The 121,896-nt window shown below is 48.1% G+C and overlaps 1 protein-coding gene across 1 annotated transcript; it reads right to left on the bottom strand.

Moving 5' to 3' along the window:
* Positions 1-286: 286 nt before the first annotated feature.
* Positions 287-85,658, bottom strand: LOC140409488 (cilia- and flagella-associated protein 337-like). The gene is made up of 18 exons (XM_072497900.1): positions 85,579-85,658; positions 58,923-59,153; positions 58,085-58,167; positions 48,840-48,932; positions 44,420-44,465; positions 43,470-43,516; positions 40,723-40,840; positions 40,549-40,618; positions 37,273-37,513; positions 31,350-31,455; positions 28,650-28,801; positions 19,779-19,875; positions 17,160-17,266; positions 11,224-11,303; positions 11,080-11,137; positions 10,934-10,979; positions 10,619-10,678; positions 287-979 (listed from the first exon to the last, which is right to left on the bottom strand). The coding sequence occupies exons 1-18, from the start codon at positions 85,603-85,605 to the stop codon at positions 935-937; spliced, it is 1,707 nt and encodes a 568-aa protein (XP_072354001.1). The 5' UTR covers positions 85,606-85,658; the 3' UTR covers positions 287-934.
* Positions 85,659-121,896: the final 36,238 nt, after the last annotated feature.

Genomic DNA, 121,896 nt, shown 5'->3' with positions numbered 1-121,896 from the left:
AAAGCTAGTCCATCCATCTCCTTATCGCTTACATATATTAAATGTCTGCTGTCTTACGGTTTTATTTTTTCTTTACATCTGTACAAATAATTTTTTTATAAAACACTACACTTCAATATAACTGGAGTGTACACACACACACAAGCAGGATATTTATGTAGTACTTCTTTTTAACTAAAACATTCTTTGACAAAAGCATAAACTTTAGACACAAAAGTCACATCTCCTCTCCTTTCGAAAACAACAAATCGGTTGGGTGGTTTTGCAAATTCACCTTGGTCCAGAGAGGAATGTTGGCTCAGGTATCTCCGTTGGTTTGCTTGGAAATGGAAAGTTTTGCAGTTCCATTCGTTTCTGTTCAGTTTCAGAATTTGCATCAAGTCAGGTTTCACCAACTGGAGCAGATGTTCCCTAGAAATCTTCCACAGTGACTTCCCTGTAAATTTGATTCTTTGAGTTTGATTTTTCTAATCTGGTCAGATCCCACAGGAAGATTCAGCATCATAGTTTAGTGGTCCTCAATGCTTCATGATTTTCCACATGAACCATTTTGGTGTTTCTCAGTAATTTCTGACCCAAACTGACTGATCCAGATTACATTTACAAGCTAGTTTACTTTGGTCATATGATCTTTTCTGATCGCATTGCTTTAACCAATCTTTTCTTTCAAATCCAGGCACTGTAAATCTATCCTGGTACACAGTTGTCTTCCAAACATCAGGTCAGCAGGAGATAAGCCTGTTGTTGAATGTGGAGTGTTGCAATACATCATCAAAATGTTCGTCAGCTTCAACTTCCAATCTGTTTGCTTCCTCCCTTCAATATGGTAATTTTGAATGCCTGGACAAAACGCTTTGCTTGACCATTTGAGGATGGCTGGTAAGGTGAGATGAACATCTGCTTGATCCCACTGCCTTTCGGGAATGTTTGAAATTCACATATCTGTGAACTGTGTGCCATTGTCAGACACAATCTGCTCCTGCAATCCAAAAGTAGTGAACATATTTCGGTGAGCATCAAAGGTCTTTGTTGAGGTAGTCAACTTCATGAGAATAACTTGAGGCCACTTTGTGTGAGCGTCCACCACAATCAAGAATATATGTCCAAAAGTGGTCCAGCAATGTCCACATGAAGCCTCTGCCATGGGCGGTCAGGCCAAGCCACGGATGCCATGGGGTAGGTGCAGGAGAGGACAAAACTGGAAATTAACTTAGACCATAAGACATAGGAGCAGAATTAGGCCACTCGGCCCATCAAGTCTGCTCCACCATTCAATCATGGCTGATATTTTTCTCATCCCCATTCTCCTGCCTTCTCCCCATAACCCCTGATCCCCTTATTAATCAAGAACCTATCTATCTCGTCTTAAAGACACTCAGTGATTTGGCCTCCATAGTCTTCTGCGGCAAAGAGTTCCACAGGTTGCTGCAATTATTCACAAGTCCCAAAAATGAATGAAGGTCGTTAACATTTTTGGCTGTAGTGCATTAACCACTTCTGGGTGAGCTTGAAAGGCCAGTTTCTGGTGGACAATGGGGGAGGAGGGGAAGTTCCACACTGGAGGGGGTCGAGGGAGTGGCGGGAGTGGCCGGAGTCAGCAGGAGTTGGCGGACTTATGGGAGTGCAATGGGGGGAGCAATGCAGCTAGGGGGGGACCTAGCTGGGGTGGGGTGGGGGGGAACTGGGTTGCTGCTGGAATGGCCAAGGGGGAGCTGGAGCCGGTGGAGGGGGTCGGGGTGGGGGTCTGCCGCTGTGGGGAACCGGTCGTGCGGGGGGCGCGGGCACATGGCTGGCTTAGGAAGGGATATGGCTAGTCGGCGGGGGAGAGGGGTGGGCAGCCCCCGATCCGGCTGATAACCTGGAACGTAAGAGGGCTGAACGGGCCGGTCAAATGGGCCCGGGTGTTCGCGCACCTGAAGGAGCTGAAGGCAGATGTGGCCATGCTTCAGGAGACGCACCTGACGGTGGCGGATCAGGTAAGGTTGAGAAAGGGGTGGGTAGGCCAGGTGTTTCATTCGGGGTTGGATGCAAAAAATCGGGGGGTGGCGATCTTGGTGGGGAAGAGAGTGTTGTTCGAGGCATCGAGCATTGTGGCAGACAATGGCGGTAGGTATGTGATGGTAAGTGGCAAGCTGCAGGGGGAGCGGGTGGTGTTGGTCAATGTATACGCCCCGAATTGGGACGATGCGGGTTTCATGCGGCGTATGCTGGGCCGGATTCCGGACCTGGAGACAGAGGTCTCATAATGGGGGGGGGGATTTCAATACGGTGCTGGACCCGGCGCTGGATCGCTCCAGGTTTAGGACGGGTAGGAGGCCGGCGGCGGCCAAGGTGCTGAGGGGGGTTCATGGACCAGATGGGAGGGGTGGACCCATGGAGGTTTGCGAGGCCGGGGGCCAGGGAATTCTCATTCTTCTCCCATGTCTACAAGGCCTATTCCCAGATTGACTTCTTTGTCATGAGTAGGGCGCTGATTCCGAGGGTGGAAGATACGGAGTACTCGGCGATAGCCATTTCCGATCATGCTCCGCATTGGGTAGACCTCAAGCTGGGGGAGGAGAGGGACCAGCGCTCACTGTGACGCTTAGAGGTGGGGTTGTTGGTGGACGAAGAGGTGAGCGGGCGGGTCCGAGGGTGTATAGAGAGGTACCTGCAGGCTAACGGCAATGAGGAGGTCCAAGTGGGGGTGGTCTGGGAGGCACTGAAGGTGGTGGTCAGGGGAGAGCTGATCTCCATTAGGGCCCATAAGGAGAGGAGGGAGAGGAGAGAGAGGGAGAGGCTGGTGGGGGAGATGGTGAGGGTGGACAGGAGATACGTGGAGGTCCCGGAGGAGGGATTGCTTAGGGAGCGGCGCAGCCTCCAGGCCGAATTTGATCTGTTGACCACCAGGAAGGTGGAGGCGCAGTGGAGGAAGGCGCGGGGGCGGTATATGAATATGGAGAAAAGGCGAGCCGGTTGCTGGCGCACCAGCTTCGGAAGCGAGAGACAGCTAGGGAGATCGGGGGAGTTAAGGATGGGGGAGGGAGCACTGTGTGAAGTGGGGTGGGTATCAATGGGGTCTTCAGGGACTTCTATGAGGAACTGTATCGGTCCGAGCCCCCACTGGAGGAGGGAGGAATGGGCCGCTTTCTGGACCGGTTGAGATTCCCGAGGGAGGAGGAGGGACAGGTGGCGGGGCTGGGGGCATTGGTTGGGTTGGGGGAGTTGGTCAAAGGAATAGGAAGCATGCAGGCGGGGAAGACACCGGGGCCGGATGGGTTCCCGGTCGAATTTTATAAGAAGTATGCAGACCTGCTGGGCCCACTGTTGGTAAGGACCTTTAACGAGGCAAGGGAAGGAGGGGCTTTGCCCCGACGATGTCTCAGGTGCTGATCTCCTTGATCCTGAAGCGGGACAAGGATCCCCTACAATGTTGGTCATACAGGCCGATCTCACTCCTAAATGTAGATGCAAAGTTGTTGGCGAAGATTTTAGCCATGAGGATAGAGGACTGTGTGCCACAGGTCATTCACGAGGATCAGACGGGGTTCGTGAAAGGGAGACAGCTGAATACGAATGTCTGGGGGCTCTTGAATGTTATAATGATGCCAGTGGTGGAAGGGGAGGCGGAGATAGTGGCGGCAATGGATGCGGAGAAGGCATTTGATAGGGTAGAATGGGGGTACTTGTGGGAGGTGCTGAAAAGGTTTGGGTTTGGGGAGGGGTTCGTCAGGTGGGTTAAGTTGCTGTATGAGGCCCCGGTGGCGAGTGTGGCCGCGAACAGAAGGAGGTCAGAGTATTTTCGGTTAAACCAGGGGACGAGGCAGGGGTGTCCCCTCTCCCCCCTGCTCTTTGCGCTGGTGATTGAGCCCTTGGCCATGGCATTGAGGGAGTCGAGGAACTGGAGGGGGCTGGTGCGGGGTGGGGAGGAGCATCGGGTGTCGCTCTATGCGGACGACTTGTTGTTATATGGGTGGACCCGGTGGGGGGAATGCCGGCGGTGTTGAGGATTCTCAGGGAGTTTGGAGATTTCTCCGGGTACAAGCTCAATATGGGGAAGAGCGAGTTGTTCGTTGTTCACCCAGGGAATCAGGAGAGGGGGATTGGTGAGCTCCCACTAAAAGGGCGGAGAGGAGTTTGAGGTACCTGGGGGTCCAGGTGGCTAGGAATTGGGGGGCCCTGCATAAGCTTAACTTCACGAGACTGGTGGAGCAAATGAAGGAGGAGTTTAAGAGGTGGGATGTGCTGCCACTCTCCCTGGCGGGTAGGGTGCAGTCAGTTAAAATGACGGTGCTCCCGAGACTTTTGTTCCTGTTCCAGTGCCTCCCCATCCTGATCCCTAAGGCCTTCTTCAGGTGGGTTAATATGAGCATTATGGGGTTTGTGTGAGCGCAGAACATCCCGAGGGTGAGAAGGTTGTTCCTGGAGCGGTGCAGGGATAGGGAGGGGTTGGCGTTGCCTAACCTCTGTGAGTATTATTGGGCCGCCAACGTGGCGATGGTGCGTAAGTGGGTGATGGGGGGGGAGGGGGCGGCATGGAAGTGGCTGGAGATGGCGTCCTGTGTAGGCATGGGCCTGGAGGCACTGGTGACGGCACCTCTGCTGCTTCCTCCAACGAGGTACACCACGAGCCCGGTGGTAGTGGCGACCCTTAAAATCTGGCGGCAATGGAGACGCCACAGGGGGAGATGGGGGCCTCGGTGTGGTCCCCGATACGGGGGAACCACCGGTTTGTCCCGGGGAGAATGGACGTGGGTTCCTGAGTTGGCACAGGGCAGGTATTAGTAGGATGGGGGACCTGTTTTTGGACGGGAGCCTGGGTGAGCTGGAGGAGAAGTTCGGGCTCCCCCCGGGGAACACCTTCAGATATATGCAGGTAAGAGCGTTTGTTAGGCGGCAGGTGGTGGAGATCCCGCTGTTGCCGCGATGCAGGGTCCAGGATAGGGTGCTTTCGGGGTTGTGGGTTGGAGAGGGGAGGATCTCGGCAACGTATCAGGTGGTACAGGAGGAGGAGGAGGCCTCGGTGGAGGAGCTAAAGGGTAAGTGGGAGGAGGAGTTGGGTGAGGTGATCGACGAGGGGACGTGGGTGGATGCCCTGGGAGGGTGAACCCGTTCTTCTCCTCCGCGAGGCTCAGACTCATACAATTTAAGGTGCTGCACAGGGCACACATGACCGGGGCAAGGATAGCCGGTTCTTTGGGAGTGAGGACAGATGTGTTAGGTGCTCAGGGAGCCCAGCAAACCACACCCACATGTTCTGGGCATGCCCAGCGCTGGAGGACTTTTGGAAGGGTGTAGCGAGGACGGTGTCGAGGGTGGCAGGTTCCAGGGTTGAGCCGGGCTGGGGGCTCGCAATATTTGGGGTGGCAGAGGAGCCGGGAGTGCAGGAGGCGAAAGAGGCCGGTATTCTGGCCTTTGCGTCCCTGGAAGCCCGGCGAAGGATTCTTCTTCAGTGGAAGGATGCGAGGCCCCCAAGCGTGGAATCCTGGATCAACGATATGGCGGGGTTTATTAAATTGGAGAGGATGAAATTTGCCTTAAGTGGATCGGTGCAAGGGTTCTTCAGGCGGTGGCAACTGTTCCTAGACTTCCTGGCAGAGCGTTAGGAGATGGTCAGCAGCAGCAGCAACCCGGGGGGGGGGCACACTTGGGGGGGCTGGTTGGTTTTTCTTGATTGGGCGTGTATATTTGCTTTTGTGTTGATGATGGCTGTTAATTGTGTATACGGGGGGTGGGGGGGGGGGGGGGGTGTTCCTTTCTTTTTGTATTTTGTTGTTGATATTTTGTGAAAATTTGAATAAAATTATTTTTTTTTTTTTTAAAGAAAGTCCAGTTTCATCGATCACATGTCCCAGATACTCCGCTGAGGGTTTCAGGAATGAATATTTGGATGTATTACACCAGATGCTGTATATTTCCAGTCTATGCAGGACCCTGTCTGGGTTCTCTAAATGAGTTGGGTGTTTTTTTACACCCGGTGATGAATATATTATGTTGGAAACTGATTCTCTGAAGCAATAATAATAATCTTTTTATTGTCACAAGTAGACTTACATTAACACTGCAATGAAGTTACTGTGAAAAGCCCCTAGTCACCACATTCCGGCACCTGTTCGGGTACACAGAGGGAGAATTCAGAATTCTCAGCTGGTACGGGAATTGAACCCACGCTGCTGGCCTTGTTCTGCATTACAAACCAGCTGTCTAGCCCACTGAGCTAAACCAGCCCTACAAAAACAAATACTCCAGTGTCAAGGGAATGTCAATGTCAATTTTTAGTCCTTCATCTAGTTTCAGATCAGACTGAATGCAATACAATTGCTCTTCTGCATTGTCACTGTTAGGTTCACTTTCTGTCTTGTCTGGACTCACATTACTTTTCTATTTTTTTCCCCAAGTAATCCGTCTTTAAACTGCCTGTTTATTTTCATGCGCGACTTGTCTGTCTGCTTTTCATGATGCCCTTTCCCAGGCAGTACTGCTTTACTGTGATCAGCCTTAGATCAGCAAGCACGTTGTATATGTCCTTTTTTCCACTGTTGAGATAATCAATGGTTTTCCACTTACAAGTCCTTTTCCATTACAGTAACATGTTTTGAAGCAAGTATTTCCTGGATTTACTACTTTAATTTCAGCATTGTTAGAATTCGCTATCAAATCTCCAGTTTGTTTCTCTGCCATTTCTATGCTTTGTGCAATCTATGCTGAATTTTTTCATTTCTTCCTCCACAGATCAAGCAATCATGCAAAGCTTCTTCCAGATAACCTTTAATATCACAATGTTCTGGTGGCACAGCGGCGCAGTGATTAACACTGCTGCCTCACGGCACCAAGGACCTAGGTTCGATCCCGGCCCCGGGTCACTGTGAGTATGGAGTTTGCACTTTCTCTCAGTGTCTCTGTGGGTCTCACCCCCACAATCCAAAGATGTGCAGGCTAGGCGGATTGGCCACGCTAAATTGCCTGTTAATTGAAAAAAAAAAATGTTTTTAATATCACAATGTTCCACTAATTTTCTCAACCCAGCAAGGAATAGGGTAACTGATTCCCCCTCGTACTGTTTTCTTCGGTGAAACTTGAATCCCTCTGGGATCAAAGTGCTTTTTCAAAATGTCCATAAGCTCTTTAAAGCTGGTCAGGGGCAATAGTTTTTTCAATAAAATGAAGTTTTTCATTCCGATGACTATAACAAACACCGAGGCTTGCTTTTCCTCTTCAATCTCATTCAAAAAACTATTCAATTTACTGAACATAAACTACCAGATTCATAATAGCTGGATCAAAAGCCCCTAATAATGAAAGATCCCATCCTCATCGCCATTTTAAGTGTTTTGTCACTTCTCAGCAACTAATACAAACATACACACGCGTGCTCCAGGAGGGGTGGCATTGTTAGTCAAGGACAGTGTTACGGTGGCAGGAAGGACGTTTGATGAGGACTCGTCTACTGAGGTAGTATGGGCTGAGGTTAGAAACAGGAAAGGAGAGGTCACCCTGTTAGGGGTTTTCTATAGGCCTCCGAAAAGTTCCAGAGATGTAGAGGAGAGGATTGCAAAGATGATTCTGGATAGGAGCGAAAGCAACAGGGTAGTTGTTATGGGGGACTTTAACTTTCCAAATATTGACTGGAAACGCTATAGTTCGAGTACATTAGATGGGACGTTTTTGTCCAATGTGTGCAGGAGGGTTTCCTGACACAGTATGTAGATAGGCCAATGAGAGGCGAGGCCATATTGGATTTGGTACTGGGTAATGAACCAGGACAGGTGTTAGATTTGGAGGTAGGTGACCACTTTGGTGATAGTGGCCACAATTCGATTACGTTTACTTTAGTGATGGAAAGGGATAGGTATATACCGCAGGGCAAGAGTTATATCTGGGAGAAAGGCAATTATGATGCGATGAGGCAAGACTTAGGATACATCGGATGGAGAGGAAAACTGCAGGGGATGGGCACAATGGAAATGTGGAGCTTGTTCAAGGACCAGCTACTGCGTGTCCTTGATAAGTATGTACCTGTCAGGCAGGGAGGGAGTGGTCGAGTGAGGGAACCATGGTTTACTAAAGCAGTTAAAACACTTGTCAAGATGAAGAAGGAGACTTATGTAAAGATGAGATATGAAGGTTCAGTTAGGGCGCTCGAGAGTTACAAGTTAGCTAGGAAGGACCTAAAGAGAGAGCTAAGAAGAGCCAGGAGGGGACATGAGAAGTCTTTGGCAGGTAGGATCAAGGATAACCCTAAAGCTTTCTATAGATATGTCAGGAATAAAAGAATGACTAGGGTAAGAGTAGGGCCAGTCAAGGACAGTAGTGGGAAGTTGTGCTTGGAGTCCGAGGAGATAGGAGAGGTGCTAAATGAATATTTTTCGTCAGTATTCACACAGGAAAAAGACAATGTTGACGAGGAGAATACTGAGATTCAGGCTACTAGACTAGAAGGGCTTGAGGTTCATAAGGAGGAGGTGTTAGCAATTCTGGAAAGTGTGAAAATAGATGTCACCTGGGCCGGATGAGATTTATCCTAGGATTCTCTGGGAAGCTAGGGAGGAGATTGCTGAGCCTTTGGCCTTGATCTTTAAGTCATCTTTGTCTACAGGAATAGTGCCAGAAGACTGGAGGATAGCAAATGTTGTCCCCTTGTTCAAGAAGGGGAGTAGAAATAACCCTGGTAACTATAGACCAGTGAGCCTTACTTTTGTTGTGGGAAAATTCTTGGAAAGGCTTATAAGAGATAGGATGTATAATCATCTGGAAAGGAATAATTTGATTAGAGATAGTCAACACGGTTTTGTGACGGGTAGGTCGTGCTTCACAAACCTTATAGAGCTCTTTGAGAAGGTGACCAAACAGGTGGATGAGGGTAAAGCAGCTGATGTGGTGTATATGGATTTCAGTAAAGCGTTTGATAAGGTTCCCCATGGTAGGCTACTGCAGAAAATACGGAGGCATGGGATTCAGGGTGATTTAGCAGTTTGGATCAGAAATTGGCTAGCTGGAAGAAGACAAAGGGTGGTGGTTGATGGGAAGTGTTCAGACTGGAGTCCAGTTACTCGTGGTGTACCACAAGGATCTGTTTTGGGACCACTGCTGTTTGTCATTTTTATAAATGACCTGGAGGAGGGCGTAGAAGGATGGGTGAGTAAATTTGCAGATGACACTAAAGTCGATGGAGTTGTGGACAGTGCGGAAGGATGTTACAAGTTACAGAGGGACATAGATAAGCTGCAGCGCTGGGCTGAGAGGTGGCAAATGGAGTTTAATGCAGAGAAGTGTGAGGTGATTCATTTTGGAAGGAATAACAGGAAGACAGAGTACTGGGCTAATGGTAAGATTCTTGGCAGTGTGGATGAGCAGAGAGATCTCGGTGTCCATGTACATAGATCCCTGAAAGTTGTCACTCAGGTTGAGAGGGTTGTTAAGAAGGCGTACGGTGTGTTAGCTTTTATTGGTAGAGGGATTGAGTTTCGGAGCCATGAGGTCATGTTGCAGCTGTACAAAACTCTGGTGCAGCCGTATTTGGAGTATTGCGTGCAATTCTGGTCGCCGCATTATAGGAAGGATGTGGAAGCATTGGAAAGGGTGCAGAGGAGTTTTACCAGAATGTTGCCTGGTATGGAGGGAAGATCTTATGAGGAAAGGCTGAGGGACTTGAGGCTGTTTTCGTTAGAGAGAAGAAGGTTAAGAGGTGACTTAATTGAGGCATACAAGATGATCAGAGGATTGGATAGGGTGGACAGTGAGAGCCTTTTTCCTCGGATGGTGATGTCTAGCACGAGGGGACATAGCTTTAAATTGAGGGGAGATAGATATAAGACAGATGTCAGAGGTAGGTTCTTTACTCAGAGAGTAGTAAGGGTGTGGAATGCCCTGCCTGCAACAGTAGTGGACTCGCCAACACTAAGGGTATTCAAATGGTCATTGGATAGACATATGGACGATAAGGGAATAGTGTAGATGGGCTTTAGAGTGGTTTCACAGGTCGGCGCAACATCGAGGGCCGAAGGGCCTGTACTGCGCTGTAATGTTCTATGTTCTATGTTCTATGCATCTGCTTCAGAGCTAAGCTTCCCTTGAAAAACCGGAAGCCTCTTTTATTCTTTTCCCTCCAAATAAGGATACTATCTGGGACTTTGTTTTTAGCACATCCTACTGACTGGTAATCCTAAATAGCATATCTTTTTTAACTAAAACATTCTTTTCCAGAAGCATAAACTTTAGACACAAACTTCATAATTCAATGACAAAATAATTTCCCTGAAAAATAATTAAAATGTGACCGTCAAGTTTTTAAGGGTAAGCTGATTGTAGCATCATTGAAACATTTGCAATGTGATTGTTGTAGTGGAACATCAGTGGTTACTAATTCAATATAATATTTAACAAAGTTATTCATCAGGTATTTTCAGCAATATTGCAGTGGTGTGTTGCATTTCAAAATGTTCTATTTTTGTAAGTGTGGGATCACAATTCACAAGATAAATGGAGTTAATTTGGTTACACAATTTTGGCTACTTGTAAAATTCCCTTAAATGCTGCAAAGTATTTTACAGGTGCTAGCAGAAGAAGAAACAAATAAATAAAAACTGTTAACGCTATAACATTCAGAATTATATGGAACAACCGTTCAGCCAGTTCTTACTGCATCATCTGTCCAGTGGAGTAATGGATATTGAGTATCACATAGATCATCCTGAATGTCCTGTAAAGAGAGTATCAATAGGGTCAGAGAAGAAACAGTTCAAACAACTTGTAAAGAGGAGACCTGCTGTAGCCTATATCAAGTCTACTGCAGTCTCCTTTGTCATTTGGTCATACACTTTATTTTGCTTAGATGATTTGTCTGCACAAATATATACAAACGTTAAAAAAAAGCACCATTACAACTCTGCCAACATGGGCTTGATCGATCGAATGGACTCCTTCTGTGCTGTAAATGACTCTTGTTTGTACGTACCGGGAAAACATTGATCCTTTTGTCCCAGCCAACAGATATGATAAATCTTTGAAAATCAGAGAGACAGAGAAGGAGAAATATACTGGTTAGGTACTGAAGACTTTCCCTATTGCTCAAACAGACTTGAAGATGTATCAAGCACATACCCATTTTTGTATATTTCAGCATATATGCAGTCAGTGACTTCTTCGGTTTTATCCCCAGCTGAAAGGTCAGGTTATTAAATCAGTTAATGGGTTCCTGATGTGTTAAGTTAGATAAAGAAGTACTGCATTCATTAGCCACATTACCTTGTCTCAGAGTTTGAATGCATTGTCTGTTCTGATAGTTCCATTTCTTCACGTATCCATCTCTGCCACCCGTTATCAGCCTGGAAACAGATTAGTCGTGTGGCTCTTTAAATGTGTTAATGGCAATTCAAGCACATCAAATAACTGATCTATTATAATAACTCAATGGGCAATGTATAAACCATTAAACAATGCTCACAAACATTTGACTGGGGTGACATCTCATTCAGAGAATGCTGAATATGTTTGCATTTGGTACCAGCCATCAATCAACATAGCATCAATGAGTGAACGCTTTATTAGATTAATTGAAAATGACTGCAATACCTATTGATATTCCACAGGAATTTCCATTTCTTTTTTCTGTGTGTATAATGTTTTATGGTATCTAATGTACTTTTTGTTTTACATACTGGCTATCCTTTTAAGATATTATAATTTTATAACAATATATATTTTACCACGTAATTCCACGGAAACCTATTCCATTTAAAAGGGAGGAGGAAACCATGTATGTTGACGGAAGTCATGTGAAATATTGATGGCATGAAATGCACTCTATCAAAAATATCACTGTATTAAGAGCTCATCAGAGAATGAAAGAGAGGACAGGGTGAGGTCCAGCTCATAACCAGTCAATCAGAGGCACAGCTCTCTGAAGAACAGCCTCCCCATACCAGCCTCCCCGAACAGGCACCGGAATGTGGCGATTAGGGGCTTTTCACAGGAACTTCATTTGAAGCCTACTTGTGACAATGAGCGATTTTCATTCAACAGGGGGCAGGGTTCTCCACCTTGGGATGCCCGGAATGTGTTCCCTGATGGGATCGAGAATTGGGTGTCGAGGGAAAATCGGGATCGCGCCAGGCGGCGACCCAAATGCAATGCTCCATCCCCCTGCTGGCAATGTGAACGAGGTCTACGATGCACACTGGCGGTCAAATGTAAATAAATAAAAGAGAGGTAAGTGTTGTGAAATCAGATGCTTGAGTGTTTGGAATGCACTTGCACCCCTCTGATGTGGTCAATGTTTACAAACATTGGGGTTTCACCACTGCACCACTCATGCCACTGAACCATGAAAAGATATAAATGGATCAAAGCTGCAGATGGTTTGTAAAAACTGTCAATCACAGACCACTACTGGAAAGCTATGAATGGCTTGCAACTAATGGATCTGTGGGAACCATTGGGGGGGGGGGGGGGGTTCCCTCTATTACAGGGATCCATGAAGTTCCCCTATTACAGGGGTCCCTGCAGGGGTCCCTATTACAGAGGTCCTTGGGGGGGATTCCCCCATTACAGGGGTCTGGGAATGGTTCCTCTATTACAGGGTCCCTTTGGGGGATCCCCCATTACATGGGTCCCGGGAGTCTCTGGGGGGTCGCCCTTTTACAGGGGTCATGGGGGTGTTTTCTCTTTGAATTCATTAACGGCTTTTTAAACAATACAATTTTCAGGAGAGGTTGGGTAGCATCAATATCAGAAATGAATAGGCCTGCTTTTAAATTCTGATCATAAAGTCCCATCGCAGCCTTCTTAATAAAGGAAAGTGAATGCAAATAGTGGGAGGGACTGTTCTTTCCTGGCCCACCCAATCACCAGGATTCACATGTCATGTTTCCTTCTCCTCCATATGATATCATTCCAAATAATTATCTTTTTCTTTCTGTATGAAACAACTGTATAAATGAAACAGTTTCACACAAGAATCATAGAATTGCTACAGGACAGGAGAAAGCCATTCAGGCCGTAATGTCCCTGCCAACTCAAACATCTGAGCTCATTGCACCCCCTCACCCATTCATTGTAGATCAGCAAATTTTCTGACTTCATTCTATCCAATTCTTGTTTGAAAGTCCAGTTTGAATTTGCCCCTACCACACTCTCGGGCAAAGCATTGCAGTGTAAAAATGGTTCCTCGTGTCACGATTGGTTCTTTTGCCAATCACCTGAAATCAGTGCCCATGACTGCAATGGAAACAGGTCCTCCAGGGTTATAATCTCTGGATTACTACCCGAGCCACATGCCAATTGGCATAGGGTTGAGAAAATTAGGGAAGTTAACACGTGGCTAAAGGAGTGGCTAAAAGAGGGATTCCATTTCATGGGGCATTGGCATCAGTACTGGGGCAGGAGGGATCTGTACCGTTGGGACGGTCTTCACCTGAACCATTCTGGGACCAGTGTTCTAGCGAATAGGATAAATAGGTTGGTCACAAGGACTTTAAACTAGCAAGTTAGGGGGAAGGGAAGGGTAAAGCTATGGACAGTATAATGGTTAATGGAGAGCAAGGCAGCAGGTTACGTGCCAGGTTATTATGTAGAGATATGGGTTCAAAGACAAGGAAAATTAGGAGAAAGGGTAAGAGGAAAAATAATTTGCGAAAAGTTACTGATCAAGGTGTTAGGATTCATAACAAAGACATAAAAAACAGCATACGTGTACTTTACCTGAATGCTCGTAGTATACGGAATAAGGTGAATGAGTTGATGGCGCAAATCATCGTGAATGACTATGATTTAGTGGCCATTACTGAAACATGGTTAAAGGATGGTCACGACTGGGAGTTAAATATCCAAGGGTATCAAACTATACGAAAGGATAGAATGGACGGTCAGGGCGGTGGTGTAGCTTTGTTGTTTAAGGATGGCATCCGGGCAATAGTAAGGGATGATATTGGCGCTATGGAGGACAAGGTTGAATCAATTTGGGTGGAAATCAGGAATAGTAAGGTGAAAAGGTCACTGATAGGAGTAGTCTATAGGCCACCAAATAGTAACAGGATGGTAGGGCAGGCAATAAGCAAAGAAATAACAGATGCATGTAGAAATGGTACAGCGGTTATCATGGGAGATTTTAATCTGCATGTCGATTGGTTTAACCAGGTTGGTAAAGGCAGCCTTGAGGAGGAGTGTCCGGGATAATTTCCTGGGACAGTATGTAATGGAACCTACAAGGGAACAAGCGGTCCTAGATCTGGTCCTGTGTAATGAGGCAGGATTGATTAATGATCTCATAGTTTGGGATCCTCTTGGAAGGAGCGACCACAATATGGTGGAATTTAAAATACAGTTGGAGGATGACAAGGTAAAATCAAACACTAGTGTTTTGTGCTTAAACAAAGGCGATTACAATGGGATGAGAGAAGAACTAGCTAAGGTAGACTGGGAGCAAAGACTTCATGGTGAAGCAGTTGAGGAACAGTGGAGAACCTTCCGAGTGATCTTTCACAGTGTTCAGGAAAGGTTCATACCGACAAAAAAGAAAGACGGTAGAAAGGGGAAAAATTGACCGTGGATATCTAAGGAGGTGAGGGAGAGTATCAAATTGAAGGAAAAAACATACAAAGTGGCAAACATTAGTGGGAGACTAGAGGACTGGGAAGTATTTAGGGGACAACAGAAAGCTACTAAAAAAGCTATAAAGAAGAGTAAGGTAGATTATGAAAGTAAACTGGCTCAGAACATAAAAGCAGATAGTAAAAGCTTCTACAAATATATAAGACAAAAAAGAGTGGCTAAAGTAAATATTGGTCTTTTGGAAGATGAGAAGGGAGATTTAATAATAGGAGATGGGGAAATGGCTGAGGAGCTGAACAGGTTTTTTGGATCAGTCTTCACAGTGGAAGACACAAATAACATGCCAGTGGCTGATGGAAATAAAGATATGATAGGTGAGGACCTTGAGATGATTGTAATCACTAAGGAGGCAGTATTGGGCAAGCTAATGGGGCTAAAGGTAGCCAAGTCTCCTGGCCCTGGTGGGATGCATTCCAGAGTGTTAAAAGAGATGGCTAGGGAAATTGTAAACGCACTAGTGATAATTTATCAAAATTCACTAGACTCTGGGGTGGTCCCAGAGGATTAGAAAGTAGCAAACGTGACACCACTGTTTAAAAAAGGAGGTCGGCAGAAAGCGGGTAATTATAGGCCGGTAAGCTTAACTTCGGTTGTAGGGAAAATGCTGGAATCTATCATTAAGGAGGAAATAGCGGGGCACCTGGAGGGAAATTGTCCCATTGGGCAGATGCAGCATGGGTTCACAAAGGGTAGGTCGTGTCTGACTAATTTGGTAGAATTTTTTGAGGACGTTACCAGTGCAGTAGATAACGGGGAGCCAATGGATGTGGTATAGCTGGATTTCCAGAAAGCTTTTGACAAGGTGCCACACAAAAGGTTACTGCATAAACTAAAGATGCATGGCATTGAGGGTAAAGTGGTAGCATGGGTAGAGGATTGGTTAACTAACAGAAAGCAGAGAGTGGGGATAAATGGGTGTTTCTCTGGTTGGTAACCTGTAACTAGTGGGGTCCCTCAAGGATCAGTGTTGGGCCCGCAGTTGTTCACAATTTACATAGATGATTTGGAGTTGGGGACCAAGTGCAATGTGTCAAAGTTTGCAGACGACACTAAGATGAGTGGTAAAGCAAAAAGTACAGAGGATACCGGAAGTCTGCAGAAGGATTTGGATAGGTTAGGTGAATGGGCTAGGGTCTGGCAGATGGAATTCAATGTTGCCAAGTGTGAGGCTGTCCATTTTGGGAGGAATAACAGCAGAATGGATTATTATTTAAACGGTAAGATGTTAAAACATGCTGCTGTGCAGAGGGACCTGGGTGCTGGTGCACGAGTCGCATAAAGTTGGTGTGCAGGTGCAACAGGTGATTAAGAAGGCTAATCGAGTTTGTCTTTCATTGCTAGAGGGATGGAGTTCAAGACTAGGGAGATTATGCTGCAATTGTATAGGATGTTGGTGAGGCCACATCTGGAGTAGTGTGTTCAGTTTTGGTCTCCTTACCTGAGAAAGGACATATTGGCACTGGAGGGAGTGCAGAGGAGATTCACTAGGTTGATCCCAGAGTTGAGGGGATTCGATTATGACGAGAGATTGAGAAGACTGGGACTGTACTCATTGGAGTTTAGAAGGATGCGGGGGGATCTTATTGAAACATATAAAATTATGAAGGGAATAGATAGGATAGATGCGGGCAGGTTGTTTCCACTGGTCGGGGAAAGCAGAACTAGGGGGCATAGCCTCAAAATAAGGGGAAGTAGATTTAGGACCGAGTTTAGGAGGAACTTCTTCACCCAAAGGGTTGTGAATCTCTGGAATTCCTTGCCCAGTGAAGCAGTTGAGGCTCCTTCTTTAAACGTTTTTAAGAAAAAGATAGATACCTTTCTAAAGAATAAAGGGATTCGAGGATATGGTGTACGGGCCGGAGAGTGGAGCTGAGTCCACAAAGATCAGCCATGATCTCATTAAATGGCGGAGCAGGCTCGAGGGGCCAGATGGCCTACTCCTGTTCCTAGTTCTTATGTTCTTATGTAGTTTCCCTCTATTTATTCTGTCTAGACCCCTCATAATTTTAAACATTTCCATAAGATCCCTTTTAACCTTCTCTTCTCTAAGGAGAATAACACCAGCTTCTCCAATCCGTACACATAACTGAAGCCCTCCCAATCCATGGAACCATTCTTGTAAATTGTTTCTGCACTCTCTCCAAAGCATTCACATCCTTCCTAATGTGCAATGGTCGGAACTGGAAACAATACTCTGGTTGAGACCAAATCAGTTTCATAAAGTATCATCATAACTACCTTGCTTTTGCACTCTGTGCCTCTACTTATAAAGTCCAGAATCCCATATTCCTTTTAAACCACTCTCTCAACCTGCCCTACCACCTTCAATGATTTGTACATGTACAATCTGTTCCGCTGCCCCCTTGAGAATCTACACTTTATTGTTTTATTGCCATACCTCATTCTTTCCATCAAAATAAATCTCTGAATGCTCATCATAGTAGAAGAATTACTCAATTCAGTTAAGTTTCAAGTTACTCAACATGAGATTTTTCTTCCAGCTTTAATTACACTTTACCCAAAATCTTATATCTAAGCCCCGCTATTGCAATATTAGATCCATCATACTGTACCTTTGTTCACTGGTGTCAAAGGTCATGCAAGTTATAGCAGCATCTCCATGAGCTCTAGTGAATTCAAATACAAGGTGGCCAGTGTCCAGATCCCACACTTTCATAACCTCGTTGAACAAATAGAGGAACATTTAAACTATAGGAATTTGGAAAGTACTTCAGTGTCCATTTAATACTAATTAATGTGTTTAGTGTACAGTAAAAGTCATTTGTAAAACAAAAATACATTACATCAAAGTTATCACAGAATTTTTGTGGCTCAGAAGGAGGTCATTCACCCATCATGTCTGCACCAGCTCTGCAAATGAGGATTATGGCTTACTGCCATTCCCCTGCCTTTTCCCCGTACACATGCACATTGTTTCTATTCAAGTAATCATTGAATGTCCTCTTGAATGCGTCGATTGAACCTGCCTCCACCACAATTCCAGGTGGTGCATTCCAGGCCTGAACCACTTGTGTGACAAAGTTTTTTCTCACATCACATTTGCTTCTTTTGCAAACCACTTTAAATCTGTGCCCTCTTGTTCTCGATCCTTTTATGAGCAGGAATGTTTTCTCCTTATCTTCTCTGTCCAGCCTTCTCATGATTTTGAGCACCTCTAACAAATCTCCTCTTAGCCTCCTTCTCTCCAAGAGAACCTCTCCAATCTATCCTCATAACTATAACTAAAGTTTTGCATCCCTGGAATCAGTTTTGTAAACTTCTTCTGCACTCTCTTCAAAGTTTTCACATCCTTCCTTGAGTGTGGCACCCAGAACGGTACACAATATTTCACCTGAGGTCTAACTAGTGTGTTGTACGTATAAATTCAGCATAATTTACAGCCAATGAAGTACTTTTTAAGTGTAGTCAGTGTTAAAATTTAGGAAACGCTGCCGCAAATTTACTTGCAGCAAGCTCCCACAACAGCAATGTCATGATGACCAAATAATCTGTTTTATGAGGACTAAATATACGGCAGACAACAAGGATAATGCTCAGCTCTTTTTTGAAATAGTGGCATGGTATCTTTTGCATCCACATGAGAGGGCAGACAAGCCTTCAGTTTAATATCTTATCTGAAAGACTATGGTCTGGATTCAAAATCGCGGCCGGCGCCAGGGCGGAGAATCCAGTTTGACGCAGTAATCGGACCCAGTGCCGGTTCTCCGGGCACCGAAAATAGGCATCACCGCAGAGTACCCCGCAAAGCCGGTGGGCCACTGCCAGAGGCCCGCTCAGCAATCCTCCGCTCCCGACCGGCCGAGTTCCCGACGGCCTGGAACTAACCACCTATTGCCGGTCAGGATGCTCGCGTGGCGGCTGCGGACTCAGTCCGTGGCTGCCCTGGTCGGGAGGCGAGCGGATCGGAAACCAGGGTGGGCCTTATTGGCGGCCGGGGATTTAATGTGAGGGGGTTGAGGCTCGGGCGCACAGCCGATCGGGGGGTCTCTTTCTTCGGTCTCGCTCTGCGGTCCGAGTCCGCCATGGAGCACGGCGCTGCCGCTGGAGGCCTCCTCTGTGCTCATGCGCGGCCTCTGACCTGGAAGTGTTGGGACCTGTATCTGCAGCAAAAGCTGTGAGATTCACCCCGGGTCCCTGCTGGCCCCCTGAAGGGCTATGAATTCGTTTAACGTTTTTGCAGGAATTTCAGGAGTAAAACTCCACCGTTATTACGCCGGCGTGGAGACATAGGGCGGGATTCTCCGCCGGCAGGATTCTCCGTTTTGCCGGCGTCCGGGGGTTTCCCAACAATGTGGGCTGCCCCACAATGGGAAACCCCATTGACCAGCCGGCATAACGGAGAATTCTGCCAGCGGGTCGAGGCTGAAAAGTGGTGTGCCGGGGCGGAGAATCCAGCCCATAGTCTCAATAATGGAGAATCCAGCCCCATATGTCTGACAGTGCAGTACTGCCCAGTAATACATTGGAATGCCAGCTTAGATTTTAGCGTTCAAGTCCTGGCCAATGAACAGTGTCCAGGTCCTGGGCACAATTTGTATATCCCATCCGTCACCCTTTTTTTTGCCACTGACACCTCTCCATTCTCAATGAAAAGAGGAGTTCACCAGTAGAGGAATCTTAAAGCCAGACCTGTCTCTCTTCCTGTGGTTTGTAATTGTAGAGTTGGTAGCATCCCACCAACCCCACTCAAAAATAAATTCAATTTGAATAATGGTGTTGTTGCTCAGAAGCACATTATTCAAAGGCATATACAGAAATTAGTTTCAAGGCGTCAAGTATGAAGTAAATATGTGATTCAATGAGTAGGAGATTCATTTTAATCCTGCTCTCGGTCAATCTTAGTAAGATCATTAAACACAGGATCAAGTGAAAACATGTCATCAGGGCAAACAGCGAATAGGAACATCAAAAAGGAGGGGGCTGCAGCATCAACAAAGCACAACCTATTGGCACAACCAAGAGCAGCACTGTCAAAGTTACTGAGGTCAACCTACCCAGTACTCCTGATGGGGACAATCAAGCAAAAGTCAGTTACAGTCATGCCTGGCTATATAAGTCATAAATGCTTAAAATAAACAAAAAGCCATTGAATATATTTATAATTATAAGCATTGTTGCAATGTCACTTTCCCAGCAAAAAATGTTTTCCTTCGAACAGTTTTCTTACTTACAGATCCTTCACAGCAAGTGACGACTTGTCTCATTAACTTATTGTATTGACAACTCAGAACAGGCTTCTCGTGTGACATGCCTCTATTCAGCTCCTCACTGCAGGTAAAATACCATTGGATTCATTAACTTTGATCAATATTACCTGTACTAATCGTACTTCAAGCGTAATACAGCTAGCTTTCCAAAACATCTTTATGCTTTACTACGACTAAAAGAAAATTGTCCCAAATCAACAAAATCGATATGGTAGACCACATAAAATTATTCTAATCAGGGCTCTAAAACAACAAAATCAGTTTCATTAAAAATAAAACAGAAAATGCTGGAAAAGCTCAGCAGGTCTGATAGCATCTGTGGAAAGAGAAACAAAGTTCATGTTTCGAGTCCGTATGCCTCTTCTTCAGAGCTGAGAGAGGGGGAAATGTGATGGGTTATAAGAAGGTTATAAGAAGTGCAGCAGGTGGAGCCAAGTAGAAGGTCAGTGATAGGTGGGAGTTAGGAGAGATTGCAACAAAGATGTGTAGGCACAGGACGGAGGAAGTGTTAACGGCAGAGTGAAGGATGATGGAAGGTGCCGAGAGTGACATAAAGGTTAGATAGTAGTGTTGTTTTATGCTGCTTCAGATAACACAGGCTGCTACTTGATGCAGTCTGAACTAAAGGATGCTCCAGACTCTGAAATGAGTTCAACGTGTTTATTGAACTGTTAACACAGTTCTCAAATGAGTTCGACTCTCTGCTAATCTAACTGTAGTAACTCAGTCTAACGGTACCAGCTTGCTCTAAGCCACGTGCTGGGGTGTGATGCTGCTGATCAACCCTGTCTAACTCTCTAGATGTCTGTCTGTGGAAGGAGGCAGGGTGTGAGTGCCTCATCCCTTTTATAGTGTTTATGTCATGCCACCTTGTGGTGATGCCACCTCTGAGTGTCCTGACTGCCCATTGGTTGTGTCCTATTCTGAGTGTTCATTGGTTGCATGTTTGCATATCATGACATCTCCCCCCTTTTTTCGTTTTATTTTTAGATGGATATACATGTGAATGTGTCTGTCTAACGTGACTGACTGAGGAATACAGAACAAAACAAATGCTCATAAGTCCAGTCTCTGACTTCCGATTGCGGCTATGCGGAGCTAAGTCGCACATTCGGCAGCTCCCGCTAGAAATGGACTTTTGGGCTCTTTTCAGGGCCCCCAAAGGAATTTTTTCGACATTTCCCGGTTTGGGAAGGAGATTGCAATAGTTCCCCGACAGTGTATGGCTTGGACCAGGGTTGGGGCGACTAAAAAAGTGGTGGTGAACCCAAAGAAGGTGCGAGAGAAGGAGAGCAAAATGGCGGCGGGCGGGGACCAGGCAGCGTGGATGCAGTGGGCGCAGGAGCAGCAGGAGGTTATCCAGCGCTGTTTCAGGGAGATTAAAGCGGACTTGCCGGAGCCGATGAAGGCTTCTATCGATAAGCTGCTGGAGACACAGACGGCCCAGGGGTGGCAATCCGCGAGGTCCGACAAAAGGTCTCCAACAACGAGGACGCGATCTTAGGCCTTGCGGTAAAGGTGGAGGCGCAAGAGGCGCTCCACAAGAAATGGCAGGAACGGTTCGAGGAGATGGAGAATCGGTCGAGGTGGAAGAATTTGCGGATTCTGGGCCTCCTGGAGGGGCTGGAGGGATCGGACATGGGGGCCTATGTGGTCACCATGCTAAACTCGCTGATGGGAGCAGTGTCCTTCCAGGGGCCCATGGAGCTGGAAGGGGCCCATAGAGTGCTGGCGAGGAGGCCCAAGGCTAACGAGCCGCCACAGGCGGTACTGGTGCGGTTTCATCGGTTCGCTGATCGGGAGTGTGTGCTCAGGTGGGCCAAGAAAGAGAGGAGCAGCAGGTGGGAGAACGCGGAGGTTCGAATATACCAGGACTGGAATGCGGAGGTGGCGAAGAAGAGGGCCGGGTACAATTGGTACGAAGGTGGCGCTGCACAGAAAGGGGGTGAAGTTTGGCATGCTGCAGCCGGCGCGACTGTGGGTCACCTACAAGGACCGGCACCATTATTTTGAGTCTCCGGAGGAGGCGTGGGCCTTTGTCCAGGCCGAGAAACTGGACACAAACTGAGGGTCGGGATGGGTGGTCGGGGATTGCTGTTGGGGTGTTACACTTTGAGGGGGGGGGTTCTTTGCTCTTATTTCTGTTTGGTTCGATGAGGGTGGTTCGGGTGGGTTGGGCACTGTTTGGGTGGGTCTGTTGGGTGAGCTCTTGGAGGGGGGTAAGCAAATAGAGTAGGGGTGGATGGCCGGTAGGGGGGATGGGGCCACGCGGGGGAGAGTGAGGCCCGAGTCGGGGGTGAGGAGACGGGGCCTGTAAAAGGAGCTGCGACAGGGGTGGCGGGGCTGGGCAGTTGGAAAGCGTGGGCTTTTTCCCGCGCTGAAGGCTGGAGCGGGGGGGGGGGGGCTGGGGCGGGGAAGCGAGGGTTGTTTCCTGCGCTCGGGGTGGAAGGGGGAGGCGGAGAGCCTGTGGCTGGGTAATGGAGGAGGAGGGTATGTCCTACAATGGGAGGAGTCGAAGGAGAGGCGGGAGTAGCCGGGGTCAGCAGGAGTCAGCTGACTTGTGAGAGTGCAATGGGTGGAGTAAAGCAGCTAGGAGGGATCCTAGCTGGGGGGGGGGCACGGTTGCTGCTGCTATGGTCAAGGGGGAGCTGGAGCAAGTAGAGGGGGTTGGGACGGGGTCTGCCGCCGTGGGGACGGGCCGGGCGTGGGGTGCGGGCGCGTGGCTGGCCAAGGAGGGTTTATGGCTAGTCGGCGGGGGAGGGGACGGGTAGCCCCCCAATCCGGCTGATAACCTGGAATGTAAGGGGACTGAACGGGCCGGTCAAGCGGGCCCGGTTATTCGCGCACCTGAAGGGGCTGAAGGTAGATGTGGTCATGCTCCAGGAGACACACCTGAAGGTGGCAGACCAGGTAAGATTGAGGAAGGGGTGGGTAGGTCAGGTGTTTCACTCAGGGTTAGATGCCAAAAAGTCAGGGATGGCGATCTTGGTGGGAAAGAGGGTGCCGGTTCGAGGCGTCGAGCATTGTGACAGACAATGGCGGCAGGTACATAATGGTAAGTGGTAAGCTGCAAGGGGAGAGGGTGGTGTTGGTCAATGTGTATGCCCCGAATTGGGACGATGCGGGTTTTATGCAGTGCATGTTGGGTCGGATCCCGGACTTGGAAGTGGGGGGGCCTGATAATGGGGGGGGAGGGACTTTAACACGGTGTTGGATCCGGCTCTAGATCGCTCCAGGTCTAGGACGGGTAGGAAACTGGCAGCAGCTAAGGTGCTGAGGGGGTTTATGGACCAGATGGGAGGGGTGGACCCTTGGAGATTTGCAAGGCCAGGGGCTAGGGAATTTTCATTCTTCCCGCATGTTCATAAGGCTTATTCTCGGATTGACTTCTTTATTATGAGTAGGGCGCTGATAGCAAGAGTAGAAGATACCGAGTACTCGGCGATAGCCATTTCGGATCACGCCCTGCATTGGGTAGACCTAGAGCTGGGGGAGGAGAGGGACCAGCGCCCGTTGTGGCGCTTGGAGGTGGGGCTGTTGGCGGACGAGGAGGTGAGTGAGCGGGTCCGAGGAAGCATAGAGAGATACCTGGAGGCCAACGATAACAGGGAGGTCCAAGTGGGGATGGTATGGGAGGCGCTGAAGGCGGTGGTTAGGGGAGAGCTGATCTCCATTAGGGCCCACAAGGAGAGGAGAGAGCAGAGGGAGAGGGAGAGGCTGGTGGGGGAGATGGTGAGGGTAGACAGGAGGTATGCGGAGGTGCCTGAGGAGGGACTGTTGAGGGAGAGGCGAAGCCTCTCGGCCGAATTCGACCTGTTGACCACCAGGAAGGCGGAGGTGCAATGGAGGAAGGCCCAGGGGGCGATTTATGAAATGAAATGAAATGAAAATCGCTTATTGTCACGAGTAGGCTTCAATGAAGTTACTGTGAAAAGCCCCTAGTCGCCACATTCCGGCGCCTGTTCGGGGAGGCTGGTATGGGATGAGAACGATCTTCTCATCTGTTGCCGGGAGAGTGCTTGCACACAGTTGTACCTGCAATTCAATGTGCCGGATGATCGCCAGTGGTTCACTGGGTGAGTTGATGGAGCGGGACAATGCATCGGCGATGATGAGCTCCTATCCAGGTGTGTACACCAAATTGAAATCATACCTCCGGAGTTTGAGCTGAATTCTCTGCAAACGAGGCGTTATGTCGTTCAGGTCCTTTTGGATGATGTGGACCAGAGGCCTATGATCCGTCTCAACAGTAAATGTTGGCAAACCGTAGACATAATCATGAAATCTGAGGATGCCGGTGAGAAGACCTAAACACTCCTTCTAAATCTGCGCATATCTGGTCTCAGTGGATGTCATTGCCTGTGACGCGTATGCTACTGGTACCCAGGATGACTTGTTGTCTCTTTGAAGCAACACCGCCCCAATGCCATCCTGACTCGCATCTGTGGATATCTTGGTCTCTAGGTCTGGGTCAAAGAATGCAAGGACGGGTGCAGTGGTGAGCTTGGCTTTCAGCTCCAGCCACTCTGTTCGGTGCTCCGCCTTCCACTCAAAGGTGGTTGATTTTTTCACCAGGTTGCGTAGGGCCTTTGTGTGTGTGGCCAAATTTGGGATGAACTTACCAAAGGAAATTGACCATTCCCAGGAAGCGCAGTACTGCCTTCTTGTCCTCGGGGACTTTCATTGCCTCGATGGCTTTAATTTTGTCTGTGTCTGGGCGCACACCGTGTTGCGAAATCTGATCGCCCAGGAACTTCAGCGTGGATGTCCCAAAACAGCACTTGGACCTGTTTAGCTTGAGGCCATGTTCATGTATAAGTACATAAGAACATAAGAACTAGAAGCAGGAGTAGGCCATCTGGCCCCTCGAGCCTGCTCCACCATTCAATGAGATCATGGCTGATCTTTTGTGGACTCAGCTCCACTTTCCGGCCTGAACACCATAACCCTTAATTCCTTTATTCTTCAAAAAACTATCTATCTTTATCTTAAAAACATTTAATGAAGGAGCCTCTATTGCTTCACTGGGCAAGGAATTCCATAGATTCACAACCCTTTGGATGAAGACGTTCCTCCTAAGCTCAGTCCTAAATCTACTTCCCCTTATTTTGAGGCTATGTCCCTTGTTCTGCTTTCACCCGCCAGTGGAAACAACCTGCCCGCATCTATCCTCTCTATTCCCTTCATAACTTTATATGTTTCTATAAGATCCCCCTCATCCTTCTAAATTCCAACAAGTACAGTCCCAGTCTACTCAACCTCTCCTCGTAATCCAACCCCTTCAGCTCTGGGATTAGCCTAGTTAATCTCCTCTGCACAACCTCCAGTGCCAGTACGTCCTTTCTCAAGTAAGAAGACCAAAACCGAACACAATACTCCAGGTGTGGCCTCACTAACACCTTATACAATTGCAGCATAATCTTCCTAGTCTTAAACTCCATCCCTCTAGCAATGAAGGACAAAATTCTATTTGCCTTCTTAATCACCTGTTGCACCTGTAAACCAACTTTTTGCGACTCATGCACTAGCACACCCAGGTCTCTCTGCACTGCAGCATGTTTTAATATTTTATCATTTAAATAATAATCCCTTTTGCTGTTATTCCTACCAAAATGGATAACCTCACATTTGTCAACATTGTATTCCATCTGCCAGACCCTAGCCCATTTACTTAGCCTATCCAAATCCCTCTGCAGACTTCCAGTATCCTCTGCACTTTTTGCTTTACCACTTATCTTAGTGTCGTCTGCAAACTTGGACACATTGCCCTTGGTCCCCAACTCCAAATCATCTATGTAAATTGTGAACAGTTGTGGGCCCAACACTGATCCCTGAGGGACACCACTAGCTACTGATTGCCAACCAGAGAAACACCCATTAATCCCCACTCTTTGCTTTCTATTAATTAACCAATCCTCTATCCATGCTACTACTTTCCCCTTAATGCCATGCATCTTTATCTTATGCAGCAACCTTTTGTGTGGCACTTTGCGTCGGAATACTATCTTGAGTCGCGACACATGTTCCTCCGGGGTTGTGGACCAGATTATGATATTGTCAACGTAGACACGAACCCCTTCTATTCCCTCCATCATCTGTTCCATGATGCGGTGGAAAATATCTGATGCCGAGATGATGCCAAATGGCATTCGGTTATAGCAGAATCTGCCAAAAGGCATGCTGAAGGTGCAGAGCCTTCTGCTGGATTCTTCAAGTTGGATTTGCCAAGATCCTTGGGATGCATCCAATTTTGTGAAGAAGCGCGCGTGTGCCATCTCACTCGTGATTTTGTCCCTCTTCGGGATGGGGTAATGTTCCCGCATAATGTTTTTGTTTAGATCCTTGGGGTCAATGCAGATGCGTAGGTCCCCTGAAGGCTTCTTTACGCACACCATCAAGCTGACCCAGTCGGTTGGTTCAGTGACCTTAGAGATGATGCATTTTTGTTGTAGACTCGTGAGCTCTGCCTTCAGGCGCTCTCTCAGTGGAGCAGGGACACGTCATGATGCGTGGGCCACTGGCTTGGCATCAGGCCGCAGTAGAATCTTGTACTCGTATGGCAGCGTGCCCATCCCGCAAAATACATCTGGGTACTGGGTTAGGATGTCGTCGATGCTGGCCTGAACATCCGAATGGGACGGCAGCGTGGTGTAGACACTTTGAATGCGGTTCAGTTGCTTGCAGGCGTGTGCATCTAGCAGGGACGCCCTGTCTGGTTTAACAATCTCGAAGCTTAAGCTTGCTTGTGTGTGTCGGCTGGACACCTGCAGATGGCAGGACCAGAGTGCCTTGATTGTGTTTCCATTATAGTCCAGGAGTTTGCAGGCAGCTGGAAGGATTGTGGGGGGCTTCTTGATTCTCTTGAAGTCCACCTGCGGAGGCACCTGTGTCCAATTTGAACTGGATGGGGTAGTGGTTGACCTTCATCACTGCATGCCATTCGTCCTCAGAATCCACGGCCAGGATTGATTGGACTCGCGATGTGTCCGGTATGGCGTATTCGTACTTCGTAATAATGCCCACTCGGTAAGTGTTGTCCGGGTATCATCATCTGGATCCGTCGCGCTGCCTGGATCAGAGTCATGCATTCGGTGTTGCACACTTCTGATACTTCAGAATTGGGAGCGCTGGCTCCTGACTGGTGGTGCAGATCTGCACAGGGCTGCATAGTGGTTTGGTTTCCCACAGTTTAAACAGCGTTTGCCTCTTGCAGGGCAGTTGTTTTTTTAAATGGGTGGTGCCGCAATTCGCACACGTCATGACGTCGGCGTCATGACGCTCAGTGCGTCGTTGAGCATGCGCGGTGCGGTTCTCGGACGTCTGCAACTGCGCATTGCGGTTTTCGGCCTCTTTGTGTTCCCGATCGCATTGCGCATGCGTCGGGCCCCGGGAAGAGCGCGCGAAATGGCCGCTTTCGTCAATGTGGAGGCGCTGCATCCGGGAGATGGCCTGAAGACTCTCCAACTCGTGGGAGGCTTGTTTTTCACTTTCTGCCGTTTTGTACTGTGAATAGCGATTTTTAGAGTGCTCATGCACAGTACACGTTTCAATTACGACTGGCAGGGTCATGTGCTTGATTTTCAACAATTGCTCTCGCAGAGGATCAGAGTGGACTCCAAAAACGATTTGGTCTTTGTTCATGGAGTCAGTGCTATCACTGCGCTAGCAGTCTAAGGTTAGTTAGATAGGAATTGAAAGATTCGTCTTTACCTTGCATCCTCTGCTTGAAGAAGTAGCGCTCGGAGATTTAGTTGGTGTCCACCTCGCAGTGGCTGTCAAATTTGTCCAGGATGGTTTGGTACTTCGTTTTGTCCTGCGCTTCGGAAAAGTGAAAGGAGTTGAAGATCTCTATCGCATGGTCACCCGCAGTGGTGAGTAGAAGAGCTATCTTCCGAGCATCGGTCGCGCCATTGAGGTCGGGTGCTTCCACGTATAGTTGAAATTTCTGCTTGAATGATCGCCAGTTGGCACTAAGATTGCTGGTGGTCCTGAGCTGATGAGGAGCCTGAATCTTGTCCATTGTGCCTGTATTCAGTAGCTGGTTGTCACGGATCTTGCTGAGTTGAACTAAATAGATTGAACAGTCATTCCTGGTATCATGTTGTGTTATGCTGCTTCGGATAACACAGGCTGCTACTTGATGCAGTCTGAACTAAAGGATGCTCCAGACTCTGAAATGAGTTCAACGTGTTTATTGAACTATTAACACAGTTCTCAAATGATTTCGACTCTCTGCTAATCTAACTGTAGTAACTCAGTCTAACTGTACCAGCTTGCTCTAAGCCATGTGCTGGGGTGTGATGCTGCTGATCAACCCTGTCTAACTCTCCAGATGTCTGTCTATGGAAAGAGGCAGGGTGTGAGTGCCTCATCCCTTTTATAGTGTTTATGTCATGCCCCCTTGTGGTGATGCCACCTCTGAGTGTCCTGACTGCCCATTGGTTGTGTCCTATTCCGAGTGTTCATTGGTTCCATGTTTGCATATCATGACAAGTAGAACATAGGAGAACAAAGGGCAGTACTCAATGAAAGCAAAGCTTAAGAACAGTAACAGGTGGCCAAGTTGGGGGTGGGGATGTTTGCAATAGGACAGAAAATAATTTGGATAAAAAGAGGGTCAAGATGGAGGAGAAAGATCACAGTCTAAATTTGTTGTTGAACTCAATGTTGAGTCCTGAGGGCTGTAACCTGCTGATTCAGAAGATTTATTATACATTTTCTTAGTGACATTTTGAGAAATCTAGTTCAATTTCTTCTATCTGTTTGATTCCATGTGGCTGTAATTGATGCCATTAATAATGACCACACATGCTCAGCAAGATTTTAACTGCTTACCTGCCCTGGAGCAGAAGCAGTGCTAGTGAGTCCGTTGCAACGTAGAGTGCCTTCAGTTCATGAGAATGATAACAAGCAGCCAGATCTCCATTGATCTGACTGGCTTTTGGTTTCACAGTGATGAGGCAAGTTTGATCTTCAATATCCCAAATCTAAAAGCAGACCTCAATATGATACCACTGATGCAATATCATTGCTGTGAAGACATGCATGCCACTTGATGATTTATAGGAGAAAGTAATGAGGAGGGGAACCGTTTCATTATAAAGTTAAAGTGCTTTCTGATCAATGTATAATAATAACACAGTGGAACCTCTGTAATCCACACTCCTATCAGCCATCAAAGTTTCTGCAGGTTTAAAACTTGCTCAACAAATCACCCCATTGTACATCTTTTTAAATTTGTAATTTATTTTCTTGTTGAGGTGAAGAAGAATAAACAATATTTCTCATCACTTGCACTGTATTTATGTTAATATTTGGATATTACACCTGAATCAGATCAGAATTTGGAGACACTAATTTCCAGGGACCCTATCCACTCTGATGGATCATAGAAGTTCAGTCTGTAGACGGAAGAAAGTTTTGTACTGTGTAGTACATACTATATGATTTGTGAATTGATTGCTTCAATGAAAAGGTGTGGTTCAACTGTAAAAATGTTTACACAAAAACAGAAAATACTGGACAATCTCAGCAGGTCTGACAGCATCTGTGGAGAGAGAAAGGAACTACATTTCGAGTCCAGGTGACTCTTTGCCAAAGCCATCCAGACTCAGAGTCATCCAGACTTGAAACATTAGTTCCTTTCTCTCTCCACGGATGCTGTCAGACCTGCTGAGATTGTCCAGTATTTTCTGTTTTAGTTTTAGGTTCCAGCTTCCGCAGAAATTTGCTTTTATCTTTGTGCAAAAAAAATCTTTTGTCACCATAGGATTTCCTGGTTAACTGGATTATCTTCAAATTATAAAACAATTGGATTTTAATGCTCTAACTGATGTGATCTAATGTGAAGAACACAAATATTGAGTAGCACTTAATTGCCCATGCATTGCTCTTTTGCAGTCAAATACATTCACATATATATATTAGAAAACCTTGGGCGCGATCTTCCAGCCATGGTGCGCCAGAAAAGTATCTCACCGCCATGCAGCGTGGCCGGTGAAAGCTGGGAGGCCTTGCTCCCGGGATCTACGTGGCTCGCAACGCCTCACGAGATTCAACGCTATCACGCGAGACGTTGCAAGGGGAATCCCGCCCACAATGAGTGGGATCACATTTTGGCAAATTTGTATATTAGAGCGAGGCAGTAAGCCTTACTCTAATGTGCAGATTCCCGAGGTACCTGAGGCTTTGGGATTCAATCCCTTTGCATCGAGGGCCCCGCAAACAGAACCAGACGAAACGGTACTCGTGGGAGTCTCCAAGGAGATCGGAGGCCCCCAGCTGCATGCCCTTTGGGCAGGGCTGAATGGCCTCCTTCTGCACTGTAGGGATTCTATGATTATAATTATGAGAATGGGAGGGGAGATGGAGTGAACCTCTTAATTCCAAATTGCTATGTTGCTCTGGTTTCAGAACACACTTAAATGTAAGTGAGAGTTAAGTGCTTACAGCTGTACATCTATTTTATCTGATTTATTTTGTTTCTGTATAAATACCTATCTTAAAAAACTACAATCTGCAGTTTATCTAAAGCATCTCGGCTTAGAAACTGAAACCAGAAGGGGTTTCTTTAAATGTGACCGTATTTGGGCCTGATCTGTGATTTTAACTTGAGGCCTGAGGTGGTTTCCATGTCTGACCAAACATCCTAGAAATAAGACCTAAAGCCGGGAGAGGCTCAGTAAAGGAACTTGTTTTTAGATTTCTTGTAGCTGTGGAGGACCAGACACCACAAAGAAACCTTGGGTCTTCCCTGCTTCAGGATTCTTCCCACCTCTGCTTCCCCTTCATCAATTTACTTTCCTTAGTACTGGGAACCATGCCCTCTGGTCCCCCAGAGGCTGCTTCTGACCATGAGCGCATCCCGGAATCAATTGCAAATGAAACCCGGCCATTGAAATCAACCCAATGGACTACATTTGTTGCATTTCTAATCGAGTTTAAAAGGGAAAAAAATGAACTCCTCAACTTTTATTTAGTGCTGGAAAGCAGCCATCATAATTTCACCTAAGTATGGGCATATCTCAGAATCAATGACCATCACAAAAAAGGACTTGACAAACTTTTTGTTTCCCATATACATATCTCAACAAATCATAATAAAACCTTTTTGGGTCGGCACGGTGGTGCAGTGGTTAGCACTGCTGCCTCACAGCACCGTAGACCCAGGTTCTATCTCAGCCCTGGTTTACTGTCCTTGTGGAGTTTGCACATTCTCCCTGTGTCTGCGTGAGTCTCACCCCCACAACCCAAAGATGTGCAGGTTAGGTGGATAGGCCATGCTAAATTGCCCCTTTAATTGGAATTTTATCAAAAATAAATGAAACCTTTTTGATCCATAATAAAAAGGCCTTCATCCCAATGGTATATGACATGATGATAATGAAAATGATGCAGAAAGAATCCAGCTGTTCTCCTTCCCCATGACATTTATGTTTTTTGTATACTTTCTGTATTCTTGCAGAATACATTCTGGAAGGGTTGAATAAAATTATATATTTATTTGAAAACAATGAAGAAAGTGACTTTTCAAACCTTAATTATCTTGTCAACGGAGATTGAAAATATCCGACTGTCTCCCGCAGCAATACTGAGGAAGATGATAGGTGAATTGTGTCCAGTCAGTATACCAGTTCGTCGGCTGTATAAAAAGATTACCAGCAAAAGATCAAATCACCCAGAAGTTAGGCATTCTGACTCATTTTATGCATAACCTGTAGCAAGCTGTCAGAAAGAGAAGGGCTTCCTGTAATTGCTTTAGTCAGTCTGTTATTATAACTGTCTTCCCATCAAATCTGCCTCCATAAATATCATCTGTCAAAATAATAATAATAATCTTTATCTTTGTCACAAGTAGGCTTACATTAACACTGCAATGGAGTTACTGTGAAAATCCCCTAGTCACCACTACAGCGCTTGCTCGGGTACACAGAGGGAGAATTCAGAATGTCCAATTCACCTAACAAGCACGTCTTTCGGGACTTGTGGGAGGAAACAGGAGCATCCGGAGGAAACCCACGAAGACACGGGGAGAACGTGCAGACTCCGCGGAGGCATACAGTGACCCAAGCTGGGAATTGAACCCTGGTCCCTGGCGTTGTGAAGCAACAGTGCTAATCACTGTGCTACCATGCCTCCCATAGTGATTTCCATATTGCTGGGTTAGCTCTGCCTCCCAGTGGTTGTCCCTGACTCTGGCTACGATAGAAGAAGAATCAGTTCAGGCTGGTAGGCAGTGAGGTAGAATCAGATGGAAGGTGAAGAGGAACACTAGATACAAGGCAAATGTGGTGAATGGTTCTCAGGGTGGAGAAGGAGTTGAAGATCAGCCTGCAATGCTTTATAGCGTAATTCCTTGACACATGTTGGTACCAGGAGGACAGCCTGAGCGTATTGGTCCCATGAAAAAATATTAGCTGATTAAGGAAAGCAAAGAAAAAAACAGCAAAAGAAAAGTTACTTTTTTATAAAAATGCATGGACTCACAGGGAAATCTATTAAATTATAAAATGCATGGACTCACATGGAAACCGATTATAAAATGTATGGACTCACTTGGAAACCCAATTTAAAATGCATGGACTCACATGGAAATCCATTATAAAATGCATGGACTCGCATGGAAACCCATTATAAAATGCATGGACTCACTTGGAAACCCAATTTAAAATGCATGGACTCACATGGAAACCCATTATAAAATGCATGGACTCGCATGGAAACCCATTATAAAATGCATGGACTCGCATGGAAACCTATTATAAAATGCATGGACTCACATGGAAACCCATTATAAAATGCATGGTCTCACATGGAAACCCATTATAAAATGCATGGACTCACATCGAAACCCATTAAATTATAAAATGCATGGACTCACATGGAAACCCATTATAAAATGCATGGACTCACATGGAAACGCATTAAATTATAAAATGCATGGACTCACATGGAAACCCATTATAAAATGCATGGACTCACATGGAAACCCATTAAATTATAAAATGCATGGAAACCCATTAAGAACCAAATCAAGCTACCATTGAAAGCATATAAGTGAAGTTTCTGTTTGCCTAATATAGAGTAGGGATACACCACACTTATCCAAGCTACCAAGCACCAAAGTTTAGGAGATTCAAATGCATGCGGATCTAATGCCAAAGTTTAACCAGTTGAAACTGCACAACCTACTCATACCAATCTGTTAAACCTCCTGATGCTTTTCCCAACCTATAGGCCATCGACTTGCAGAGACATCCAGCTGTGAAGAAGAGTCAAATGGACTTGAAACATTAACTCTGTTTCTCTCTCCACAGATCCTGCCAGACCTGCTGAGCTTTTATGCCATTTCCTGTTCTTATTCCAGCTCCAGTAGCTATCTCTTCAATGGTTCTATTGAGATCTGTCCTAACACACCGACTGCACCTCCGGCATTGGTATCACTCTCATTCGCAGATGACCAACTCTGAATTAAACCAAAATTCCAACCACATCCCCTTCCTTTTCTTCATTTAAATATTGCTCCTTTGACATGTCGTCATGTTAGCAACGTTTGTATCAATGTCACAACTAATTTCATGCTGCCAAACTGCCTAAGATCAAGTTGTGGATGAGCCAGAATTTTCTGCAGTTGATTATTGGGAAAACTGAAGAAATCATATTTGACCTCTACACAAAACTTTGTACTTTTGCCATTCATTTCATTTCCCTTCCAGACTGCTTGATGGCTGTTAGAAAGGCTGCACCAGATGGTGGTAAACTTAGTCCTCTGCTTGACTCTATGGGACAGAAATTTGGATAATTTGTGCTTTTTGGGGGGGCACTGTGAATGCCCTTAGAGCTTAAAATGGTGTCCATGGTTTGTGTGCACACTTGTGGGGCAAATTGCAACCAATGTGTTACAGGTGAAGATGTTGACGTGAAAACAATGAACAGTCAGTAGATGTATAAACTTCAGGCAGATTATGATATCAATCAGCATACAATGCTTATTTCATGCCAGCAGTGTCATTTTGGAGCTCAATGTTCCAGTTAATGCCCTTCCCCCTACTTAACCTCACACAGCATATTCAGCAGCCCAAAGGTGCCCCCTGCCCCTCAACCCCATGCCTGCTCTACCAGCAGTATTTAAAGGGACCATCAAGTACTTACAGGTTTGTGGTTTTCTGATTTCTTCTGGCTGCTGCTTCAATTTTGTGTGTCTGATGCTTTCTACAGCTGTTAAAATTGCAAAGGTTTATATGGAATGATGTGGTAAGTGAAGACTCTGATACTCACTTCAGGGTTTATGTGCAATCTAGTTATTCCCAAACAAGGGTAGACTAGTATATATTCTCTTGGAACAGGACCTGATTAGGATAATGAACAGCATATTACAGAGGTTCCTGTTGGGGGATCTCCCTATTACAGGGGTCCCTGGTGGGTCACCTCCATACTTAGGGGTGGGGGGGGCACCCAGGCAATCCAGGGTGGGAGGCTGCTGTGCGGTGAAGGTGGGGGGTGGGGGGGGGGGGGGGGGAGAGAGAGAGATTGGGGGTGGCCGGCAGGACCTCACTATCGGGCCACCCACTCAAGATGGTGGCCCACTAGCAGGAGTCCCTGGGAATCCCTCATATTCCATGCCATGCATACATTTGCATGGCAAGAAATATGGAATTGCTTACTGGTTTTACTCCCAGGGGGACCATAAACTGGTTGAAATTCAGCTCTGGTGGGAGAACATAGTCTCCTAAACAGAGAATCCCGCCCAAGAGGTCTACGATGTAAGATGGAGTTGAAGAAGAATTTCTACTCTCAGATAGTCGTTAGTCTTTGGAATTCTCTTCCAGGGACCAGTAGAGCCTGGGTCATTGAATATATTGAAGGCTGAGCTAGGCAGATTCTTGATAATAAAGGAGTCAAGGGTTACAGGCCAGGCAGGAAAGTGGAGTTAAGGCTAATAACAGATCAGCCATGATGTTATTGAATGATGAAGAGGGCTTGGTGGGGCAAGTGACGTACTTCTGCTCCTCTTTCTTATAACCTTATAAACAGAGCCCATGCAGAGTTTGACAAGCTAATGGAAGACAGAAAAGGAAGAGGGGTCACATCAGGACGCCATATTCAAGGAGCAATTCTCAAAAACAGGCATTTCAGTAAGGATGTCCTCATTGAATTTTGTCCTTTGCTGCAGCCTGAATGCGACCTCCGAGCAGGAATGCACTGTCAGAGGCAGTCCAGGTGATAGTGGTGATGAACATTTTTAGACATCAGGGTCCTGCAGGCTGGAGATATTTGCAACATCCACTGTAGTTCTCTACTCAATGAGATAAAACAACCTTTTATTCTCTCATTCCAGGGAGAAAGAGATGAAGCAAGCCGTGGCTTCACTGGGAATCTTCAGGATGCATTGTCTGCACACACATCGCCTTACAGACACTGCATGTCAACTCTGTCCTGTACAGGAACCAAAACCGATTCCACTTCCTCATTGTCCATCTGTTGTGTGCCCAGATGCAACCAATCATGCAAGGTCCTGCCCCATCCTGTCGGAAGTTATGATGCCCTCATTTTGCTGCAGCCACTGTCCACCTGCATCTAAGCATTCATGACAAACCTAAGGGCAGCTACTGAGCTGCAAGGGTTATCCACTGACCATATGATGATGACTCTTGTGACAACCCACATTCATGAACAGCATACATACAATGAAAGCCTCGCTGCCACATGATAGGTGATGGAGCAGACCATTAGCATGCTGAAACAACTGGCATAGAAGCACAAGGATAGGCAAAAGCATCTGGTAGATAAGCACTAAGGGAATACACAAGGGTGATTATGTTAATTTTACTTTCAATATGTTATGCTTTCATTTATAAATTTGGTTGAGAATATTTATTTTTGGGTTGCTTTTAATTTTGCATTCTGGTTAAGCAAGTGCTGTGGTGGTGACAGAGGGACTCTTGGTGGATGAAGGGGGAATTGGGGTTGCACATTGCGCTTGGATGAGTACTTCACCATTTGTATTAGCAGAAAGGGGCTGTTTAGGTTCCTTGTCCTATCCTCCGTCTCGTGGCTAGATCAGACCCCTCGTAATGGTGAGGTTGTGCAGCATGGAGCAAATCACCATTATCTTCACACTGCACTACCACACACTGAAGTGTTCCTCTAGATCAGTCCAAGTAACAGTGCACTATTTTAGAGCTCTAAGAACACTTGTCGAAGAATCAGCAGAGGCTAACAGAAAAAAGCATTGAGTTCAAAATAGACCATACTATATATACATCAAGGAAGTCGATTTTACAGGTTGTGCACAATCTCCCCAATGATGGTCTCTATCTCATCCATAAATTTTCTACAGTACCCAATAGTTAAGCAAACATCAAAATAATCATGCATCTAACTAGTTCCATTTCTTCTCATAATACAATAATCTGAAATTCCATGCGGATTCTCTGAATCTCCTGTCGTGCCTTTACTGGGACATCGACAAAACCCAAGGTAAATAACAGAGGACAGAAAAACTCTCAAAGCATTTTAGGACCCATTTATTTAGACCATCAAATAATAATAAATAGCATAAACAACTTGATTTTCCCTGTCTATTTCACCAACTTCAAATTCTAGCAGCTAGCAGCTTCAAATTCCTAGGAGTACACATCTCCAAAAATCTGTCCTGGTCCACCCACGTCGACGCTACCACCAAGAAAGCACAACAGCACCTATACTTCCTCAGGAAACTAAGGAAATTTGGCATGTCCACATTAACTCTTACCAACTTTTACAGATGCACCATAGAAAGCATCCTATCTGGCTGCATCACAGCCTGGTATGGCAACTGCTCGGCCCAAGACCGCAAGATACCTCAGAGAGTCATGAGCACAACCCAGTCCATCACACAAACCCGTTCCCCCATCCATTGACTCTATCTACACCTCCCGCTGCCTGGGGAAAGCGGGCAGCATAATCAAAGACCCCTCCCACCCGGCTTACTCACTCTCCCAACTTCTTCCACCGGGCAGGAGATACAAAAGTCTGAGAACACGCTCGAACAAACTCAAAAGCAGCTTCTTCCCCATTGTTACCAAACTCCTAAACGACCCTCTTATGGACTGACTGGATTAACACTACACCCCTGTATGCTTCACCCGATGCCGGTGTTATGTAGTTACATTGTGTACCTTGTGTTGCCCTATTATGTATTTTCTTTTCTTTTCTTTTCTTTTATTTTCATGTACTTAATGATCTGTTGAGCTGCTCGCAGAAAAATACTTTTCACTGTACCTCGGTACACGAGACAGTAAACAAAATCCAATCCAACTCTATCGATTGTAGGATATTGCAATAACTACCTGTCCTCAGTTTGAATTTGATCAAATGTAAAGTGTAGAATTTGACACTGATACACATAGGAACAGGCAGCTCAACACTCCTGATATAACACTCTCAAGGCGTTACATTTTTCCACTTGTTTACTTACCCTGGGAGGTGAGGGTTCCACAGTCGAATAGTTCTGTCTAAACCCCCTGTGACAACCAGATTTTTTTCTTTACAGAAGTCAAAGGTTTTTGTCCCTTTTGAGATTAAAAATACTGTTTCGTCACAACTCAATCTCTTCTGCAGAGCAGTCGCTCCTGACTGGGAGTGTCTGTTCTTATTATGAACTGCATCTTGAATTTCTTTCATCTTCTGCTGAAAGGTCTTTGTGCCAATGACACAACCTGAAATGTATATTTTGAAGTACAATGTCAAGAAATCATTTAAACAACATAGATTTACATTTTCGTAACGGCTGCACAATATGTTTGGTATGTTTTTCAATTCTTGAGATATGGGCAAGGTTGCAGAGATGCATTTCTTGCCCATTCTTGAGAAGATAGTGGACTCGCTCCTTGAATCGTTGCAGTTCTTGCAGTGACGTGATCCCACAATGGTTTTAGATAGGGAACTTAAAAGATAGTAACTCAGCAACATGAAAGATCCACCACATAAAAGATGTTTATACAGCCCTTGTGAGCAACATGTGAAAGCACAATTCATAATATTTTAACACAGTAAAGTTCAAATTGTTAGGTTTCAACATAACCACATTTTTATGATGCATTGTTCAATCCGCTTTCCCACTAGTTCACCTATAGTTACTATTTTCAGTTCCAGCTTCATTACGACAGTTTGGGTAACGTTTGCTTTTAGAAACTTTACAAATTATGCTTTCAAATGTTGCTTAGTTTGCTTCTATCATATGTATATTTAAAGTTTCACAAGGGCTTTATAAGAAGTGGCAACATTATTGATTAAACAAGCTACTTGGGGGACTTCCGGTGATGGCGGGCAGGAGGCAGCCGCACAATGGAGGGCTCCCGTTCAAGAACGGCATTTTCGGGGCTTTGAGCCCGGTCCCAAGGTCCACGGAGGCGGCAAAAGCAGGGAGAAGGCACAGAGAAGGCACAGTGAAGTCACAGTAAAGGAAAATGTTGAGGATGAGCAAAAAAAATGGCCGTAAAAAAAACAGCTAAAGGTCCGTCGGGGAGTGGAAAGATCACCGCGGGGTCACCAAGGAAAATGGAGGCTGGAGCACCAGGGGAGGCCGCATTGCTTACGGCTGAAGATATAACTAAGGTGATGGCTGCGGAATTCGAAAGGCAGTTTACAAAATACATGGAGACAATGAGGCAGGAGATGAGGGAGGTTTTGAGTGTGCTGGTGGAGGAGGCGATTTCCCCGGTGACGATGGCGATGCCGAGCGCAGTTGCGGAGGTGCGGGAGCAAGGGGAGGCGCTGAAGGAAGTTGAGGAGACATTATTGCAGCACGGTGATCAACTTACCTTGATGGGGAAGGAGATGCGGAAGGTGATGGAGGTTAACAAAGATCTGCGAGGAAAAATGGAAGACCTGGAAAACAGATCCAGGCGACAGAATTTGAGGATTGTGGGGCTGCCCGAAGGAGTTGAAGCACCGACGGCGACTGAGTATTTTGCCGCAATGCTGGCAAAACTATTGGGGGAGGGGGAGGATCCCTCCCGATATGAACTGGATCGGGCTCATCGGTCGTGGAGGCCTGTACCAAAGGCGAGTGAGCCGCCAAGGGTAGTGACTCTGTGCGTCCGTAGGTACAGTGTGAAGGAGAAGGTCCTGTGCTGGGTCAAGCAGAAGCGGGTGGTGCAGGAGCTGGTATACGTGTATACCAGGACTTTACGGTGGAACTGGTGAGGAGGCGGGCTGCCTTCAACCGGGTGTAGAGGGCACTGTACATTAGCAAGGTGCAGTGCGGCATTGTATATCCAGCGAAGCTGAGGGTGACTTACAAGTTCAAGGACTTTTATTTTGGAACGGCAGAAGCATCAGAGGAGTATGCAAAGGCAGAAGGACTGTGGCAGAACTGAGAAATTGAGAAATGGCCATGTGCCGATGTAACTTCATGACTGTATTTTCTTCTTTTTTGTTTCACTGCGCGCGGGTGTATGGGCTAAAGGAGCCAATGTTGTATATATTTGGACAAGGGAAGTGATGGGACTTTCACTCGAAATGAGGGCTCTTTGGGGCGTAGGTGGGTATGCGGGGTTTGTGTACTAAAATGGGGATTTCTGCGCTTTCCTAGGGCCGGGCAAGGGGGAAAGGGACCCGGGTGGGGGCCTCCACGCTGGCCGGTTTAAGCCTGCCATTGGATGGGAGTGAGGTGGGGGGAGGGGCTGCGGCCATCGGAGCCTGGCAGAACAGGGTCCGAGTGGTCTAGCTGGGGTGGAAAGTTGGGGGGAAGGAACCGAGGTCGGGGGGAGGAGTTTTACAAGAGGCAGTGGACGGAAGGAGTTGGAGAGGGGGGCGGGGGGTTTACAACTCTTGGGTATCACGTACGGTACTCTTTCAGAGGTTGAATGGCGTTGAGTGTGTGTGTGTGTGTGTGTGGGGGTGGGGGGAGTGGACTCTATAGGTTAATGGTGACCATGGGCGGTCCCGGACTCCTTTTTTTTTTCTCCTTTGTTTTTTGTTTCCACCGTGGAAGAGTTTATTTTATTGGATGCATATATTGACCGGTGGGCCGTTGTTTGGGGTGGTGGGAGGGTGGGATCATTGTTACTGTTAAGGGGATTGACTTTGTATTTGTTACCGTTTACTGTCTGTGGGTGGGGTGTAAATTTGAAGGAAAATGTGAAAATGGAGAATAAAAACATTTTTTATAAAAAGATTAAACAAACTACTTTGTTTGAAGATCATGGCTAGATAGGTGGGCATTCTCTTGTTTAAGATCATCAACGCCTGACAATTGAGTGGTGTAGATGGTACCTACCATTTGTTAGCCCAAGCCTGGATGTTATCCAGGTTCTGTTGAAATGAAAATGAATGAAATGAAAATCGCTTATTGTCACAAGTATGCTTCAAATGAAGTTACTGTGAAAAGCCCTTAGTCGCCACATTCCGGCGCCTGTTCGGGGAGGCTGGTACGGGAATTGAACCGTGCTGCTGGCCTGCCTTAGTCTGCTTTCAAAGCCAGCGATTTAGCCCTGTGCTAAACAGCCCCAGCTGGCATGGGTTGCTCCATTATTTGAGAAGTTGTGAACATAGCTGAACACAGGTCAAGAGTTAGCAAGCAGCTCCACTCCTGCCTTTATGATGCACTCAGGATCATTGATGAAACAGTTGAAAATCATTGGGTTGAGATGCTGCCCTAAGAAACTCTTGCAGTGAAAAATGCCTCTGATGCAGTACCATGATATAAGTAACAATAATTGCTGGAACAAAATTAATCTGCATGTCTTACCTATGACTAGTGCAGTGGTTTCCTCATTGCAACTTGATATAATTTTATTGATAGAGTGAATGTATTTCATCTGTTAAAAAAAAAGCAACTAAATTAAATTTTCAATTTAATTATTAAGATACCTTGACAGAAATGAGCGGTAGAAGCCCCACAAATCACCCTGTAACACTTTACCTCCGTCACCCAATCATTATGAACCTTCCAACGTATGTAGGAGATTTGCTCACTATTTGCAAGTTTCTCAACGGTAATGCTTGGAATTCCATCCACTGTCGGACCCTTTGTCCAGTTCCTGCAGGTTTAAGCACTTCCAGGAATGATTATTAGTGACTTGCTGAAGTAGCAAACATAATATTTTTTTCAGAAAAATATGCATGAGCTGCATAAATGTATTTTCACTTCTGCATTCACTGTTCAAAATCAAAACAATCCCACAGCAACGTGACTCGTTCAATTTGACTTATTTTTACAATGGTTGGATCTTCTTCCAACTTCAGAATTTCTTGGGACCAAAGCATTTTGTAAAATCTTTGAATTGATAGGCTAAGTTTCTGGGGGGGGGGGGGGGGGGGGGGGGGGTTGGTTTAATAGATTATTGCCACTTCTTAGTTACTGAATTTATGATTTATTTTGTGGTTTATGTATATTAAATGTAACAATTCAGTTGTGAGATATTTGCATATAGTTAATCAATGTCCAGTGTGCTAGCCATGGTATGAGAGGAAATCCAACATTTGGAAAGTGTTATGAAAAGTTATGGACAAAGTGAATACAGACATAGAGATTATTTAATATTAGCAAATCACCCATAGCGCTGCTCATGGTAAATCAGAGGAAGTGCTATTCTGTAACAATCGGAGCATTATAGCATATAGAATGCAATTAGCTGAAAATTCTCTGGGGTACTTCACAGAGAGACTGGCAGCACTCAGAGAAATAGCACAAATGGCTTTTTACACCATTTCTCAGTAGATCCCACTTGTCACCTGCTGAAATCACAACGGAATAATTGGACAACTCCTTGGTAATTTCAGAGGCAATTGTCGTGATTTTACGCCTGTGTTCGCAAATGGCGAGGTGGGTGCAAAATCTCACGAGACTCAAAAAATGGGTTTTCCGATTCTCGTCACCCCTCGCCGGAGATCTAATGAAGTTCCTGTCCGGGAAGGTCAGGAACCTCATTTCAATAAATTTTAATATAACTGGTGGACTTCTCCACCCTATCATCACCCACTTAGAATTCTCCCCTCACCGTCGTGAGGTCACATCGGTCAAGTTTACAATTGCTTTTCAAAAACTGGAACCAGACAAAGAGAACCCGCCAGGGGCACACAGGCGAGTATCACCCCCGAGGGGAAAGGAACAATGCCAAGTAGTACCCTGACACTGCCCTCTAGCAGCTTGGCACTGATCCCTGGCACAGGGGCAGATTTCCCTTATCCATGGGGTAGGGTTTGCCCTTTTGCATGTGGGGGGGGTTCCTCTTAACCATGGGGGCAGGTGGTTGCCCTTGTGTATGTTAGGAGAGGTGTCCCTTATCCATGGGGGGGGGGGGTGTATTTGTTTTATTAAGCCTCGCCCTGCCAGCATGACTGTGTGAGCCATGTCTGGAGTTTCTTCTGGAACAGATTTCTGCAAAATGTGTTGAGAAAAGCTGGCTGCGTAGCCTGCAAGCTGCACGCAGTTTTCTCACCTCAGCCAGCACACTCATGGTGTCAAAGCATCCTGCAGTTCAGTAGGAAGCCATTCGGCCCATCAACTCTGCACTGAACCTCCGAAAGAACACCCCACCCAGGCCCACGTGCCCACCCTATCCCCGTAACCCCATCTAATTGTTTGGACACTAAGGGGCAATTTAACATGGCCAATCCATTGGACTGTGGGAGGAAACCGGAGTACCCAGAGGAAACCCATGTAGATAGAGGGAGAATGTGCAAACTCCACAGAGAAAGCACCTGTGAGAAATGAACATTTTGTGTTGTTTTTACATGTATAAACTCTGGTTCACAATTAAGATGTCAACAATGAGGCCTGATGGGAAAATTAACATGTCAAGTTCTGAGTAAGCTATAGTGAGCGAGTTGTTGTAACTATGTACAAGGCTGACCTTCGGGGAAGAATGGGATGTACAATAACAGAAATTGCTAAGCAAGGGGGAAGCTAGCAGGTGCAAGCTGGGGGCCCCATTCTTATCTTTAACTGATGGTCCAAGGATATACCAGGAGCTGACAGAAACCACTATGCAAGGGGGAGGCCAAATAAGGGATCACTGATAAGGGAACTGCCCTTTCTATAGTTTGTGGGATGTATTTCTCACGGATTGTTTCTCACGGATTGTATTTTCATGGATTGTATATAACAAAGTGATGCTGTGTGAATTCTGTGTGTCTGCTATTGCTTACTGGCGGCACCCGCTCTTGCAAGATCGATATTAAATACTTCTTCAGAATTTGACTAAGTGTAAATTATTAAAAGGTGAACGGTGTTTCTCACACACCCAAGGTCAGAATTGAACCCAGGTCCCTGGTGCTCTGTGCAAATAACGAAAAATTCCACCCAATTAATCATTTTGTTGCTGATATGTAGAAGTGTGTACATTGTAGACTGAATCTTCAGTAATGATTGGTCAGCAACTCAATGCAGTTAACTGGTACCATGAAAATGAGACCTAGGGCCCAAAATCCAGGCTAGCTCGGGCCTCATTATTCAGGCACAAGGATTGTATTTTGTATTCAGGCACAAGGATTGTACTATGCACCCTTAAATTTCTAAGCCTGTATTTCTGAAGAGGCAGAAACCAGTTATATAATAACAAAAAAGCACGTATTTATTTATTTTACATGACACAGAATGGGCATAAAAATCCAGTCTACAGTCAGTATCCAGTTATGCTGTTTCTAAAGCAGAATTATTTTCCCTACCTCAGGCTTTCCCCCACCATTGACACGAGGAAGATATTGACACATCCCTATGAAAAATAGAGTATTACATTTATCTGCTAAAACATGCTAGCCTCTTATTCCATTCTCAATTACTGAATCACCAATCATGAGCAGCTATTTTACAATAACTTCCACATGAGCAGCAATGCTCATTACAAAAAAGTAATTTTCTTGTCCAAATGTTCGACTCAGAATCAGAAACTAGTAGACGCACTGTGCTGTTTTTAGGTCACTCAGTTTTAACGAGGCCTCAACCTTATCTCCAAACACAATGAAAGCTCACAGATTTGAGTTAAACATGGGCAAGGAAACCTGCTGATTACCATTTACACTGCTTTCCTTTAACTGATGAATCAGTATTCCCCAATGTTGAATTCCACTTGGAGGAAGTACTAAAAATAGCAAGGCACAGCTGTACTTTGAGTGGGGGACTTCAATGTCTGTCACCAAGAGTGGCTTTGTCATAACAATACTGGCTGAGTTGGCCAAATTCTGAATCATATTGCTGACAGGCTGAGCTTGCAACAGGTGGTTAAAAAGTCAACATAAGGGAATAGCCAACTTGACCGTGTGCTCACAAATCCACCTGTCGCAGATCCATCCACCCATGACAGCATTGGTAAGGCTACATAGTCCTTGTGGAAGCAAATTCTCATCTTTGCATCAAATCTGTTGTACATGTGGCACAATTACAGTACTAAGTTCCATTGATTAGGAAAGACTTAGTAGGTCAAAACTGGGCATTTGTGAGGTACTGATGGCCATTAGCAGGAGTAAAATCATATTGCACCACAATCTGTAACTTCGTAGCCTGGCAAATTATTTGATTAACTTAACTGATCCATAACAACTGATGCATTTGAAACTAGCCAACAAAGATGTAAATCTTCACAAGCAAAATTTGGAAGATTCAAATGTTGAAGACATACCTGATCATCACCATAGAGGATCACACACTCATCATCTCCAGTGGAACTGACGAAAACAAGATGCATAAAGACTTTGACATCCATATGTGAAACACAGAGCATTGTCACAGTTAACTTCTTAAAAGTTGACTTCCGGTGATGGCGGGCGGGAGGCGGCCGCACAATGGAGGGCTCCCGGTCAGCAACGGCATTTTCGGGACTTTAAGCCCGGTCCCAGGGTCCGCGGAGGCGGCAGAAGAAGGGAGAAGGCACGGAGGAGGCACAGTGAAGATACAGGAGGAAAAAAGGAACAAAGAAAAATGTCGAGGGTGAGCAAGAAAACGGCCGGAAAAAAAACAGCTGGAGGTCCGTCGGGGAGTGGAAAGGTCACCGCGGGTTCACCAGGAAAAATGGAGGCTGGAGCACCAGGGAAGACCGCACTACTTACAGCTGAAGAAATAACTAAGGTGATGGCTGCGGAATTTGAAAAGCAGTTGGCGCAGATTGCGAAATGCATGGAGACGGTGAGGAAAGAGATGTGGGAGGTTTTGAGTGTGCTGGTGGAGGAGGCGGTTTCCCCGGTGAGGACGGAGGTGGCGAGCGCAGTGGCGGACGTGCGAGAGCAAGGGGAGGCGCTGAAGGAAGTGGAGGAGAAGTTATTGCAGCAAGGTGATCAACTTGCCTCGATGGGGAAAGAGATGCGGAAGGTGATGGATACTAACAAGGATCTGTGAGGAAAAATGGAAGACCTGGAAAACAGATCCAGGCGACAGAATTTGAGGATTGTGGGGCTGCCCGAAGGAGTTGAAGGACCGAAGCCGACTGAGTACTTTGCTGCGATGCTGGCAAAATCATTGGGGGAGGGGGAGGATCCCTCCCGATATGAACTGGATCGGGCTCATCGGTCGTGGAGGCCTATACCAAAGGCGAGTGAGCCGCCAAGGGCAGTGACTCTGTGCTTCCATAGGTACAGGGTGAAGGAGAAGGTCCTGAGCTGGGCCAAGCAGAAGCGGGTGGTGCAGTGGGCTGGAGCTGGTATACGTGTATACCAGGACTTTACGGTGGAGCTGGCAAGGAGGCGGGCTGCCTTCAACCGGGTGAAGAGTGCACTGTACATTAGCAAGGTGCGGTGCGGCATTGTATATCCAGCGAAGCTGAGGATGACTTACAAGCTCAGGGACTTTTATTTTGGAACAGCAGAAGCAGCGTAGGAGTTTGCGAAAGCAGAAGGACTGTGGCACAACTGACAAATTGAGGAATGGCCATGTGCCGATGTAACCTCATGACTGTATTTTCTTCTTTTTTGTATCACTGCGCGCGGGTGTAGAGATTAAAGGTGCCAATGTGGTATATATTTGGACAAGGGAAGGGACAGGACTTGCACTCGAAATGAGAGTTCTTTGGGGTGTAGGTGGATATGCGGGGTTTGTGTGCTAAAAGGGGATCTTTGGGCTTTCCTAGGGCCGGGCAAGTGGGAAAGGGACCGGGCGGGGGCCTCCACGCTGGCCGGTTTAAGCCGGCCAGTGAACGGGAGTGAGGTGGGGGGAGGGGCTGCGGCCATCGGAGCCTGGCAGAACAGGGTCCGAGTGGTCTAGCCGGGGTGGTAAGTTGGGGGGAAGGAACCGAGGTTGGGAGGAGGAGTTTTACAAGAGGCAGTGGACAGGAGGAGCTGGAGACCTGCGGTGGGGTGGGGTGGGGTGGGGGGGGGGGGGGGGGGGGGGGGGGGGGGGGGGAGCTGTGTAAGATTAAGGGTGACTACGGGTAATCCCTGATTCCTTTTTGACATTTGTTTATGTAAATATGCGGGTTGAGGTTTGGGGGTTGGTGGGTAGATGGGATTGTTGTTATTATGGGGACTGACATATCTTGCTGATTATTGTTTATTGTTGATGGATGTAAATGTGGGAGAAAATGTGAAAAAGGAGGAGAATAAAAATGTTTTTTAAAAAACTTATTAAAAATTAAATCTTGGCATCTTATGTGGCTGTCGTAAATTATCTCTCCTCATCCTTCTGGATGTGTCTGCAGCCTTCAATTCCTCCAATGTCTATCTGAGCGAGACGGCCCCCACTTGGTTTCATTCTCATTTAACCCATCTGCGTGGGTTTCCTCCAGGTGCTCCAGTTTCCTCCCACAGTCCAAAGACGTGCAGGTTAGGTGGACTGGCCATGATAAATTGCCCTTAGTGACCAAAAAGGTTAGGAGGGGTTATTGGGTTACGGGGATGGGGTGGAGGTGAGGGCTTGAGTGGGTCAGTGCAGGCTCGATGGGCCGAATGGCCTCCTTCTGCACTGTGTGTTCTATGATTTTATCCAGTTGAAGCCACAGAAACATTTGAAATTATTTATTTTCCCGCTCCTATACTTTTACCTCTGGAGATCTCACAGATCATCAGATGGCTGATGAAATTCAACGTGGGCAAGTGCGAGGTCTTGCACTTTGGAAAATAGAATAGAGGCATGGACTATTTTCTAAACGGTGACAAAATTCATAATGCTGAAGTGCAAAGGGACTTGGGAGTCCTAGTCCAGGATTCTCTAAAGGTAAACTTGCAGGTTGAGTCCGTAATTAAGAAAGCAAATGCAATGTTGTCATTCATCTCAAGAGGCTTGGAATATAAAAGCAGGGATGTACTTCTGAAGCTTTATAAAGCATTAGTTAGGCCCCATTTAGAATACTGTGAGCAATTTTGGGCCCGACACCTCAGGAAGGACATACTGGCACTGGAGCGGGTCCAGCGGAGATTCACACGGATGATCCCAGGAATGGTAGGCCTAACATACGATGAACGTCTGAGGATCCTGGGATTATATACATTGGAGTTTAGGAGGTTGAGGGGAGATCTAATAGAAACTTACAAGATAATGAATGGCTTAGATCGGGTGGATGTAGGGAAGTTGTTTCCATTAGCAGGGGAGACTAGGACCCGGGGGCACAGCCTTAGAATAAAAGGGAGTCACTTTAGAACAGAGATGAGGAGAAATTTCTTCAGCCAGAGAGTGATGGGTCTGTGGAATTCATTGCCACAGAGGGCGGTGGAGGCCGGGACGTTGAGTGTCTTTAAGACAGAAGTTGATAAATTCTTGATTTCTCGAGGAATTAAGGGCTATGGAGAGAGAGCGGGTAAATGGAGTTGAAATCAGCCATGATTGAATGGCGGAGTGGACTCGATGGGCCGAATGGCCTTACTTCCGCTCCTATGTCTTATGGTCTTATGGTCCCTGATATCATCCGAATACACGCAAGTTCACATGCGGATGACATCCAGCTCCACCTTACTAGCACTCCTCTTAACCCCTTCACTGTCTGACATATCTGGTCAGATATTCTGTCCTAAATTAGCAGAGATTTCCTCAACTAAATATTTGGAAGACCAAAGCTCTTATCCATGGTCCCTGTCACAAACCTGGTTCATCTACTGAACAGATAGCTACCGAATAACTACATCCCTCTCCATTATCACTGTCTGAGACTTAGACTATTCACAAATATGATATCATATTTTGACCGCGATGTGTTTCCAATCACCAAGACAACCTACTTCCACATCTGTAACATCTCCCATCCCATCCTGTCCGTGCCTCCTCTTGTCAGCTGTTGAAATCCTGATCTGTACCGTTATTACTTCTAGATTTGACCATTCCAATTTGCTCCTGGTCGGCCTAACAACTTCCACCATCCATTAACTTGAACTTATGAAAAACTGTTGCTTCTATCCTAACTTGCACCATGTCCCATCATCTTTTTGCTGCTGACAACAATGGTTCCCAGACCACATCCGAATTTTAAAATCATTTGATGCTCCTCCAGCCCTACAATCCTCCAAGATTTTGGCCTCATGTGCAACCCCAATTTTAATCGTTGCACCATTTGTGGCCATGCTTTTAGGTGCATCAAATTTTACCTCTGGGGTTTCCTCCCTAAAGCTCTCTGACCCTCTACCTCACCTCCAAGATGTTGGTAGCAGTTACCACTATAGCCACGCTTTTGGTCATCTATCCCAACACCTCATGTGGCTTGGTTTCAAAATTCTTTTTTGATAATACTCCTGTGGAGCTACCTGGGAGCTTTATTATATTCAAGGTGCATATAAATGCAGTTTGTTGTTGATGTTGATGTGGTCATCACTGGTAAGGCATATCATAGTTTTGTGATGGTCTTCTTCAATTCTTCAAATAGAGCTTTTGATTTAATTATCCATTTAGAATATTGGTATTCTGCTTTAATGGCTATTTTCAGAACTTGTTTGAGTAGAAGCACCAATGTAAACCATAAGATTTTGTCATTCTTCTAACATTATCCACCTGGAAATCTGAAAACTACCCATACCATTCTAACATTTAACAGAAGTTGTAAACACTTTGCAGATAACCTGTAAACAAGGAATTCACCAAGCTCAGCCTTACCTGCAGTTGCATTAAGGAGCAATAAACAATATTACCTGTAGTCTAGTCGAAGAGGCACTGAGTCAAGGCCAATTATTTGACAATAGGGTTCAAAGTTGGAGAGTTCATACATACGGATTTCTCGATCACTAGGGACAAAATATGATCATAATTTATTAATGTTCATGTAGTGATAACATAACCTGGTTTGAAATTTTATTTCCTATTTCTCCTGAAACCACAGTGCTGAGGGCATTAGAGCTACTAATTAATATACAGTTCGAAAAAATAGATGCAAGAAATTGATCTTGTTTAACCTAGATTAACATTAATTTCTCACCCTTTATTCTTTTTTTTAATAAACATTTTATAGAGGTATTTTTGGTATAACAACAACAACAAAACAAACAATGTACATAAATCTATAAACATAGTGCAAAAAACATCTCCCTCCCTTACAGGTCCCACCTTTATTAACCCCCTACTCTAAACTAAACTAACCCCCCCCCCCCCTTCTGCTGACGATGAATTTTCCGCAAAGAAGTCGATGAACGGTTGCCACCTCCGGGCGAACCCTAACACTGACCCTCTCAAGGCGAACTTGATTTTCTCCAAACAGAGAAAGCTAGCCATGTCAGATAGCCAGGTCTCCGACTTCGGGGGCTTTGAGTCTCTCCAAGCTAATAGTATCCGTCTCCGGGCTACCAGGGAAGCAAAGGACAGAACATCTGCCTCTTTCTCCTCCTGGATTCTCGGATCTTCTGACACCATGGAAATCACCACCTCTGGACTTGGTGCCACCCTTGTTTTTAACACCGTGGACATGACATCTGCAAACCCCACCAAAATCCCCTAAGCTTCGGACATGCCCAGAACATGTGGACATGGTTCGCTGGTCCGCCCGCACACTTTGCACACTTGTCTTCCACCCCAAAGAATCTGCTCATCCGAACACTGTCATGTGAGCCCGATGAACGACCTTGAATTGTATCAGGCTGAGCCTGGCACATGTTGTGGACGCGTTGACTCTACTCAACGCGTCCGCCCATAGACCATCCTCTATCTCTCCTCCCAGCCCCTCCTCCCACTTGCGCTTCAGCTCCTCGGTCTGCATCTCCTCTGACCCCATAAGTTCCTTGTAAATGTCAGAGACGCTCCCCTCTCCCACCCACCCTCTGGAAACTACTCTCACCCTTTATTCTTATTTACTTTGCTTTCCAATTACATATTTTAGTGATACAGTATTTGTTATTTTGAACTTCATGTTAATTCTGTGGATGGGATTTTCCCGCCCTGCCACCATGGATTTCATGGTAGAGGGAGTGGAGAGACCAGCGGCAGGCATAAAGTCAGAAATCTGCCGCTGGAAAAATAGCTTACGATTCTGCCAATGGCGGGTCAGTTATCCTGCTGCCTAGGATAACTGCCCCTACCACTTGCAATCATTACCATCTCGTGAACACTCAATAAGAGAGCTGCTCGTCAGAACCTGATGATGCTGCCTAATCTTACTATCAGTGTGAAATTATGTTGGCCTGAAGCCCATTTGAAAAGGAGTGGCGCCGCACCTCAGTTCACTCATGAGTTTGAGGTGAGTACAAGGTACATAGCCTAAATGTCACAGCGCTGCACTGCTCTTGTTGTGATGGCCAGCCCATTGCTGGGGCTGTACGGTTGGTCTCCTTCTGCTCTTTGCCTGCATTGTCCAGAAGGACATCACTGAGCTGCAGTACTCAGGCAGGCCTCCACTTTCAGACACTGACCAGTATTGCGCATGGGGTTGGGGAGTGCAGGGGGGTTGAGCTCCCGGTGGCTGACACCATTGTCCACAAGGACATGTCAGTGAGGTGTTCTCCAGAAAGTGAGCCCAAGCTGTGGGGTTGTGCCCCACCAAGGTGTGTTTCTCTGTGCTGATGGAGGGTCCTGGTGAGTGCAGTGACACTTCTTCCAGCGCTTCCTCATTGGATGTGGTCTGGGGGCTCGGACTTATGTTGGGCTGCCTTGTGGCCCTCGATCTGCTGCTGCCTAGAAAATAGAGAATACCATTTCAGTTGATGAGCATCAGCAATATAAAACTATAAGTGGCTGACTGTGATTGTCAGAATGTGATGAAGTGATGGAGCTGTGATCCATACTAGGTTGTTGGGACAAACTAATTTCCCCTTCCCCTCAGGAGTTCTTCCCCACAGCCTAGCGACAGCCTCATCAAACGCAGTGAAGGCAATGATGTTGCCCATCCCACCCCAGCTTGGACTTTTTCCCTTCTGTTGTGTGCCAGCTTTCCCTGCATGAAAACAAAAGAAAGGCATGTGATGAGAGGAGATGGAGCAGAGATTGGGTAAGATGCATGTCCCCTGTGTGTGGTGAGCCCTCCACAGAAAAGCAAGAAAATGGAGTGTGAGCAACATGATAGATAGGAAGGTGGTGATGTGAAAGTTTCCGTGAGATAAAGAGTGTTGGTATGTGACCCCACTAATGGTTGTCTGAGATACCTGAAGAGGGTAGTTATTTGATTACATGCTGCCAAGATGAGAGTTTAACAATGGAGGGCGTTGAAGGATAACTTACCCTGGTGGAACAGATGAGATCATTTAGCCTCTTCCTGCAATGGATGGCATTTTGGGCGTGGTTACCAGATGCGCTGACCTCCTGGTGATGGCTGCCCAGGCCGTAGAGATGAAACTGATGTGCTTCCTGGATCCATCCGTGGGATACAGGACATGTGTGCCCGCACTCTTCTAATCAAGGCCTCACAGGCCTGGTGGATGAAGCAGGGTGCTTCTTGAGACTTGCAGCCTTCTTCTTGTTGATGGAAGATGTTTGTCATGGTCTATTGGAGACAGATGAGCTGGAGAGAGGGAGATGTATGTGGTCGACTAGCGTTTAAATATGGCGGCTGGATCTTTGACCCTGTCAGCTGACAGCAGGTGCACAAATCAGTTGTCGCCAGTACTAAACTCAGTGCAAGTGAGTCATTATTTTGGAGCTTAATAAGAAACGCAACTTCAAAGAAATATTTTAAAGTTATATTTGACTCTCTGTTAAAATCAGATTTTATTTAACCTTATCTGTAGAAGAGAGTAAATCACAGGTTGCACTGCTCAGAAATTTTGTCCCAAAACTAGCAGTGACTGCCAGAGTTGCTCCACCAAACCTGTGAGAGGAATTGCAGATTAGAAGTGGCGTGATGAGTATAATTACTGAGATAAATGACCATTACAATATGTAATAAAGGAAACGTTTTGATCTTGTTCTGCCAAGGAGCAACCCTAATCCATTAACTAAAAAATTGATTCACACAGCACCTGATTTTCCAGGCTATCCAAGGCCCCAAATTTGGAAGGGAGGAAGCATGAGCATATTGCTGACCAGAAGCGTGCCCTCCACCATATTAGCTAAGGACAAACAAGAAACGTCCCTAGTCCATGTTTCAAGCAGGTGTTAAGCCCTTTGCATTTGCATATAAGCAACTGAATGCTCATTTGATTTTGCCAAAAATGGCTTGTCGAATCAGCTCGAGATATTACCTGCAACAAAGAGGATAAGTAATTTGAATGTTGAAAGGGGAGATGGCAGGAATGCTTTCATATTCCCACATTTAATCCCCACCATCCCATATTGTCATCGCCAAAGGTCTTCTGCTGCCAAAGGTCCCACTCCCATCATATCAGTTACCTAACTTGGATACTGTTACAACCCCTATAGAGGTCACAGGATGTGGACCATCCGGTTCCCCATGATCTCTACAGAGTATGAACTTCCCAGTGATGGGACGGAACTTTACCTTTAACAAGGGGAGCGCACAGAGTACAAAAACCCCGACCTGCGTGAAGGTCGGGATGAGAGACCTTTCGGGGAGGAGAATAGTTAATGCAGGTATCAATAAGACTTTTTTTTTGCATCCTACCCCTCATTTCATGTGATCACTCTGTACGGATTCTACAGAGGCGACGAGGATGAAGTGGAGCTGCGTCGGCGCTAACTGCTGCGAACTCGGACCACTTTCCATAGGCCTCAGGAGGCCACTCTTCAACCGACAGAGATGCCTCACATTGGAAAATTGGAGCAATTTGATGCAGGCACTGATGATTGGAGGCAGTACATTGAGCGAATTGCAATACTTCTTTCGAACAAATTCTGTAATTGGCGATGAACCGCAAACGATAATCCTGCTCGAGGCTTACTGAGGCGCCATCTATGGTCTTTCGCTGCCTTAGTCCACATTTAATCCCAAGCCACCGATAATTGTCCACCGTGTTCGATTTAACATGGCCACCCAGAGTAAAGGAGAATCCATTACCGACTTTTTGGCCCACCTACGAGAACACACTGAATTCTGCGAGTTTGGAACACTGTTGAACGAAACCTTGAGAGACCATTTGGTTTGTGGGATCCATGACACAGCAATGCAATGGAAGCTCCGAGCAGAAACTCACTTAGACTTACAGCAGGCGGTTGAAATAGCCATGTCCCGTGAAACCGCTAAACAGTAAGTTCAGGGGCTCCAAGGCTAAGCAGACCGGAACTTGGGCTGCATGAATGAGCGCCTTGCGGCCTTTCCAAGGCCCGAAGAGACGGGCCGCTGACCTTGGGGTCGTTACCACAGGGATGCAAACCGCCACCACAGAGGCCCAGAGGGCCGTCGAGCTGTCTCCTCTGACCAAGTAGATCCAGACCATGGATACGGTCCAGCAACATCACCGAGACTTAGGTGACAGACGGTCCCGAGAAGGCCTACAGCCCGCCGTCCCATCAGATGCGACCTCCCTCCCCGTGTCCGACATACTGTTCGGATGAAGAAGTAGACTCATACCAGTAGTTGCACTACATAGCGGCACCATAAGTAGCGCTGATCCATGTCACACTTCAGGTGATCAGGCACCCCATAAAGATGGATTTGGATACCAGAGCAGCAGTCTCTGTGATCAGCCACCAAACGTTTGACCAAATCCGATTGGGCATCCAGACATTGGCTCTACAGGATACCGACGCCCGGCTGGCAAGGTGTATGGCAAAGGCATTGCAGGTAGTCTGTTGGTCCCAGTCACATATGGGCAACAATCAGCCAATCTGCCATTAGTAGTGGTATGTGGGGGAGGACCACGCTTGCTGGGCCACGATTGGTCGTAGCACCTCCGCCTTGGCTGGCAGCAAGTCTGTCACATTTACCCACAATGATCGGAGGAGGTCTTGGCTAAATTTCCTGACATCTTCCAGGAGGGCCTGGGCATCACGAATGGGGCAGTGGCCAAGATTAGTGTTGACCCATCGGCGCAGCCATGCTATTTACGTGCCCAACCAATCCCATAACGCCTTGATGCCGAAAGTGGATCCAGAGCTGGATCATTTGGAGTGCTTTGTGTATAATACGCCCCGTGCAGTTCTCCGACTGGGCAGCCCGTCATACCTGTGATGAAGCCTGACGGCTCTGTATACCTTCGATGTGACTATAAGATGATGGTGAATCGTATCTCTCATTGGATCATTACCCTGTTCCCTGCAATGAGCACTTATACACAAAGCTCAGTGGCGGTCTCACTTTTACGAAATTAGGCATGAGCCACATGTATCTCCAGCTGGTTTTGGATCCCGGCTCCCATTGATTTGTGACGATTAATACCCATCGGGGCTGTACGAATACCCAGTTGCCCTTTGGGGTCTCCTCGGCTTGTGTGATTTTGCAGCGGGTAATGGAGAATTTTCCCTTTGTGGCAGTCTAACTAGACAACGTACTGATTACGGGGACCTCCCACCGGGACCATCTACAAAACCTGGTCGAAGTTCTCCGGCCCTTCGAGGTGGGAGGCGTTCGCCTACACCAGGAGAAATATGTATTCCGTGTAGCGGAGGTGACTTATTTAGGATACCGCGAGGACCGCTACGGCCTGCAGCCCATTGAGGACAGGGTATGTGCCATTCGGCAGGCCCTCATACCAGAAGGGCTGATGGAGCTTCAATCTTTCCTGGGGCTCGTAAACTACTACGGGAAGTTCATCCCAAACCTGGGAACATTGCTGGACCGCCCTCCATCGATTGTTGAAAAATGGCCAGATAGGGCAGCACGGTGGAGCAGTGGGTTAGCTCTGCTGCCTCACGACGCTGAGGTCCCAAGTTCGATCCTGGTTCTGGGTCACTGTCCATGTGGAGTTTGCTCATCCTCCCCGTGTTTGCGTGGGTTTCGTCCCCACAACCCAAAGATGTGCAGGGTAGGTGGATTGGCCATGCTAAATTGCCCCTTAATTTTAAAAATGAATTGGGTACTCTAAATTTATTTAAAAAAATAAAAAAAGAAAAAAAAAAGAAAAAGGGCCAGATGTCAGAGAATTTAGCCAAGGCCTCCTCCGATCCGTGTGGGTACATGCAACAGACTTGCTGCCAGTCCTCGCCCACTAGATGGATGATGGATTGGAGCTTCCCATTGCATTCGCCTCCAGGACACTCACCAACATAAAATGAAACTATATGAAAATCGTGGAGGGTCTGGCCGTCGTTTTTAGGTGAAGAAATGTCACCATTAAGTTTATGAACATGCATTCACAGTGTTCACGGACCACAAGCCTTTGTTGGGTCTGTTTAAGGAGGACCGGGCGAAGCATCTGCTTGATTCCAAAGCTGGGTCCTGCTGCTGACTGCTTACCAGTACATCCTGGGACACTGTTTGGGGACAAAGATTCCCAGCGCAGGTACATTAAGCCACCGTTGCTTGCCCCGCTCGCGAAGTCTTCGCCCCCTTGCATTTTATGGACTCTTTGCTCATAACAGTATCCCACATTCAGGGTTGGACCCAGACGGACCAGCAGCTGTCCTGTCAGGCACATTATTTTCTACGGGGCCCAACACCTCGCTTTGCCAAATGACCCGAGGATCTATCCGACCAAAATCCCAGAGCTGAGAGTCAAGGAATATGTTATCCTGTGGGGAATATGAGTCGTGATTCTGGAACGTGAGCACGGCCCACTCTTACAGGACCTCAACAACGGGCATGCAGTAGTTTCTAAAATTAAACTGTTGGCCCACAGTTACATCTGGTGGCCCAGAATAGACGCCAACATTGAGATATTGGCCCAGTGTTGTTTGCCATGCCAGGAGCACCAGGAGCTGACATTGGTAGCACCCCTCCACCCATTGGAATTGCCGGGAAGACCTTGGTCCCAACTCCACATTGACTTCGCGGGACCATTCCAGAGCTCCATGTTGGCATCCACCCCAAGTGGATGAAGCACACCAAATGCAAGCAACTGCCACGAAAGCCATGGTCGAACGGCTGCGCCAGACATTTAGCACTCACGGCATACCCGAAGTGTCACTTTCAGATAACGGGATGGCTTTCACCAATGCTGAGTTTGCCTCATTTATTCACTCAAACGGGATTTGCCACATATGCACCGTTCCATATCACCCGACCTCAAATGGGTTCGCTGAGTGGGTGGTCCAAACATTCAAACAGAGAATGAGGAAGCAGACCTCAGGATCTTTGGAGACACTGTTGGCCCGGTTGCTTTTCTGCTATTGGACCGTGCCACATGCCACGACAGGGGTCGTGCCATCCATTGCTAATGTCACGCCGCCTGCACACTCGGCTGAGCATGGTACTCACGGGCATTGGCAGGAAGGTCTGCCAATGGTGGACATGGGCCAGCGAACACCACTGCAAAGTATCTGCCCGGACGATTCAGTACATGTCCGGAATATCGGCGACAGCATCGCATGGATTGTGGTATTTTCATAGACCGGACTGGTCTCATACAAGGTGCGAACACAAGGCCATGAATCAAACAGGCTCATGGACAACCTCCGCAGCCATGTCACTGATCTGCCAGACCCACTCCTAGATACCCCAATTCTGCATATTCCACCTCCCTGGCTGCCGTCACTGCCCCTGGCCCCATCAACCATAGTACTGGAGGACATGGACCCGTCCGACTCCGACACGGAAATTCAGCCACTGGCAGAGACCACCGAGCCGGTTCCTGATGTAGTGCCGGCCGCATTGGCTTCACCCAGGCACTCCATGCGGTAACTTCAATCATCTGTCCGGTATACGCTTCCAGACCCAATGCAGACAATGCCAAAGTGTCACCCCAGGGCAGAGGACGAGGGGGCCCTCATGCCAGTCCGCAGACACGGTCGCCGCTCAGAACCTTGGTGGGGGTGGGGGGGGGGGGGGGGTGTTACAACTCCCACAGAGGTCATGGGGTGTTGACCATCCACTTCTCCGTGACCTCTATAGAGTACAAACTTTCCCGGTAATGGGGCGAGGCTTCCCTTTTAACGAAGGGAGCTACAGAGTATAAAAGCCTGAGTGTAGGTCGGGTCAGGAGACTCTTCGGGGAGTTAATGTACATATCAATAAATATTTATTTTTGCATCCTACCCTTCATTCCATGTGATCACTCTGAGAGGATTCTACAGATGCCTCTTTCACTGGCAGGCATTTCATGCTTCTCCACCAAAATGAGGCCTGAGGCTCAAAATCTGGATAACCCTGGGCTTCAGCATTCAGGCGCATTCTTAAATAGATACGAGACAATCTCTAGACTCAATTTGCCTTTAGCACATGCTTGTTCTAACTGGATTTAGTCAGTCTGTGAATATATCAAACAGTCAATATTATTTTTTTAGTGCACCATTTTCCAACAGTCTTTTAATAAAACATCTTCCTGGCACACAAGCTATCTAATAATAAATGCACACCTATAAAGTGGAAATTTTCAAGGCTCTGCTCCTAATAAGAATCCTCACACAATGGGATTATTGGTCAGAGATAGGGCTATAACAATATATAGTCAATTCTGTTACTGCACTCCGGCAGCAGAGTTAAGTCAATTACTTCTACTGAGCAGACTTTTCAATGTTTTAACTCAAAGGTTTCAATTACATCAACAAATTGGGGCGTTCTCAAATTGATCATTAGAAATCTAGTGTTACCATTTTACCCTGTGTTTGTTCTTTTTATTTCTGGGTGGGAGAGGTGGGATGGCTATATTCCGACTTACTATGGTTTTTTATTTTATTTCCCACCTTATTTTCATCCTTACAGGGACACCTGGCTGAAAATAATGGAACTCTTGATGGACAGCTCAGAGGTACAATCAAGAATCCACTGAAGACATCTCATTTATTTTTCCTCCTCTATATTGACGGACAGGTAGGAAACTTCTCCCAGGGTCCACTAATAAGCGAACAAGACAAAGATGTGTGTAGTTAAGTTGGAAGGGGCAAGACAAGAGAGATCACATGAACACAAAGAGACATTTGAAATGTAGTTTATACTGTATATAATATTTTCAGATGTTTATACCATGTTCCAATCACGAATTTGTTGTACTGATTAATTAGGATGAAATCAGCAATCCATTTGAACTTTCTGTTTTCTTCCTGCACCTGAAATACCATAATAGTTTTGACATCAGAAAATGTGCATGTTTCTCACAATATTTATTTATTACATATATTTAGATTTATTTTTAGTTGGGCTGTTTATTAATTCATTGGATTGATCGACTTGTAAGTGACAAGAAAAACACAGAACAAAAAAAAGCGCTAATAATCTCCTCCTCTCCTCATTATCCTTCAACTGTGTTTAATTTTCCCTGCTATGGACTCTATCCAATTTATTTCATTGCTTCAGGGAAAATTGACCAAAACCTCAAGTTCATAACCCTAAAGTGATTTAGCATGCTTGAATTAATGTATCTAAGCTCAAGGAGACTTTGTGATTCTGCAGTGAGGCAATAGATAGAACTGCTTTGTGAAGATTAGTTTTTTGATTTCAACAGAATATTAAACAAAATTAATTTACATGAAAATCATGTGTCGGACAGAAGACCTCTTTCTCAAGTAATATCTCTGAGTGACAGATTAGCAGTGCATTATTGATATCTTTATGCATATGTTTGACCTGTCTCTAGGGGAACCTCATTATACTTTTTGTTTGTTGTGTACCCTATGCAATTGCAAAACAAACCAATGTGATTTTATTGAAAGAAAAGCTCATTAAGTCCAAAGATACAAATTAAAGTCTTTGTATCGTCTTAGTGAGTGAAGTTATTACAAAATTATGTTGCCGTTATCCACCTCGGACCAACTCCTCCACCCATTTCTCCCGTGAAAAGAACTGTGTTTCTGCAATTACTCACAAAGAGGGACCTGCTTTTCACAAGCATCAGGTCTGATGACCAGAAGGAAATCAGACCATCTTGTCCCATGAGCATGAAGTTATTGTCTGAAGTGGGACAGATGCGGAGGATTGATTCTCTGTGAGGAATTTCTTTGACGATGGAAGGAAGATGGAAAATAGCATCTTTGGATTGCTGGTTCGGCTCATTCTTCTTTGAACACTCCAGCTTTGTGCCATTATCGTATTCACCCTGTGCAGAACATACAAAAACGTAAATAAAAACTATTCTCTCATGATTTATGAACATGAAGTATCTAATATTATTCAATCTGGCCTATTGTTAACAGACTTGGAATGACAATACTCCATATGATATTTCACCATCTATGCCTATACTTTTCCCTACAACCTTCAAGTCTATTTGTGATCACGTTTCTGCCCATCAAAGCGTTAGGCCAGATGATGTATATTTTCCTGGCTCATGTCTTCTTTTCTGTAATTATCACAGTCAAGTGAGATTGTTTCCAGGGCTCAGTTACAACCTCTGTATTTCAAAAACTCTAATGGCATATCACCAGGGCCTTCTCAAAATTAAATATTATCAATAATTCATCTTAAACACCAATAGTGTTCATATGTAGCAGAGGAAATTTGACATTGAGACACAAAGAAATAATATGGAAAGTGAGCAAAAGCTAGATTAAAGAGATCTGTTTTAAGCCGGGACTTAAAGAAAGACAGGGAGTAGAATCTTAGGGATTGAATTCCAACGTTTCGGGCTTGAGGAACTGAAGGTGCAACTGCCAATGGTGCAGCGAAGAAAATAGCGGACGTGTAAGAGGCTAAAACTGATGCAGAGTAGAGATCTCAGGATGGGAAACTGTAATTGTGAAGGAGTATACAGAGATAGGGAGCAGAGATACCTTCCCAATTATTTTGCCTCTCCTGCCTTTTGAAGATGATGCTTCTGAAAACATTCAGGTTTCTCAAAGAATTTGGCATCAACAGCTAAGTTACAGTAGATTAATTTAAATCAATAGAAAAATCATGATCATAGAATCAATCTATTGGTCTCACTTGCCAAAACAAAACTGTCAATGACAACTATTTTGTTTCTTGTTACCTATTCATTTATCTAGTTTTAAATTTCCTCCCTTATCCCAAAAGTTTTGATTCTAACCAAAATATCCTTTTAAGCAATCTTATTAAAATTTTCTGAAATCAGGTTACATAATCCCAACCATAGCATCTCATAGATTGTGCTATTTTTGCGGAGAAAAGCGCAGCTATTCGACTTTAGTGTACTTGTAAGGATCTTCCTGTTTAGACCCGGTTTTTCCTGTTTATTCCCTTTAGTTTCTGTTACTTTGGCTTTGTTCATTTTTGTGCCTGGACAAAAATTTGCCTATAGCTTTAAGATGGACTTCACCTTTAATTTTAAAAAAGGAATCCAGCAAGATGTGCTGACATCAGTGATGATTCATCTTGATGGACTTTGCTGTCAGCCAATGAGCTGTTAACTTTGCCAGGGTCTCAGTTGATAGTCTATGCTGATTGGTGCTTACCATTTTCTGGAATGTTCTGCCAAGGACAGGAAGACTTCATCTGCTTTTAGTTTTGTTTTGAACAGAAACTGGAGGGTCAAAGCCCTGATTTGTCTCTCACCTGATGGATTCTTCCTGAAGGTCCAGGGTAAAGATCTTTCTCCACAGCAAGATTGAGCTGCAAAGGAACTCAAGTCCAGCACCAGCTGCAATCAGGGTCAGCTGTTTAAAGAACCCTCTTTAAAATCTCGTGAGGGGAACTCCATTTTTCCTCAGTAAAGCTAGGGGACATTCTGGTGGAGTCGGAAACAAATAAGAATTACACAGGCCTGAGACGGATCTTCTGAGAGAAGGCCCAGGTATAAAAGTGAAAGTGACTCCCCAGAGGGAATCCCGCAGTCTGGCGATTCGGAGTAAATGTTCCAGCCAGAGGATCCTTGCTAGCCACTCAATCGGTGGTTCTTAATCACTCTGCGTCCTGGAAAAACAGTCAGCTGAAAAAACAACTTCAACATCCGCAGCAAGGGCACTCAGTTTCCATCGCGTATTAATCCTCTTTTCCTTTTCCCCCCCGTCTGCATGTGCATGTCTTGTGTGTGTTTAGGTGGAGGGTGGGATGGTAAAGGGGGGGGGGGCGAGTAGTAGATTGGTGGCCATTATTCTCTTATAATTATTGCATGTCTTAACTCTATTGTTGTTATAAATATAGTGTTTCACTTACAAATTTGGTGCCTGTAAGTCATTGGAGCAATCTAATCCCCCCCCCCCCCCCCCCCCCACCTTCACACTCAAGGGATTTTGAAGTGCTCAACTTGAAATTGACAACACTTAACTCCCTTTGAAGTGATTGATGCTTGTAAACATTATGATTAGAGAAGGCAGCACGGTGGCGCAGTGGTTAGCACTGCTGCCTCATGACGCAAAGGACCTGGGTTCGATCCTGGCCATGTGGAGTTTGTAGATTCTTCCCATGTCAACCCAAAAGATATGGAGGGTAGGTGGCTTGGCCATGCTAAATTGCCCCTTAATTGGAAAAAAGAATTGGGTACTTAAATGAAATACAAATTGTGGTTAGAGCACTTCAGAGTTATTCAAATATGAAGGTGACGAATGTGATATAAAATAGTTACTTTAGAGATACTAGTTAATGTAATGTAGAAATAAGCCACTTTGATTCTGGCAGTTAGGGACAAAGGGATTTGAGACCGCATGGAAAAAGCAGGAAGAGGTGTGTCTATGAGAGTGATGCTGCATTGATAGGGGCCAGAGAAAGGGATTGGAAGTGAGCCAATCAGAATAGATCAAACAGGTCAGGAGGGATATAGGCTGACCTAATGGGCGTCGAGTATGTGAAACTTGATACCATTTGAATTGATTTGCAGAGATCCCTTTGTTTCTTTGTTCATTCGCTTTCTGGGATATAGGAAACTGGATGTCTCTTATGTTTCTATGAAATGAATCAAGCTTGCAAGCTAAATAAATAACTTCTTTTTACGTGCGAATCCATCTCAACTTTTATTGAGGCCAGACTGACAGAGAAAGAAATTTGGGAATCAACATTTGGTGCCGAAAACCGGGATTTCTCAGGGCGGTCCTGATCCAACTGCGAAATCAGAATTAGACTGATTATGAACAGGAGGATGGGGGAACAAAGGGCCCTCAATGTAGAACTGGAAAACGAACCGCGCATTGATTGTTCCCCTCTTCTTATCGTCTGATTAGTCTGGTCACTCGCGGTTGGCACAGAAAGACCGCCTCGACGAAATCACAGGTCAGTCTGGGGATTAGCAATTTAATTGATGGGATTTCATATTGTTGTTTCGGCTTGGGTTAGGGTTTTGGTTGATGGGACATCTCAAATGATGATTCAATTCCAAGTATAAGTGTTCAGAGGCTGATGTGACTTCAGTAATGAGGTTCAGTCTATTATATGGGTTCAGGGGCTGATGTGACTTCAGTAATGAAGGTTCAGTCTATTATATGGGTTCAGGGGCTGATGTGACTTCAGTAGATGAAGGTTCAGTCCAGTATAACTGTTTTTAAATCTGAAGATGGTTCAACTCTATGTGTGAGTGTTTTAAATATATAGTTGATTAAGCTAAAATTGTCTCCTTGGACTGTATTGGCGAAAACGCAGTTCCGAGGTCTAGTTGAGATTGTGGGGAATGCTGCATATTGGTTGAAGCAGAAGTCTCTCAAAGGGTTAACAGCAGCAGGCGAAGTTGAAAACAGGCAGTGCTTCTCACTCAGGCTTTGAGATAACAGCAGCAGCCTGTAGTGTAATCGGATACCTTTCCTTTGAGTCAGTGAACACCAGCAAAGTTACGTTTTGAATTAATTAAAGGAAACCAGTGGGTTTCTCCACCTCTTTGATAAAAGTTATTATTTTCGAAAGCAATTGATTGAAATTGCCAGAATCTTAAGTTTTACTTACTTGAAATAAGGTTTATCTCATTTTATCTGGAGATTAATAGAAACTTAAAGAAGATCATGGACACATTTTAAAAAGTGTCAATCTGGAGATGATAGTTGATTTTGCTAATACATATGTGTATGTAAAAGAAAAAAAAACTTGTTAAAAGAAAAATTGTTAAGATAAAGAAATAATTAAGTTGTAAATGTTATACAAGTTTGTGTTAAGCAAATTGTAAATTTAGTTCTGAGTTGAGATCAGAGCTAAGCTTGCAAGTTGCAGTAATTCAATTTGAATTTTCAAACATTTTTAAGTTTAAAAAAAAAAGAGCAAATAGAGAAAAGAAGGACACAGATCTGAATGCGTTGAATAGCACATTTCAAAGGCCCATAAATCTTTCTGTTATCTTAGACCTAAAACCTAGGAAGACTGAAGAGCCAGAGGAATTTCTGGAGCGTTTTAATGAAATCTACCGGGGGCAGTCAGGCGATTTGCTGTATCAAAATGGTCAGAATTCCCCTCAATACTGTGCTATGTTAATGCATTGCCTACCACCTTCTGTGGTTACTGCTTGTGAAATGTAATAACATGAATTGGACAGAGAACGACCCTTCCCATATGGCAAGGGCAGTCAGATTTTACTGGAAGGAGGGTGTAGGCCAAGAAGGAGGCTCAGTTACAAAGGTTAAGACTGAGTATGTAATGAAAAAGGATGATCTGCGACCCCAACAAGCGGCAGAAATGGTAGTTTACCAGCAGGAGCCCCAATATAGTGACTTTGGTGGGTGGATCAGCGAAGAGGAGGATGAGACAACAGTGCTATATTTCTATCACCCCCCAGTGGTGGACGTTAGACGTTGAACAGTCACTGCATCACGTTACCCTGGCCTATGACAGAACTGGACGAAACAGGGAGTTGGAGGACAAATACCGGCCATTACTTGAGACCGAATGGCCAGTCAAGGTTACAGCCACAGTCACGGGAAAAGAAGGTACAGCCGATTTTGTTACAATATCACCACATTTATGGCCACAGTCAGCTTCGGTAAGCCCTCATATTACACGTCAGGTCCATGACCAGTACCATGCAGGGATATGGGCGAATGGTCAGCATCTTACCGCAGCTCGTCAGAATAGGTATGAGATATACCTTTTGAACAATCCACGTCTGACATTTAAATACTGTACCACTATCAATCCAGCCTGTTTTCTTAGCGGTCCCCCTGTCCATGAGGACGCACCTGGTCAAGAATGTTTAGCCTTGATTCAGGAAACTACCACAATAAGGGGCGATTTGAGTGACATTTCGTCAGAACAACCTGACATGATTATGTGTGGTCAAATATCCCACGGGGTTTAGTTAATGACCTACTGCAGGCCCTCCTTATGCCAGCGCAGATTTCCGTTATTAAATGCGCTGCCCACACGAATGGTACAACCCCAGTTGACGTTGGTAATGAACGAGCAGATCGTGCAGCGCGAACAGCCGCGCAAATTCAGCAAGTGATGGTGCCTAAGATGTTAAGTCAGACTAAACGATGTACTATAAATATGTCTGCTTCTGACAAGTCAATGCCAACCATCCAAGACGTCATAAGATTACAGGAGGACGCTCCTGAGAGTGATAAACAAATGTGGAAACGGTTAGGTTGTACATATGATTCTGTTTCCTCTTTATGGACCACGCCTGCACATTAGACTTGTATGTCTGATGTGCTGGCTTTATGGGTCATTGAATGTGTACACTTTGCAACTCATTGTGGGGCTCGAGGGACTAGTGATTTGTTGCTGGACACTTGGTGGCACCCTAAAATGCAGGGGTTGGCCCAAAGTATCAGTAATCGGTGTTTGATTTGTCAGCAATATAACACCGGAAAAGGTATCCCTTGTGGGAAGGGGCAAACCCCATTGCCCAGTGGTCCCTTTGAGACGCTCCAAATGGATTACATTGAGTTGGAAAGGTGTCAATGTTACAAATATGTTTTGGTCATTGTGGATGTGTTCAGCAGATGGGTCGAGGCGTATCCGACTATCGATAATAAAGCTGCTACTGTGGTTAAAGTCTTGATGAGGGAAATCATTCCCCGGTACGGTATACCAGCTCAGTTAAGTTCTGATAATGGGCCTCATTTTATTGGACAAATTAACAAGGAGTTTTGCTCCCAGTTGGGCATACGCCAGCAGTTACACTGTGCTTACAGACCGCAGGCGGCCGGGTTGGTTGAGAGACACAATCAGACCCTCAAAACTAAATTGGCTAAATTAAGAGCAGACACGGGACTGACATGGCTTAAGTTGCTCCCCGTTGCCCTCTTCCAGCTGCGGGTTACACCTGCGGGCCCGGCCCGGCTCTCTCCCGCCGAGATTCTTTATGGCAGGCCGCTTAGAACTCCCTGGAGCCTGCAGGTTCCCAGACTGGTTCAGTTTCATCAGATGACTGAAGAAATGACCGCCTATGTTCTAGCCCTCACGCAAGTGCTCAAGGAACTCCATGGCCAGGTCCGCGCGGCTCACCAGCCATTGCCCCCAGTACCTAGCTCACTTTCAGTCCAGCCCGGTAGTTATGTCATGGTCAAAAATTGGACTAGGAAGGGGTCGGAGCCGCGATGGGACGGGCCCTTCCAAGTTCTCCTTACCACCCCCACAGCAGTTAAAGTGGAGGGGCGAAGTGCTTGGGTCCACCTACATCACTGTAAATTGAGTCCATCTCCACTACTGTAAAAGGTTGGATACTAACCTGCCTCCCTTCTCCAGTGCTATTTTACAGGTGTGGAGCATGATGGAGTGGCTACGCATCGTCTGTCTGATATTTGGCCTCACTTCGCTTGGCGTGTTATTGGCGATGGACATGGAAAAGGGGAATATTATGTATCTGTGTAGCCCCAACCAATCTACAAGGATACATCACCGATGCAAAGGTGATGTTCTTCGCTGCCCCCATATACGAGGACATGGTACCGACTCATGGAAGGTCATCAAAGTTAAGGAGAATGCAGGAGTCATGAAGCAGTTGTACCGGTCCCGGCGATGGGAAGGGAACATTATATGGACATTGCCTTGTTTTTGGAATACATGTAAATTTGATTTTGGATGTGTTAAGAGTGGTACAATAAAGGTAAAATCAGGCTGTCAGAAGAGTGTAGGAAGAGGAGATGAGAAAGAGAAAGGGACTAGAGAGAGGACGGGGCGTATGAGAAGGGAAGTACAGCTAGAACGTAGGTTACCGGGAGATACACTTAAGTTAATTAAAGGCCAAACTGAGGAAAACCCGGGTAGTATGAATCTCTTCTACCAGATTTACCACCGCTTGTATGGCCAGGGACGGGTTGTCTGCTACCCAAACCCCGCAGCGGTGTCTAGGTTATTTTCTGTTTCACCGCTTTGGGGCACTCCCCAAACGGTGGTTCATTGTCAGCATTCCGAACCACTGCCCGATCAGGTCACTCTTCCTTACGATCCGGGTTCAGCACCACCGGCTATTTGCCTTCCCCTTCCTCGGGATAATTCCCATTCACAGTACGATAGGCTGCGACGGTGGAGGGCGCACATACCTAGCCACTTCACTCCCAATAGGGATTCCCGGTCGTACGAGAATTGCTTCAGCAGTGAAGGATATGGCTGTTTGCTGGTAGAGGTGGACACAAATATAACATGTCTGTTTCCCACCTGTACGGACAGGAGGTGCCATATCACCCAGGCGTCTGGCCAATGCGTTTGTTACAACACCACTTGCGTTCCATTGAACGCCGGCCTCCAGCTCCTCTGTGGCTGGGCGAATGTCTCTCATATCACTGTTGGGACTAGGGCTTTCCGCATTGCTGGGGCGGCCCGAATAGCATTTCAAAGTTGGATAAACTGGGAGGTGTGGGGGGTTCCTTGGCTGTCAGTGATCGGAATTATTTTATTTGCGGCCTTACCATCTTGGGAAATGAAACCTTGGGAGCCCTCGGGGCAATAACCAAGGAGTTGTCTCAGCTACGGTTGTTTGCAATACAGAACCGGTATGCTCTTGACTATCTTCTGGCCCGTGAGGGTGGGGTATGCGCCATAGTACAGGGCAAGTGTATCATGGGAGTTCAGGACTTGACCGCTAACATCACTAAATTTATGGATCGCATACGGGATCACTTGGACGGGATGCAGGATCCTGGCTCTTGGGGTAACTGGGGATTTGGAGGATGGAAGGACTGGTTGATAAATATGGCCATGTATCTAGTGGTAGCTATCGGCTGCATCTTTGTGGGCCTGGCCATCCTTAAATGTGTGATGGGTAGAATGCGGGGTGCACTGGATCAGATCACCGCCCCAATCACCGAAAAAAAAAATTTAACTGTTAAAATCCATGAGGGTGAGGCAGATGAAGGGGGGCTAAGACAGGAATTGGAAATGCAGCGACGGATCTTTTAGATGAGGAACCGTAGCTATGGATTGGATAGTTCGGTTATCATGGAATGATAAAAGGAGGGAATGACGAATGTGATATAAAATAGTTACTTTAGAGATACTAGTTAATGTAATGTAGAAATAAGCCACTTTGATTCTGGCAGTTAGGGACAAAGGGATTTGAGACCGCATGGAAAAAGCAGGAAGAGGTGTGTCTATGAGAGTGATGCTGCATTGATAGGGGCCAGAGAAAGGGATTGGAAGTGAGCCAATCAGAATAGATCAAACAGGTCAGGAGGGATATAGGCTGACCTATGGGCGTCGAGTATGTGAAACTTGATACCATTTGAATTGATTTGCAGAGATCCCTTTGTTTCTTTGTTCATTCGCTTTCTGGGATATAGGAAACTGGATGTCTCTTATGTTTCTATGAAATGAATCAAGCTTGCAAGCTAAATAAATAACTTCTTTTTACGTGCAAATCCATCTCAACTTTTATTGAGGCCAGACTGACAGAGAAAGAAATTTGGGAATCAACAAAGGAAGGTGAATGAAGCAAGGCTGCAGGTGTGTATGTCTGTGGGGAAGCTGTCAATCACAGCCCAGTGAGGGAAATGAATGAATGGCTTGTAGCTCAAGGATTTGAGGGGTTTAAACATAGGTCACTGCCTTCTTTTTCCAGAAATTGACACACTCTTCCTGAGCCAGCAGACATATACCCAGATGAGTGTTACGACAGCAATTATTTTCACTGCCTCTGTCTGGGGGAGGGGCTCCCTGACAAGTTTCTCTTTTCTGGGGGCTTCTTGAGAGGCTTCTTTTTTCTGGGGGTTTTCCTGACAGTGGTCTCTTTACCGGGAGCTTCCTGACGGGGGCCTCTTTTCTTGGGGGAGGGGCTTCCTGACAAAGGTCTCTTTCCTGGGCACTTCCCGAAAGGGTTTTTCTTTCTGTGGGGCCTTCTGACAGGTTTCTCTTTTCTGGGGGCTTCCTGATAGGGGTATAATTTCTGGGGGTTTCCTGACAGGGGTCTCTTTTCTGGGGAGCTTCCTCACAGACTTTTCTTTTCTGGTGGGCTTTATGACAGGTTTCTCTTTTCTGGGTGGGGGGGGGTGCTTCCTGACAGGGGTCTCTTTTCAGGGGCGGCTTCCTGACAGAGGTCTCTTTTCAGGAGTGGCTTCCAGACAGGGGTCTCTTTTCTGGGGGTCTTCCTTACGGGCTGCTCTTTTCTGGGCGGGGGGGGGGGGGGGGGCGGGGGGGGGGGGGGGCTCCCATGGGATGCATGATGGGGTGGCTTCCTGACAGGGGTCTCATTTCTGCGGGGATTCCGGACAGGGGTATCATTTCTGTTGGGATTCCTGATAGGGGTCTCTTTTCTGGGGGACTCCCTTATGGGCTTCTCTTTTCTGGGGGGAGACTTCCTGACAGGGGTCTCATTTCTGGGGGGCTTCCTTATGGGCTTCTCTTTTCTGGGGCGAGACTTCCTGACAGGGGTCTCATTTCTGGGGGGCTTCCTTATGGGCTTCTCTTTTCTGGGGGAGTACTTCCTGACAGGGGTCTCATTTCTGGGGGGATTCCTGACAGGGGTCTCATTTCTGGGGGGCTTCCACAAAGGCTTTTATTTTCTGACGGGCTTACTGACAGGGCTCCATTTTCTGGGGGGGCCACCTGAAAAGTTTCTCTTTTTGGGGGGTGCATGATGGGGGGGGGGGCATCCTGACAGGGGTCTCTTTTCTGGGGGGACATCCTAATATGTTTCTCTTTTCTGGGTGGCCTTCGAGACAGGAGTCTCTTTTCTGGGGAGCTTCCTGACGGGGGTCTCTTTTCTTGGGGGTGGGGCTTCCTGACAAAGGTCTCTTTCCTGGGGACTTCCAGAAAGGGTTTTTCTATTTGTGGGGCTTCCTGACAGGTTTCTTTTTTCTGGGGTGTTTCCTGACAGGGGTATACTTTCTGGGGGGATTCCTGACAGGGGTCTCTTTTCTGGGGAGCTTCCTCACAGACTTTTCTTTTCTGGTGGGCTTTATGACAGGTTTCTCTTTTCTGGGGGGGGGGGGGGGGGGGGGGGGGGCTTCCTGACAGGGGTCTCTTTTCAGGTGTGGCTTCCTGACAGGGGTCTCTTTTCAGGTGTGGCTTCCTGACAGGGGTCTCTTTTCTGGGGGCTTCCTGACAGACTTCTCATTCATGTTGGGATTCCTGACAGGGGTCTCTTTTCTGGGGGTCTTCCTTACGGGCTTCTCTTTTCTGGGGGGGAGGGGGGGAGCTTCCTGACAGGGGTCTCTTTTCAGGGGCGGCTTCCTGACAGAGGTCTCTTTTCAGGAGTGGCTTCCTGACAGGGGTCTCTTTTCAGGGGCGGCTTCCTGACAGAGGTCTCTTTTCAGGGGTGGCTTCCTGACAGGGGTCTCTTTTCTGTGGGGCTTCCTGACAGGGGTCTCATTTCTGTTGGGATTCCTGATAGGGGTCTCTTTTCTGGGGGGCTCCCTTATGGGCTTCTCTTTTCTCGGGGGGGGGGACTTCCTGACAGGGCTCTCATTTCTGGGGGGCTGCCTTATGGGCTTCTCTTTTCAGGGAGGGACTTCCTGACAGGTGTCTCATTTCTGGGGGGATTCCTGACAGGGGTCTCATTTCTGGGGGGCTTCCACGCAGGCTTTTCTTTTCTGGCGGGCTTACAGATGGGGCTCTATTTTCTGGGGGGCCACCTGAAAGGTTTCTCTTTTTGGGGATGCATGATGGGGTGGCTTCCTGACAGGGGTCTCTTTTCTGTGGGGCTTCCTGACAGGGGTCTCATTTCTGTTGGGATTCCTGATAGGGGTCTCTTTTCTGGGGGGCTCCCTTATGGCCTTCTCTTTTCTGGGGGGGGGGAACTTCCTGACAGGGCTCTCATTTCTGGGGGGCTTCCTTATGGGCTTCTCTTTTCTGGGGGGGACTTCCTGACCGGTGTCTCATTTCTGGGGGGATTCCACGCAGGCTTTTCTTTTCTGGTGGGCTTACAGACAGGCTCTATTTTCTGGGGGGCCACCTGAAAGGTTTCTCTTTTTGGGGGGTGCATGATGGGGGGGCATCCTGACAGGGGTCTCTTTTATGGGGGGACTTCCTAAAATGTTTCTCTTTTCTGGGGAGCTTCCTGACTGGGGTATCTTTTATTGGGGGGGTCTTCCTGATAGGGGTCTCCCTTCTGGGGACTTCCTGACTGGGGTTTCTTTTCTGGTGGGGGGGGGGGTCTTCCTGACCGGGGTCTCTTTTCTGAGGGCTTCTTGAAAGGTGTCTCTTTTCTGCGGGGGCTTCCTGACAGCGGTTTTTTTTCTGGCGGGGGGGAGAGCGGGGTTTCCTGACAGCGATCTCTTTTCTGGAGGGTCAGAGAGGGTCCACTATTTGAGGAGTCTCTGTGGGGGGGGGGGGGTCCTCCCTATCTATGGGGTCTCTGGGGGTCCCTCTATTTAGGGATTTCTAGGGGGGAAGGGGGGACCCAGAAAATCTGAGGGATGGGGGGCTGATTTGCGATGCGGTGGTGGTGGGTTGGGGGTGGGGAGGCGTGGTTTGCGATGGGGGAGCTGCTTTGCAATGCAAGGGGAGCCGAATTACGATGCGGGTAGGGATGGCCAGCAACAGGACCTCACTATCGGCCGCCCGCTCAACATGGCGGCCCGATAGCACGATTTCCTTGGGAATCCCTCGTAATCCTCAGCATGAATAAATTTGTATGGCAAAGGATAGTGAATTGCTTCCTGGGAGCGCAAATCAGTTGAAATTCACCTCCGATGGGAAAACATTGGCCGGGATTCAACATTTCCCAGCGCCATTTTTATAATCGGCGATCGGGCGGAGAATCCCTTTTGTCACTGAAATCGAGGGCGGCACGTGTTTGATGCAGGTTTGGTATGCTCCGCCCCCTCCGAAATGGCGTCTACGCGTCGCTCGCCGCACGCCGTTGGGAAGGCCTTAGCATGTAACCTGAAGGTCCTCCCCCGATACGCTGTCCTCAATGGGCCGAGTTCCCGACCGCGCGGTTGACGTGTGTGGTCTCAGCGGTCGGGAACCCGGCAATGTGGCTGTGGACTGTGTCGCCACAGTCGGGCGGGAGCCATTCTGCTGGCTGGGGTCTTCCGCAAAGGCTGGGGTGGCCAGGGGGGCACTACCTGGCAGGTCAGGTCCGCGGACAGCCGGCGCCATGTTTTACAGTGCAACGCTGCAGGTCGTTGCTGTGCGCATATGCAGCCATGGACCCAGCCATTCTTATCATGGGAGCCGGGAGTTTTACATGGCGCGGCTACTAGTCCCTCACTGGTCTTAGGATTGGTGAGGGGACGGCGCCGATTTTTTTCATGTAAAATGCCTCAGATCCTCCGCACTCAATATCGGAGAATCCAGCCCATTGTCGCCCAAATGGAGAATGTCACCCAATATTTATTATTCTTATCACCAAGAATGTGATGAACCCTGTTGTGCCAGAATACACATCTGGAAAACTGTCATGTGAAACATCGCTAAAATGATTCGCCTCATATCTCCTGGATCACCCAATGCTGGAAAATGTCTTGAATTTAATTTCCTTAATGTTTTATTTCCTCTCAAAACTTTCTCAACTGTAGCATGTTTCATCATAGAACTTAACTCGTAATAAATTGTAACTATCATCAGGTCTAGTCTGGTGCACAACCAGTTCAACTTCAACCGTCCAATCAAACTTCTTCACTGGTCTTTTCTTTCTTGAATGCAGGATCCTTTTTAACACCTGGCCTGATTCATTGGAATGCGACTGATGCTTTCTAAATAAGAATGCTGGTTCAGGGGACTGGATTTTCTGCCACCCGCCACCGACAGCGGATCTCGCCGCCGACAGCAGAGTTCCTGATGCAGCAGAGTCCAGCGTCAGCAGAAAATGGGATTGGTGCCCATCAGGAGTCTCTCTAATGGGGGGCTTCTAGGCAAGGGTCTATGTAATGGGGGGCTTCCAGGCAAGGGTTTCGCTTATGGGGGATCTCTGATGGAGATCTCTCTTATAGGGGCCTCTGGTGGGGGTCTTTCTTATTGGGGGTTCCATATCAAGGCGGCAGAGATGGCGCGACAAGGCCCCCACAATGCGGAGCGGGTGCAGGCCGTAAAACAGCTCCAGGGCCTGTGTCTGGATGAAGGCGGCCATTTCGCGGCTTTTCCCAGGCTTCTGCACATGCGCGCCACGACCAAGGGGACGGCGAGGCCGACGACCGAACTGCGCAGGTGCGCACATCGTTCAACCGCACGGCGCATGCGTGGTGGCACACAGAGCGTCCTGACGTCAGCGCCATGACGTGCAACAACTGTGGCTCCGCCCATTTAAAGCGGCAATGTCCCACGAAATCTCGACGCTGTCTCCAGTGTGGCAAGCTTGGCCACTACGCAGCCCTATGCAGATCTGCTCAACTGCCCAGTACACAGCGATCCCAGTCGCAGCGCAAGAACGTCCGGTCAGTACAGCAACCCGTTGCAGACTCCGACTCCAACATGGTTCCGGATTCCGACACCGAGGGCCTCACATCTCCATTCCGGGTGGGCATCATCACCGACCATACGATGCTTTCAGCGAAGAAGGTGAAACAACTCCCAGTGATGAGCATTGATCCGGATGACGAGTGGTGTGCAACCTTTATGGTCAACAAGGCTCGCATACGCTTCAGGCTGGACACTGGCGCTTCAGCGAACCTCATTTCAAAGTCTGACCTTGACACCATCCGCGTCAAGCCAAGCATTCTTCCACCGGCCTGCCAGCTCCTCGACTACAATAGCAATGCCATTGCTGCCACTGGCTCATGCCAGCTTGCGGTATCCCATCATTCTTCAAAAGCAACCCTGCGTTTTGAAATTGTAGGAACCAACAGAGCTTCCCTGCTCGGTGCTCGGGCCTGCAAAATCCTGAATCTTGTGTAGCGGGTTCACACCATGTCCGTCCGCAGAGGCAACGGCCTCACCAGATGTCAACTTCCAAGCCCAATTAGATGACATCATAGCACAATACCACAGCATCTTCGAAGGTATGGGTACACTACCTTACCGACACAAGATACTGCTGAAGCCGAATGCCACACCTGTGGTTTATGCACCGCGTCGGGTGCCGGCACCCCTTAAGGACCGCCTCAAGCAGCAGCTGCAAGACCTCCAGGACCAGGGCGTCATTTCTAAGGTCACTGAACCCATGGACTGGGTTAGCTCTATGGTCTGTGTCAAAAAACTGTCAGGGCAACTTCGCATTTGTATCGACCCCAAAGATTTGAACCGTAACATGATGAGGGAACACTACCCTATACCTAAATGAGTAGAGCTCACCAGCGAAATGGCTCACGCCAAGTTTTTCACGAAGCTGGATGCCTCCAAGGGGTTTTGGCAAATACAGCTGGACGCGTCCAGTCGAAAGTTGTGTACATTTAACACCCCGTTCGGTCGCTACTGTTACAACCGGATGCCCTTTGGCATCATCTCCGCCTCGGAGATGTTCCACCACATAATGGAGCAAACAATGGAGGGCATCGTCAATGATATTATTATCTGGTCCACAACTCATCAGGAGCACATCGATCGCCTCAAGCGAGTGTTCCACAGGATCCACGAGCATGGCCTCCGACTCAGTAAATGCTCGTTCGGTCAAGAAGAAATAATGTTCCTTGGCGACCATATTTCGCAGTTCGGTGTGCAGCCAGGTGCAGACAAGGTGTCGGCGATCAACGCCATGAAGACAAGAAGGCGGTTCTCCGCTTCCTAGGGATGGTCAATTTCCTTGGGAAGTTTATCCCCAACCTTGCATCACACACCACAGCTCTCCACAATCTTGTCAAAAAAACTACGGACTTCCAGTGGCTCCCTGCTCATGAGCAAGAGTGGCGTGAGCTCAGGGCAAAACTCACCAAGGCCCCGGTACTGGCGCTTTCCGACTCCGCCAAGGAGACGAAGATCTCCACCGATGCAAGCCAGGCTTGCATTGGGGCAGTACTCCTCCAGCTGGATGAATCCTCCTAGGTTCGGAGGAGGAGGAGCAGTCTCTGTCAGGGAGAGAATCTGAGAACATCTAAGACACTCAGAAGGTAAGAAGGTAAGTAAGTGATTTTTACTCATTTTTACTTTTAGACCTTTTTCAAATTGTGTGTGTCGGGGGGAAACTGAAGTGACATCACAGAAAAGCTGTGGCCTGAGTGGCTGGTTGGGAATCTACACTAAATTAAAAAAATTAAGCATTGGTAACTAATTAAACATAATTACTTAATTATAATTTAGAGGGGTATCTAAGCCAGAGATCGGAGAGTACTATATTTAGCTTTCGCATTTCTATTAGAAATCTAGTGCTAGGAAACAGATAGTTAACAGTAACTTTGAAAAAAATTAAAAAAAAAATATATATATTTTTTTTTTAATTTAATTTTAATTTTAATTAATTGATGCAATGTCAGTTAGAGGGGTGCAGTGCTCTGACTGTGAGATGTGGCAGGTCCGGGAGGCTTCCAGCGTCCCGGATGGCTTCATCTGCAGAAAGTGCACCCAACTGGAGCTCCTCACAGACCGCATGGTTCGGTTGGAGCAGCAATTGGATGCACTTAGGAGCATGCAGGTGGCAGAAAGCGTCATAGATCGCAGTTATGTAAATGTGGTCACACCCAAGGTGCAGGCAGAGAAATGGGTGACCACCAGAAAGGGCAGGCAGTCAGTGCAGGAATCCCCTGTGGTTGTCCCCCTCTCGAACAGGTATACCCCTTTGGATACTGTCGGGGGGGATAGCCTATCAGGGGAAAACAGCAGCAGCCAGAGCAGTGGCACCACGGCTGGCTCTGATGTTCAGAAGGGAGGGTCAAAGCGCAGAAGAGCAATATTAATAGGGGACTCTATAGTCAGGAGCACAGATAGGCGCTTCTGTGGACGTGAAAGAGACTCCAGGATGGTATGTTGCCTCCCTGGTGCCAGGGTCCAGGATGTCTCCGAACGGGTAGAGGGCATCCTGAAGGGGGAGGGCAAACAGGCAGAGGTCGTTGTACATATTGGTACTAACGACATAGGCAGGAAGGGGCATGAGGTCCTGCAGCAGGAGTTCAGGGAGCTAGGCAGAAAGTTAAAAGACAGGACCTCTAGGGTTGTAATCTCGGGATTACTCCCTGTGCCATGTGCCAGTGAGGCTAGAAATAGGTAAATAGAGCAGCTAAACACGTGGCTAAACAGCTGGTGTAGGTGGGAGGGTTTCCGTTATCTGGACCACTGGGAGCTCTTCCGGGGCAGGTGTGACCTATATAAGAAGGACGGGGTGCATCTAAACCGGAGAGGCATAAATATCCTGGCCGCGAGGTTTGCTAGTGTCACACGGGAGGGTTTAAACTAGTATGGCAGGGGGGTGGGCACGGGAGCAATAGGTCAGAAGGTGAGAGCATTGAGGGAGAACTAGGGAATAGGGACAGTGGAGCTCTGAGGCAGAGCAGACAGGGAGAAGTTGCTGAACACAGCGGGTCTGGTGGCATGAAGTGCATATGTTTTAATGCAAGAAGTATTACGGGTAAGGCAGATGAACTTAGAGCTTGGATTAGAACTTGGAACTATGACGTTGTTGCCATTACAGAGACCTGGTTGAGGGAAGGGCAGGATTGGCAGCTAAACGTTCCAGGATTTAGATGTTTCAGGCGGGATAGAGGGGGATGTAAAAGGGGAGGCGGAGTTGCGCTACTGGTTCGGGAGAATATCACAGCTGCACTGCGGGAGGACACCTCAGAGGGCAGTGAGGCTATATGGGTAGAGATCAGGAATAAGAAGGGTGCAGTCACAATGTTGGGGGTTTACTACAGGCCTCCCAACAGCCAGCGGGAGATAGGGGAGCAGATAGGTAGACAGATTTTGGAAAAGAGTAAAAACAACAGGGTTGTGGTGATGGGAGACTTCAACTTCTCCAATATTGACTGGGACTCACTTAGTGCCAGGGGCTGAGACGGGGCGGAGTTTGTAAGGAGCATCCAGGAGGACTTCTTAAAACAATATGTAGACAGTCCAACCAGGGAAGGGGCGGTACTGGACCTGGTATTGGGGAATGAGCTCGGCCAGGTGGTAGATGTTTCAGTAGGGGAGCATTTCGGTAACAGTGACCACAATTCAGTAAGTTTTAAAGTACTGGTGGACAAGGATAAGAGTGGTCCTAGGATGAATGTGCTAAATTGGGGGAAGGCTAATTATAACAATATTAGGTGGGAACTGAAGAACATAGATTGGGGGCGGATGTTTGAGGGCAAATCAACATCTGACATGTGGGAGGCTTTCAAGTGTCAGTTGAAAGGAATTCAGGACCGGCATGTTCCTGTGAGGAAGAAGGATAAATACGGCAATTTTCGGGAACCTTGGATAACAAGAGATATTGTAGGCCTCGTCAAAAAGAAAAAGGAGGCATTTGTCAGGGCTAAAAGGCTGGGAACAGACGAAGCCTGCATGGAATATAAGGAAAGTAGGAAGGAACTTAAGCAAGGAGTCAGGAGAGCTAGAAGGGGTCACAAAAGTCATTGGTAAATACGGTTAAGGAAAATCCCAAGGCTTTTTACACGTACATAAAAAGCAAGAGGGTAGCCAGGGATAGGGTTGGCCCACTGCAGGATAGGCAAGGGAATCTATGTGTGGAGCCAGAGGAAATGGGCGAGGTACTAAATAAATACCTTGCATCAGTATTCACCAAAGAGAAGAAATTGGTAGATCAGGGGCGTCATTCGCCAACCCCCCGCCGGGTCGGAGAATGGCCGTTGGCCGCCGTGAATCCCGCCCCCGTCCCCGCCGAAGTCTCCGGTACCGGAGATTGGGCGGGAATCGGGCCGCGCCGGTTGGCGGGACCCACCGTTCAATTCTCCGGCCCGGATGGGCCGAAGTCCCGCCCAGAAATTGCCTGTCCCGCCGGCGTAAATCAAAGCTGGTATTTACCGGCGGGACCAGGCGGCGTGGGCGGGCTCCGGGGTCCTGGGGGGGGCGCGGGGCGATCTGACCCCGGGGGTGCCCCCACGGTGGCCTGGCCCGTGATCGGGGCCCACCGATCCGTGGGCGGGCATGTGCCGTGGGGGCACTCTTTCCCTTCCGCCTCCGCCACGGCCTCCACCATGGCGGAGGCGGAAGAGACTCTCCCCACTGCGCATGCGCGGGAAACTGTCGGCGGCCACTGATGCTCTCGCGCATGCGCCGCATTTCCACGCCAGCTGGCGGGGCAACAAACGCCATTTCCGCCAGCTGGCGGGGCAACAAACGCCATTTCCGCCAGCTGGCGGGGCGGAAATCCCTCCGGCGCCGGCCTAGCCCCTCAATGTTGGGGCTCAGCCCCCAAAGATGCGGAGCATTCCGCACCTTTGGGCCGGCACGATGCCCGTCTGATTGGCGCCGTTTTTGGCGCCAGTCGGCGGACATCGCGCTGTTGGGGAGAATTTCGCCCGTTGAGTCTGGAGAAGGGTGTGTAGATAGCCTGGGTCACATTGAGATCCAAAAAGACAAGGTGTTGGGTGTCTTAAAACATATTACGGTAGATAAGTCCCCAGGGCCTGATGGGATCTACCCCAGAATACTGAAGGAGGCTGGAGAGGAAATTGCTGAGGCCTTGACAGAAATCTTTGGATCCTCACTGTCTTCAGGGGATGTCCCATAGGACTGGCGAATAGCCAATGTTGTTCCTCTGTTTAAGAAGGGTAGCAAGGATAATCCAGGGAACTACAGGCCGGTGAGCCTTACTTCAGTGGTAGGGAAATTACTGGAGAGAATTCTTCGAGACAGGATCTACTCCCATTTGGAAGCAAATGGACGTATTAGTGAGAGGTAGCATGGTTTTGTGAAGGGGAGGTCGTGTCTCACTAACTTGATAGAGTTTTTCGAGGAGGTCACTAAGATGATTGATGCAGGTAGGGCAGTGGATGTTGTCTATATGGACTTCAGTAAGGCCTTTGACAAGGTCCCTCATGGTAGACTAGTACAAAAGGTGAAGTCACACGGGATCAGGGGTGAGCTGGCAAGGTGGATACAGAACTGGCTAGGTCATAAAAGGCAGAGAGTAGCAATGGAAGGATGCTTTTCTAATTGGAGGGCTGTGACCAGTGGTGTTCCACAGGGATCAGTGCTGGGACCTTTGCTCTTTGTAGTATATGTAAATGATTTGGAGGAAAATGTAACTGGTCTGATTAGTAAGTTTGCAGACGACACAAAGGTTGGTGGAATTGCGGAGAGCGATGAGGACTGTCAGAGGATACAGCAGGATTTAGATTGTTTGGAGACTTGGGCGGAGAGATGGCAGATGGAATTTAATCCGGACAAATGTGAGGTAATGCATTTTGGAAGGTCTAATGCAGGTAGGGAATATACAGTGAATGGTAGAACCCTCAAGAGTATTGAAAGTCAAAGAGATCTAGGAGTACAGGTCCACAGATCATTGAAAGGGGCAACACAGGTGGAGAAGGTAGTCAAGAAGGCATACGGCATGTTTGCCTTCATTGGCCGGGGCATTGAGTATAAGAATTGGCAAGTCATGTTGCAGCTGTATAGAACCTTAATTAGGCCACACTTGGAGTATAGTGTTCAATTCTGGTCGCCACACTACCAAAAGGATGTGGAGGCTTTAGAGAGGGTGCAGAAGAGATTTACCAGAATGTTGCCTGGTATGGAGGGCATTAGCTATGAGGAGCGGTTGAATAAACTTGGTTTGTTCTCACTGGAACGAAGGAGGTTGAGGGGAGACCTGATAGAGGTCTACAAAATTATGAGGGGCATAGACAGAGTGGATAGTCAGAGGCTTTTCCCCAGGGTAGAGGGGTCAATTACTAGGGGGCATTGGTTTAAGGTGAGAGGGGCAAGGTTTAGAGTAGATGTACGAGGCAAGTTTTTTACGCAGAGGGTAGTGGGTGCCTGGAACTCGCTACCGGAGGAGGTGGTGGAAGCAGGGACGATAGTGACATTTAAGGGGCATCTTGACAAATACATGAATAGGATGGGAATAGAAGGATACGGACGCAGGAAGTGTAGAAGATTGTAGTTTAGTCGGGCAGCATGTTCGGCACGGGCTTGGAGGGCCGAAGGGCCTGTTCCTGTGCTGTACATTTCTTTGTTCTTTGTTCTTTGTTCCTGGGCCCAGTCGCATATTCCTCTAGAGCCATGACACCTACTGAGCAACGATACGCTCAGATTGAAAAAAAATGCCTGGGCATCCTCACAGGGATTGACAAATTCATGATTAGTGTATGGACTCCCCAAATTCACGGTCGAGACAGACCACAGGCCATTGGTTCACATCACCCAAAAAGACCTCAATGATATGATGCCACGGCTACAACGTATCCTCCTCAAACTCCGCCGCTACGATTTCGACCTGGTCTACACCCCGGGCAAAGAGCTCATTGTGGCCGACGCACTCTCTAGATCCATCACCACGCTGTGTGAGCAGTCGGACTTTGTCTGGCAGATAGACGCTCAGGTGAAGTTTTGTGCATCCAACTTTCCGGCCACTGATGAAAGGGTCGTGCAAATTCGTCAGGAGACGGCCAGGGATCCTTTACTCCAGCGGGTAATGCGACATCTCATGGATGGTTGGCAAAAGGGGCAGTGCCCCCAGTTTTATAATATAAAGGACGATCTAGCGGTAGTGGACGGCATATTAATGAAGCTGGACAGGATAGTAATCCCACAGAGCATGCGAGAGCTGGTCCTCTGCCAAATCCACGAGGGTCATCTGGGGGTCGAAAAGTGTCGCCGTCAAGCCTGAGAGGCAGTATATTGGCCAGGCATCAGTCAGGATATCGCCAACACGGTCCTCAATTGCCCAACGTGTCAAAGGTTCCAGCCGGCTCAGCCCAAAGAGACACTACAGCCGCATGAACTGGTGTCCTCCCCATGGTCCAAAGTTGGTATTGACCTCTTTCATGCAAAGGGCCGAGACTATGTCCTTCTCGTGGACTACCTTTCCAACTACCCCAAGGTGGTCAGACTGACTGACCTCACATCAGCAAAAGTCATCAAGGCATGCAAAGAGACTTTTGCTCATCATGGCATTCCACTTACAGCTATGACTGATAATGGCCCTTGTTTCTTCAGCCAGGAGTGGATGGATTTTGCCCGGCTGTACAATTTTACGCACGTCACTTCAAGCCCCTACTACCCCCAGTCGAATGGGAAGGCTGAAAAGGGAGTCCACATTGTTAAAAGACTGTTGTGCAAAGCTGCTGACTCGGGTTTGGATTTTAACCTGGCACTGTTAGCCTACCGGGCGACTCCTTTGTTCGCTGGCCTGTCCCCAGCACAGCTGCTAATGAACCGCACACTACGGACAACAGGGCCGGCTATCCACATCCCGGACCTTGACAATTTACCGGTCCTGCAGAGGATGCAACAGTCTCGGACTCAATGCAAGTCGACATACGACGCCCACGTCACAGATCTCCCTGCTCTGGCTCCTGCTGACCGAGTTCGTGTTCAGCTACCTGACGGTGGCTGGTCTGCCACGGCTGTGGTGGTTAAGCAAGTGGCCCCGAGATCGTTCCTCGTTCGCATGCATGATGGCTCCTTTCTTCGGCGTAATAGGCGGGCACTGCGGCTACTTCCACGCCCGCCACCTGAACGTGATGTCCCGCCTCGCATGCTGGTTCCTCAGGACGCGCCCTTCCATGAGGCCACCAATCTGCCAGTTCTTTTACCGACCTCTATATGGGAGGCAGTTCCGCCCATTCAAGTGCAGGCGGTCCCTGACCCACTTTTGAGGCGGTCAACCAGAATTCGTCACCCACCACAGAGACTGAATTTATAGACTGAATGTTGCATTACCTTGTGATCCATTTACACATCTGTACATATTGTTTCTTCCTAATTTGTTATCTGCCCTCTATCTGTACTAGACACCTTCCCATGTAAATACGTTAACATACTTTGTATATAGTCAGGCTCCTGTACACACACACACTCACCATTTATTGACCTACACACATTTTTGTAAATAAAAAAAGGGGTGGAGATGTCATAATATACACACAGGTATATGATGGTACACAGACAGGCAGTGATTGATATACAGGATGACCAATGAACACACAGAACACAGCAGCCAATCACCAGACAGGACACAACCACTAAAAAGCCAGAGGGCACTAGTTTTCCCGCTCTAGGGGATCCAGCCTCTGAGACAGTCAGAGCCCGTGAGCAGGAACTAGAACATACACCATGTGGTAGTAAGATAGTCTGGTCAGGTTAGCCTCAGGTCTCCAGTCAAGTCAGCATAGTGTCAACCCACAGTTAAAGTATGTATGATAGTTAAGAATTCAATAAAATCGAGTTGCATTTCTTCAAGTGTTGGAAGCCTGTCTCTCTCACTGCTGCAGTAAACGCAGTCCTCGCAGACCCGGCATACTCAACACATCACTTGTGACACTAATTAAGATTTCTATTATTAGTGAATCGCCTCTGATTTGCGCTCCTTGCGCAAATTCATCTCTGGTGGAGAACATAATCTTCCAAACTGAGAATTCCGGCCAAGGTCACTCCTGACATATTCTACTTAATAGCTAACCCAATATACTTAATGGCCCCGCCCGAAGCTCAACTCCCACCATAAATTCCTTCTTCAATTTATCTATTACTCATTGCTCACATTTTGCAGAATCTCCCCACAAGAAATCAGCAGCATGCATTATAAAGATGTCTGCTAGTTTCTCCTTGTAATATCAATTGAACATTGCTGGGTTTGGCTTTAACTGAATATAAGCTGTTTTCAACAAGACCGACCTAACTGAGAAATACCATAACCTCGATGCAGCATTCAATCCATAAGCACACTTGTTCAATTTCCACAGTTCCATTTCAGTTTCTTTTGGTGGTTTCAAAAACACTTCCCTTTGAAATTTGTCACTCTCCAAAATGCAATTTTTATATCAATCGATTTACATTCAAGAATACGTTGCTGAAAGAGCTAAGAAAATCTTCAAGCTCACTTTTCCTGAGGTAGTGGAGTCCACTCTGGCATCATGATCACCAAGTCTTTCTTTGAAACCCCAAGCCACTTGTCTAGCTGTAGCATTATACGTGGCATCAGGAAATACCTTTTCTGTGCATATCCACCTGTGGGATAAGGCTGGCTGTCCCATTTGGCATTTCAGTGTGTACACCAAATTCTTTCCTACTCTTTTTGTTTGGCATCCTTTACCAACTTGTCTTTTCGTTTGTTAGCAACTAATAAAACTTCTTGATCATAAAGGCTTCTACTTCGACTGGCATTCCTAGCCTACTCTATGGTCCATATTCTTGTCAAACTACGATCTCTACTCACCCTCCCCTCTCTTTCTGGATCACTGCTATACTATCTCTCCCTCCTACGATCAGAGCTTTTGCAAGTCCATGATCTTTTCCTAGGGCTGTAGCCATTTTCCAGTCCACTTTCAGAACGCACACTGCATTTTTTTGGGTTTCCACATCTTGACCTAATTTTGCCAATCCATGAGTCTTACCTCCTCTGTCCCTTCTCTTGCATTCAGCTAATGTTCGTCTTTGTCAGTGGCTTTTCCGATAATGGTGGCATCCCTCTACATACTGGTCCTTACTGGTACATAGGTTATTCTAGTGCCAATTTTGCATAGTTGTTTTTTGGCCTTAGCCTGCAATTTTGTGTCACTTTGTTCATATTCAGTCACCCCTTGATCTGCCATAATCTGCTCCTTGTAATTGTCCAACATATGTATATGGAGTGCCTCTTCACTATTCTATTCCCTGTTCAGATTCTGTGAATGCATAATCAGTGCCAATTAGCCTCACGCGTAGTACCCTACAGTTTGATTTCCATGTTGCAAAATTGTTTTTCCATAATTGCCTATAACCGTACCAGGTTCTTTCCATTCTTTCAGCCCTTCGCTTTTGTAATATACCACGTCCCTAGAATTAAACTGTATTCCTGATATGCCCAGACAGTGCTGTAAGGTTGGTGAATTTTCTCTGAAAGCTCAGCCTTGATAAAAGCTTGTCTCCCTGCATGCAGGGCATTCAAATGCTCAGAAAAAAATTAACTAATCGTAGTCCCTTCCAAGGCTGGGGATAGTCCCACACATCACAAAAGGTATTTTGGGGTTTCTCCCGTAAACTAATTGTTAGGAACTGTAGCCCCCAACCATTTGAAGTGAATTATTCGCATGGCCTGCCCACCCCAATGCAGATGTTAGCTTACAGCTCGGTTGGTCAGCTAAGATTTTATGAAACCTCGCATCAATTACTGTATTTCTTTCACAAATCCAAATAATTCCCCCCTCCCCATTGTCAGTTAGGAATTTAGCCGGTACTCCCAGTCCAGTTCCTATCCATTTTTTAATTCTCTTGCTCACAAACAATTAGATTTCTTTCTCTATTATATATTACCTTTGACAGACTGAACCTAGTTATCTTCGCAAAGTACAATACAAAAATGTTTGTCCTCATCAAATGCCTTCAAATCCATTGTTACAACTTCATTAAAGTCTCTAACCCTAACCCTAACCCTAATTTGGGAGACTCACTACAGGCAGTGATGGTGACCTCCTGTATTTTCTATATATATTGCATTTCACACTGATCTCTTCTACAAGTTTAGTACATTTATCATCCATTACTTCTGCATACTTTTGCAGAATTTTTAACCAATGAAAAGATGGATGGGCAAAATACTGTTTTAACATCATAATTTGAAATGTTAGGTGTTAAGAGGATATTATAATGTCCCGATTGCATAAACTCTAAATCTACAGATTCCCCCAAACAATTGCCATTTTGTGTTCCAGATTGTTATCCCAGCAGATGTTAATACTGATTAAGTCCGATCCCAGATTGAAACCTGGCTTGATCGATCCTAACATTTGTTTAGAAAACCGCGGAGAAAGTTACTCAACAAATTCATAGGACCAGGCTGATGAACTTTTAGCACCGTTAATAAAATATCTATTAAACAAGAAAAATTATATTCCACCAGACAAAAAGATTGAAAAGATCTCAATACAAACACAAAAAGGTGATTCAGTTTCCCAATATTCCTTTACCCAGCAATATTGTTATAGACACATAAACCTGTGACGAGTTACCACTAGCTTGACACAAAGGCTAATTAATAAGACATTGATTCCCCCTCCTCCAAGCTTCTTCACAGCCCTCTTCATCTTCAGCATAACCCTCTATTCCTTCCTCCCTAATGTGCTTAACTAGCTTCTCCCTGTAACCTCACACTTGCAAAAATGGTTTTCTTCTGGCGAATTCTTGAGCATTCACTTGATGTTTCTCATCCAACTCGTGACGTCCAAAACTGCACTCCTGAGACATCCATAATCACACTCTAGATTCACTATTGCTTCAACAGTAAAATAAACATGAGTTCCCTAAACTCAGTCTCTCAGTAACCTGTAGTATTTCATATCTCAGAGAGCTGAAAATCCCTGTCTTCACTCTCTGACACACTTTCCCCCTGTCTTTCTCTGTGTCACATGGCCAGTCTTCTGTCTGAAAAGGTATCTTGGTTTCTAATCTTTACCTTTAGGCTAACCATTCTCTGCTCCCAATGAAATCGGATACACAGTGGTTGGTGAAGTTAAAACTAAATCACAGTTGCTTTATTTGCTGGAGAGTGATTATTGAATTAGCTCACAGTCAACACAGCTCCTCCCCCCCCCCCTCTCCCCAGTATCCCAGTTATCCCACTTAAACTCTTTTGGGGTCCAAAAAATGTGTACACTTTTGGGGTCCCTACCTATAGGTGTACAAATACCGATCATTTTTTTAACAATATAATTTCCATTAAGCTATAACAATGTAATCAATAAGACATTGACATCTCTCCCCCCACCCTGCTTCCTCACAGCCCTCTTCATCTTCAGCACTTAACCCTCTGTTCCTTCCTCCCTTATGTGCTTATCTAGCTTCCACAAGTAACCTCAACTATTACTTGTGGAAGACTGTTCCACATTGTAACTACTCTCTGGTTAAAGACATTTCTCCTCAATTCCCTATTGGATTTATTAGTGACTATTTTATATTTAAGGTCCTAATTCTGGTCTCCCCCACTACAAATGAAAACAACTTTGCTACAGCTACCCTAACAAATGCTTCCATAATTATAAAGCCCTCTATCATTTTTCCTTTTAGCCCTCTCTCCTAGAGAAACAAGCCCAAGCCTATTCAATCTTTCCTGGTAAAAATATATTTTCAGTTCTAGTATTATCACTGTAAATCTAACAGCATTCACAAATATTTGTAATGTCCTTACATTTTTCTGAACAGATTATTGTGGTCAATTATTGTTATATGACACTGTCAACGATACTGGAGATCTAGGAAAAACCATAACAAATAAATACATATTTGTAATGATTATTTGAGATACAGGATTTCCTAGTACTTACCTTTACATGAGAAGCTCTGTCTGGCATTTCGTCCACTGTAGGTTTGACCAATTTTTTTGGTTAGGAAGTGTAAAAAACTCATACATTTCAAGTGCAGCGTTGCTGGCATTTAAAACATCACTTATAATAAGCCTTCTTGAAAATTTACATGCAACTATGGCAACGTAACTCAGCAACAACTAAACTGAGAAAAATCCTGCTGCGCTCAATCATGAGTTTTAAGCTCCCTTTCAGGTTCAACACAGAACTATAATCATGTTTTACCATGTGCGCATAACAACTTTATTATGTGAAGTTAAGACCTATATAGAGTTACTCTGAAATATGATCCCATTTTGTTCTTCGACCCAATTATGATTTTTAAACTCCCTAAGCTAAACTTGCAAAAGTATTTTTTTCTAAGTGCATTTAACTTTTTTATTGCACAAAGGTTAGCTTCATATAGAATCACTCTGAAATACATCACATTTTCACAGCTTCTTCAATCTCTCTCATGTGCCAATGAATGTTTGAATTTTTGCTGATACAGACACTGCAATTAATTTCCAAAGCTTCATCGACATAATGGATTTGTAAAGAATTTTCAATAATCTGTTAGAAATCTTACATATGGCGCATTCTCCTCTTTATTGTACTGCCTATTGTCACATTTTCAGCTTGATATTTTATTCCTTCAAAGTACAATAGCAGGAAATTAAAGACATAATATACAATTTCAAAACAAAGCAAGTAGCTGGAAAGCCAGAAGCTATTAAATTTACGCAAGAACATTCAATCCTGAATAATCAATCAGGAGATTCCACCAATAAAGGAAAAAAAAGTGAACCAGTCAAATCACAAAATGCTGCTTTATTTCTTCAATAACTAAAATTTTTCTTCACCAAAATAAGAATTTAAACAAAATATCAAGAGTATCATATTATGTAATATTATTTACTGTGCATCAATTGATTGGTTGCTGACATGCTCCTCCATACCTTTGTCACTTCTAGAGTGGACTATTCTTCCATTTCATTTTCATTGTTTGTTTACAATAAACTCCATAATATCTGAGGTATAATATATTGAATTATACCTTAATTCAATAGAGTCAGCTCTTTTACCAGCTCCTATATTGGTGGTAGACTCCTCATTATTTGAGTACACCAAGCTGCAAGTGACTTCATCATTTTCTGTGGGTCCTCTAATGACTGAAGAGCCAGCGTGAAATCAGCATGGACGTCCACAGAACTGGAAGTTCATGTTGTTGCTGTTGGTGCTTGGGGGAACTTCTGCAGCTGCGCCACCTCTGGCCTTCCTCTAGGTGCATTGGATGTCACGAGTTAGCCGTAGATGGTCCTTGATGCATGCTTAACTAAATATCAATGCTTACCTCCATATGGACCGGTCAGCTGCAATGTTTTAGGATATTCTTGCACTGTTTGTACTGACCACCTTTGATGTTGTTTGCACTGAGACAGTTGGTCTTGGTGACAGACAGAATATGTGATCGGAGGTTCAACTCAGGGTCAAATAGAATGCCAAGATTTCAAACAGTCTGTTTCAGCTACAGGCAGCAAAGAAATCAGTGGCAAAGATTGAAGACTAAGGGCTGGATTTTCCGTTTCAGCGACTAAATGTTGACGGCAACGGAGCACGTGTGGTCATTTACGACCAAAAGTTTGGCGTGAATTCCTCACCAATTCCGGGATCAGTGAGTGGTGAGCACCAGCGCCACGTGAAACCCCCGGCTCTCGTGCCGAAAACGGCTGGAGAATGGGCGGGTCCCTGGCCACACATGTGCACGGCTGATGACCAGTAGCAGTTGCGCCGTACAACATGGCGCCCACCATGCGTGGACCTGACCCACCATCCGCGACCCTACAGCATACCACCGGCCACCCCCCACCAGTCCCTCCAGCCCTCGCAGAAGCACTCCGGCCAGTAGCACGGATCCCGGTCAATTGTGGCAGCTCTGGAAACATCTGCAGCCGCCACGCCGGGTTCCTGCATGGCTGAGACCGCACGTGTCCTGCACCGTCGGGAACTCGGCTCATTGGGCTGATGACGCGTCAACGACGTTGCAAAGGCGCGCGGCGCGATGACACCATTTCTGAGGGGGTGGAGCATGGCTGACCGGCATCAAACCAGTGCCGACCCCGATTTGGGCATCGGAGTCGATTCTCGGCCCAATCACAGATTATCATATCGGCGTCGGGCAATGGAGAATTCCGCCCTACAGCTTTGGTCTTCCCAATATTTACTTTGAGAAAATATCATTTTAATCAATTCTGGATGTCGGACAAGTAGCATGACAAATCAAGAAGTCGTGGAGGGGGAGATGGTGGTGAGGTCAAGCTGGCTGACTGATGTGAGACAAGAGGGAGATGAGAAGGATTTTAGAGGGTCGTTAAGCTTTGGAATTCTCTTTCTCAGGGCGAAGTGGAGGCTGGGTCATTGAATATATTCAAGGATCAGTTATATTTAGGACTTCCGGTGGTGGCCATGGTGTGAATGGTCGCACATTTGGTAGCTCCCGCTCGAGGTGGTCTTTTTGGTCCTTTTCCCCGGTTGCCGGGCGGATGTTTTGAAGGAAAAGGATGCAGGGGTGGTGGAGGAAGACTATACTCCATTGGTGAATGGATTCGTTGACCAGAAGTGGATTTAGAAGAAAGGAGCTGCAAGAGCAAGAAACTCTTTATGCGACACAGGGAAAGATGGCGGAGAGTAAGGGTTCAGCCCTACCAGCCCAATGATCAATGGAGCAGTTGACAGACTTTTTGAATGAAAAGTTCAGTCAGCAGAGGAGGGAGGCTCTGGAGGACCCGGCGATGGTGGCAAACCAGCTGAAAGCTGGGATCGACCGACTGGAGCTGAGGCTGGTGACCCAGAGCCAGGCGATCCAGAAGGTGGAGGAGGCGGTGGGAACAGCTTACCTTGTTGGCGGCCGAAATTGGGATGTTGGGATGATGCTCAAGGAGAAAGTGGAGGACCTGGAGAATCGTTCTCAGAGGCAGAATTAGAGAATTGTAGGATGCCAGAGGGCATCGAGGGAGCGGAAGCAGGCTCTTATGTAGCCAAAATGCTGGAGAAGTTGATGGAGGAGGGGGCCTTTGTCCGGTCCCTGGAGGTTGATCGGGCACATAGGGCAATGATGATGAAGCCACAGGCGAACGGGCGCCACGGGCGATGGTGGTGAGGGTACATTGGATCCTGGATGAGTAGAAAATTTTGAGGTGGGCCAGGCAGACGAAGAGATATTCCTGGGAAGGTAATGAACTCCGGGTATACCAGGACCTGGGTGTGGAACTGGCCAAGAGGAGAGAGGGTTTCAACCAAGTCAAGACTGCCCTCTTTAAGAAGGGGGTGAAGTTTGGGATGCTGTACCCGGCCTGCCTCTGGGTGACCCACAATGGTCATGAGTATTGTTTTGGAGCTCCCGAGGGGGCAATGGAGTTTGTGAGAGACAATGGACTGGCAGGAGAAGGAGGACATTGAACTTTGGAGGAGGTGTGAGTGAATGTCTGCCCCCCCTTGTGCCGGGGGGGGGGGTTGTTATTGCTCTGTTTCTTTGGGGAGGGGGGTTCAGGGGACAACCTTTTTTCACTCGGGTCGTTTTTCTTTCTTGTGGGGTTCTTTGGTGTGATGCTGGAGGATCCTGTTGGGCGAGTGCACCTTTTTTCTTATTGTTATTGTTTCAACCATGTGTGAGCGGGCGGTGGGGGGTGGAAAAGCAGGATGTTTGGCGCCATGGGCGGGGGGCTGTCGGGCTAACTGGATAGGTTAGCTCACGGGAGCGCAGTGGGGTGTGAGCAGGTGGTTAGAGTGCTGGAGGAGGTTGAGATTATTATTTTGTTTGGGGAGGGACTGCTGACAGGGGTGGGGCAGTGGAAGTGCGATAAGGAGAGGATCAGTGACGGTGGGCATCCGAGGGCGGGCCTGGAGGGTCCCATGACGCGGGCTGGGGGCTGACCTAATAGGGGCTATGGCTGATTGGGGGGGGGGGGGAAACGACATGAATGTGAGAGGACTGAATGGGCCGGTCGCACGTGTTCGTGCATTTGAGGAGTTTAAATACGGATGTGACATTTTTACAGGAAACGGACCTGAAGATCGGGGATCAGACTAGGCTAAGGAAAGGGTGGGTAGGCCCAAAACTCAGGATTAGACATGAAGACGCGTGGGGTGGCGGTGCTAATAAATAAGCGGGTAGCATTTGAGGTGGGGAATATAGTAGTAGATTCGGGGGGAAGGTTCGTAATGGTGAGTGGGAAACTGGAGGGGACGCCAATGGTCCGAGTGATCATCTGTGCCCCAAAATGGGATGACGTCAAATTCATGAGGTGCGTGCTAGGGAAGATTCCGAACATGGACTTGCACCGGCTGATAATGGGGGGGATTTTAATACAGTCATTGAGCCAAAATTGGACCAGTCGAGTCCACAATCGGCGGTGGTGAGGGAGATAAAAGGGCTTATGGAGTGCAAGGGGAGAGTGGATCCGTGGAGGTTTGGGAGCCCGAGGACGAAGGAATTTTCGTACTTCTCCCATGTGCATAGGGTGTACTCCCGGATCAACTACTTTGTGATGGGTAAGGGTCTGCTGGTGGGGGTGGTCGGCTCGGAGTATTCGGTGATTGTGGTCTCGGACCACGCGCCGCATTGGCTAGACTTGGAAGTGGACGGGGGGTGGGGGTGGGGGCGGGGGGGCAGCGCCCTCAGCGGAGGTTAGATGTGGATTGTTAGTAGATGAGGAGGTGTGTGAGCGAGTGAGGGTTTCGGCCCCCCTGCTATGGGAGGTACTTAAGGCAGTGGTCAGGGGAAAGTTTATCGAAAGGGGCACTGTGGTAGTATGTGTAGAGGTATTACGGTACCTGGTAATGCTGGAACACCATTGGTAGATATTGTATGTTTCCTATTGGTCAACCTGTATGGTAGCTCCGCCCTGCAAGGTGGGTTATAAGAGCCCGTGCCCACCCAGCAGCCTTCTTTCTGTACCTGAGCTGCTGGGGGAAACATCTAGCATATTAAAGCCTTCAGTTGGACTACAACCTTGCTTTAGTGGTCATTGATCGTGCATCAATTTAATAAGCTAGATTTAAAAGGATGGAGAGTCTGCAACTCAGCCACCACACGGCAAACTCAGCAGCAACCTTCAAGCACTGGCTGGCGTGTTTTAACGGATATCTCAGAACGGACGAAAACACATCCACTGGAGAACAGAAATTGCAAGTCCTGCACTCGAGGGTGAGCCCGAAAATTTACACCCTCATCGAGGACGCGGACGACTTTGATGCAGCAATGGAGCTGCTAAAACGAAATTATATTCGCCCGGTAAACCAGGTCTATGCCCGACATCTGCTAGCAACGAGGTGACAAATCCCTGGGGAATCGCTGGAAGAATTCTACCATGCGCTCCTGGTGTTGGGGAGAAACTGCAGCTGCCCGCAAGTTTCGGCGAGCGACCACACAGAACATTTGATCCGGGACGTTTTCATTGCAGGTATGCTGTCCTCCCAAATCCGCCAGCGGTTGCTGGAGAAAGACACTCTAGGCCTCAAGGAGGCACGGGCCCTTGCAGGCTCCCTGGATGTGGCCTCCCGAAACGCCCGCGCTTACGTCCCCGACCGCGCGGCACCCACTGGGCAGCGTGGAACCCCTCCGCAGCCGACCCCGAGACATCTCCCATCCCCCCACAAGCTTGTGCTGCAAGGCGGCCTGGCAACCCTGGGGGGCCCCACTGCTACTTTTGCGGGCAGGCAAAGCACCCCCGGCAGCGTTGTACGTCCCGTGCATCCACCTGCAAGGGATGCGGTAAAAAGGGTCACTTCGTGGTGGTATGCCAGGCCCGTGCAGTCGCTGCGGTCTCCGGTGGCAAATACGGACGCCACCACAACCCTTTCCACGGTCCCCGTGCGGCCAGCGGGTGCCACCATCTTCCTCCTCCAGGGCCACGTGCGGCCCCCGGGCCCCGCCATCTTGTCCCGCGGACGCCATGTGCGACCAATGGGCGCCGCCATCTTGGATGGACTCCCAAGACCCCAGCTCGGCTGAACACACACCGCCCGAAGAGAACACTCAACTGCTGCCGCGATTAGCCTCGGTGACCCTGGACCAGTCCCGGCCTCGAACACTCTCAACTGCTACAATAACAGTACTAATCAACGGGCACAAGACGTCCTGCTTAATCGACTCTGGGAGCACGGAGAGCTTCATACACCCCAACACGGTAAGACACTGTTCTCTCCCCGTCCACCCAGTTAATCAAAAAATCTCCGTGGCCTCCGGTTCCCACTCAGTTGAGATAAAGGGGTTTTGTGTAGCAAACCTCACGGTCCAGGGAAGGGAGTTCAAAAATTGCCGGCTCTACGTCCTTCCCCACCTCTGCGCGGCCACACTCCTAGGTTTAGACTTCCAGTACAATCTCCAAAGATTAACTTTCAAATTTGGTGGCCCTATACCCCCTCTCACTGTCTGTAGCCTCGCGACCATCAAGGTCAATCCGCCTTCCCTGTTTGGGAACCTCACCCCGGATTGCAAACCCGTCGCCACCAGGAGCAGACGGTACAGTGCCCAGGACCGGATCTTTATTAGGTCAGAGGTCCAAAGGCTACTGAGGGAAGGAGTCATTGAAGCTAGCAACAGTCCCTAGAGAGCTCAAGTAGTGGTGGTAAAGACTGGGGAGAAGCATAGGATGGTCATCGACTACAGTCAGACCATCAACAGGTTCACGCAGCTGGACGCGTACCCTCTCCCCCGCATATCCGACCTGGTAAACAGGAACGCGCATTACAAGGTCTTCTCCACGGTGGATCTTAAGTCCGCCTACCACCAGCTCCCCATCCGCACTAGTGACCGCAAATACACTGCCTTCGAGGCAGATGGGCGGTTCTACCACTTCTTAAGGGTTCCCTTCGGTGTCACTAACGGGGTCTTGGTCTTCCAGCGCGAGATGGACCGAATGGTTGACCGGTACGGTTTACGGGCAAACATTCCCATATCTCGATAATGTCACCATCTGCGGCCACAACCAACAGGACCACGACACCAACCTCTGAAAATTCCTCCAGACCGCAAAGATCCTTAACCTTACGTATAACAAGGATAAATGCGTGTTTAGCACCGACTGCCTAGCCATCCTCGGCTACGTAGTGCGAAATGGAGTTATAGGCCCCGACCCTGAACGCATGCGTCCCCTTATGGAGTTCCCCCTCCCTCACTGCTTAAAGGCCCTGAAGCGCTGCCTAGGGTTTTTCTCTTACTATGCCCAGTGGGTCCCGAACTATGCGACAAGGCCCGTCCCCTGATCCAATCCACAGTATTTCCCCTGTTGATAGAGACCCGCCAGGCCTTCAGCCGCATCAAAGCAGACATTGCAAAGGCCACGATGCACGCCATCGACGAGTCCCTCCCCTTCCAGGTCGAGAGCGACATGTCTGACGTAGCTCTGGCGGCCACCCTCAACCAAGCGGGCAGACCCGTGGCCTTCTTCTCACGTACCCTCCATGCTTCCGAAATCCGCCACTCCTCAGTCGAAAAGGAGGCCCAGGCCATAGTAAAAGCTGTGCGACATTGGAGGCATTACCTGCCGGCAGGAGATTCACTCTCCTCACTGACCAACGGTCAGTTGCTTTCATGTTCGATAATGCACGGCGGGGCAAGATAAAAAACGATAGGATCTTGCAGTGGAGGATCGAACTCTCCACCTATAACTACGAGATCTTGTATCGTCCCGGGAAGCTAAACGAGCCTCCTGATGCCCTGTCCCGCGGCACATGTGCCAATGCACAAGTGGACCGCCTCCGAGCCCTCCACGAGGACCTCTGCCACCCGGGGGTCACTCACTTCTTCCACTTTATCAAGACCCGCAACCTGCCCTACTCCATTGAGGAGGTCAGGACAGTCACCAGGAATTGCTAAATCTGCGCAGAGTGCAAACCGCACTTCTACAGGCCAGAGTAAGCGCACCTGATAAAGGCTTCCCGTCCTTTTGAACACCTCAGTATGGACTTCAAAGGCCCCCTCCCCTCCACCGACCTCAACACATACTTCCTGAATATGATTGACGAGTGCTCCCGGTTCCCATTCGCCATCCCCTGCCCCGACATGACCGCAACCACCGTCATCAAGGCCCTCCATAGCATCTTTACGCTGTTCGGGTTCCCCGCTTGAGGAATTGAAGAAACAAATGTGAAATAAAATAGTTAGTTCAATTATTAGTTACAATAATGTAGATGTGAGCCTGTCTGATCGTAGTGAGTTCACAAACAAAGGACAAAGGGATTCAGAAAGCATGGCAAAGGTGGAGAAAAGGATGCTGGGTAACAAGAGGCCCAGGGTTAAGGAATGTGAAGTGAGCCAATCAGGATATAAGGCCAGGTCAGGAGGGGTATAGGATGACCTATGGAAACCTTGTATGTGAAACTTGATGCCATTTGAATGAGATTTGTAAAGATTTCTTTGTCTCCGATAGCACTTGGTTCTGGAGCTCCACGAGACCGCTTGTGAGTTCTGAATCTCTGTGGAGCGAGTCAGCCTTGCAAGTTGGTTAAAAATAAATAATACTATACCTACAAATCCATCTCGAGTTTTATTGAGGCCAGACTGACAGGTAAAGAATTCAATATTGTCATTTGGTCCCGAAACCCGGGATTTCTCCAGACGATCACCGGCCTGCTGCGAAATCAGAATTAGACTGATGTTGGACAAGGAAAGTGGAAATGGGCCCACAATGTGTGTAGCTGGAAAATGACCACATTAATTTTCCCCTCTTCTCATGGTCTGATTGGTCTGGTCACTCGCGGTTGGTACGGAAAGATCGTCTCGACGAAATCAAAGGTCAGTCTGGGGATTAGAAAATTAAAAATTCAGTCGATGTAGGTGCGACTGAGGGTTAAAAAAAAAAACTGATGGGATATCATAAGATTGATAGTTCAGTTTTGAGTTGATTGTGGAATTGATGGGATGTCGGAAAGACGGTTTAATTCCACGTGTGTGTGTTTTGGAATTGATGGGATGTCGGAAAGACGGTTTAGCTCCACGTGTGTGTATTTTGGAATTGATGGGACGTCGGAAAGACGGTTTAGTTCCATGTATGTGTTTTGGAATTGATGGGTCGTCGGAAAGACGGTTTAGTTCCACGTGTGTGTGTTTTGGAATTGATGGGACGTTGGAAAGATAGTTTAGTTCCACGTGTGATGTGGAATTGATAGGACGTCGGAAAGATGGTTCAGTCCCATGAGTGTTTTGGAAACTTTTGTAAGGGCCACGAAGAATCCAGCACGAGTTTTAAGGATACAAAGTTATAACATTTATTTACTATAACATATATACATAACAGGAGCAGTAACTTCCCTTGCTACATACTCCTTCCTGCTGGTTCCTGAACTGGCCAGCTTTATTTATACTAGGAGTTTACCAGTGGTTACTCCGCCCCCCCCCCATTGGGGAAGCTCATACTCCCACAGGATTGTGGGATAGTCATTAGTCCCCAGCCAATGGTAAGTAGGCAGGTTATAACATCCCTCCCCCGCAAAGTCCAAGGAATCCGCCGAAGACCCTGGCGAATGAGGGCGTCGGACTAGTTTGGCCGCAGGCCGGACACCATTTGCACGGGTGGGTTCGAATCCCATCTTCGTCGCCAGTTTTGTAAGGGCCACGAAGAATCTAGCACGAGTTTTAAGGATACAAAGTAATAACATTTATTTACTATAACATATATACATAACAGTAGCAGTAACTTCCCTTGCTACATACTCCTTCCTGCTGGTTCCTGAACTGGCCAGCTTTATTTATACTCGGAGTTTACTAGTGGTTTCTCCGCCCCCTCATTGGGGAAGCTCATACTCCCACAGGATTGTGGGATAGTCATTAGTCCCCAGCCAATGGTAAGTAGGCAGGTTATAACAGAAACTATAGTTGATTAAGCTAAAATTGTATCCTTGGACTGTAGTGGCGAACAACGCAGTCTTGAGGACTAGTTCAAGATATGGGGAACAGCTTGGATAACATGAGTGATCCAGGCAGTTCATTGCAAATATTATGTGATATTTATCCAGATAAAGCGAGGGATTTTAGGAAAATGTCAGCAACTTTAAGGAATAAATTGGGTGACGAATGGCCACTAGGGGGCACTAAAGATCTGGACATCATTAAGAAAATTCACGGTGAAATCTGGAAAAAGAGCCAAAGTATGAAAGCAAAAGAGTTAATTGGATTATGGAGACAATATTGTCAAGAGGAGAGGGATAAGATCATGTTATCAAGTTGGCAAGAAAATGCCCTTAAAATGGGGATTCCAATTAGTGAAGGGGGGAACCAGAAAACTTTGGAGATCTTGAAAAAGGAGTGTGCATTCAAAAAACACGCAAGTAAAGAGAGGGAGACACCTAGCGGAGCAGACTAGAGTAACAAAATGGGCTACATAGTTCAATGGCCGGCCCTGCATTGACAGAGGCAGATGATGACCTAGAGAATTGGACCATGTCGGGTAGAGTCCCGACTGCACCAGTAACATTGTCTGCACTAATTCCAGAACCACCGGGGTATCATAATTTATATCCAGTCACTGCTCCCCAGATTCAAATCATGCCAACCTCTCCAGTCCCTTCGGTTGATAGTTTGAGTCCTAATTCTGCACCTTCACCGTCTGTTAGAGAAGGGGAGCTCTGTTCCACAAGCCCAGTTAGCTCTAGGACCCGATCTCGGACAATGAGAGAGGGGCTTGATCCTATCCAGAAACAATTACGCATACCACCTAGATCCCTTAAGACCGATATGGTAGGACAGAAAAGTATGAGAACAAAGAAAGAGGACGGGAATAGTTCTGAGGAGCCGGAGCTCCCCCTATCTTCAAAGTCTTTGAAGAGCCAGAGGAATCCACTAAAGCGCCCCTTAGTGAGACTCTGAGACAGTTGCCGATTAGGAAAATACCCAACCCTGATGCTGCAACAGCAGCAGCCCAGCCCACAATAGACGTCTATCTCCCATGGAGACCCAGTGAGATGATGGCTATTCTGGCTGCAATCCCAAACAGGAAGAAATCTCCTGCTGCTTTCGTGGACTATCTGAGAACTACCATCTCAGTTTATCAAGCTGATTCAAGGGACCTCTGGGCCCTAGTCCAGCAGGTTTTAACCCCAGCAGAGTACCGCAGGCATCTCAACCACTTGAATTATGCCAGCCACGCCGCACTTCAGCAAGCCCATGCCTTGGACGATGATAGAAGGGCACAAATCCTGAATGCGTTGAATGCCACATTTCAAAAGCCCATAAACATCTCTGCTATCTTAGACCTCAAACCTAAAAAGACTGAGGAGCCAGAGGAATTTCTGGAATGATTTAATGAAATCTACCGTGGGCAGTCAGGCGACTTGCTGTACCAAAATGGTCAGAATTCCCCTCAATATTGTGCTATGTTAATGCATTGCCTACCACCTTCCGTGGCTACTGCCGTGAAATGTAATAACATGAATTGGACAGAGAACGACCCTTCCCAGATGGCCCGGGCAGTCAGATTTTATTGGAAGGAGGGTGTAGGCCAGGAAGGAAGCTCTGTTACAAAGATTAAGACTGAGTATGTAATGAAAAAGGATGATCTGAGAACCCAACCAGCGGCAGATACAGTGGCTTACCAGCTGGAACACCAATATTGTGACCTTGGGTGGGTGGATCAACACGGGGGAGGATATCAAACCCACCCAAATGGACCCTCAGCCCCTCTTAATGGCCCACCGTATGCACCAACAGCTTTACAACTGCCACCCCCTCTGAGGGGCCATTGGTCTACTGGGAAAAGAGGATGGGGCAGATATAGAGGGAACAATGCATGTTTTAATTGTGGCCGTACAGATCACTGGCATCAGGAATGCCCCTTTTAAAGATGGGCAGCAGAAGGAGACTACCCGACCCAAAGGAGCGAGTACCCACCAAGGGGAGGACAGACGAGGTACACCGACTTCTCCCAGGCAAACCCTTTCCCAACACAAGATTGACTAGCTAATTTAGTCATAAGGACTCTCCAATCGGACAGGGAACCTATTATCTCTCTGCAGATAGGAGATCAACATTACCCATTTGTAATCGACACTGGAGCAGCCATGTCTTCGGTGCAATCAGAACTTCGACTACCACTATCCGACCACACCCAGCATTTGTCGGGGTTCCAAGGACAGGTGTGTGAGTATCCTATTTCTGAACCTGTGACAGTCACTTATGAGAATAAGTCTACAGATCATCAGTTTGTGGTGACTACTGGATTGGACTGTAACTTGTTGGCCCGAGATTTACTGTGTATCTTCCAGCTACAGCTAGAGTGCAGAGACGAAGGGGTAACGGTTCAATCATGGAGGATGAGACAACAGTGCTATATTTCTATCACACCCCAGTGGTGGACGTTAGACATTGAACATTCACTGCACCACATTACCCTGGCCTATGACAGAGCCGGACAGAACAGGGAGTTGGAGGACAAATACCGGCCGTTAATTGGGACTGAATGGCCAGTCAAGATTACAGCCACAGTCACGTGAAAAGAAGGTACAGCCGATTTTGTAACAATACCACCACATTTATGGCCAGTCAACTTCTGTAGGCCCTCATATTACACGTCAGGTCCACGACCAGTACCATGCCAAGGATCTGGGACCTATGGTAAGGAGGGCAGTGGATCATTCAGACCCAACAGAGTACGCACTTCAGATCACCGGGTAAATATTTATACTGACTCACGATACGCCTTCGGGGTAGTTCAAGACTTCGGACAGCTCTGGAAGAATAGGGGATTCCATACCTCGGCCGGCACGGAAATATCCCACCAGGGTTTAGTTAAAGACCTACTGCAGGCCCTCTTTATGCCCGCGCAGATTCCCGTCATTAAATGCGCTGCCCATACAAACGGTAAGACCCCAGTTGACATTGGTAATGAACAAGCAGATTGTGCAGCGCGGACAGCAGCGCAAATTCAGCAAGTGATTGTGCCTAAAATGTTAAGTCAGACTAAACGTTCTGCAATAGGTCTGCCTCTGACAAACCAATGCCAACCATCCAAGGCGTCATAAGGTTACAGGAGGATGCTCCTGAGAGTGATAAACAAATGTGGAAACGGTTAGGTTTTACATATGATTCTGTTTCTTCTTTATGGACCACGCCAGCACATCAGACTTGTATGTCTGATGTACTGGCTTTATGGGTCATCGAATGTGTACACTTTGCAACTCATTGTGGGACTCGGGGGACTAGTGATTTGTTGCTGGACACTTGGTGGCACCCTAAAATGCAGGGGCTGGCCCAGAGTATCAGTAATCGGTGTTTGATTTGTCAGCAATATCACACCGGCAAAGGTATCCCTTGTGGTATGGGGCAAACCCCGTTGCCCAGTGGTCCCTTTGAGACGCTCCAAATGGATTACATTGAGTTGGAAAGGTGTCAATGTTATAAATATGTTTTGGTCATTTGATGTGTTCAGCAGATGGGTTGAGGCGTATCCGACTACCGATAATAAAGTTGCTACTGTGGTTAAAGTTCTGATGCGGGAAATCATTCCCCGGTACAGCATACCAGCTCAGTTAAGTTCTGATAACGGGCCTCATTTTATTGGACAGATTAACAAGGAGTTCTGCTCCCAGTTGGGCATACGCCAGCAGTTATACTGTGCGTACAGACCGCAGGCGGCCGGGTTGGTTGAGAGACACAATCAGACCCTCAAAACTAAATTGGCTAAATTAAGAGCAGACACGGGACTGACATGGCTTAAGTTGCTCCCCGTTGCCCTCTTTCAGCTGCGGGTTACACCTGTGGGACTGGCCCGGCTCTCTCCTGCCGAGACCCTTTATGGCACGCCCCTTAGAACTCCCTGGAACCTGCATGTTCCCAGACTGGTTCAGTTTCACCATATGACTGAAGAAATGACTACCTATGTTCTAGCCCTCACTCACTAAGGTCCTCAAGGAACTTCATGGCCAGGTCCGCGTGGCTCACCCGTCACCATCCCCATTACATAGCTTGCTTTCAGTGCAGCCTGGTAGTTATGTCATGGTCAAAAGTTGGACTCGGAAAGGGTCGGAGCCACGATGAGAGGGGCCCTTCCAAGTGCTCCTTACCACCCCCACTGCAGTTAAAGTGGAGGGGCGGAGTGCTTGGGTCCACCTCCACCACTGTAAAAAGGTCGGTCACTAACCTGCCTCCCTTCCCCAGCGCTGTTTTACAGGTGTGGAGCATGATGGAGTGGCTACGCACCGCCTCTGTAATCTTCAGCCTCGCCTCGCTTGGAGTGATATTGGAGACGGAAATGGAAAAGGGAACTATCATCTACATCTGTAACCCCAACCAAACTACAAGGACATTTCACTTATGCAGAGGTGACGTTCTTCGCTGCCCCCATTTACGAGGACATGGTATCGACTCATGGAAGGTCATCAGGTTAACGGACAATGCGGGACTCATGAAGCAATCGCACCGGTCCCGGCGATGGGAAGGGAACTTTGCATGGGCATTGCCTTGTTTTTGGAGTACATGTAAATTTGATTTTGGATGTGTTAAGATTAGTGCCATAAAGGTAAAGTCAAACCGTACGGAGAGGGTAGGAAGAGGTTGTGAGAGAGAGAGAGGGGGACTAGAGAGAGCACGGAGCGTGTGAGAAGGGGAGTACAACTAGAACGTAGGTTATCAGGAGATACACTTAATTCATTTAGAGGCCAAACTGAGGAAAACCCGGGTAGTATGAATCTCTTTTACCAGATTTACCACCGCTTGTATGGCCAGGGACGGGTGGTCTGCTACCTGAACCCCGCATCGGTGTCTAGGTTATTTTCTGTTTCACCACTTTGGGGCACTCCCCAAACGGTGGTTCATTGTCAGCGTCCCGAGCCACCGCCCGAGCAAGTCACTCTTACTTACGATCCGGTTTCAGCACCACCGGCTATTTGCCTTCCCCTTCCTCGGGTTAATTCCCACTCACAGTATGATAAACTGCAACGGTGGAGGGCGTACATACCTAGCCACTTCACTCCCAATAGAGACTCCCGTTCGTACGAGAATTGTTTCAGCAGTGACGGGTACGGCTGTTTGCTGGTAGAGGTGGAAACGAATATAACATGTCTGTTCCCCACCTGTACGGACAGGAGGTGTCATATCACCCAGGCGTCCGGCCAATGCGTCTGTTATAACACCACCTGAGTTCCATTGAACGCCGGCCTCCAGCTCCTTTGTGGCTGGGCCAATGTCTCTCTTATCACTGTTGGGACTAGGGCTTTCCGCATTGCTAGGAGGCCCGAATGGGCGTTCCAAAGCTGGATAAACTGGGCTACTGGGGGATCCCTACTCAACCGATATACTGATTGTGATGCTAGCCTGTACACGGAGCAAGGATACTACTTTTTTTTAAATGGCACAGCGACCAATGTTTTGTCACCCCCATTTCTCCGCCAAATTGCTATCGGGACTCTAGTCCCTACCACAGTCCCCTGCCCCTCTGCATGGATACTGCACAATCAGTTGGCACACCAGGCAGTCTCCGCCGAATTCTGCGAGAACTGGAAAAAAACTCAGGTTCTAGCACCCAACCGGGGCCACTCAGCCGGATGGGGAATTCTGAGCGTCTTGACACTGGGAGGTGTGTGGGGTTCCTTGGCAGTCAGCGATAGGAATTATTTTATTTGTGGCCTTACCATCCTGGGAAACGAAACCTTGGGAGCCCTCGGGGCAATAACCAAGGAATTGTCTCAGCTGCGGTTGTTTCCCATGCAGAACCGGTATGCTCTTGACTATCTTCTGGCCCGTGAGGGTGGGGTATGCGCCATAGTGCAGGGCAAGTGTATCATGGGAGTTCAAGACCTAACCGCTAACATCACTAAATTTATGGATCGCATACGGGATCACCTGGACGGTATGCAGGACCCTGGCTCTTGGGGTAACTGGGGATTCGGAGGTTGGAAGGACTGGTTGATAAATATGGCCATGTATTTAGCAGTGGCACTCGGTTGCATCTTTGTGGGCCTGGTCATCCTTAAATGCGAGATGGGTAAAATGCAGGGTGCACTGGAACAGATAGACGCCCCTAGAATCTGGAGCTCCAGGAGACCGCTTGTATTCTGAATCTCTGTGGAGCGAGTCAGCCTTGCAAGTTGGTTAAAAATAAATACTATACCTATAAATCCATCTCGAGTTTTATTGAGGCCAGACAGACGGGTAAAGAATTCAATATTGTCACGCTTACATACATAGTGATAGGGGGTCCTCCTTTATGAGCGACGAATTGCATCAATTCCTGCTCTGCAAGGGCATCGCCTTGAGCAGGATGGCCAGTTACAACCCCAGGGTAACGGACAGGTAGAGAGGGAGAACTGAACGGTCTGGCAGATCGTCCTACTGGCCCCACGGTCCAGGAATCTCCCAGTCTCCCGCTGGCAGGAAGTCCTCCCGGACGCCCTCCACTCCATCCGGTCACTGCTTTGTACCACAACCGACCAAACACCTCACGAACATCTCATCTTCCCCAGAAAGTCCTCCTCTGGGACCGCGCTCCCGACGTGGTTTGCAGCTCCTGGACCCATCCTGCTCCGAAAACACGTGCGGGAGCACAAGTCAGACCAGTTGGTCGAGAGGGTCCATCTTCTCCACGCTAACCCCCAGTATGCCAACGTGACGTACCCCGACGGCCGGCAAGATATGGCCTCCCTACGAGGCCTGGCGCCCGCCAGATCCCCACGCACACCCCAGCCACCAGTCCCACCCTCCCTCCCACCGGTGCACCTTACAGCCGTCCCCTTCCCAGGAGGATCGGTCCTTCCATCGGCCCCATCTAGGCCCCCCCGCCCTCCGACGCACCCCGCAGATGCTCCCTTCCCAGGTCAACCGGTTTCCCCACCAACGCTGTCTAGGGGTGTTGAAGCTGCCACAGAGATCGAGGCCACGCTCCCAGAGTCACAGATGCCCGAGCCTCCACCGGCGTTACCACCAGAGCTTCGACGATCACAGAGGATGACCAGGGCCCCCGATTGACTGATTGCTTCATTTTAAAGTGTATATGGTTAATTGTGAATCTGTAAATAGTTACGACAATAAGACAAAACGCTGTACGGAGGTATTACGGTACCTCCATAACTATAATTTCTACCACGTTACCATGTTGTAATATCAAGCCACCACCCCCGCCGGACTCATTTTTAACAGGGGGTGAATGTGGTAGTCTGTGTAGAGCTATTACGGTACCTGGTAATGCTGGAACACCATTGGTAGATATCTTACGTTTTCTATTGGTCAAGCTGTATGGTAGCACCACCTTGCAAGGTGGGGTATAAGAGCCTGTGCCGCCCCAGCAGCCTTCTTTCTGTACCTGAGCTGCTGGGGGAAACATTTAGCTTATTAAAGCCTTCAGTTGGACTACAACCTCGCTTTAATGGTCATTGATCGTGCATCAGGCACATAGGGACAAGACGGAATGGGCAGAAATTGCGAGGCTGGTGGATCAGGTCCTGCAGGTTGATAGGAGGTATTCGGAGGCCCTGGAGGCTGGGTTGTTGAAAGAGCTGCAGAAACTCCAGTTGGAGTTCGGGCTGGTGTCTATGGGTAAGGCAGTAGGGTAGTTGCGGAGGGCGGGTAGGAAATTAGGCATTTTTTAGACGTGTTGGAATTCCCCAAGGTGGAGGAGGACCTAGTGGAGGGTGCACCCATTGGACTGGTAGAGGTGATGGAAGGTATGGGGGCGGTGCAGGGAGGGAAGGCCCCAGGCCTGGATGGCTTCCCGGTAGAATTTTATTTAAAGTTTTTGGGAGACCTGGGGCCCCTGCTGGTAAAGACATTTAATTAGGAGGAGGGAGAGCTCCCTCCCACGTTATCGCAGGCCTCAATTTCTTTAATTTTGAAGAAGGATAAGGACCCGGAGTAGTGTGGGTCCTACCGTCCAATTTCACTGTTGAATGTAGACGCCAAGTTGCAAGCTCGCGGATGTGTGTCGTGGGTGATAGGGGAAGACCAGACGGGATTTGTAAAGGGGAGACATCTGTCAGCTAACATGAGGCGTTTGTTGAATGCTATAATGATGCTCTCAGAGGAACGGAATGTGAAGGTGGCAGATGCTATGGATGCAGAGAGGGCCTTTGATCAGGTAGAATGGAAATATTTGTGGGAGGTACCGGGGCGGTTCAGGTTCGGGCAGGGGTTCGTGGATTGGGTCCGATTGTCGTATCGGGCGCTGGCAACGAGTGTAAGGATGAACCAGGTGAGTTTGGGGAATTTCAAGTTGTATTGTGGGACAAGGCAGTGATGCCCACACTCTCCATTTCTCTTTGTCTTGGTGATAGAGCCATTGGCAATGGTGCTTAGAGCGTCAAGGGGTCGAACAAAGAACAATACAGCACAGGGACAGGACCTTCGGTCATCCAAGCCTGAGCCAATCACGGGTCCTATCTAGACCAACCACCTGTATCCTTCTATACCCTGTCTGTTCATGTGCCTATCCAGATAAGTCTTAAAGGTTGCTAACGTATCTGCCTCAACCACCTCACTTGGCAGTGCATTCCTGGCCACCACCACCCGCTGTGTAAAAAACTTCCCCCACACATCTCCACTGAACCTCTTCCCTATCACCTTGAACTTGTGCCCCCTTGTAATTGTCATTTCCGCCCTGGGAAAAAGCCTCCAACTGTTCACCCTATCTATACCCCTAATAATTTTATAAACTTCTATTAGGCCGCCCCTCAAGGCCCGTCTCTCGAGGGAGAACAATCCCAGTTTAGTCAATCTCTCCTCATAGCTAATACCCTCCATACCAGGCAACATCCTGGTAAACCTTTTTTGTACTCTCTCCAAAGCCTCCACGTCCTTCTGGCAGTGCGGTGACCAGAATTGGACACAGTATTCCAAATTTAGCCTAACCAATGTTCTATATCATTGTAACATAATCTTTGAGCTTTTATACTCTATAACCCACCCTATGAAGGCAAGCATGCCATATGCTTTCTTTACCACTATTTCCACCTGTGCTGCCACCTTTAAGGATCTGTGGACCTGCACGCCCAGATCTCTCTATGTCTCTATGCTCCTGATGGTTCTGTCATTTATTTTATAGCTCCCAGCTGAATTGGATCTACCAAAATGCATCACCTCACATTTGTCCGGGTTAAATTCCACCTGCCATTTCTCTGCCCAATTTGGCAGCCTAACTATATCCTGTAGTATTCTCTGACAATCTTCATCACTATCCGCAACTCCTGCAATCTTGGTATCATCCACAAACTTGCTAATCAGACTCGTTTTCTTCCAAGTCATTTATATATATTACAAAGAGCAGAGATCCCAGAACATCCCTGCGGAACACCACTAGTTACAGACCTCCATTCGGAAAAGCACCCTTCCACTGCTACCCTCTGTCTTAAACGTGGGGAAGAGTGAGGTCTTTCCAATCCAGGCGAGGGGCAGGAGAGGAGGTTGGGCGAACTGCTGTTTAAGGTAGTCGGGGCGAATTTCAGGTATCTGAGCATTCAGGTGGCACGGGGATGGGAGCAGTTACATAAATTGAATTTGGCACAGCTGGTGGAGCAGATGAAGAGGGATTTTAAGAGGAGGGACGTGCTCCCGCTGTCGTTAGCGGGGTGGGTGCAGTCAGTGAAGATGACGATTCTCCCGAGGTTTTTATTCGTATTCCAGAACCTTCCAATGTTTATTCCAAAGGCTTGTTTTAGGAAGATTAATGCATTGATCTTGGGGTTTGTGTGGGTGGGGAAAGCCCCACGGGTGAAGAAGGTGTTTTTTTTGGGGGGGGGGGGGGCTGGCTTTACCAAATTTGATGAACTATTACTGGGCAGCAAATAGAGCCATGGTCAGGAAGTGGGTAGCAGGGGAAGGGTTGTTATGGGAACGGATGGAGGCAGCCTCTTGCTAGGACACTAGCTTAGGGGCACTATTGATGGCGCCTCTGTCGTTCTCGCTGGCCAGGTACTCCACACGTCCGGTGGTGGTGGCAGCCCTGAGGGTGTGGGGTCAGTGGCAGCAGTACCTGAGGTTAAAGGGTGCCTCGGTTTGGGCACTGATTTGCAGGAATCACAGGTTTGTTCCAGGGGGGCTAGACACGATTCCGGAGGTGGCGGTGGGCGGGGATTGAGCGGTTTCGAGACCTATTTGTGGGGGCAGCTGCCCAGCAGGAATGGGTTCCGGTACTTACAGGTGTGGGATTATGTGAGGGAGCAGCTGCTATCCTTTCTCAACCTGCCGCCCCAGGGTTACAGGGCAAGATGGTGTCAACAAAAGGCCGACGGTAGAGTGAGAGTGTCGGAGATCTATAAGGAATTGGTGGACTGGAGAGCGCCTCGATAAGAGAAGTTAAGCAGAAGTGGGAAAAGAGCTGGGGAGGGAGTTGGAGGCTGGGCTGTGGAAGGAGGCTATGAGGAGGGTGAATGCACCCTCTTTGTGTGCTAGGCTTAGCCTTATTCAATTCAAGGTTGTCCACAGGGCGCAGCATATGACGGTGGCCAGAATGAGCAAATTTATTGAGGGGGTGGAGGATAGGCATGGGCAGTGCACGGGGGGGGGGGGGCCTGCGGACCATGTCTACATGTTTTGGGCCTACCCGAAACTGGAGAGATTCTGGCAGAGGTTTGCTGATGTTATGTCTGAGGTGTTGAGGGTGAAGGTTGTCCCAAGTCCAAAAATGGGGATGTTTGGAGTGTTGGAAGACCCGGGAGGTCCAGGGGGCGAGAGAGGCCGACGCTTTGGCCTTTGCCTCACTGATAGCCTGGAGACGGATCCTGTTGGAATTGGAATTTCTTTGGTTCTAAAAAATCAAGTTTGTCTTGAGAGGGACTATGTGGGATTTGCCCGGAGATGGAAACCGTTTATCGACTTCTTCAAGGGCAGTTAAGATGTCAAGCGGGGGGGGGGGGGGTTGAGGGGGAGAGAGGGTTGGGGGGGGGGAGCGGGGGGGATTCTGGGGTTAAAAAGCGAGGCAGGGTAGATGGAGGATAACAGCAGGGAGGGGAGGGCAATTGAGTGTTAGTTATTTATTTGTTATGTGAATTTCTGTTTGTTCTCATTTTGGGAGTGTTGTGTTTGATGTATATATATAAATGCCTTAATAAAAACATTTAAAAAAATAAATTTAGAGTGCGCAATTCATTTTTTCCCAATTAAGGGGCAATTCAGCGTGGCCAATCCACCTACCCTGCACATCTTTGCGTTGTGGGGGCGAAACCCACGCAAACACGGGAAGAATGTGCAAACCCCACATAGATAGTGACCCAGAGCTGGGATCGAACCTGGGACCTCGGTGCCGTGAGGCAGGAGTGCTAACCACTGTGCCACCATGTTGCCCTTAATAAAAACATTTTTAATTTAAAAAAAAGATGAGTTAGATTTTTCATCTACAACGGACTCGAGGGCTATGGTGGGAAGACATGAAAGTGAAGTTAAGGCCACGATCAGACCAAACATGGTCTTATTGAATAGTGGAGGAGGCTCAGGAGACTGAATGGCCTACTCATGCTCCTAGTTCTTATGATCTCATATGGAATCTGACAATTTTGGCCTAGGAATAGTTTCTGGGTGAGAAAGAAGACAGGGCCAAGGAAAGATTTTTGGGGACGTCCAAAGGTAATGTTGCAGGAAAAAAATAACAGCAGATGCTCTCTGGCTAGGACTGCATAAATAGGAATAGGGGCCATGTGAAGGCATACCAACCAGCTGATGACAGAAAGATGTTGAGGGAGGATGGTGTGGCCAACCATGCCAAAGGATGAAGGCAGGTCACAGCCACTTAGGATGCTTTGCAATCCTGCCAACAGCCATTTCAATATTGTGGCAGCAGCAAACACCTGTGGAGGGATTCAAACTATCAAGCTGTAAAAAAAGATGGGCATAGTTTGTTTTTTTAACTCATTCATGTAGTGTACAGTCACTGACAAGGCTAGCATTTATTGCCCCTCCCTAACTCGAGAAAATAGTGGCGAGCTGGCTTCTGGAACTGCTGCAGTCCATATGGCAGGGACACCCACTGCAATGTCAAGGAGGGAGTTCCAGGATTTGAACCACCAACAGAAAATGAGCTGTAATATAGTTCAAGACAGTGTGTGACCTGGAGGGTGGTGGTGTTCCCATGCATGGCTGCCCATGTTCTTTTAGCTGGTAGAGGTTGTGAGTTTTGAAGAAATAACAACTTCAAGGCATTGTTAGCGAGTTGCTGCCAAGCATCTTTTGGATGGTACATACTGCTGCCACTGTGCACTGGCACTGGAAGAGGTGAACCTTTTAAAGGCAGTAGATGAGGTGCCAATCAACTGGGTTGCTTTGAGCTGGATTTTCTTTTAGTCATTTTTTTTTTTTTTTTTTAATAATTTTTATTAAAGGTTTTCATAAAATATCAATAACAAAATGAGAAAGAAAAAAGAACCCAACAGGGTTAAGTACAAAACACAATCTAAAAAAGCAACCCCCCAAACCCCTCTCCCCCTGTACCTAAATAATAAATTAACATTAACATCCCGACTTAAGACAACAGATGTATACACCCCCTCAGACTCTCCAGTGTAAATAACATAAACAAAAATAAAGTAAACCCCCCCCACCCCCCGAGCTGCTGCTGCCATTGACCAATGTCTATCGTTCTGCCAGAAAGTCTAAGAACGGTTGCCACCGCCTAAAGAACCCTTGTACCGACCCTCTCAAGGCGAATTTCACCCTCCCCAATTTAATGAACCCTGCCATATCGCTGATCCAGGATTCCATGCTTGGGGGCCTCGTATCTTTCCACTGAAGGAGAATCTTTCGCCGGGCTACCAGGGACGCAAAGGCCAGAATTCCGGCCTCTTTCGCCTCCTGCACTCCCGGCTCCTCTGCCACCCCAAATATTGCGAGCCCCCAGCCCGGTTTGACCCTGGATCCTACCACCCTCGGCAACATCCTCACTACGCCCTTCAAAAATTCCTCCAGCGCTGGGTATGCCCAGAACAGATGGGTGTGATTTACTGGGCTCCCTGAGCACCTAACACACCTGTCCTCACCCCCAAAGAACCTGCTCATTCTTGCCCCGGTCATGTGTGCCCTGTGCAGCACCTTAAACTGTATGAGGCTGAGCCTCGCGCATGAAGAGGAAGAGTTCACCCTCCCTAGGGCATCTGCCCATTTCCCCTCTTCGATCTCATCTCCCAACTCCTCCTCCCACTTACCTTTGAACTCCACCACCGAGGCCTCCTCCTCCTCCTGCATCACCTGGTAAGTTTCCGAGATCTTCCCCACTCCCACCCACCCCCCCGAGAGCACCCTGTCCTGTACTGTGTGTGGCAGTAGCCGTGGAAATTCCACCACCTGCCGCCTGGCAAACGCCCTTACCTGTAAGTACCTGAAGGTGTTCCCCAGTGGGGAGCCCGTACTTCTCCTCCAGCTCACCCAAGCTCGCGAACTACCCGTCCACAAACAGGTCTCCCAACTTTCGTATGCCTGCCCTGTGCCACCCCGAAAACCCTCCACCTGTTCTTCCTGGGGCGAACCGGTGGTTCCCCCGTAATGGGGTCCACGCCGAGGCCCTAACTTCCCCCCTATGCCGCCTCCACCGCCCCCAAATTTTGAGGGCCGCCACCACCACCGGGCTCGTGGTATACCTCCCTGGAGGGAGCGGCAGCGGCGCCGTTGCCAGCGCCCCCAGACTCGTACCCACACAGGACGCCGTCTCCAGCCTCTTCCATGCAGCCCCCTCCCCCTCCATCACCCACTTGCGCACCATTGTCGCATTGGCGGCCCAGTAGTACCCACAGAGGTTGGGCAGCGCCAGCCCCCCCCTATCTCTACTCTGCTCCAGGAACACCCTTCTCACCCTCGGAGTCCCTCGCGCCCACACAAACCCCATTATACTCCTGTTAACCCGCCTGAAAAAAGCCTTCGGGATAAACACGGGGAGGCACTGGAACAGGAACAAAAACCTTGGGAGCACCGTCATTTTGATTGACTGCACCCTACCCGCCAGGGACAGCGGCAACGCGTCCCACCTCTTAAATTCCTCCTCCATTTGCTCCACCAGCCTTGTAAAGTTAAGCCTATGCAGGGCCCCCCAGCTCCTGGCCACCTGGACCCCCAAATATCTGAAACTCCTCTCAGCCCTTTTTAGTGGGAGCTCGCCAATCCCCCTCTCCTGGTCCCCTGGGTGAACCACGAACAGCTCGCTCTTACCCATGTTGAGCTTGTACTCCGAAAAGTCCCCGAATTCCCTAAGCATCCTCATTACCTCTGGCATTCCTCCCACCGGGTCAGCCACATACAGCAGCAGGTCGTCTGCATAAAGCGACACCCTATGCTCCTCCCCACCCCGCACCAACCCCCTCCAGTTCCTCGACTCTCTCAGTGCCATAGCCAGGGGTTCAATCGCCAGTGCGAAGAGCAGGGGGGACAGGGGACACCCCTGTCTCGTCCCTCGGTGCAACCAAAAGTACTCGGACCTCCTCCTATTTGTGGCCACACTCGCCATCGGGACCTCATACAACAGCCTAACCCACCTGACAAACCCCTCCCCAAACCCGAACCTCTTCAGCACCTCCCACAGGTACCCCCACTCTACCCTATCGAAGGCTTTCTCAGCGTCCATCGCCACCACTATCTCCGCCTCCCCCTCCCTTGCCGGCATCATGATAACGTTCAAACGCCTCCGCACATTCGCGTTCAACTGTTTCCCCTTCACAAACCCCGTCTGGTCTTCATGGATGATCTGCGGCACACAATCCTCAATCCTCGTGGCTAAGACCTTCGCCAGCACCTTGGCATCTACATTTAGCAAGGAAATCAGTCTGTAAGACCCACATTGCAGGGGATCCTTGTCCCGCTTCAGGATCAAGGAGATCAGTGCCCGGGACATCGTTGGGGGTAAAGCCCCCCCCTCCCTTGCCTCATTGAAGGTCCTAACTAACAGCGGGCCCAACAGGTCCATATATTTTTTATAGAACTCGACCGGGAAACTGTCCGGCCCCGGTGCCTTCCCCGCCTGCATTCTTCCTATCCCTTTGATCAGCTCCTCCAGCCCAATCGGGGCCCCCAGTCCCGCCACCAGTCCCTCTTCCACCTTTGGAAACCTCAATTGGTCCAGGAAACGGCCCATCCCTCCCTCCTCCCGGGGGGGCTCGGATTGGTACAATTCCTCGTAGAAGTCCCAGAAGACCCCATTGATGCCAACCCCACTCCGCTGTCCTTAACTCCCCCGATCTCCCTAGCTGCGTCCCGCTTCCGAAGCTGATGCGCCAGCATCCGGCTTGCTTTTTCCCCATACTCGTAGACCGCCCCCTGGGCCTTCCTCCACTGCACCTCCGCCTCCCTGGTGGACACCAGGTCGAATTCGGCCTGGAGGCTGCGCCTCTTCCTCAACAATCCTTCCTCAGGTTCTTCCGCATACCTCCTGTCTACCCTCTCACCATCTCCCCCACCAGCCTCTCCCTCTCCCCCCGCTCCCTCCGCTCCTTGTGGGCCTTGATGGAGCTCAGCTCTCCCCTCACCACCGCCTTCAGTGCCTCCCATACCATCCCCACTCGGACCTCCCCGTTGTCGTTGGTCTCCAAGTACCTCTCTATACTTCCTCGGACCCGCTCGCTCACCTCCTCGTCCGCCAACAGCCCCACCTCCAAGCTCCACAGCGGGCGCTGGTCCCTCTCCTCCCCCATCTCCAAGTCCACCCAATGCGGGGCGTGGTCCGAAATGGCTATTGCCGAATACTCGGTATCCTCTACTCTCGCTATCAGCGCCCTACTCAAAATGAAAAAGTCGATTCGAGAATAAGCCTTATGAACATGTGAGAAGAATGAAAATTCCCTAGCCCCCGGCCTTGCAAATCTCCAAGGGTCCACCCCTCCCATTTGGTCCATAAATCCCCTCAACACTCTAGCCGCCACCGGCTTCCTACCCGTCCGAGACCTGGAGCGATCCAGTGCAGGATCCAATACCGTGTTAAAGTCTCCCCCCATTATCAGGCCCCCCACTTCCAAGTCTGGGATCCGACCCAACATACGCCGCATAAAACGCATCGTCCCAGTTCGTAGCATACACATTGACCAGTACCACCCTCTCTCCCTGCAACTTACCACTTACCATTATGTACCTACCGCCATTATCTGCCACAATGCTCAACGCCTCGAATAACACCTTCTTTCCCACCAAGATCGCCACCCCTCGATTTTTGACATCTAGCCCCGAGTGAAACACCTGACCTACCCACCCTTTCCTCAGTCTTACCTGGTCTGCCACCTTCAGGTGTGTCTCCTGAAGCATAACCACATCCGCCTTGAGCCCCTTCAGGTGCGCGAACACGCGGGCCCGCTTAACCTGCCCATTCAGTCCCCTTACATTCCAGGTTATCAGCCGGAACAGGGGGCTACCCGCCCCCCCTCCCCCGCCGACTAGCCATGACCCCTCCTCGGCCAGCCACGTGCCCGCACCCCACACCCGGCCCGTTCCACACAGCGGCATACCCCTGTCTCGACCCACCCCACTCGCTCCAGCTCCTCCTTGATCTTAGCAGCAGCAACTCGATTCCCCCCCCCCCCCCCCCGGCTAGGACCCATCCTAGCTGGTTTACTCCCCCCATTGCACTTCCGCAAGTCAGCTGACTCCTGCTGACCCCGGCCACTCTCGCCTCCCCTTCGACTCCTCCCATTGTGTGGCACACCCTCCTCTCCCGCTCCCCATTCACAGGCTCTCCCCCTCCGTTCTAAGCGCGGGAAACAATCCTCACTTCCCCGCCCCGGTCCCGGCCCCCCAGTCTTCGGCGCGGGAAACAATCCCGCGCTCTCCACCTACCAGGCCCCGCCACCAACCAAAACAGTGCACAACCGGCCCCATCCACCCTCCCCAACCCGAAAGAGAATAACAGAGAGACAGAAACCCAAAACAATGCAAAGGCCCCCCCCCGAACAAAAATAGGCATAACATATCCACCGCAGTCCCCAGTCGCCCATCCCGACCCTCAGTCTGTGTCCAGCTTCTCGGCCTGAACAAAGGCCCACGCCTCCTCCGGAGACTCAAAATAATGGTGCCGGTCCTTGTAAGTAACCCACAATCGCGCCGGCTGCAACATGCCAAACTTCATCCCCTTCCTGTGCAGCACCGCCTTCGCTCGATTGTACCCGGCCCTCCTCTTTGCCACCTCCACACTCCAGTCCTGATATATCCGAACCTCCGCGTTCTCCCACCTGCTGCTCCTCTCCTTCTTGGCCCATCTGAGCACACACTCCCGATCGACGAACCGATGGAACCGCACCAGCACCGCCCGCGGAGGCTTGTTAGCCTTGGGCCTCCTCGCCAACATTTATGGGCCCCTCCCAGCTCCAGGGGTCCCTGGAAGGACCCCGCTCCCATCAGCGAGTTTAACATGGTGACCACATAGGCCCCCACGTCCGGTCCCGCCAGCCCCTCCGGGAGGCTCAGAATCCGCAGATTCTTCCGCCTCGACCGATTCTCCATCTCCTCGAACCGCTCCTGCCATTTCTTGTGGAGCGCCTCGTGCGCCTCCACCTTTACCGCCAGGACTAAGATCTCGTCCTCATTGTCAGAGATCTTTTGTTGAGCCTCTCGGATCGCCACCCCCTGGGCCGTCTGTGTCTCCAGCAGCTTATCAAAAAAGCCTTCATCGGCTCTAGCAGGTCCGTTTTAATCTCTCTGAGGCAGCGCTGGATACCCTCCTGTTGCTCCTCCGCCCACTGCCTCCACGCTGCCTGGTCTCCGCCTGCCGCCATTTTGTCCTTCTTCCCTCCCTTCTTCTGGTCCACCACCACCTTTTTTGTCACCCCGCTCCTAGTTAAAGCCATATACTGACGGGGAGCTATTATTAACTCCTTCCCACACCGGGAAACGTCGAAAAATTGCCCTTGGGGGCCCTGAAAAGAGCCCAAAAGTCTCGAGAGGGAATCTTTTTGGCAGTGTTCGCTTCACCAATCTGCCCCAAAATGTCTATGGAAACTCCTGAAAAAGGTCTAAGAGTCCGTTCCAGACGGGAGCTGCCGAATGCGCGACCTACTCCTCCATGGCCGCCACCGGAAGCCTCGTCCCCACTTCTTCAGTGGCCTTGGTGAGATCTTTTCACAGTTGTTCCTTCTGCTGTTAGAATTCACTTTTGATAAAGGCCCTCAGGTCAGTTTGCAGCTTTAAGCTTGCCCTTCCCCCACCTGCATGCTGGAAGAGGCCCTGTTTATCCTGTTGCAGCCAAATCATTTACTGTTTCTGCCGGGTCTGGTAGCCAAAAGACATAACATTCCTGGGGGACACTGTCAGGGGAATGTTGCAGTCTTCTTGCCACACCGGGAAATGTCAAACAAATGCCGTGGGGGCCCTGTAAAAGAGCCCAAAAGTCCGTTCCAAGTGGGAGCTACCGAATATGCGACCTAGCTCTGCATAGCCGCACCCGGAAGTCTCTTTTAGTCATTTTCATGAGACATTCCTGACTTGTGCCATGTAGATGGTGTAGAGGCTTTGGAGAGACAGGAGATGAGTTATTTGTCACAGAATTCCTACCGTTTGACCAGTTCTTGTAGTCACAGTATTCATATGGCTGGTCCAGTTCAGTTTCTGGTCAATGGTAACCCCCAGGATGTTAATGATGGGGGATTCACCAATGGTAATATTATTGAATGTCAAGGGGGAGATAATTTGATTCTATCTTGTTGGAGGTGGTCATTGCTTGGCATTTGTGTGGCTTGAATGTTACTTCCTATTTACCTGCCCACAACTGAATGTTGTCTGGGCTTTGCTGAATCTGGAGATAAACTGCTTCCATATCAAAGGAGTTGGGAATGGTTCTGACATTGTGCAATCAACAGCAAACATTTCCACTTCTGACCTTAGGATGGAGGGAAGGTCATTGATGAAGTCACTGAAAATGGTTGGGTTGAGAAGACTGCTCTAAGGAACTTCGGCAACATTGTCCCAGGACTATGATGATTGGCCTTCAACAACCATCGGGTGGCACGGTAGCACAGTGGTTAGTACTGTTGCTTCACAGCGCCAGGATCCCAGGTTCAATTCCCGGCTTGGATCACTGTCTGTGCGGAATCTGCACGTTCTCCCTGTGTCTGCGTGGGTTTCCACCGAGTGCTTTGGTTTCCTCCCACAAGTCCTGAAAGATGTGCTGTTGGTAATTTGGCATTTTGAATTCTCCCTCAGTGTACCCGAACAGGTGCTGGAATGTGCCGACTAGGGGCTTTTCACAGTAACTTCATTGCAGTGTTAATATAAGCCTGCTTGTGACAATAAGTTTTATTATTATAACCTTCCAACCAGTGAAAAGTTCTTCCTGATTCCCATTTACTTCAATTTTTTTAATGCTCCTTAATGACACACTTGTTCAAATGCTGACCTGTTGTCAAGGATAGTCATGCTCATCTCTACAAATAAGCATATTTGGACATGTCTCGACCAAGGTTGAATGAGGTCTGCAGCTGAGTGGTCTCAGTGGAATTCAAACTGTGCATTGGTGAGAAGGTTATTGATGAGTAAGTGTCACTTGATAGCACCATCAATAATACCTTCCATTACTGTGCTGATGATTGAGAGCACACTTCAGGGCTGGTGACTGGCTAGATTCAATTTATTCTGAATTTTGATGGCAGAACATACCTGGGCAATTTCCAACATTGTCGGGTAGATGTCAGTGTTGTAGCTGAACAGGAGTAGCTCGATTAGGGGTTCAGCTAGGGGTTAAACTGGAGTACAAGTATTTACTACTATAGCCAGATCGCCGTCAAGCCATCCTCATAGGCTTTGCTGAATCCAATGCCTTCAGCTGTTTGATATCACATGGAGTGAATCAAATTGGTTAAAGACTGCTGTTTGTGGTGCTGAGGTTGGTTAGAAATGCTTCCGCCTTGTCTTTAGCACCAATGTGCTGGGATCCCAAATCCCTGAGGATGGGGATGTTGGTGGAGCCTTATCCTCAGGTTAACCAGGTTCTGATCCATTGATTGTAGAAACACTGAGCTTTGTCCATCACATGCTGTTTCTATGTTTAATATTATGTAGTCCTGCATCGTAGTATCACTAGCTTTGTAACTCATTTTTAGAGTGCCTTATGGTGCTTAGGCATGCGCCTTCGCACACCTCATTGAACAAGGTTGGTCCCCTGCCAGGCTATGAAGTTACAGATTACAGAGTACAAGTCTTTTGCTGCTGATGTGCCTCATAGATGTCCAGTTTTGAGCTGGTAGATCTTTGCACTGCCGCACAGTGGTTAGCACTGCTGCCTCACCGCGCCAGGGACCCAGATTCGATTCCAGCCTTGGGTGACTGTGTGGAGTTTGTCCACAGTCTGCGTGGGCTTCTCTGGGTGCTCCAGTTTCCTCCCACAGTCCAACAATTTGCAGGTAAGGTGGATTGGCCATGCTTAATTGCCACTTAAGTGTCCAAAAGGTTAGATGGGGTTACTGGGTCATGGGGATAAGTTGGGGTTATGGGCCTAGGTAGGATGCTCTTTCAGAAGGTCGGCGCAGGCTTGATGGGCCAAATGACCTCCCTCTGTATTGAAGTGATTCTATGATTCTAGATCTGTTCTGAAACTATGCCATTTAACAGGGTGACAATTCTGCACAACACGATGGAATCCTCAATGCGAAGACAGGACTTTGTCTCCAGAGGAACTGTGTGGTGGTCACACATACCAATACTGTTATGGACAGATGATTCTGCAACAGGTAGTTTGGTGATGACAAGGTCAAGTATTGTACTGATTTCCTCATCACCTACCGCAGGTCCAATCTGACATATGTATTTCCAGTTAGGATCCTGAATGAGAACCCAACTATTTTCAATTGGCCAAACTGAGGAAATGTTACTGCACCACAGGACACTGGCCAATAGGTATCTTTTATGTTAAAACAAACTTTAATTTAATCATAGAATTAACTATATTAGCAACAAAGAAATAGCTTTACAGTTAACGGTTACAACAGTTCTACAGTAAAAGAAACATTAACCTACTTCCTGAACCTGCCACTATATTCCAATTAAGCAAACCAATTTTTGCCACTCATGAATAAAGTTAACAAGCAGATTTTACTTGCTTTTCTCTGTGCAGAATCCCTGGAGACAGAACCTTTCAGGGTCAAACTGAAACACCGTGGTTCAGATTACAGTTCTAGGACCTACCTACTCTTCAGACAGTGCTAAGGCTCCTCCCATTAACTACATCACCTGTATCCAAAGCATAAGATATTTGTTTGTCTTTTCTTACAAGATGTCCCTTGACTTGTTTAGTCAGGACCAAACACAATACGCCTCATAAATTATCTACACCTTAGGGTCCTTCAAACCTACCAATATTCTATTAACTACCTATCAGTAAACAAGTAAATGGTTCTCAAGATCTATTAACAGAACACTTCACCTGCAAATCAATTATTTCACTTTCATGACAGCTTGATCATCACTCTGTCATACTGTCTGTATACATCTTAACCCTGGTTTTAATAACATATTACTGCCAAAAATATGAAATATGACAATTTCTTACATTCATCACATGAAGGACTCAGCAGGTTAGGTTAATAGTAGTGTTAACAAGCCTCTCTGTGATGGACATTGAAATTGCTCACCCAGAATACATTCAGTGTTCTTGCTACCCTCAGTGTTTAATTCTTCCAAATAGTGTTCAAAATGGAGGAGTACAGATTCATCATCCAAGGAACAGCAGTAGGTGATCAGCAGGAGGTTTTCTTGCTCATGTTTGAACTGGTGCCATGAGACTTCATGGGACCCAGAATCAATGTTGAGCATTTCCTTGGCAATCCCCTCCCTAATGTTTACCTTAGCATGCCAACCTTATGAGGCCCTGTCCTGCCAGTAAGACAGTATACACACACAGGAATGGTGATGGAGGGATCTGGTTCATTAGCTGTCAGATATGATTATAAGTTGTGAGTATGACTACGTCAGGACGTTGTTTGACTGTTTATGGACAGCTCTCCCAATTTTGGCAGAAGGCCACAAATGTTAGTGAGAAGGATTTTGCAGAGTCAACTGGCCAGGTGAGGATGTTTCCACAATGCCATTAGGTCGGAAATTTCAGGACTCTGACCCAGTGACAATGAAAGAACGACGAATGAAGATAGTTTGTGACATGGACAAGATATTGGAGATGATGTTGTTTCCATGCATTTGCTATCCTTATCCTTCTAGGTGTTAAGGTTGAAAGTTTGGGAGATTATGGGCGGGATTCTCCCATGCCGCACCGTATGGGAGAATCGCCGTTTGTGCCATTTTTTCCCGCGGTGCCGGTCCGACGCCGTTCCGCCATTCTCCCAACCGGCGAGAACGGCGTCATCGAGGTCGTCGCCACGCCTGCCGGAAAATCGCCCGAGGTACTAAGTACGGCGATTCTCCGGGCCCCCCGCTATTCAGCAGCCCGGATGGGTCAAAGTCCCAACACACTGTCGCCGTTCACCCCTGGTAAATAAATTCTGGCTGACGATGTGGAGGAAGGAGGTGAGTGGCTGGCCTCACTGTAGGCAGCAGGAAGTGGCATTCATGGCCGGTTCTGGGGGGCGGTGGGAGGGTTCTCGGAGAAGGAAACCAGGCAGCCAGGGCACCCCACCCATGTATCCCATGGGCCCTGGCTGTCGAGGTGTCAAAGTGCCATCGTTAAACATGTTGTTGTCTCTCCTTCCCAAACTCCCACCCTTCGTGTAGTCATGTTTGCGCACCAGCCAGCTATGTTTGCCGCCATGGTGGGAGTGGCTGCCCTGCAGATAGCCATTCGGCGCCGCCGACGCAGGCGGCTCAGAGCAGCTGCTGGAGCGGTAGCTGCAGCAGTGGGACTGGCTGCAGAGGGCCCCGTGCCAGCCGCTCATGCTGCAGGCCCTCCCGCCCGACAGGTGCATGAGGAGGCGGAGGGTGACAATGACCACATCGTCGGGCATGCAGAGGACAAGGATTCAGATCCTGATGGGGTGCAGGGGAAGAGCAGGAGCAAGTGGTGGTGCCAAGACGCCGTAGGAGCCCCATGCGGCCTCGAGTGTACCGGGACCGCATGTCTTTTCAGGAACTTCCGAATATGGCATGCAGGAGGAGACTACGATTGAGTCGGGAGACCTTGGCACATATATGCCACCTCATGGCGCACCTGGAACCACGTGGAACGGGGGGAGGACATCCCAGTGACCATCAAGGTCACAGTTGCCCTCAATCTCTTCGCCATGGGGTCCTTCCAGGCACCGAGCAGGACCTCTCTTGAATCTCGCAAGCATCAGTGCACCGGTGCATCCGGGCCGTCACCGATGCCCTGTATGCCATCGGCGACAGATACATAAATTTTCCGCAGGACCGCGCACACCAGGCGGACCGGGCAGCGGGATTCGCCTCCGTGGCCGGGATGCCGATGGTCCAGGGGGTGATTGATGGGGTGCATGTTGGCATGCGTCCACCCTCGGATAACAGGGACGTTTTCCTGAACAGGAAGGGGAACTACTTGATGAACATTTAGGTGGTCTGCGACCATTGCATGAAAACAATGCATGTGTGCGCCCAATACCCTGGCAGCGTGCATGATGCTTTCATACTGGCTCATTCTTTCATCCCTGCTATTTTCGAGGGACACCCCCCCTGCCCCCCCCCCCCCCTCCCGGCTGACGGGCTGGTTGCTGGGCGACAGAGGTTACCCATTGCGGTCGTGGCTGATGATGCTTATACAGAGGCCACAGACCAACGCAGAGACCCGCTATAATGAGGCCCATGCAGCAACCAGGGATGTTGTGGAGAGGTGCTTTGGCCTCCTGAAGATGAGATTCCGGTGCCTGGACCGCTCTGGAGGGGCCCTGCAGTACCACCCCGACAGAGTCGGGAGCATTGTTGTGGTCTGCTGTGTGTTGCGCAACATTGTCCAACAGAGGGGCGATGATCTGGAGGAGGATGCACAGGGGGAGCACGATGAAGATGTCACCTCTGCACATGAGGAGGAGGAGGTGGGGGGGGGCACAGATACGACCTGGGGACTGGATATGGCCGGGAGGCTGCACGACAACACTGGCTAGTAGAGCGAGCAGCGAGGCATTGATCGCCGCACGTTTCACGAACTAGGGGGAGTGCATCGCTGAGTAAGGTGTGGTAATAGAGGTATTACGGTACCTGGTATGCTGGAGCACCATTGGTGGAAACTGTATGCTTTCTATTGGTTAAGATGTATGGTAGCTCCGCCCTGCTAGGCGGGGTATAAGGGCCTGTGCCACCCCAGCAGCCTTCATTCTGTACCTGAGCTGCTGGGGGAAACATCTAGCTTATTAAAGCCTTCAGTTGGACTACAACCTCCCTTTAGTGGTCATTCATCGTGCATCACAAGGCACTTGCACCACGGACCACGCACAACCACACCACCCAGCACCCCCCCACTTCCCGCACCATCGCACAACCCTACCGCCCACACCACCACTTTCACAGCACCTTACACCTGCGGCACATTGTGAATGTTTTAATACAGTTGCTTGTGTCAGCGGGTGTGATCAGTGCCATGTTGAATGATGACAACCCGCTCTGCAATGAGCTGTGAGCTCCGGATCGCTAGACAATGTCTGACTCATGGCCATATCTGAACCCTCCACCTTGGTGGTCCCTGTATGCATCACGGACAATCCACCGCATGGCCATGTGGGGCAGCTGGCGTTGGTGGGCTGAGTGCGACGGGGTATTGGGGGGGGGGGGGGGGGGGGGGAGAAACATACACCCGGCCTCACCATTGTACAGAACTTCGACCCCAGCGACTCGGTCACCCTCACGACCCCTCAGGCACCGGACATAGCACAGAGGCATCTAGATTTGGTGTAACAGTGACTTTAATCACGACATTCACATACAAGTGCCCTAGCCCCTACAACTAAGCTGTGCCCTGCACCCGTGCCATCTACTACGTGTCTAACCTCTTGGCCTTACGTCTTGGTGTTTCCCCAGACGGTACAGCAGGAGTGGAGGTGGACTGCTGAGACTCCTGCCCTGCGACGTTGGTCCCCGTCGGCGCGCGTTTCCTGGGGCATCCCGGCTTGGATGGGCCAGGCTGCTTGGCGGGCGTGCTGGATGGCATGGTGCCACCCTGATCTGCCCGCTGCCCACCAGATACACCAGGGACGGAACAGGGGGAGTCCGAGTGTTCTGGAACATGCCTTGCTGGAATAACCGGGATGGGCACCAGAACTTCCTCCTCCCTTGGGGAACCCAGAGGCCCCCGGGCCTCACTATAGAAAGGTGGTGCGCACGGAGACAGGCGCCGTGGCACCACCAACTGGTGCTGCCAGTCCTGGAAGCCCACTGTGGAATCGACCAGGGTCTGAACGTTCCCAGCGATGGAGTTCAGGGAGTGTGCCATCCCTGTCAGGGACTGCGCAACCTCCCGCTGGGATTCTGCGACGCCATCCAGCACATGGGCAAGGCCGCCGATGCTCTCAGCGATGGCCTGCTGGGACAGGGCCATGGCCTGCTGAGACTGGGCCAGACCCCGGAGCGCGGCGGCAATGTCCAGCTGGCTCTGGCGCATGGCTGCCTGTGAGAGGGCAGCCCTGTCCTGGGCCACGGATGACGTGTGCACAAGCCCCACGCCTTGCAAAACCTGACCCATGGCCAAAACCGTTGCCCCCATTGCCTTCACCGCGGACGCCACCCGTGCGTTGTCGGCCTGGGTGGCAGCCATGACCGGCACCACTCCCTGCTCCTGGAACGCGGATGGACTCCTCGAACTGCGTCTGCAGATGCTGGAAGACGGCCGTCATCCCATTGTCCACTCCCTGGGTTTCCAAACGCATCGGGTCTATGGGTGGGTCTAGTAAGTCCAGGAACCCGGGAACCATCTGAGCGGAAGCTGGGTGCTGCGCCTGGGCTGCCGTCTGACCGTCCAGCCGCTCGTACCTCCACCTGCTGTAACGGTTCGGCTGTGTGGTGCGCACCAGTCAGTGACCCCGAAGCCTCATCACTTATGTGCCCAACCGAGGTGAGTGTATCTGCGATGGTGGATGTTGTGTGTGTCAGCAGTGCCGCAAACTCAAGGTCCTCATCTGTCCCCGGGTCTGGCGTCTCCTGTGTCGATCCTTGGACCGATGCAACTAGTCCGCGGACCATGTTAGGTGCCGTGTCCAGTGTGTCCGTTGACTGTCTAGCCGTCCTCTGTGCGTCACTATCCAGAGTCCTCGTCCTCTCTCCGTCACTGTCTTGGCTTGCAGCCCTCTCCTCGTCCGACTCACGGCCATCAGTGACATGATTGTTAGTCCTGTGTTCGTCCGTGTCGTGTCTGTCTATCCTCTGTGCGTCCCCCTCCAGTGCCCCGGCCTCAGAGGAGGGCCCTCCTGTCCGTCTTCCTTCCCCCCTCTGCCGTGCATCCGTGGGGGCGGATGAGCTGGCAGCTGGACGGCGGGGGCTTGTCC

The sequence above is a fragment of the Scyliorhinus torazame genome, chromosome 3, assembly GCF_047496885.1.
Source record: "Scyliorhinus torazame isolate Kashiwa2021f chromosome 3, sScyTor2.1, whole genome shotgun sequence".
NCBI lineage: Eukaryota > Metazoa > Chordata > Chondrichthyes > Carcharhiniformes > Scyliorhinidae > Scyliorhinus > Scyliorhinus torazame.
Note: the sequence above shows the minus strand (reverse complement) of the source record. Positions and strands in the feature narration are given on the sequence as shown.

Coding starts and splice junctions, on each gene's coding strand:
- LOC140409488 (XM_072497900.1), bottom strand. CDS start 85,605: ATGCCAGACAGAGCTTCTCATGTAAAG. Junction 17,267..19,778: donor TCACTTGCTGTGAAGGATCT/GTAAGTAAGAAA, acceptor TTGTTCAACGAG/GTTATGAAAGTGTGGGATCT. Junction 10,980..11,079: donor GCTGAAATATACAAAAATGG/GTATGTGCTTGA, acceptor TGATTTTCAAAG/ATTTATCATATCTGTTGGCT.